General features: G+C 53.7%; 8 protein-coding genes and 1 pseudogene across 13 annotated transcripts; 4 read left to right on the forward strand and 5 right to left on the reverse strand.

The window, feature by feature from the left end:
* Positions 1 to 14,370: 14,370 nt before the first annotated feature.
* Positions 14,371 to 45,166, forward strand: LOC141737133 (syntaxin-1A). Of its 2 annotated transcripts, none has more exons than XR_012585146.1 (7): positions 14,371 to 14,530; positions 18,111 to 18,184; positions 29,019 to 29,127; positions 38,937 to 39,010; positions 39,312 to 39,903; positions 41,009 to 41,225; positions 41,891 to 45,166. XR_012585146.1 is itself a non-coding variant. In XM_074571751.1 (7 exons), exons 1-7 carry the CDS (start codon positions 14,386 to 14,388, stop codon positions 41,966 to 41,968), a joined length of 729 nt encoding a protein of 242 aa, XP_074427852.1. In that variant the 5' UTR covers positions 14,371 to 14,385; the 3' UTR covers positions 41,969 to 45,166. The 2 variants fall into 2 exon arrangements, 1 of the variants encoding a protein (XP_074427852.1); XM_074571751.1 differs by having other exon boundaries at positions 39,312 to 39,449; positions 41,115 to 41,225.
* A 309-nt stretch (positions 45,167 to 45,475) lies between these two features.
* On the reverse strand, positions 45,476 to 54,150 carry LOC141737131 (18S rRNA (guanine-N(7))-methyltransferase-like). Its single transcript, XM_074571749.1, has 12 exons — positions 50,967 to 54,150; positions 50,846 to 50,883; positions 50,339 to 50,434; positions 50,030 to 50,112; positions 49,836 to 49,932; positions 48,912 to 49,008; positions 48,509 to 48,559; positions 47,837 to 47,922; positions 47,560 to 47,605; positions 47,202 to 47,263; positions 46,014 to 46,103; positions 45,476 to 45,861 (listed from the first exon to the last, which is right to left on the reverse strand). Exons 1-12 carry the CDS (start codon positions 51,672 to 51,674, stop codon positions 45,807 to 45,809), a joined length of 1,509 nt encoding a protein of 502 aa, XP_074427850.1. The 5' UTR covers positions 51,675 to 54,150; the 3' UTR covers positions 45,476 to 45,806.
* Positions 52,205 to 79,382, forward strand: LOC141737132 (fibrinogen-like protein 1-like protein). The gene is made up of 3 exons (XM_074571750.1): positions 52,205 to 52,304; positions 77,398 to 77,517; positions 78,748 to 79,382. The coding sequence occupies exons 1-3, from the start codon at positions 52,208 to 52,210 to the stop codon at positions 79,380 to 79,382; spliced, it is 852 nt and encodes a 283-aa protein (XP_074427851.1). The 5' UTR covers positions 52,205 to 52,207.
* LOC141737136 (vacuolar protein sorting-associated protein 37D-like) lies at positions 59,301 to 62,488 on the reverse strand. 2 transcript variants are annotated; one of them, XM_074571754.1, is made up of 4 exons: positions 61,979 to 62,202; positions 60,822 to 60,993; positions 60,385 to 60,467; positions 59,301 to 60,202 (listed from the first exon to the last, which is right to left on the reverse strand). In XM_074571754.1, exons 1-4 carry the CDS (start codon positions 62,099 to 62,101, stop codon positions 59,714 to 59,716), a joined length of 867 nt encoding a protein of 288 aa, XP_074427855.1. In that variant the 5' UTR covers positions 62,102 to 62,202; the 3' UTR covers positions 59,301 to 59,713. The 2 variants fall into 2 exon arrangements, with proteins under 2 accessions (XP_074427855.1, XP_074427856.1); XM_074571755.1 differs by lacking the exon at positions 61,979 to 62,202 and adding an exon at positions 62,359 to 62,488 and having other exon boundaries at positions 59,307 to 60,202.
* On the reverse strand, positions 65,952 to 76,833 carry LOC141737140 (uncharacterized). The gene is made up of 8 exons (XM_074571761.1): positions 76,781 to 76,833; positions 76,436 to 76,620; positions 75,417 to 75,480; positions 75,205 to 75,329; positions 73,250 to 73,339; positions 69,824 to 69,967; positions 67,666 to 67,728; positions 65,952 to 66,580 (listed from the first exon to the last, which is right to left on the reverse strand). The coding sequence occupies exons 1-8, from the start codon at positions 76,831 to 76,833 to the stop codon at positions 65,952 to 65,954; spliced, it is 1,353 nt and encodes a 450-aa protein (XP_074427862.1).
* Positions 79,383 to 82,182: 2,800 nt separating the features above from the next.
* LOC141737134 (angiopoietin-related protein 1-like) lies at positions 82,183 to 86,299 on the reverse strand. Its single transcript, XM_074571752.1, has 6 exons — positions 86,225 to 86,299; positions 85,704 to 85,763; positions 84,963 to 85,209; positions 84,384 to 84,512; positions 83,746 to 83,877; positions 82,183 to 82,811 (listed from the first exon to the last, which is right to left on the reverse strand). The coding sequence occupies exons 1-6, from the start codon at positions 86,297 to 86,299 to the stop codon at positions 82,183 to 82,185; spliced, it is 1,272 nt and encodes a 423-aa protein (XP_074427853.1).
* Positions 86,300 to 86,883: 584 nt separating this feature from the next.
* On the reverse strand, positions 86,884 to 94,836 carry LOC141737135 (sperm acrosome membrane-associated protein 6-like). Its single transcript, XM_074571753.1, is given in 13 exon segments — positions 86,884 to 86,948; positions 88,124 to 88,231; positions 88,807 to 89,072; positions 91,393 to 91,561; positions 91,872 to 92,025; positions 92,536 to 92,639; positions 92,904 to 92,981; positions 93,069 to 93,092; positions 93,340 to 93,408; positions 93,732 to 93,806; positions 94,310 to 94,474; positions 94,543 to 94,608; positions 94,779 to 94,836. Coding segments are annotated over 13 exon segments (1,401 nt in total).
* A 15,825-nt stretch (positions 94,837 to 110,661) lies between these two features.
* On the forward strand, positions 110,662 to 115,487 carry LOC141737138 (uncharacterized). Of its 4 annotated transcripts, XM_074571757.1 has the most exons (7): positions 110,662 to 111,745; positions 112,171 to 112,259; positions 112,369 to 112,486; positions 113,460 to 113,588; positions 113,903 to 114,051; positions 114,337 to 114,462; positions 115,017 to 115,487. In XM_074571757.1, the coding sequence occupies exons 1-7, from the start codon at positions 111,285 to 111,287 to the stop codon at positions 115,112 to 115,114; spliced, it is 1,170 nt and encodes a 389-aa protein (XP_074427858.1). In that variant the 5' UTR covers positions 110,662 to 111,284; the 3' UTR covers positions 115,115 to 115,487. The 4 variants fall into 4 exon arrangements, with proteins under 4 accessions (XP_074427858.1, XP_074427857.1, XP_074427861.1 ...); XM_074571756.1 differs by lacking the exon at positions 115,017 to 115,487 and having other exon boundaries at positions 114,337 to 114,752; XM_074571760.1 differs by lacking the exon at positions 115,017 to 115,487 and having other exon boundaries at positions 110,662 to 111,262; positions 114,337 to 114,752.
* Positions 115,488 to 122,184: 6,697 nt separating this feature from the next.
* Positions 122,185 to 124,367, forward strand: LOC141737139 (uncharacterized; annotated as a pseudogene).
* The last annotated feature ends 12,847 nt before the right edge of the window (positions 124,368 to 137,214 follow it).

The raw sequence follows: 137,214 nt of genomic DNA on the forward strand, positions 1-137,214 counted from the left end.
CTTTTCCTTCCTTGCACATTTTGCTTTGATTAAAACCTTCACCTGTCCTGCACATGATTTTGCTTCTGAGCTGTCTCAGATCCACCCCGCTGCCAAGTGCTCAGCAGCTGTGCTGCAGTTTTCACATCCGCAACAGCTGGAGGTCTCCGCTGTCATTCCTGAGCGTCCCCTGCGTGTATTAAAGCTGTTGTTTACTGAGAGTTAGAATTGGGCTTTGCACTCTTGGAGGAAAACATTGCTGGCCCTTCGAGAGCCGCTGCAGAACTGCATGTGTGTTTCGATGCGGAGGGTGGGCGAGGGCTGTGTGTTTCGTGCACGGGGCAGCCCCACGCCTGCAAGTGAGTGCTTTGGGTTTGGATCAAGGGACCAGAAATGTGGGGCAGGATGACTTGGGAAAAGGCAGTTGATGGGGAAAAGCCTCTGTCTTGTTAGGGTTTGGTGAGGAGGTGAGCGTACAGAGTGGGGGACGCAGCCACGTCTTGTGACCTCGGCTGCCCGCAGACCTTTAGAAGACGCCTCCAGTATGAGATTTCCCGAAGGATCCTCCCCCCAGGGAATACAAAACTACTGTCTAAAAGGTAAAAATCATAGAATCGTAGGGTTGGAAGGGACCTCTGGAGATCATCCCGTCCAACCCCCTGCCAGAGCAGGGTCACCCAAAGCAGGTGGCACAGGAACGCCTCCAGGCGGGTTTGGAATGTCTCCAGAGACGGAGACTCCACCACCTCTCTGGGCAGCCTGTTCTCCCCTGCAGGGAGAGGGACGTCCTTTTCAGGCAGGCTGGGGAGGAGAAGGGCTCCCATGGCCATGGTGGGTTGCTGAGCTCCTGGGGAGGATGAGCCTGGCGCAATGCTCTTGCATGAGGACCTTCTTCTGCCAGAAGCATGGGGTTGCCCCACTGCCCGGCAGCAGGGGCTGCAAGTGCCTGCAGACAGCGTCTCTGGTGCAGTAGTTAAATTTTGAGATTTTTTAAGTGTGCAGATTGATGAGGCAGATAGTGGTGGTTGACCAGCCAGCTGCCAACTGCGGATGCCTGGGGCAAAGCGTGAAGGCTGGCGGGGCAGAGCCTGCTGTCTGGGCTTGGTAATTAGCTAAGAGTGAGCAGTGCTGCGAAAGGGGACTGCAAATCCCAGTGAAGAAAGGAATCTGGAGAGTGAACTGGCAGGGGAGGGTGAATTCCAGCACGAAGAGAGGGGAAAGCTGGGGAAGCTGTAATTAAGGGAGGTGGATGGGGGGAGCAAGACGAGTCCGAATGGTGGGGGGTGGGGAGGGCTTTGGGAGGAGGCTGCTGAGGTGTGGGGCCAGGAGGGAAGGGGTGAGCAGGTGCTGAGGAGGAAGCGTGGGGGCCGCCGTGAGACAGTACACAGCAATATCTCCTATGCAAGAGCTGAGGAGGGGGAACGAGTGCTTGGCCGTTGGTCTGTGCAATCCCAGACCTGCATCTGACCTGTTTCCCCCCTTCCTTTCTGTTCTGCCCAAATGCACCCTTGCATTGTTTTCCAGTGATTTTGTAGGGTCTCTGTTATTTTCTCTTCACTCAAAGTGTGTTTTTTCATCTCCCTTGTTAAAGACAAGGGGGCTTTCTTCCCTTCCTACCAGTATTTCCAGTATCTCCATTTTTATTTTGAGCGTTTAAGGCTAACCTGCCCTTCTCTGAGGGGCACTGAGCAAGGACAGTGCGGGGAGTTTGGAGCGGTGAAGCAGGGAGCAAGCAAGATTTGCTGGTCACGGTGGTCCCCTTGCTTTTGGGATTCCCTGTTCCTCCTCCATCGGGGAGGAGATTTCCCCTCCGATGAATTAACAAGAGGCGTGGAAAAGGCGGCTGGTGACATGTCGGTGACGCCGGTGGCTGACGCCGTGCTAGGGAGGAGTGGGATGCTGGAGCAAGCGTGCCGGGGAGCACGTCGGCACTGCCTGCCACGGCATGCTGTTGCTGGTGCTGCCTGTGGCTGCCAGCTGCTGGGGCTCGGCCAGCGAGGGCGGGAGGAGGCCGGGAAGAACTGACAAGCAGCAGCGCCTGGAGGGTTGCAGGGGCTGATTGATGGGGAGACGCTGGGGAGAGCTGGGTGATGGTGGCAGGACCCGTCAGGGGCTGCTGATGTGCTCGCCAGTGGCCTTGCAGGGTTTAAGTTGGACATAGGGAAGGAATATTGTACCATGGGGGTGGTGGGACCCTGGCCCAGGTTGCCCAGAGAAGCTGTGGCTGCCCCATCCCTGGAGGTGTTCAAGGCCAGGTTGGACAGGGCTTGGAGCAACGTTGGCTGGTGGGAGGTGTCCCTGCCCAGGGCAGGGGGTGGAACGAGATGGTCTTTAAGGTCCCTTCCAACCCAAACCCCTCTGTGAGTCCATGATCCTGTGAAAAGATACTTGATCAAGTGCTCAGCCCTGTGAGGTGGATTTTTTCCCCTTTTTAACATTTCCCATCCCTTTACTGCTGCCTCTTTAGTGACACTCTGTGATCAGGGCTGTTGCTAAAGCCTCATGATGACCAAAGCCCATCTTCTTTTTTGATTAAATGCATTATGGTGATTGCTTGTGGGCTGCTATTTACAGAGACGTAGTGGGCTGCTGTGCAGCGGCTGGCTTTTAGGGACCCTCCCGCCTCCCTGTGCCCGAAGCTGTCTGCTCTGACGGACCTGCAGGTTGCAGTGACTGGTTGACCTGGGCAGGGTGCTGCTCTAGCAAACCTTCTGGTGGGGAGCTGTCAGATTGCTGGGCCTGGAGTGGGGAGAATGGGGAGAGTTGGGGTGGGGGAGACTGGGATTCACAACAACAGAGCAACCAGCCAGCCTGCCTGGGAACGGGTCATGAGCAACACAATTTTTCATGGTCCACTTGGATCTCCCAAATTTACAAGACAATGTACTCTGTAAATTAAACTTTATTTTATGACCTCATTAGGAAAGAAAGCAAACAAAGACAAACAAGGGCACAGACTAGTCTAACGTGTGAATTCACTAGTCTGTCACTTAGTTCGTGAGGTTTCTAACTCAAAAGTTCTCGAATTCATAACTTCAGACTCATAACTTGCAACTTTTAAGTCATGCATCTCTGAGCAAAACAGTTACCTAGCAGAGGGCGAGAGAGCTCATCCTCCCTCCTCCACCGTGGTGCGGATGTCCCTCGTGTCACACCGGGAAGCACGAAAGCCTCAGCAGTCCGGCTGCTGTTGGATCCACTTAAAAAACTTATTTGGCTAAGCTTGGCTATACCTTCCAGCTTGGAATTTTGATCTATACCATTTCCCTGAGTTAGTGGATTCTGAAGAAACCGCCAGATGAGGGTGATGGCTGCAGGAGACAGCTGGCTGCAAGCGGCAGTGGGCTGCAGAATGTCTTTTAGGCCTTTCCGTGGCCACCGTCTCTCGCCTACATGTTGTCCTCGCTTGGACCTAATGGTCCCAGCGTGTTAGCCAAAATCCAAGCAGGAGTTGAGTGAACAGTCCCACCCTGCGCTTTGGCCTGTTTTTGAAAATATAAATCAGGCCATATTTTTAAAGAAAGAAACACTGGATTGGGCAGCAGAGGTACCTGAACTCTTCAGTGGGTGCTTTCTGGGGCTTTATTTTGCACATGCTGCTTTGGGTACCGAATAACTGTCTTGAAGACACTCTTGCACTCTCTTGCAGCTGAAGCTCCAGGTCATAGGACTTCTTTGGGTCATTTTTTTCCACCAGTGCTCAAAAAGATTTCTTTGTGTAGCTAGAGGTGATACTTGGTCTTTCTCATGGAAATGTGCAACTCCAAAAATAACCTTTCCACAATTCCCTGGCTGCCTGCCTTTCTGCACGAAGCCTTGTTTCTCTGTGTCCAAATGGGGTCACTGTAGGTGATCTGCATCACCTTGTGCATGGGGTGAAGCACTTGCGTCCTCCTGTGGACCCAGTCCCTCAGTCAGACCCTACGTCTCCACTGCCCCTTGGTCTGCTCAGTGGCTAGGGCCCCTCGTTGGCGCAGTTTGGACTCACTCTCTCACCCTCAACAATTTAAATACGGCATTCAGGCTACATCTGCTTTTGGGAAGAGCCATGGTGTGTCCTGGGTCAAATAACTGCTGGGCCCATGGTGGGTCATGCAGAAGTGCGCTGCATTGGTGGACCTGTGGGACCTTCTCCATGGAAGCCCTCTGCAAAGCTGTTCCTGCCCCTGCCCAAGGGGACTGCTCCACCAGACAGGCCAGGGGAGATGTCCAGTGTAGGTCCTGATGTAGGTTTGCGGCATGTATGGTCGTGCTGTTGTGCAGAGTGCCATCTGAGGTGGCCTGGGATGGCCGGTGGCCCTCCAGAGCTCTGCCTCCTACTCCAGGCTCTAGGGTTTGGAGAGGTCCAGAACTATTTTTTTTTTTAATTTTTATTTTTTTTAACTCAGTCTGATTCACCTGGCATCGCATTCAGCCTTCTAGAAAAGGGTCAGGTAAATGAGTGCTGTTCCTGGCCTGGGGAGAAGGCAGTGTGGGATGGGGTGCTGAGGTAGTGGAGAGCACGTCCAGGTCAGCGCTCTTCACAGGAGGCAGCTCGCCTGAGTGAGGTTCAAAGCCAATTTCCTGAAGGAGGTGAGGATAAAAAAGGAAGGGTGGGCGAAAGTGCTTTAGTGTGCAGCCAGAGTGCTAGGAATAAAGTTACCAAGGCATGTGAACCTCATGAAGTTCAGCCAGGACAAGTGCAAGGTCCTGCACCTGGATCAGGGCATTCCCCAGTACCAGCACAGGCTGGGGGATGGATGGATGGATGGATGGATGGAGGGAGGGATGGATGGGAGCGATGGATGGAGAGCACCCTGCAGAGAAGGACAGGGGGATACTGGTGGGTGACAAATGGGACATCAGCCGCCAATGTGCACTTGCAGCCCACTTTCGCCAAGCGTCTCCTGGGCTGCATCCCCAGCAGCGTGGCCAGCAGGGACAGGGAGGGGATGCTCCCCCTCTGCTCCGCTCTCCTCACACCCCCTGCAAGCCTCCACCTCTGGGCTCCCCACCACAATGCAGACATGGACCTGGCAGAGACGCCCCACAGGAGGCCACCAACATGCTCCCACGGCTGGAACACCTCTGCTCTGGAGAAAGCCTGAGAGAGTTCAGCTTCTGCAGCCTGGAGAAGACACGGCTCCAGGGAGACCTTCCTGCGGCTGCTCAGGACTTCAAGGGGCTTCTAGGAAAGAGGGAGAGAGACTTTTGACCAGGGCCTGCAGTGACAGGACAAGGGGCAGCAGTTCTGAACTGAACGGGGCTGGGGTTAGGTCGGACATAAGGAAGAAACGTTGTGCCAGGAGGGTGGTGAGACCCTGGCCCAGGTTGCCCAGAGAAGCTGTGGCTGCCCCATCCCTGGAGGGGTTCAAGGCCAGGTTGGACAGGGCTTGGAGCAATGTTGGCTGGTGGGAGGTGTCCCTGCCCGGGGCAGGAGGTGGGAACTGGATGGTCTTTAAGGTCCCTTCCAACCCAAACCCCTCTGTGAGTCCACGATCCTATGATTAAAGCACAGGACAAAAAGGAATTATTTCATTGTCCCAGACACCTCTGTTACAAGACCAGGGAATTGCAATTGCTCATTTGTGATCCCAAATTCAGCCTAATTTGTGGTGCTCAGACCTAGAAGAAAGATTTACATTGCTGGAGTGTGAAATATCTTTGTCACAGCCCGGGGGGGCAGGACCCACCCCCCCGTGCACCAGCGGTGCTTGTGTTCACGTCTCTGCACCGGGGCGGGTGTCAGCGCCACAGATTGGAGGTCGGTAGAAATGAGAAGCAAATCTTCACGTCATGCAGGTGTGCCATACCCGCGCCGAAGAGCCTCAGTCCTCTTTTGTCTCAGCTCTTAAAGGGGAACCAAGTACAAGAGGAAAAGTGAGAAGCTTCGGTGCAGACAATCGTGACATGCAGACAATCGTGACTTGCTCCTTTATGTCATGTGCGCACAGAATAAATTTAAAGCACTATATTCTTACTGCATCCTTTCGCATTGCTTACCACATTTTCTGTAACTCCTGCTTTTGGAGTTTTAATTGACATTGGTTTACGTTCATCTCCGTTTTCCCATATGTGGTGGGGAGGAGGAGAGCGTTTTCCCACCCGCTCCCAGTGGCACACAAACTGGAGCTGGGTGTTTCGGGGAGCTGGAAAACCCAGCAAGCACCAGCCTGAAGGACGGTCTGAATTTTTTGTGACGTGCTTAAAGAAGAGCAGAAACCTCTCAGCCGTTTCGGTGCATTAATAATGGAAAAAGGGCGAATAACGCAGAAAAGATAGAAGCATTTGGGAAATGCTTTTTTTTGAGTGTTTGAGAAAGCACGTGATACATCTTATGATGATTAAATTCTTACGTTCCAACGGTAATTCCGGTTGTTTCTAAACAGTCAGTACCAAAAATAGACACTGCTGGATCCAGTCTACCTGAGGTTATCGATCGGGAGGTTTTCCAAGAGCTGAGTAAGATGGTGCCTCTGCCATTAGTGTTGATTTCCAATAAGTCTCCACATACCTGATGGGCATCAGGAGCTTGGGAGGTAACACAGAGTCAATTTTTTGAAGAAAGAGAGAGGGAATGAGCTGGGTAATTATTGACTGATCAACCCGACCTTGCTTCTGGGCAAAATAATGGAGTATTTGAAGTGGAATTCAATCGAGAGAATTAAAGAAGGGTAAGACAATTAATGTAAAAATAGATCTGAGCAGCTTTAGTTGGTACCTCTGCCTGCTGCATGCCCGCGGGAGGGCCGGGCTAGCTCTGCTCCCCGTGAGCCCCGGTGCTGCTGTCCCCCTGCCCCCCGCGCTGTCCCGCAGCTCCGACCTTTGCCTGTGGCCCTGAGAGGGATGGCAGCGGGATGGCGTGGGGACAGGGCGCAGCTCACAATGGTGTTTAGTGTCACCCTGGAGCAAACTGGGTGTTGGGGGGGGTGGATGGAGGAGAGCCCCGGGGGAGGATGGGGCACTGCGAAGAACATGGGAGGAGGCTGTGGAAAGGGAAGGAGCGGTTTGCTTGTCAGCCGGCTGGTTGCTCCCAGAGAGGTGGGTGCCCCAAAACCTCACGGGTGATGCTGTAAAACAGCCAGAGATCTCCGACGTTTGCAGCTGGTGGGAGCAGCCAGCCAAAGGTGTTGGTTCACGTGAATGTTGCTGTCTCAACTGGGTGCCCCTCGTGAGGGCAGGTCCCTCATGGGACAGGGGGAGTCCCCAGGGCCCACCAGGTGTGTCCTGTGCAAAGCTGCTGTGCTTTCATCGGGGCTGTAGCTGCCTTTGAGACGTGTTTTAGTGGGACCTTGTTGCTGTACAAACAGAACTACGCTCTCCAGCTTGCATTGGCATGCAGGGTACTTAATTATTGCCGAAAAGTTAATTAAAAGGTGTCCTAACGTCCCTTTTTTTTGAGGTATTGATACTTTATTTCTCCTGTCAGCTCAGTGACCTCCCGCTTTCCCAACAGCGGCTCTGCCGGAGCTGCAAGCTGGAGTACCAGCATGGGATGTGACGGGCTGGGGGTGCCGGAGGCAAGCTGCGGGTCCCACGAGATTTGCTGCTGAATGCAAACTGTTCCTTCCGTGGCTGTGGTGGCCGGCAGCCCCACGAGCCCGCTGCAGGCAGGACGGGTGTGCGTCTGGGAAGATGTGCTGTTGCACGAGTTGGATTTGAGCTCACGAGAGGGACCAGGCGGAGTTACAGCACTTGCATGGCCCCCCTTCATCCCTAGCTCTTATTCATCACCAGCTGCAAATTGCTCTTTTAGTGTGAGTAATTGGAAAACAAAATGAAATCCCAACGCTTTCTCCAAAAAAAAAGAGAAACTGGAACAAGGCACTGCGCTGCACTGTCTCTGCCTTTCGCATAGGTTCATTACCAAACCAAAATGCTTTGCTGCGAGCAAACTTTGATCCCATCATCTGTGCTGCTGGTTTAGAAGTAATCAACAAGCCTGGCTGCAGGAGAAGCGGTTAATGCATAGCGCTGCTCTCCCTTCATCCTGAGATTAGCCTCCCGGCGGGGTTTTCCAGCTCTGAGGCCAGCCCAGAGTGGCAGAAGCAGGCAGAGGACGGTGACGGGATGAGAACACCCTAGGGGGGAGCTCAGCCATTGGTCAGCTTAGCGACAGGCTGTGGAAGGGCTCTGCATGCCGAGCTCCGGGGTGCGAGGCGGCCTGTGGCCGCTCCATCGTTGCGAGCCCAGTTGTTGGTGCAAAGGTCCAGCACTTTTGCCTGGCTGGACCAGGAGCACGCTGGGTTTCCAGGATGGGTGAAACAGGATCCACCATCGCTACTATAAAAGGGTATTGTGTAAGCGCAGTCCCACCAACATTACCCAGGACCACCTTTTAATTAGCTAATAATATGTAATAGAAACATCAGTGAAACACCTCACTTGCTTCTTTTTTTAGTGACTTAAAAAGTCAAAAGCTACAATTTTGACCTGTTGCAGATCATCTCAGACACGGCCAGATGGTACAGACGAGGCGTTTTGCGGAGTACCTTTAGTCCCAGGGGATCCGTAAGGGCTTATCAGACCCTTCCATGCATCGTCTCTGCTCTGCTCCTCTGTAGGAGCCTTCTTTTGTAGTGACATTGGACCCTGGCAGCGTTGCTTCTTGCTGCATGTTGAGCAGGATCCGTCCCTCCTAGCACGCTGGAAGTTAAAAATCCCAGGGCTGCTGGCCCCTCACGATGGTAATGAATGTCTCCTGTGCCCTCGCTCCTGGCGAAGGCAGATGGACGGCATTGCCGTGTCCTATTTCTGCAGCTTGGCAAGCAGCTGGAGCTCCTTGTGCTGCTTCTGCGTGGAAAGGACAATCCCAGCTCTGCTTGGGGCAGTGGTTGCACAGCTCTCTCCTGCCCACCCCTCTTGCATGCTCCCCTGTTCTGCCATACCTGCTGCAATTGGTTGTATTGATTGGAGTTGGAAAAAATTCTAGAAAATGAGGAAGGGGCTGAGCCAGCTTCTTGCAAACCGAGCATCTCATTTTTTCCTTCTTGTTTTACTTATCTTGAATAAATAAATTACATCGTCAGACTCTGAGCTCTGTTTCCAAGAAGGAACATCAGCTTTTGGGAGCTGAAGGCCTGCATAGAGGTCATTGATGTCCCAAATCTATTCTGGTGGGTGGAACTTCTGCTGGAAAGTCCTTCTCTGCAAGGCTGCTCTCCCTCCCTCCGCCAGTCTGTGCTGGTAGTGGGGATTGCCCTGATCCAGGTGCAGGACCTTGCACTTGTCCTGGTTGAACTTCATGAGGTTCACATGGACCCACTCCTCCAGCCTGTCCAGGTCCCTCTGGATGCCACCCCTTCCCTGCAGTGCATCGACTGCCCCACTCAGCTCGGTGTCACCTGCAAAATTGCTGAGGGTGCCCTCAATCCCACTGTCTGTGTCGTTGATGGAGATACGAAATAGTATTGGTCCCAGTACAGACCCTTGAGGGACACCACTCCTTACAGGTTTCCGCTTGGACATTGAGCTACTGAATGCAACAATTTGGACGTGTCCATCCACCCAATTCCTTATCCCTATGTAGTCCACCCACCAAACCCGTATCTCTCCAAATAAGAAGAACGTTGTGTGGGACCGAGTTGAAGGCCTTACAGAAGTCTAGATAGGTGACATCTGTAGCTCTTCCTTTGTCCACTGATGCAATCCCTCCATCGTAGAAGACCATGAGCTTGGTCGTGGTCTTGGTGAAGCCATGTTGGCTGTCTCTCATCACCTTCCTGTCATCCATATGTTTCGACATGTCTTCCAGGAGGTTCTGCTCCATGATCTTACTGGGCATGGAGGTGAGGCTGACCAGTCAGTAGTTACCAGCCTGGGGCTGGAACAGGCTTTCTAGCAAATCTGGTGGTTTTTAAAACAGGTTTCATTTTTATTACTTTTAACTCCATGAAACACTATGGAAAATGTTTTAACGAATTCCGTAGATCCCTAGGAAGGATCCCTTAGCAGTGTGCTCCCAGAGACCAGACAGCTCGTGGGGCTGCCAGGTCTGTGCTTCCTCGTTGCATTCACTTTTAAAAAATACCCTACATTTCATAAATGTAAGTGCCAAGATAAAGAGGCACATCAACGTTAACCTGCAAGAGACAGAAGGAAAATTTTAAGGCAAGAAAGGTTTATTTTTTAAAATTTCCTTGGAGGAACTGTGATCAGGATCTTCTTTAATTTTTTTATTGAAAAAGCTAAATCTTTGCCAAAAAGATCCTTCTTCCCAGCTTTATCAGGGATCTTGGCCATGAATTAGTTTGAAGCTTTACTTTTCTTGATTATGTTGGTTGATTGTTGTCAGTAAAGAACGGCGGGTTGCAAAGAGGGGAAGGTTTATCGATCTGAATAAGAAGTGAGCGAGGATGCTTCGATGGCTGAGAACCATGTCGTGCGTGTGCAGTGTCACCATCACAGTGACGCTGAGGCGTGCTGTGGTGGGCGCATGTCAGGCGCCTGCAGTTGACTGTGAAGGGGGAAGGTCTGGTGCCTGCTGCTGCCCTGCTCGCTGCTGGTCAGTTTGGAGGCTTTTTCCCTCCTTTATTGATGGTGGCGAACAGCAACGCTGAGTGTCGGGCTGCAGGCAGGAGTCCTCCCTGCCCTGAGGAGCATCCCGCATGGCGGCTCTGGGCATCGGCTTGACCTTGGACCAAAGCCTCCTCTCCCCTTCCCAGAAGGGACTGGGGACATGACCCCACAGTGCTGGTGGCCATGGGGGCCATCCCTGCCGCCCTGATGTGCTCGGGGCCAGCAGGAGCAGAGCAGATGTCCTGGGTCGGCTGTGGGATGTGGGGAGCCTGGCCCACCCTCTTAAATATCACATCTTGCCCCTTAACTGCTGCTCTGCTGGCCGGGGTGACTCCAGCCGTGGCGGCGGTGATGTTGTGGTACTTCAGGTTCCTGTTGCTGAATGTTACTCGCCTTGAACGGTTAAATAGATTTGAGTGAGTCACTTAAAGAGACGCCATGGATGTGAAAATAATTGTCTGGGAAGCCTGTGCCTGCCAGGTCGCCAAGTAATCCTCACATGTCCTGTGACTCAAAGCCAGCTAGAAGGAGTGTTTTCTCCCTGCTGCTCAGCTGTAAATATGTCCAGGGAAGGCGTCCTAACTCCCCATTCTGTGTCCCCCTCCATCCGTCCACATGGTCGTGTCCCCTTCCTGAGCAGCCAGCGCAGGGGGATGCTTGCCCACGCTCACCGCTTGCCCTGTGCATCCTCAACGACAGCACCACTGCAGTGCATCCCTCAGCTGGAATTGGCAGGGAGAAGGGAAAGTATATAGCGGTGAGTTACATGAAATTGTTTCATAGGATGGAAGGTGGATACAGGTGGGAAGGGACCTTGGAGGTCCCTGGTCCAGTACCCTCCAGCAGGTCCATTAGATCAGGTTGATGAGGCCTTCACCCAGCCGTATGCTGAGTATCCTTAAGGATGGACATCCTATAGGCTCTCTGGGTCCGGTGTTTGATTGCCTTCATGATGACAACTCGTTTTCCTAATATCTAATTTGAATTTTGCTTGTCCCAGCTTGGTCCATGACTGTTTGTCCTGTCCTCTCCAAGCTTCAGCAAGAAGCTGAAGGTCTCCTCTAAGGACCAGCAAGAAGTCTTGCTCCAGCTTCTCTCCACCTTCCTGCTGGGTAGTCGTAGGCAGCACTAGGAACCCCCTTTGCTGTCCCCTTACCAGGTCAACAAGCCCAGCTCTCGGCCTGTCCCCGTGTTTGTGGCAGCCTCTTGTCCCCCAGTACTCCTGGGTCTTCCTCCGTTTCCCCATCAGCTGGCCCAGCCTGTCTGGGTGCAAGGGGTTACTCAGCCCAGGCTGGTTTGTTTTCTTGTCCGATACAAGTTCTTTCAAGAACAGGTAAAAAATAATTAGTCAAATGAGAAGTCAAACTGAAAATATCCCCTTCCTTTCCCTGCATTTGTGCTTATCCTCTAGCAAATCCGTAATTGTACCACTTCCCAGGTGAGACCACTGTGTTGGCTTGCTCAGAAATACCGGAAGCCTGGGGTGAAGGTATTTGCAGATGTGTTTGTTTTCTCCTTTTCCCAATAGTGCCGAAGCTCTTAGCTCTGAGTCAGAAATGTGTACAACTGTTGATAGGATGTGACCTTCCCCCAGCACATTCCCATCATCGTGATTTTCTAATTATGCCTGTGACTGCCAGCTGGGAGCGTACAGCATCAGAGCTACCACAGCTATTGAAATGACTCAGTTAATGTGCCTAGAGTCTATTAAACAAAGTTTTATTTAATTAAGTAAGTCTTGATCTCATCAAAATCAAGAGGGAGCATTAGGGTGGCAGCATTTCCAAGAAATCATATTTGAATGGCAGGTGGTTTGTGCCTTCTTTAGTATCTGGATCTTGAGATTTCGCAACGTGCTGGTCTCACTGCTGAGTTTTGGGGTTGGCCAGCCCCATGGTCAGGGCATGGCTGTGTCCCTGGCAAGCGAGCTGGGCTGCCGCAAGCCCGTGGGTGAGCCCAGGGTGTTTCGTACCACCCATCCTTTTTGCAGGTGCACAGCATGAAAGGCTGTGCAGGCAGAGCACAGTTGGGCACCTGCGTGCCGGGCACGGGTGCTGTGCCACCATGGGTGCTGTGCCACCTGCTCCAGCCCTGCTGCTGAGCTCAGGGGGGTCCGGCAACTTCTGAAGCACAGGGTAGCGAGGGGCATGCGTGCACATCTTGGCTCCTTCAAGGACACTGGTTTCTGGGAGAGGAACCTGTCTGAGATCACACACTCACAGAGGGGTTTGGGTTGGAAAGGAGCTTCAGAGATCATCCCGTCCAACCCCTCTGCCCTGGGCAGGAACACCTCCCACCAGCCCAGGTTGCTCCAAGGCCCGTCCAACCTGGCCTTGAACCCCTCCAGGGCTGGGGCAGCCACAGCTTCTCTGGGCAACCTGGGCCAGGGTCCCACCACCCTCCTGGTACAACATTTCTTCCTTATGTCCGACCTAACCCCAGCCCCGTTCAGTTCAGAACTGCTGCCCCTTGTCCTGTCACTGCAGGCCCTGGTCAAAAGTCTCTCTCCCTCTTTCCTAGAAGCCCCTTTAAGTCCTGAGCGGCCGCAGGAAGGTCTTCCCGGAGCTGTGTCTTCTCCAGGCTGCAGAAGCTGAACTCTCTCAGGCTTTCTCCAGAGCAGAGGTGTTCCAGCCGTGGGAGCATGTTGGTGGCCTCCTGTGGGGCGTCTCTGCCAGGTCCATGTCTGCGTTGTGGTGGGGAGCCCAGAGGTGGAGGCTTGCGGGGGGTGTGAGGAGAGCGGAGCAGAGGGGGAGCATCCCCTCCCTGTCCCTGCTGGCCACGCTGCTGGGGATGCAGCCCAGGAGACGCTGGGTTGATGTCCCCATTTGTCACCCACCCTCAGTCCTTTGCACAGCTCATCAAGGAGCTTCACTCCAGTCTGGGTTTGCTGAGCATGTCTCGTGGCTTGGAGATGCTGCTGCAATGTCAAGAAAAGTCCTACAAGCCATGAGCGCTTGGAGATGTGGCGATGGTTGTGCTGTTGGTGGTGGTGAGCTCAGAGCCAACTTGTGTCATTTGTGCATGGGAGAGAGGGCAGATAGCCCTGAGCCAGATTCCATCGGTCGGGCAGGTCTCGGAACTTCCCCAGCTGATTTACTTCTATGCTGTAGTTTCCTCCTTTCTGTAGCTGAGTCCATAGTCCTGGCAGCCCGGCACACTCTTGTATAAGCCCTCGCAGGCTTAGATGGGCGGCCCTAGGGAGATGCTGAGACTCGGTGATGGGCTCCGTGCTCGACAGGGCTCTTCTCCCAGTGGGAGATGCGTGCAGGTCATGCAGGTGCGCCTGGGATACCCGTGGGGATAGGGAGGAAGGGACTTGTTTGTATTTGTTTTTATTTGCAACTCCTGCGACCCTGCCCGTTGAAGTATGAGAATTTCTTTACACCCTGCCGCCACTGCTGGGCTGCTCCCAGTCATTCCTGAGACGCGGGCTCTGGGACTGGGGGGATTTCTGGGCACTTCAGCCCTTACATTTCTGTCAAAAGCAGCAAATTCAGGCTAGGAAGTGAACACACACACACACAAGCCGGCTGTTAGTCAGGGGGTGCCAGTGGCAGATGTGACCTTTCGTAACACCCTAGGGAGGGCTCACCAGCATGGCAGGAGTCTGGAGAGATCAGGCCTCGGTGAGCAAAGATTTTTGGTGTCCGGCAGCGGTTTTCTCTCCTCTACATGAACCAGCCCTGTGTGTCCCATCCCTTCCACTTTCTGCGGAGAGCTGGTTATGAGGCAGGTTAGGGCTGTGGGGGCAGGAGGTCCTGCAGAACAGCTCCCCAGCTCCCTGCTTCCCAACTAGCAACAGCATCATTGCCAGGCTCAGGACTGTGGGGAGAGTCCATCGGGGTGCGTGGGGTGGAAGTGCTCCCAGTCTGGAGGTGGGAGTGCTTGCAACTCTGGTCTCCACATGCTATGGGGCAGGGGCAGCAGATTTTAGCAGTGATGCCAACACATCTGTGTTTGCTCTTTTCTTTCTCACCAGAAACGAAGGAGGAGCTGGAAGAGCTGATGTCTGACATAAAGAAGACAGCGAACAAAGTGCGCTCCAAGCTAAAGAGTGAGTATTTTCCTGCCGTGCTGCTGCGGGGCTCTGCCAGCTGCGCTCCTGCCCTGCAGCCCAGGGCAGCAGGTACCGCGGCTCCCGTCCCAGGGTTGCAGCAGGTAGGGAGAACTGCTGCCCCCTGTCTAGCTCCGTGCCCCCACCGCTCAGTGCTTCCCGCTCGTCCGCCGTGACCAGAGATGCTGTGGGGCCCTGCCTGTCATGCCAGCCCTGTGCCAGCGCTAGCTGGTGTTTGACTCGGGTCAAGACAGTTTTGGGGCGGTTTGCTCGAGGTGGAAAAGGGCAGGTTACAGACGCACAGCCTGGCCCTGTCTGTGTGTCCTCTGGCATCCTGAGCTGGTGCTGGGAGGGGTCACAGAGCTGGGGGTCTGCAATTCATTTGCAGGGATCGCCTGGGGATAGGCATCGCCTTCCCTCCTCCTAGCATCCTCTAGCTGCTTTTATTTGCCCTTTGTGAATTTGCCCCCTTGTGCCCCATTCCCAATGGAGGTGAGGAAACAGGGCCACGAGAACCTGATGGGCTGCGAGCATGTCCCATGCCACCAGCATTGGCAGGCATTGGGCTCTCCAGGTGAGCCCTGCCTCTGAGGAAAGCCACGGCATGGCCAAAGGTTGGGTTGCCAGGGCTGAGTGGTTGAAGAGGTGTTGCTGTGGGCCTTGCAAGCCTCCAAGAAGAGCTGGCTCTTCCCCGGTGAGCCAGGTTGGCACAGGCAGCCTAGGCAGGTGCAGCACCGAGGGGTCCCCTCTGGAGAGCCGTGGTCCCTCTTCCCTGTGGGGCGTCAGCTGGGCCAGGTCGTGCTTCTGGCCCTCTGGCAGTGTGCTAGCACGGGGCTCGCTGCCCCAGGGGTCACGCTTCTCGCTGCCCGCATCCAGCTCCCACCAGGCTGGTCCTGTCGTCCCTTGTTTTTCCATCCCCAGCACAGACTTCCATTGCTGTGGCTCTGCCCAAGGCAGTGGTGCCCCCCTGCCCATCCCGGTTATGCTGGCAGGAGGCACTGCTGCCCCTGGGCATGGGCTGTGTGGGGCAGGTGGTGGGGAAGAAAGGGGCCGTTGGGCTTGGGAAGGGTATCCTATCTCATCAGCACGCCCCATTGTCTTGGTGTGCCTCCACCTTGGGAGTGCAGGGACTGAGCATGGCCAACGTCGCTGTTGGTTTCCACCATCAGAAGAGTCAGTCGATGTCTTTGACAAGCAGGGAGTGACGACAACATGCCCATCAGCCTGCCGATGGTCAGGGTTGTGCTGGAGTACTCAGACAAGCCCAAAAGCCCAAGACTGGACCCCAGGAATGCAGGGGGTCAGTGAGGACAGCAGCACCTTGAGGCAGGAGGCAGGTCACCCCCGCACAGCTCGGATTGGCCTGCAGTGGTCTTGGCCCTCAGCCTGGGATTTGTTTGAGCTTGTTGCAGGAGACTTGGCCGTGCCTGAAGGGTGGGACAGGAGCTGGTGCTTCCCCCATGGCAGCAGCATTCTCCCTAATTGCAGGGCTTCATGGGAGCTCCACAGGCGTGGAGGACTTGGATATGGCTGGAGCCGTTTGTCAGGTTTGTCACTACTGGCATGACCATGTCCCATGTGTATGCCAGAAGACTTGTACCTCTGTTGTCCCCTTGGTGCCCTTTGTCCTCCTGATACGTGATCTCAGCTAGACCTGAAGGAGAGTTAGGAGCCAGTTTACCTGTTTCATAGGCCATGGACCCTTCCGACAGACTAAAGGCCCCGGCCATACCGGGATCCCTGGTGTCCAGGTGGGGACAGGGTTTGGCCTGTGCAAAACAAAAGTTCTTTTCCATTGGTGCTTTGTTCTGTGTTTTTTAAGGGGCTTTGAGAGCCTGAAGGTTTGCAGGACAGGCTCCGATTCCTGTTTTCTTCCCCCAGAAAAGACTCGCTGGTATTGTATTTACCCGGAGCAGCGAGATTATTAGTCCGTGTGCTTTGTCCCATATTGCCTCATGGCCTGCGTGATCAGTGAAAAAAACAGTCAGGACTGATCAAAAACACCATCTGCTGACAGCGAATTGACTTCTTTAGGACAGACATTGCTCATGCAGTGGCTAATTCTAATTACCAGCTTCTTGGGAAAATGTGATTTTATTAATTGTCATAAATGCACAATGTTTGCCAATACTGTTCTTTGGGAACAGGGAACGATTTATGACAAGTGTGGAGGAAGACTCATTGCTGATGAAATACGCTGGGCGAGCAGCAGCCAGGGTGTTCACAGGCAGGGGGGGTGTGCAGGAGAAGCGCTGTGGCCGCCTGGCTGTGTGGGACGGGACCTTTCAGATCGGTTCTGGGTACAGACACTTGTTCCAGGAGAGAATAGGAAGGAGCGCAGGATTTGTGTCGATGTTCCTCAGCGCTTACTTCCTCGGAGCATGCTGTGCTGTTGGACACCCTCTGCCAGCTTCGTGAAGGGTTCTCCAGGCCCACAGTCTTCCTTACAGAGCTGCTGCTCTCTGCAGGGCAGTACTGCAGGGCCACCCACGCTAACCAGCACGCAGCAGAAACACAGGTGCCTACTGTGGCGGTGGTGTCCTGCACTCTGCCCTGCTGTGCTGGGTGGTAATTGGGAGCCACTGGGCGGCTCCAGGGAATGGGGAGCCCCTGCTGCAGGAGGAACTTGCTCCATGCTGGGCTCATGGGACCTGCTCCAGCATGGAAGATGCTGGGGAGAGCCGGGCTCAGAGAGCTGTGGAACATCTGTGTTGGGAATGGAGTCATCAGCCAAACTCAAGGGATGCCACCGGCTCATGCCTGGTGGTCTACATGCAAACATGTATCTCTGCACGCTGGGCCAGCCTGCTGATGGGAGCTTTCCTCCAGGCTTTTTAAGTCCCTGAAGATTTTGAATTAGTATGTCCCCAGCTGGCCTCGAGGAGCAGATTTGCACTGCCTTGGTCTGTGCCAGACCTCGTGCCCTGCAACCCCCTGCCCTCCCCATGCCCGAACCACAGTGGGATGCTGAGCGGGGCAGTGCTCCTCCCTGCCGCGATTTATGGCCTTTAGGCAAGTGGGGATTCATCTCACTCAGTTGCACTACTGAGCATAATTAAAAGGGCAAATCTCTGCTTTGCTGCAGAGGACTGTTCGGCTTTCGCCAGCCTGGTGGGTCCTTCCTGTGCAAGGCCGGGCAGCTGGCAGACCTGCTATTTTTAGGGTCCCTGGAGAAGTCTTGAGCTTCGGTATTTTGCAGAGACATTTTAGCTCTGGGTTTCCTCCTGCTGCCTAGCAGGGGGAAGACAGCGCCGCATTTTGTTTGAGTGCCAGAAAGTGCAGAGGTCAGACCCGAGCATTACATCAGTTTTGTATTGGAAACCCTGCTTACCAGCCTGGGGGTGATGGGTGCTGCCCTCAACAGCACCAAGTCTCGGCCGATGGCCAGGCACCGAGTTCTTTGCGGTAATGAAACAGGGCTTTGCAGCTGGTCCATGGGCTAGAGTCCATAGCTGGGGACTGCTCAGTGCCAGATGCTCCTCAATTCACAGCCTTCAGTCTTTTACAATCCTTTTACCAGCTATCCCTTTTTTCTACTGTAAACAGCACAAAATAATCTGTGTCCTTCTACCCCGACCAGGTATTGAGCAGAGTATTGAACAAGAGGAAGGACTGAACAGGTCATCTGCTGACCTGCGGATACGGAAGACTCAGGTGAGTCTCTGCCCTTTGGCACTGGGAAGGGGAGGATGGGAAGCGGCTGGAGGCAGTTGAGGGATCCCAGGAGGCGGTGGGAGAGGAGGGCTGTGCTTGGCTTTAGAGCAATCAAGTTCCTGTGTGCAAATATTGGGCAAAGTAATGCAGCGCGTGGATCAGCAAAAAGCCAGCCTGAAAGACCCATGACAGAAGTCCGTGCAGCAGGAGGTGTGGAGGGGAGGGCAGCGAGCATCAGCTGCGTCTGGGGTAAAGTCTGGGCGTCTGCATGGAAGAACAGGTTGGGGGGTTTCTGCACATCTGTGTTAAGCATCTCACTAAAGGTGATTTTAACCGGGGCAAAAATACCCTCTGAAGTGCCAGCTTTGAGGGAGGACACTTGCCTGCAATGTGTTCAGAAATCCGAAGTCACCGTGTGTTTCTGCAGTGCCTGGAAGCATGCTTGAGCAGCTCATAAGTGAGACCAGGGCTTCCTGATGCAGCTGGGTGACTCACCTAAAATATCATTTAATCTAAGACGACGGGTGGTTTTTCAGAGAGTACTGTGCGGGCCTGCAGCCTTCTGGAGGTGTTCTTCTCTGCTGGGGCTGTAGTTGCCCCTCCACCAGGCACTGGTGTGGCTTCACAGTGCAGGAAATGTTAGACTTTTGAGATGCTGACACAACTTCCTCACATTCCCATGAAACCACCAGTAACTAGCACCTTCTTTTGATGGGTTCTTTAGCGGGGGGTGGAAGTCCCTCTCCTCTGCCTGGGTGGTCCCGAGGCTGCGTTACGCTCTGTTGTGGTGAACAGTCGTGCTGCTTGCGCTTCTGTCTGCAGCCAAGGCAGGGTGGAGAGTGCTGGCCCTCAAGAGATGGCCACTGAGGGACGGGAGGCTTGTCCGTGAGTCCAACAGTATGTGCTAGAAACTGGAAGTCACTGACCCCGCTTTGAGCCAGAGGTTGGGCTGCATGATCTCCTGAAGTCCCTTCCAGCCTGAATTATCCCGCAATTCTGAGTAACTTCCCTCCCACCCCTCGAAAGTCAAGAAATAGCTTAGAAATATTTGATGAAAGAAGTGCTGGGGCGTCTTGTGGAGAGGCTTTTCTCTCTCGGGAGCAGCTGATTGCAGTGGGAAGGTCTGATTGCTGCGGATGTCCCTGCTGGGCACCGCTCGGATCCTGGCCTGAGGCAGCTAAAAGCGAGGACAGGTCACAAACACCTCTCTGATGTCTGTGGTGGCTGCTAGTGGGAAGACTCAGAGCACACCAACAGAGACAGCGCAGTCAGTGGGGCCATGGCAAGGCCATCGGTGCAGCAGAAAGCACCAAAAGAAAATTTCCTTGGGGAAGCAGTGGGCAGGCACGAACTGGGAGGGCAGTGCAGAGCGCCTGGGAAGCGCCAAGGGAAAGGACGTTGAGGGAACAGGGGACCGGGGAGATGACCGAGCTCCATCCACTGCTCACACAGCCTGCGGAATCTTCACAGGTCTCAGGTTAACTCAGAAGCATTTGGCCTCAGGTGTTATAAGACAAGGTTCCCCGTGGTCTACAGCTGCTTTTGAAACCAGGGCTTGAATTCCTCAATAACGTGTACTTTGTGAAAGTAGGACATACTTTTACTGATTTTCTGAAGTCAGAGCTATGTAATTGTCTTGGACATCCCAGGATTGCACAGCGTGTGGGGACGGAGGCAGGAGAGACCAAGGCTGTGGCTCTGGTGGCCTCTGTTGGATCAGCCAGTGGTGTAAATTTATCTGGATCAGGCATAGGCATGGTGGCACCTTGGCCCCAGTACGTGTGCAAGACTCTGTGCTGGCCGGAGCTGCCACACTCTGCTTGCATCACACGCAGAAGGGTAGGTGGCACCTGATGCTGCACCCACAAACACGTTGTTGACTCCAGGTTTTAGTGGAAAGTGGATCCAAAAGAGTGAGTTTGTACTGGGCTGGCACCTTAAGTCGTGTGACCATGGCACTTCTTTATTAAGTCCATCCATGGCCTGAGCTCTAAAGGCTGAACTGGTTTAGCTTGATGAAACGGCACTAGACAGAGAAGATTGTTCATCTACAGAAAAAGTGTACAAAGCAAACAAGTGCTTCATTTAGAGATGGTAAAACTTGGCCATATAACTCAGTAATGGAATGAAAATGCGGCTTAATTCTTGTGGGGAAGTGATCATGAAAAGACCGTGATATTTGATGGCTTCAGATCCTCTATCTCATTGTCACAGCTTCTTAAAATCAGCCTTCTCTGGGCTGAAGCTTTGTCTTCTGCCCCACCATGCCGGGTTGCTGTGTAGTTTTTACTGCAGGTTGGCCAACCTTCTGGTGATCCTTTGGTGAGAGAGCACCTGGCAAGGTGCAGTCACTGCTCCAGCGGTGAAATCTGCCTCTGCATTATGAGCTCCTCACCGGTCGTACTGGAGGACGTGGATGAAAACAAGGTGTCTGAGAGCAGTGAAGCGAGGCCTTGTTCTGCAGTGAGGATTGTGTTTTAGCAAACCGTTAAACTGATAAAGGCAGTGGGAGCTGCCAGCGTTGCTCTTCAGCACGCGGGGTGGGGATCCAAGCGTGGATCCGCTGCTCTCACAGGGGGGGTTACGCACAAATGCAGCTCAGTAAAAATCCTACTTTCTCTAAGTGCTCCACAGTGAAGATAGAGGAGTTTTGGTGTTTATGGTTTATCTCCTTTTCAGCCTGGGAAGCCACTCACGTAGTCAGCTCTGCCATACCGCAGTCAGTGCTGAATCAATACAGCGGTGACGTTAACTGATCAGCTTCCAGGAGAGGCAGCTTCCAGCTCGGAGCCCAGCATCCTACTGGCCCTGCGCGAGCAAGAGAAAGGCTTGAGGGTTGTCTCTAGAGCAAGTGGGAAGGAGAATTGCTGGGGCATGGCAAAGCCAAAGCAAAGGTGGAAGAGCACACAGCAAAGCAGGAGAGCAGGGAGTCCCTGTGCACGCCAGCTCTCCTGTCCCTCCTGGGGGGATTCTGGCACGGGCAGAGCTCTGCTGTGGCTGGGCTGTGTCGGGGGGCAGATGGCAGATCTCTTCCCAGAAAAAAACCCTCTGCCTTTACCACTGCGGAGTGCTGCTGTGTGCTGACAGCAGTGCTGTGAGACCCCCACCGGGCCTTGCGCTGTGCTGCGCTCTGAGCTGTGCCCTTCAGGAACTGTTTGCCATCTCAAACGCAGGTGCCGGGTGGCAGTGGCAGGGAGGGGGAGGGCAGGGAGGGGGCAGTCGGAGGTGGCTGTCCCTGGTGTCAGCTGTGGTGCGCCCATGTTTTCCAGGCAAAGGCATTACTTCTGCAGCGTCCGAGGAAACTAGAGGTGGCCAAAAATGGGTGCTGCGTGGCCCAGGGATGTGAATTTGAGCAGGGTTTAGATTTGCTCCATGTTGAAGCTCTGTGGTTTGGACATCATGCTGGCATGTGGGAGAGTGGGATTCGGGGCTCTGCTCCACCATAGAGTCGTGGAATGGTTTGGATTGGAAAGGACTTTCCAAGATCATCCAGTCCAAGCTGCCTGATCTTCCACTAGACCAGGTTGCTCCAAGCCCCGTCCAACCTGGCCTTGAACCCCTCCAGGGATGGGGCAGCCACAGCTTCTCTGGGCAACCTGGGCCAGGGTCCCACCACCCCCATGGTACAACGTTTCTTCCTTATGTCCGACCTAACCCCAGCCCCGTTCAGTTCAAAACCACTGCCCCTTGTCCTGTCGCTGCAGGCCCTGGTCAAAAGTCTCTCTCCCTCTTTCCTAGAAGCCCCTTTAAGTCCTGAGCGGCCGCAGGAAGGTCTCCCTGGAGCCGTCTCTTCTCCAGGCAGCGCAGCCCCAGCTTTCTCAGCCGGGGACCACTCAGTCAAGGAAGTGGCAGATTTTGTTGTAATTTGGTCATTTCCTAGCATTTCTCTAGGCTCTGCAGGTAATGGGGGAAAGGAGCTCCTCCAGGCTGCAGCTTGGACACCCTGCATTGGGAGGCTGAGGCAGATGATGTAGCACACTGCTTCGCTTTGGGGCGTTGGCTTATGACCTGGCTGGTCCCCGACTCTAGGCTCTCATCTTCCCAGGGATGTGGACCCCGTGACGGGACCCCGTGATGGGACCCCGTGCCAAGCGGTGCATGTGCCCAGCAGGCACGCTGGCACGCGTGGGACGGGAGGTGAGCTGGGCACAGGGGGGTGTTGTTCCAGGGTTGCGTCGATGGCTTCTCTTGTCACCAGGCACTGTGGGTAAGAGGAGCTGACAGCTCTGGCAGGGCTGGCAAGCAGCGCTGACAGGCTGTGTGTGCCTGATGGGTGAGCTGTACCAATGTGACTGATGTAGCTGTCACCTGAGGAAGTGTGGGGTGAACTTGAGTTAATGCACTTTTCTGGCTGGAACATGCCATTAGGGTGAAAAAGTCCCTGGCCCTTGCTTGTGTTGGTTTTGCTTCAGTACCCAGTGCACTGCTGGTGCGATTTTGAATTTTTGATGTCATGGGACAGAACCTGAGCGGGGACACAGCATTGCAATGGAGCTACAGCAGCTGGCGTTGGCTGTATTTGTAACATGGGTGTCCCCCTTGGACTCCCGGTCATCCAGGGACAAGCAACGGCCCAACTAGAAATGTGGCATCCAGGTTTGTTCTTTTTCATGGGATCACGACGCATTGGTGAGAAGGAAGCTCAGGAGATCACAGCCCCTGCCACAGAGCAGTGACAACTGCATCAGGTTGCTGATGGCCTTGTTCAGCTGCGTTACCAGTATCTAGAAGGATGGAGATGCCATGGACATCAGTCCATGTGTCGTCTGGGCCCTGGTTCGGTGTTTGATCACCCTTATGATGATTTTTTCCCCCTTAATATTTAACTGGAATTCCCTGTGTCTTGTTCTGTTGCCTCTGTCCTGCCCCTGTGCACCACCAAGAAGAGTGTGGCTTCAGCTTCACTCCGTTCTTCCACTGGGTTGTTGTAGGCAGCAATAAGATCTCCCTGAGCTTTGTCACCTTCAGCTGGTCAAAACCTGCCTGTCCTCATTTGTCCTGTGCTCCATCCCAGACCACCTTGATGGCCTCAACTGGCGTCACTCCTACACAATGTGTTTTGGGGAACCCCAGGCAGAACAGAATGCTTTAGTCGTGGTCTCACAAGTGCTAGATGGAAGTGAATGGTCCCTGTCCTTGCCCTGCTGGCTGTCCTTCTGCTCACCCAGGCCACAATGAGTTTACCTTCCCTGCTGACTCCTGGGCAGCCTGATGTCCATAAGGACTTGGGAGCTCTAGGTGCTTTCTGGCCAGCTGGCCACCAGCCCGTCCTGCAATGTGCATCCTGTCCCCAACACAGGACGCTGCATTTGCCTTTGAGCTTCATGGGGTTCCTGTCGGCCCCTTTCTCCAGACTGTTGTGGTCCCCCTGAATACCAGCCCTGTCTTCTGTCATTCTTCCCAGTTTGGTTTCTTCTGCAAACCTGCTCAAAGTGCACTCCACTCCACCATCCCAGGTTACTGGTGAAGATATTTAATGGTAATTTCAGACCCAACATCACTCACTGAGAGCTTACCATTAGGAACTGGCCACTGGTTGGACTTTGTATCGCTGATCACAACCTGTCAGTCCAGACAATTTTCCACCAACCTTATCCAACTTGTGTCCTATCAAAACGTCTGTAAGAATACTGCGGGAGTGTGCGTCAAAGGTCCTAAACTCAGGGTGTGCACCATTCCCTGCTCCCCTCTTATCTGCACAGCTAGTCGTCTCATCAGAGAAGGCCATCAGGATGGCACAGTGCAATTTGCCCCCAGTAAATCCACGCTGGCTGTTTCCAATTACCTTCTTGTTCTTCTGGGAGGATTTACTCAGTGACGTTCTCAGTGACTGGGGTGGGGGGGGTTGCTGAGGGGTTCCCCAGATCCTCCTCCCAGAAGATGTGTGGTGTTTGCCCTTTTTTGCCAGTCCTCTGGGACCACCCATCATCACCTCTGTCTTTGGAAGACAGCAGAGAGGTGCTTTGCAGTGGCATTGGCCAGGTCCAGCAGCATGCTCAGATGCATCCCGCCTGGTCCCATGGACCTGTGTATTTCCAGTTGACTTAAGCATGCTCAAAGTCTACTTCCCTCTCTATGGGTAGTGTCTCATGCCACCGGCCCGTGCTCAGAGGGCACCAGGAAGCCAAGGACAGACCTTACCTGTGATCACCAAGACAAAAGAAGAAATGGAAACCTTTGCCATGTCCTTGGTCACTAGAGCTCCTGCCCCACTGAGCAGTGTGACCACAGCTTCCTTAGCCTTCCTTAAGCTCTTTTGTACTTAGAGCAGTCCATCCTCCTGCCCCGCACACCCCTCACACCACTCCAGTTGAGCTCTGGCTCTCCCAGCTCCTTCCGGGGTGCTTGGGCCATGTGTCTCTGTTCCCCCACCTCCCTTCCTCCATTTGCCTGTGGGATTTGGGGCGAGTTGAACTGGAGAGCTGATTTAGGTATGCCTGATACTTTAAGCGTGGTCCTTGTGTAGGTATTTCTGCAACAAGGGCTTCACTGGTTTGTATGGACTTTTCTGTGAGAGAATCACTGAGTAAAAGGAGGAGTAAGGAACTGATTCCCCCCTTTGTTAACGTGTTGTAAATCACGAACAACCGAGCATTAATATTATGGACTTTTACTCTGGCTTGGCTGTTGTCATCTCCAGCCAAAAGAGCCTCATCAGACCTGGAGCTTTCATAGGAATGGCTTTGTCTTACCCTGGGCCAGCTGGACAGGCTGTGTGGAAGCCAACAAGGTAGGGAGGCTCATGTGAGCATATTGAGCTGGGCTGGTCCTCTGGCCGCAGTCCTGGGGCAGCCAATGGTGCTGGCCTCTTCCGTGGGAGCACAAGTCCAAAGAAGATGGAGGAGATGGAGGATGGACTCCTTTTTACAAGGATTCACGTGGAAAAGACGAGGGGTGATGGGTACAAGTTACCCCTGGGGAGATTCCGATTGGACATTAGAGGAAAATTTTTCCACAATGAGAACAATCAGCCATTGGAATAATCTCCTCAGGGAAGTGGTGGATTCCCCAGCATTGGACACTTCTAAGGTTCGGCTGGACGGGGTGCTGGGCCAGCTTGTCTGGACTGTGCTTTTGCCAAGAAAGGTTGGACCAGGTGATCCTTGAGGTCCCTTCCAACCTGGGATTCTGTGATTGATTCTGTGATTCCAAGAGCCCACAGCAAACTGGTCCCAGGGGCAGCCTGGCTCCTGCACTGCTTCTGCACTGAGGAAAAGTTGTTTTCGTGTTCAAAATTCATTACGCTAAAACCACTCTGTTTGTCCCCGTTTGGCAGCAGCAGTTACAGTACAGCAGCCTGCCTCGGCCGGGTCTCCGGCAGCAGAGATACAGGGGCTTTGTGGTGTCAGCTCTCAAGGGCATCCCCAGCTCAGAAACGTTGCCAAGTGATGCAGGTTCCCAGATGTCTCAACAGCATTTTCTGTGTTTTCTATAAGTAACAAATTTTGAGTTGATTACAGAGCAAAAACTACTATTTACATTCCTCCAAACGTCAGTACTCTTGGAACCTGTGATATTCAGAATAGCTTTTGCTCTAGTTGCTTTTGGGCTTGGTTTTTCTAGCCAGTGCGGTGGAAGTATTCACCTCGCTTGGACTAGTTCAAACACCGATACGAACCCAGCTGGTGTGAACCCAGGTGTGGGATCTCAGCTCCCCCTGTGACCCCAACGGGCTCAAGAGGAAGGCTGGCCTTCCCCCCCCCCGCCAGGGTCGCCTAGGGGATGAGCACTTCAGAATTGTCTTTTAATTAAAGCATTGAAGGCCAAGGCCCCAGGTTTCAGTGTATGCTTTGGGGGGGTTTCAAAGCCCGCTGTGGATACCCAGAGCTGTGTGAGCTCTTTGGAAATCCAGCTTGGTGGTTCATGCAAATTGGGCTGCTTTCCCCAAGTTTGGGGAATGAAGAGTCTCTAGCCCCAGGTGACATAACCTCATTTCCTAATTTGAGTTAATATTTTCTTTTTAATGAGTTTCTTTTGTATGCAAGGTGCATTTTTGTGTGCTTTTTATTTACTTTGAATATTCAGGTAGTTTTATTTAATGACTGAAAGCTACTTCAGATGTTTTTTCTAGCCCATTTTGCATGAAACTCTGTGTTCCTTCAAAAATCAAATACATTTTGTAGACATGTGGGATGCTCGTGGGAACATAAAATAACAATCTGACAAAATAAACACTGAGTTAAATAACTCCTTAAGTAAAAGAGGCATGGTGTGGTACACCGATTGGCAGAAAGGGGGGTCATTCAACACCCAGGTTATATTTGGCTGCAGATCAACATATGTTGGTACTTTTCGTGAGAACGAACTGGATTTTAGGGAAACGATTTTGAAAAGGCAGAGGAAGAGTGGCTTGGATGGCACACCGCACCTTTGCTGGATTTCAAGGCACGGTGCTCAGGAGCTGTTGGGACTTTGCTTTGGGCTGGGCACCTCTCGAGCAGAGGCTGCCTGCTGAAGCTCAAGCTGGTGGGAGGTTTTCGTGTGAGGTTTGCCATCAGAGTGGGAATAAGATGAGCTGAGCCTGAGTCTCCCCCATAAATACCAAGCTGCTGCTTGCTTAGAATAGCTGCAAAGCAAATGCAAGTATATCTTCAGGATGTCTCCAGTGCTGTCTCCTGGAGGTAGGAGTATGTTGGCTGGGGCTGCTCCAGATGTACCAACACCCGGAGGAGTGTGTGAGCACCAGCGTGCACCAAGCTGACCCTGCAGGGATGCTGCGTTGCACCGGTCCCCCCATGTGTAGAGGCTTTGGGAGCTGCTCCAGCTCAGCAGGGCTGGGTGCAGCCTTTTGGGTCGGCTCTCTGTGAGCTGTCACGCTCTAAGGGTGAGCTCTGGCTGTGCTGGTGGCCCTGAAAGTCCCAGGGGGAACACTCATCAGGAGTTTCTTCATCGTGTCATTCTCTCCATATCATCTTTCTGATCCTTTCTGAGTATCCTCTTTTCCTATCCCTTTATCATCGCCTCTTCTCCTTTCTCTTTCCACCATTTCTCCATATCTCCTGCTGGTCCCCACTCCTGGGGTTGGGCTGCATGAGCAGTTCAAGGGGTGAGGCTGGGTAACACCCTTCTCCCCCCACAGCAGTACCATCGAGTGGTCCAGGTGCCTGTTGCATGTGCGAGTGATGCTGAGTGCCCGGGACGGGTGTGTGCGATGCGCCCCGTTAGTCACACGCTGTTGCACCTGCTGCGTGGCTGAAGAAGCACACATGCACTTCTTGCTTGACACAGTGTTGGATTTGGCTTCGCTTGAGACTCGATTTGCCTGGAAAGGGAGGCTCTCAACCCTGCGGAGGAGGATGGGGGGATACTGGTGGGTGACAAATGGGACACGAGCCAGCAAAGTGCGCTTGCAGCCCAGAAAGCCAAGTGTCTCCTGGGCTGCATCCCCAGCAGTGTGGCCAGCAGGGCCAGGGAGGGGATGCTCCCCCTCTGCTCCGCTCTCCTCACACCCCCCCGAGCACTATGTGTGACAGGGTGACAGTCTCACTCCCACCAAGGGTAACCTGCGACACCGCCCTTGCCAGACCTTCCCTCCTGGTTCAGTGAAGGGGATGGGAGCACACTGCAGGGATTGGTTGATGTCGACAGCCATGGAGGGAGAGGAGCTCCGAGTAGCGTGAGGGCAGCCAGCACTGTCGGACCTGCTGCTCCGGCCCCGCTCGGTGGGCATAGCTGGGTCCCATGTCCTGCTGGTGGTGGTTCTCCATGATGTGCAAAGGCCGTCGGTTGGAGTGAAGCTCCTAGCTGCAGGGTAGGTTTTTCTGTGCCTTTACAGAAACAGCCCAATTGTTCCCAAGAACAAGATGAGGCAGATGCGTCCCTTTTTTAATTGCAATCAAAACTACCTCCAAACAAAGCCTTCCACAACCCCGAAGAGGTGTAGTGGGAGATGTCCCTGCCCACTACCCTACCCCCCACCCCCACCAAAGTTGGGGGGGTTTGGACTGGGTGATCTTTGAAGCTCCCTTCCAACCCCTACCATTCTGTGAGTCTTTGAGTCTGTTGTTGTATGAAACTCGGATTTCTGGCATATGGGGGAAAGCGCTCATTCAGGAGACACAAGTGTTTGGGTGGAGGATGCATGTGATGCTCTGTCCTGGCCCTCCTGGGACATCTTCAGGGCTGTGGGCAGACAGCGAGCCAGGCCCCAGGGTGGGTGCTCATGCGGCGGTGAGCTTCCCCCCGGGGGCAGCAGCCAGCACTGGGAGGGGGGAGGGTCAGCGTGTTCAGCTGGACCCCTGGTCACGTGTAATTCCAAGGTTTTCCTGTATGTTTCCTGGAAAATGGAAAGCGGCCTAGTAAGGTGAGGTTGCTCTGTGTGCAGGGGGTGATAGCTCTGCCACACCATCCGCCCTGGGCCGGCAGCTCTGCAGGCAGCCGCTCAGTTTGGGGCAGGTTTGGTCCATCCTGTGCCTGTGCCAGGTGCGGCACATCCTGGCAGTGTGGCAGAGGCGGGCAGGGCTCGACCCCCGGCACCGTTGTGGCCTCAGCTCTGGGCTGCTTGGGCACAAGCTGTAGTGTGGTGCAAGGAGGGCGCTGCAGCCGTGACCCACGGGTCTGGCACCACCCTGGGGGGTCCTCTGGGGGCCGAAGGCTGTGCTTGGGTTGGGCTTGGGTGAGGGGTGTGTCTGGTTCACTCCCCCCCGGGGCCATTGTCGCTTGCTGCCACCTGCTCCCCTTGTGCTTTGTTGCACTCCTTGGAGCAGCTTTTGGGCTGGAAATGCTTTTTGCACTGCTAGAGGCGTGCGGGGTGCTCAGGGGTGAGCCTTCCTCTGGCTCAGGGGTGGCAGATCTCTCCCTCACCACCTGCTCCCTCTTCCTCTCCCATCCGCAGCACTCGACGCTGTCACGCAAGTTCGTGGAGGTGATGTCCGAGTACAACGCCACGCAGACTGACTACCGGGAGCGCTGCAAGGGCAGGATTCAGAGGCAGCTGGAGATCAGTGAGTAAACTCAGAGGGGGGGACACGGCCGGGCTGCGCGCACCATGGGGGCCGCGTCCCGCAGCGGCTCTGGCGGGGTCAGAGCTGCTCCCACAGCTGTGCAGAGCTGCCGCGTGAAAACCTGGGGGTGCGTGGAGGCTGCAGGAGCAACTGGGACACGGCTTCCGCTGGTGGGTAGACACGTGGTAGTATCTTGCATCCCGGTGTCAAAACGCATCCAGCGAAGCGCAAAAAATTCCCCTCAGATTTTCTTAAATGCTGCGTAGAGAGCGCAGGGAGCACAAGGAGAGAAATTTCTTCCTTATTTGCAGCTAATTTTGAAATCAAAGCAGCCAGCAGGAATGCCTGACTCCCGTGTGTTGCCGTGCCTTCCCCCGGGGTGCTTTTCGTTGTGGGTGGACTGAACCAGATGTGGAACCAGGGAAGGGAGCTCTCGAGATGGGGGCACTCACAGCTCCCAGCTGTTTCCCTTGCTGCAGGAGGAGCACGAGCCTTGGTGCCTGCCCCAGGTAGCTCCCGGGACCCAGGACCGTGATGGCTCTTAGTAGCAGTAGTGGTGTCTTCTGGCCGAAGGTGGGCCCCAGGTGACACCTCTGAGGCTGTCACCACAGTGGCGCTAAGATCTCCAGGTGTCATTCAGAGCCCATCCACAAAACCTGCACTCCTGGTTGTTCTTCTGGGCAATTGGTGATACCTGGTTAGTTTTAGAGAAATGTAGTCATCTCCCAGCAAAGAAGGACCATGCCACCACTATAATTAGGGGAATAAACAAGCAAGGGAGAAGTCAGGGCATGGAGAGATTAAAAGACTTTTTTTTTTGCAAATCATCTCATCTCATCTCATCTCATCTCATCTCATCTCATCTCATCTCATCTCATCTCATCTCATCATCTCTTTTTGCAAATAATGTCACCTCAGAGAGATGTCATAGTTTTTTGTGCTCAAAATGAAAGAATCTGAAGCCTAGTCCAGGTGGTTTTTTTTTTTCCTGACAAACAAATGGGTGTTTTTCTTCTGTTTCACAACTCAGCGTGAATAATAAGGTTGGGGATCTTTGAGTCAGCATGGTGTCCATGAAGGTCACCTGTGGGAATGTCCTTCATGAGCCGCAGGTGCCTGGGAGTCTGTGTGCTAGTGGAGTATGGTGGTTTCTGTGGAAGGCTAGAAGGAGACCTGGCTGTGCAAGCCTTTCTTCTGTTAAGATTAGTCTTTATGATGCATAATAATAATAGAAATGTTTCACACTGGCTGCATGGAAAGGTTCGCCGACCTGAGGCTCAACAAGAGCTTGACATTTAATGTAAGGCAGGATGGTGAGTGTGTCACTGCTCCAGCTGACCGACTCGTTCATCAGCTAAAGTCATTCTGTAGGTGATAACCCAGCCACAGGCGTGTCTTGTAAGGGAAATAGGAATTTAAGGTATCCCTATGCCTCCCTTCTAAGAGAGAAGATTTGAAAGGACTTGGCCAGGTCTGCAGACCTCAAAGAAACCGTCCTCCTTCTTTTTCTGCTCCCGGATTTTGGAAGGGCTCTGCTGCTCTGCTTAAATTATGGAGATATATTAAATTATACTTGCCTTCGCTCTGTCCGTTCTGCCAGGCTGTCAGTGCCTGACAAAGCGCTGATGGGCACGAGGGAAAGGCTACTCCGCACTCACCGCGGTGCAGCGGCTGGGTGCAGAGGGGGTGTCCTAGTTGGTGACGTTGAGGGACGTGCTTTCCCTTCGGGGTGGAGGTGTGGAGCAGGTGCAGGATGGGGTCTGTGCTGGGAAGGTACACAGTTCTCCACACAGTCCTTTGCAAAAGCTGGGTTCCTCTGTCAGGATGTCAAAAAATCTCTTCTGGCAAAAAGTCTTGTCAAAAGCAACAAGCTTGTTGAGGTTTTCTCAGGAGTGCTTCCTGGGCAGAGGGCTCCACTCGTTCTGGGGTGTCTCAGCTGGCACCTCCCGTCCCTGCTGCTCCGGGGGGATCTTGAACAGGCTTTTTTGAACGGAGCTCAGCTGGGATGTGGCAACTGCACAGAGCCCTGTGAAATCCTCACTCTCGTTTTCAGCTGATGAATCCAAAGATAGAAAGTGCCAGGAGCTCTCACAGTGAATCACTCTGGTTTTGAAGGTATGAGAGCAGGGACTTCTCAGCTGCTCTGGGGAGGCTCCCAAGCGCCTGGCAAGCTTCTCCATCCTAACTGCATCTGCCTTTTGCTCTGGAAGTAGGACGGCTGCAGAAGAAATGGTGATGTAGAGTCACTGCCCCAGGCCATAGCCCCTGGGGCTCCCCACAGACCCCGCAGGATCTGCCCCTTCTCCTTGTGTAGGCGCTGCCATGTCGGTGTGTGCCAAGGGCTGTACCTCGGTGACCCTCGCTGACACCCCTGCCCGGCCAGCGCATGCTGAGCCTGGGAGCCTGTCCGATGTGGTGAAATGGGTATCCTCTCCTCTCCCACTGCTTCTGCCCCAGCCTTAATCTTCACCCTCATCCCCCCGCCCCTCTTAGTCACTCGCCTTGTTCCCAAACATACCGAGACCACAGATGCTGTGGAAAGATCGCAGGATGTGCCACGTCCTGGGGTTGGTGACGGCAGGACAGGTGCTTGGTGGCTGTCCTCTGCCTAGGCTGTGCCTCTCCCCGCCTCTGCTGCTGGGAGCCATGCTCCCCAGGCACGAGCCTTGCGCTGCCTGCGGTGGGAGGTGTTGCTCCTTCACTTCTTTCCCCTGTGTTTTGTCCATTGTGAGAAATGACATCTTAAATCTAATTAGGTTTTGCTCCCAGAGGAATTGGATTTGAGGCTTGGAGGAGCTTTCTGTGATGAGTGTGCAGCTTCGAAGCCATGGAGGTGCTGCACAGCCGCTGCTTGTTTTTATGAACAGTTTTGTTACGTGCGAGACCGAGGAGCCAAAAATAAAGCATCTGCTGTCTCCAAAGGCACTGCGAGAATTAATCAACCCCTGCCCCACCGTGCAAGACCAGGTTAATTGATGCACAGAAAGGCAAGCTGTGGATGCATCCCGAGCTGCCCTTGAGCCAGTAGAGTCTGGGGGCTGCTCCGGGCCTGGCGGCTCCTCCGGGCAGCCTTGGATGGTCCGGACGTGCTTATTTAGGATACCTGTGATACTTTCATCTCAGGAATGACCATAGGATTTATCTGAGCTAAAAAAGTGAAAATGCCTGCACAGCGTTTGGAAGTTGGCCCCTGTGTCCCTCCCCCCGGCCGGGCTCAGGCTGAGCAGAAGGGGTCCTGAGGGACAGGGAGGTGGGTGGCAGTTTGTGACATGCTATGCAGGCTTTTACAGCTGCGGTCTGCTCATGCCAACACCACCGCTGGCAGTGCTAACCTGTCCGAGCTGGGAGATGGCCAAGTGGGTTGGGTCACTCCTCCCCGTCGCCTCTCCATGCACAGGGGGATGGGGCATCTCTCCATGAGTTGTATGGATTTGTATCTAATGAGAGCTTGAAAGCCAGATCCAGACAGAGAATCCCAGCCTTTGGAAGGTGCCTCATCCTCAGTGTTTCCAGCCTGAGCCCTAGTTGTTGCTCTGTGGGTGCTTTTGCAGCCCTGCTGCCAGGAGGAGGGGTACTGTGAGCCGAAAGAGCCCAGCTGGGCTGTTACAGTTGATTCAGCCGTGGCACGTTTGACTTTTGCAGCCCCAAGGTGCCTGAAGTCTTCCCTATTTGTGGAGTGTCTGGCATCCAGAATTGGGCCAACTGGCGTTCGGCGTCAGCTGGGTGATGGGTGTGAACCGAGGCACTGGAGGCTTCCCTGGGCGCTTCCCCAGGGTTTTGCATGCCCTGATGGAGCTGCTTGTGCCCCGTCCCCTGGGAGCTGGTCGATGGGGACCATCACTCCCTCCAGCTGGGCATCGCAGGATCGTGCAGTGGCCCGGAGGTGGAAAGTCTCTTCGGTGGCTTCATGTCTCCGCTTCTCCCAGGGCTTCTGATGGCCCTGCTGCACCATGACCTGTGCATCGTCTCTCGTCATTCTCTCCTCGCCAGCTCAGGGCTGAGTTTGCTTCTCCCTCTGTGCTGCAGCTCCCAGCGATGCTCTGTGGTGCTTTGCTCATTGCCAGAGCTGCTACTCCCCAGGAAACTTTAATTTCTAGAGATGCCAAGTAAGAGGCAGATGTACTCTGGAGCTTTGTGGGGAGGCAGGGGTCGAGTTCTCATGATTTTCTAATGTTTTGCCAAGTTTCAGGCCAGGGTTTTTCCCCAGGCTCCTCTGCCTTTGTGGGCATCTTGCACTGACTCAGTCCTTTCATTCCCGTTTGTGGCTGTGCAGTAGCTCTGTGGTTACGCGGGCAGCAGATCAACCAAGTATCTAGCACACTTTCATCTGATTTTATTGCTGTTAAGGAGCTAACGACAGCCTTTCCAAACCAGGAAACCTAGCCAGAAGGCAGTGGACTCCCTGGGAAGTCCTCGGGGGTCCTGCAGGTTGGTTATACAGCTTCGGCAAGCGTTGTGCTGGACGGCGTGGGCGAGATGTAGCCTCTGGGCCTTGTGCTTTGGCTCAGCATTAAAGCAAGCTCTTCCTGACCAGCTATGGCCTTTGGCCAAGCCCACATTAGCTGGCCGGTTGTGAATCCGTGTGAAGTCTTTGCTCTCGCTGCAGCTTCTACCGGCCCCAGGCTCTGCAACAGGGGAACAGGGCAGCGAGGGGGTGATGAGAGCTGGGATTAGAACGTGTATCCCGCATCCCATCCCATCTCTGCCTGCGAGAGACGTGGCATCTCCTGGAGCTGATCCCATTGCTTGCCCTGGAGGCTGTCTTCAAATTTGGCTTGAATTGGCCAGAGCAAGTGGCCCTTGATGGACTGCGCCTGGCATGCTTCTTCTCACTGTGCCAGTGACTTCTCGGAGTTGAGCACGGTCAACAGGAGGGTTTGTAAATCTGTGCTGTTCGAGCCGTTGTTCTCCATTCCTCGAACCAGGGAGGTTTCAGCTGAGAGCAAGGAGCCAACAGGCAGGAAGGGGGTGTCATGGGTCACTCTTTGCGAGAGTGATGCTCTGTCACCCTAAAACACGTGGTGGTGTCTGGACCCTTCCCGGAGCTGGGGAAGGTGGGGAGGGTGGTCAGCCCAAGGGTCGTTGGCATTACGGAGCTCCTCAGACCCATGAGCGTGCAGACGGTGGAGCTCAGCCCTCACCTGCAGCCGTGAGCTTACACGGGTACGGACGAGGGTCAGGTTGTTCTCTTGCTGCAAGCGGCTTCTCAGGGCTCTGGCGGCACTTACAGGTCTTAGTTGTCTACCAGCCTCACACAGGATTTGTACCTCTGACGAGGGATAGAGATGAGTCCAGGAGCTGTGTGAGATCAGGCCTGGGCCACCCAGCCCATATCTGAGCCGTGCTGCAGAGGTCCCTGTCTTCAGCCTGACTCTGGCCTTGTTCCTGGGGCAGTCTCGGGTCCAAGATACCTTGTCTCCAGCCCTGTCTCCTGGGACTTTGGATCTTTGTTGTAGTCATGTCGTAGGACCATGGACTCACGGAGTGGTTTGGGTTGGAATGGAACTTCAAAGTTGATCCAGTCCAGCCTCCCTGCTGTGGGGCAGGGGTCCCTGTCCTCTGGCTCCAGCTGCTTCTCTTTGGAGCTGCAGACCAAGCATGGAAGAGCAAGTCGTGACTCCTCTCCCTCTCTGGTTCTTGGGTGCCAACATCTCGCACATGGATCATCTCTCTGCTGCTTTGGGCAAGTCCCTTTTCTTCCTCTTCATAAGCTTTATTGTACTTTTAAAAGATGTTCTTAAGGTCTGCTCTGTTTGTTATTTGGTTGTTATTTTGGTCCGGATTTTGTTATTTGGTCGTTATTTTGGTCCGGATTTGGAGAGGTACTCTGTTTGCAGAGGAGAAGCAATGAGCTGTGGGTTGGGCTCCCCGCTGAGTCACTCGACAGAGTTCCTCCCTCCGTCCCCCAGCACCGTGGGGAGGAGCTGGCTCATTTGAGGCTCCTCGTGTCTGTCGAAGGCAACTTGCTGGTCCCCCAAGAGTAGTAGAAACCGCTGCTGGGAGAGCCCGAGGCCAGGAGACGTGGTGGCGCTGCCCTGGTGCTCTCCCTCGCCCATCTGGGCCACCATTCTCTGCGGCCCCCTGATGAGCGTGTGGCCCCAGGGAGGTCTGGGTGCTCCAGTTCCCACACAACACCAGAGCTTGCCATGACCTGAACCGGTGGCCCAGGAGCCATTCCATTGCCGTGAAAGCTCAGCATCTGTACACAGCAGGACCGAGCTCATCCGATTGTGCATCCGGGAAGATGTCCCAAGCTGCTGCCAGACAGCCCTGGATGTGCTGGGAACAGTGCTGGCTCCTGTGGGGTCTGTGCCCCGGATCCCTGCTGCGAGAGCCAGCTGGGCTGTGCTCACAGGGTCATGGAGCCACTCCTGTCAGTTATTAAAATAAAAACCCCATTAGCTTTTTAGGCTATGAAATATTAGTCACATAAATAATAGAGGAATTCCTTCCTGGCTGCGGGCAGTTAACTTGCAGAGAAAGTATTTAATTTCAAGAAAACCGATAAAAGAAAAATTTTGTTTTAATGACTTTCCATTTTCCCTCCTGGCCACTGCTTTCCTCTTGTTCCTTTTTATTTTCTCCTTCTTCTTCCAACTGTAACTGTTTTTTGGACACCCTGGCAAATGCCTTCCTCTCCCGTGCCGCCTGTCCGTCACTGTGCTGTGTTGCTTTTAGAAGCCGCGTGAACGGCTTCTCAGCTCACGCCTTCTCCTGCCATGTCCCGTCTGTGCTGGCTGCGGCGGGTGCTGGGGGAGCTGCTGGATCCAGCCCTGCCTGACTCGGCGGGCATGACACAGGTTTCAGACCTCACCTCTGGGGTGCCAGGTCCCTTCACAACCCTGGAGGCTCTGTCCCCTGTGCTCGGGGCACTGTCACAGCCTCTAGCAAGTCCTGCTCCTTGGAGGCCATTGGGAGAGCAGCTCCTTTCCCTTCAGCCAGCTCCTCGCTTCCCTCTGTTCCCAGGAGGAGAAACAAATCTGGTGCAGGCAACAAGGAGCCGTGCAAGACTCTCACTGCCGGCAGAGGAGGCACAGGCACAAGGCAGATCAGGGGAACGATCCCAGCTGCCTGCTACACATCTTGGAGTGTGCCCTCTGGCCTCCCAGAGCTCCAGGTCCCAGGCGGTGTTTGCAAGGGACCCCAGGCACATTCCTGCACCCTGCCACCCTTCCCCGGTCTTGGTGCTGTGGTTATCGCATTGGCCCAGAGAGCATCCGGGAAGCTTTTGTTCCCTGCTTGTGATGGGGAGGCTGCACATTCCTGGCCCAGCCATGGATGTAAACCCTGTTGGTCGGGTGGGAAATCAGAGCTGATGAGCATTAGCAGATGATCAAGCCTTTCTGCTGGAGTCTCCTGCTCATCGGGGCGGGGGGGGGGGGGGGGGGGGGGGGGTGTGCTTGGGTTTATTCCCTCTCCCTTCGTGCAGCCTCCTGGCCCAGGAGACAGCAAACAACCTCCACACGGTGCTGGTAACGCTGCCCAGAGCCTGCAGGCTCCCACATGTGTCCTGCTGCCATCACCACCAATATCTGCTGATATGGCATTGTTTTTCTGAGACGAAGCCAGAAATGCACTTTTCCATCATGGACACTCAGAGCGCCGAAGCGTATGGGGCCACAGCAAAGAGCAGAGCACACGAGCTCTCGGTGGTCTTGTTTCTGCATCTCAGGGCAAGAGAATCATAGACTCACAGAGTGGTTTGGGTTGGAAGGGACCTTGAAGATCGCCTAGTTCCAACCCCCCTGCAGGGACACCTCCCACCAGCCCAGGTTGCTCCAAGCCCTGTCCAACCTGGCCTTGAACCCCTCCAGGGATGGGGCAGCCACAGCTTCTCTGGGCAACCTGGGCCAGGGTCCCACCACCCTCCTGGTACAACGTTTCTTCCTTATGTCCGACCTAACCCCAGCCCCGTTCAGTTCAAAACCGCTGCCCCTTGTCCTGTCACTGCAGGCCCTGGTCAAAAGTCTCTCTCCCTCTTTCCTAGAAGCCCCTTGAAGTCCTGAGCAGCCGCAGGAAGGTCTCCCTGGAGCCGTGTCTTCTCCAGGCTGCAGAAGCTGAACTCTCTCAGGCTTTCTCCAGAGCAGAGGTGTTCCAGCCCTGGGAGCATGTTGGTGGCCTCCTGTGGGGCGTCTCTGCCAGGTCCATGTCTGCGTTGTGGTGGGGAGCCCAGAGCTGGAGGCTTGCGGGGAGTGTGAGGAGAGCGGAGCAGAGGGGGAGCATCCCCTCCCTGTCCCTGCTGGCCATGCTGCTGGGGATGCAGCCCAGGAGACGCTTGGCTTTCTGGACTGCAAACGCACATTGCCAGCTCGTGTCCCATTTGTCACCTGCCAGTGTCTCCTAGTCCTTCTCTGCAGGGTGCTCTTCATCCATCCATCCATCCATCCATCCATCCATCCATCCATCCATCCATCCATCGTGCCCCTTCCCCAGTCTGTGTTGGTACTGGGGATTGCCCCAACTCAGGTGCAGGACCTTGCAAAGAAAGAGACTTGTAATGAAGTGTGGAGGTGTCCCTGTTGGAGGAGCTCCCCAGGTGGGGGTGGCAGCAAGCACCGTGCCTGTGGGGTGGTTGCCAGACATGGCTGGGCGGGCAGGGGCCCCCACAGTGCTCCCTGGGGCACTGACACGCTTGTGGTGAAGGTCTGGACGGGGTTCAAGGTTTTGGGCACCTCCCCGGTCCAAGCCCTGGTCCGGCACTGCTGGAAGCAGGGAGCATTGTCCTGTGGGCTGTCCCTGCGCTCTGCCACGTCTCCTCCATTCCCCCATTCAGAGGGGGATACTGGAGGATGTTATTGTCCCTTTCGATACAACTGACAGAGCCTGTGGCCAGCGTGTCACAGGGGAGCACCGTACCGGAGCCCAGCCCTTCCCTGCCTGCCCTTCTGCTGTTTTTGTGTTCGTCGGGCTTGGTAAAGTTGCTTCGTTAGCTGCTCCTGCGTGGCTGCCCTGGTTCGCTCCTGATCGCGCTGGTGGGATATCTCCTGCCCTCTCTGTAGGTGTGACCTGCTCCCAGTCCCCCTCCCTGGCAAAAGCCTGCCCAGCGCCGCCGTCTCTGTTCAGCACTGCGATTTTACGGGTCCTTCCTGGCTGTTGGCCTGAAGAACATGCTGCAATTAATGGTGGACAATCAGTGTAACCCATAGAGCCATTGATAGCTCTCTGCTCGGTAGCAGTGTAGAGTATGTCCATGGGGAGGGAAGGCAACCGGGCACAACGGGTGAATTGCTCCCAAAGGAGCTGAAGGTACCACCCTGGGGCCAAGGAGGGGGGCTGTGTCACAGGGGGAAGGACGGAGCCTGGTTTCTGTTACACACCTGCAGGGCTGAAACTCAGGCAGCCCGGTGACAGCAGCAGCACCTGCCAGGCCGGCAAGCCCTGCTGAGACCAGTGTACTTGTGGCCTTGAATTGGCCCGGGATGGGGTTTGCCAAGAGCATCCCTGCTCTCCATCCCTCCTCCACCACAGCTCACCAACTGGTTGCTGATGGCTGCCGGTCCTTTGGCACCACTCCCTGCCCCGCAGGAATGGGCAGCTTGACCAGGAGGGACAGCTGGGCTTTCCTGGGTGAGCTGGGCCAAGCTGGCAGCTTGACCCCCTTTAAAAAAAGAGGGGTCGCAGGGCCGGCACAGAGCTGGGCTGCAGGATGGCAGCCCCTCAAACTGCCTGGTGTACTCTTGGGACTGGAAGCTTCGCTCTGCTCCACTCCTGGGAGATGCTGCGGAGCCAGCAGATCCCTGCGGTAGGGCTGCAGGACCCGTGGCTGGGACCAGGGGCCTCATGGCTGACCCATGTTGTGTCACTTGCAGCTGGCAGGACCACCACCAGCGAGGAGCTGGAGGACATGCTAGAGAGTGGCAACCCAGCCATCTTCTCCTCTGGGGTAAGCATCGGCACAGGCTAAAGCTGAGTCAGCCCCCTCATCACAGGGGGCTGGTGGATGTGCTGCCACAGTGGCCCCAGTACAGGAGTGATGAGCAGGAGGTGGCACCTGGGTGCTTGGGTTGGGCCTGAGGATGGTGCCAGAGCAGGGGCTGCATCCTGGCTGGAGGGTGGGGTGGGGGTTTGCTGCAGACGGGGTGGCTGGAGGGGCTCCAGGGCTCCTGCTGTTCCCTCTCTTGGTGCCCCTAATCCCAGCATCTGAAGGGCTGAGCATGGTGCTCAGTGGCCCTGTCTTCTTGCAGATCATTATGGATTCAAACATCACCAAGCAGGCACTGAATGAGATTGAGACACGGCACAGCGAGATCATCAAGCTGGAGAACAGCATCCGAGAGCTGCACGACATGTTCATGGACATGGCCATGCTGGTGGAGAGCCAGGTAGGGAGACACGGTGGTCCAGCGGCCAGCTCACCTGGGGCGGGAGGTTGGAGTGCCATGGGGCTAGAGGGGGTCCCCTGCCTGGGGAAACACCGCATCTGGGACTGACACAGCTCCCACCGGGGCTGAGCTGGGCTTCCCGGGGCCAAAGCCACCTGCCCTGCGCCCCAGAGACAGGGACTGCTGCGTGCCCGGGGGGGAGGTTTGGTGATGGGCTCTGGAGGGCGGCGGGTGGCTGCCACCCAGGCGGAGATGTCTCCGCCTCCCCCAGAGCATCAGGCCCTGATGGGTGAGTTTGGGGTGCTGTCAGCCTCGGTGGTCCTGTCAGGCCACCCCTGGCTGTGCCGCCAGCCCGCGGTACCTGGCCCTTCAGCCGGGCATGCGCTCCCACATCTCTGCTCACCCCCCTTCTTGCCCACCATGCTGCCACGGCCCGAGGAGACATCAGTGGCAGGTAAAGCCCCACCGAGCCCCTGCCGGTGCTGCATGCTCCGCTCTGCATGGCTGCACCCTGCATGTCTGTGGCTCTTGCATGGCGCTAGGGCCTGCCTCTGGCAGGCAGGCAGGCAAGGGTGGCTGTGGCATTGGTGCCCTGTCCTGCCTGCTTTGGGGGACAGATGTGGGGGATTTGCCGTTCTCTGCCCTGCTTTAAGGGCTGGAGTGTTGCTCTGTGGGGTGGGAGACTCTGAGCTGCTGGTGCCAGGAGCAGAGCTGCCCGCTCTGCCCCAGGGATAGCACAAGTGGGAAGGAGAAGCAGCAGCTTTAGGCAAGGCAGGGAGCAGCATGGCGCCTGGTGGGGGGTCAGTGCTTGGCTTGGGCGGGGGTAACACCAGAGAACCCCTGGACTTGAAAGGCATGCTCTCCAGCACTAGCTGCTGGCCGCGGCCCCCGGGCTCTGCAGCCCCGATTCCCTCCATGCCATGCAGGAGGGCACTGGGCTTCAAGACACCCACCCTTTTGGTTGCATGAATGACATAGTCTGTCTCCAGCTGCTGCAGGACCTGTCTGCTTCCCTGTGCAGCCAAAGGTGGTGGGCAGGCTGGGGGAGCTCACCCCAGCCCATGTCCCCACGTCTGCAGAAGTCCACGTCCCCATCCCACGCCTGCAGCCCTGGGGGCAGAGCAGGGCAGGAGTACCTGCAGGGCCCTGTGGTCCGGCCTCGCCAGCTTCTCTCCAGGGCCCTCTGCTCCCGGCGGGCGCTTGTGCAGATCAGGGTGGTTGTCCCTGAATGCGTGTGGTTTTGTGAGCATCCCACATGGCACTGCTGGTGTGGTCCTTGCTCCCCTGCCATGCCTCTGGTCTCAGCAGCATGCAGCATGGTGTCAGTGTAGATCCTGTTGTAGCTTTGGTGTCACCTGAGATACCAGACAGGGTGGCCACCAGGCCAGGACCGGGCTGGGGAAGCCCCATGACCTCACCCTTGCTTGCCTTCCTGCTGGGATGCGCACAGAGGTCCCAGCCCTCCGGGACAGAGCCCGTGGCCCAGAGCCCCCACCCTAGGGCACCTCGGGCCACCCACAGCCTGCAGGCAACTGATGGTCCCTCTCTCTCCTGTGCAGGGCTGCCGGGCAGGGTGAGAGCCACATGGTGCTGGGGAGCAGCAGAGCAAGAAGGAGTTCACGTCTGCGCGCACGTGGGCGCGTGGGCTCTGTCCCCACTCTGCAGGGCGAGATGATCGACCGCATTGAGTACAACGTGGAGCACTCGGTGGACTATGTGGAGCGGGCTGTGTCTGACACCAAAAAAGCGGTGAAGTACCAGAGCAAAGCCAGACGGGTGAGTCACGACACTGGCTGGGGCCCATCTTTCCCTGCCTACACTGCTGACACCTACCTCCCTGCCTGGCAGGCCCCTGTCTGGCACCCCTGCCTGCCCCACTGCCTGCGCAGAGGAGCAGGCAGCATGGCGCAGCCTCACGGGTGCCTGGGCACTGCTTTACCCCACACCATTGGGTGCAGCGTGGGTCCCACTGGTGACACCAGCTGAGACAGAGCTCGCTGGCATAGGCTGCGTGAGCCCCACTGACGAGCTACGGGGCAGGGGTGCTACTTGGGGGGTGAGGGGGAAGGGACAGGGTGGATCCCATGTGAGAACCATGTCCCTTGCCAAAAATAAAAAAAAAGACGAGAAAAGGCACGGTCCAGCTCTGACCCTGAGCACAGTGCCAGCTGCCTGTCCCAGTCCTGCGTCAGCTTGGTGGCTTGGGGACCTGGGGGCCACCAGCTCAGCTCTGCCAGCCCAGGGCTGAAAGGGGAGCTGGGATGCCCATCCCTGCGGCAGGGCTGCCGGAACCCCTCCGGTTCCCACGGTGCTGCTCAGAGCCCACCATGGGCAAACAGGGACTGGACAGATCACAGCCCCCAGTTCTCAGGGCCGGCCTGCCCCAACACTCACGGTCCCCTCTCCCTTCTCTCCCTGCTGGTGCTGGGACACCTGAGCAGAAGAAGATCATGATCATAATCTGCTGCGTGATCCTGGGTATCGTCATTGCCTCCACCTTCGGCGGCATTTTCGGCTAGACTCACCCCGCGAGACTGTTTGTGTGCGATGGATGGAGCCGCGCATGCCGTGGGGCTGCAGCTGTGCCGGAGCGAACCACGCAGCTCCAGAGCCTCCCAGCAGCATTTCAGTTTCTAATGCATGGTTGTTTGTGACGCTGTGTGTGCGGTGCGTCTGTGTGGAGGGAGTGCTGGCCCCAGGGCACAGGCAGGGCGCAGGGGACAGTGATGGGCACAAGGGGGACCCTGGGGGGGAACCCGAGCTCTCATCACTGCTTCAGCCGGGGTGGCTGGCTGGGACCAGGTGGGGACAGAGGTGCCCTTGGGCGCTGCTGCTCCTCCTGTGCTAGGCAGTCTGTTAGTGACAGCCGAGGATGAGGGACTGATGAAGGGTGTGAGGGGTCCTTGGGAGCACAGTGCCCAGTCAGCCTCCCCCAGCTTCCCCGTCACCTCCAGCAAGAGCTCTCACATCTGTCAGCCACATCTGTGCTTGCAAATACCTTTCCTTGGGCTGCTTCTCTCACGGGGCCCTTCCCCAGGGGTGCACTCTGCCAGGCCCTGCCTCCCCCCGTCTCTGCCCATCCCATGGCCGTGCCATCTCCTGATGGCAGGGCTGCCCCTCCCTAGGCAAGCCCTCACCCCGGTGTGGGTGCCAGGGGCTGGATGTGCCACTGCTGGCGGTGGGTGCCTGATGGAGCAGGGTGGGATGAGAAGCTGCTGCTGGGGGCCATTACAGTTGCTTGGGGACCAGGACAGGCCATGTGGAGACCTGTGCTGCACCTTGGTGCTGGCCCAGCAGGGCAGGAGGGCACAGTTTTAAGGCCAGCGTGCTTCACTGGCCGCCAGACCTGCACTGAAGCCTCGTTGTTCTCTTCTCAGCCCTGGCACAAGGTGGCCCTGGCTCCTGCTGCCCCCAGGCCTGGGCTCTGGCCGTGGGGGTTTGGGACTGGCTCTGATGCCCGCAGCCACCGGCAGCGCTTGCCTGGGAGCAGGGCTGCTTCCAGCCTCACTTCTCCACATAGGTACCCGTGGCTGGGGATTGGAGGCAGTTGGGCTTTTTCCTGTCATGGTCCCAGGAGCAGCCCTTGTTGCATCCACCCCCCCGCCGCAGGCTAGGAGCAGCAGCCTTCCTCCTCCTCTGTCCTCCCAGCTCCTGAGCAGGGCAGCGCCTGACTGCCCCTTCCATCTCTTTGCCACCTCTTGGCATCCGCCTGCCCCTGCCATCTCCTCCTGGCACAGTGCCCTTCTTCTGCCTGCTCATCCCCTAGGCTGTCCAGTGAGGCACGTGCAAGCGGTGGGGTGCTGTGGGAGCACATGGGTGCCCCTGCACCCTCCGCTGTACCACTACACGGACACAGCCACTGTGAGGTGGCTTGAGCCTGCTGGCAGCTTGGAGGGTCCCTGTGCTGCCACTGTCCGTTTCCCTTGGGCTGGGGGCAGGGCTCTGCCCTCACATCCCTCCAGAGTGTTCAGGGCTCCAGCTGGCCCACGCATACACCAAAGCGCCACAAGGAGCCCAGAGCAGGGCAGGCGCCTGGGGCCAAGCTCACAGCCACACACTGGGACAGGGGCTGGACCTGAGCCTAGATGCTGGCAGCAGAAAAAAGCCACTTGATGGCAGCATGTCACCTCCCTGCTCCCACCAGGGGGAGGGCAGCGCTGCTCCTCCACCCTGGCTGAGCGCTGTAGCACAGGCCCTAGCCCCATGCGTGGTGCACCCATGGGTGCAGGGTGAAAGGCAGACGACTGTAGCCAAGACACGGCACTGCCTTCCCCAGGTGTGGCCCTGCCCAGCAGCAGCCCCGACACAGCTCTTTCCCCGCCACTCTTACTTGAGGTCCCACAATACAGGCCCTGGTTGCATTCAGACGCCGTCGGTAAGTGTGTCCAGCCCAGTCCCCTGCCCTGCCCAGCCCGAGCCCCCAGTGGTGGCAGCCATGGGAACATCCAAGACCAGAGCCCCCTTCTTTCACAGTCCTTCAACAACTTGACGTGAGCTACAGCACTGCAGCCTGCATGCGCAAAAGGGCTTGGGGCACCGAGACCCCTGCGAACAGGGGCAGGCCAGCTCTGGAGCACCCCCGTCCAGGGCAGGAGGCAGGCACAGGCAGGATCCTTGCTCTGTGGGCGATATCCGGCTACAGGAAAGGGAGATGGAGCACCTGCTGCACCTGCCCCCGCGCAGCTCCCCGCCACCAGTGTCTGTGCTCTGCTCTGCTCAGCCAGCAAGAGCACTGTGCCCCCTCCTCCAGGAAGCAATAATGCTGCTGGCAAGGCTGCTCCTGGGCAGGCAGGCAAAAAAGCTCCTCAGGCTCTCACCCTGCAGCAATGCCCACTGCTTGCACAAGGTGACTTTTTTTTCCTTCTGAGCAGCAGCTTTTGTGGCACAAGCTCACATGACACCAGGGCTGTGGCCCACCACTGTCAAAGCACGAGGCCAAAAACAGCACTGGGGGGGATTCTGGCACTCAGTCCTTGCTTGTTGGTACCACCACTGTCAGCAGCCCCCCAGCAATAGGATCTGTACGGGGCCACAGCGGGTGATTCTGCCACTAGTACTTCACTGGGACCCTGCAGGCAGTGGTGCTGCCAGGCTCTGACCCCAGGGAGGCAGAGGAGCAGGCTGCCATTGCTGCCCCGCAGGCAGGCTCACGCTGTCCTCGCTGTGAGGGGAGGGTGTTTTGGTGCAATAATTACCCATGCGCTACGGGAAGCCCTGTTCAGTTCCTTTTTACCTACCTGTCATTGCATGTACAGACCAAATCACCAACAGCGTGGTTGTGCTTTGGGAAGATGGTTCACTTTTTCTTTCCAGCCCCCAGCCGCTTGTCCTTTGGGTTATACCACCTCTGTTCCAAGTGCCACCTGCCCTCCCAGCACCAGGAGCGTGTCGATGCAGTATTCCACGAGCAGTGTGGGGCACGCACAGCTTGCACTCGAACTGGGGATTGTTTATTTTGTAATAAATGTACTTGAAGGCTTTCCGAGCCCCCCGTGGAGTTGTACTGTTGCTGTACTGTGAGCTAAGTGTCCTTGTTTTCTATGTGGATCTTGACCCTGGCTTGCTCTGTCTCACTGGGCTGGATGACACTGTATGTTGCCTCTTTTCTCCTTCACCCTTTCCCTCCCTGCTAGGCTCCCTTCTCCCAAAGCTTTGGGTGCAAAACAGCTTCCCATTTTGTGGAATTTTTATGTAGAATAAACATTTGTAACTGTAAAGCTCTGGCCGGCACCTCTCTGTTACAGGGGAAGGGAGGAGGTGATGGGGAGCAAGGGCTGGGGTGCGGAAAAACCCCAGCACCCTGGGAGCACTAAAGCATACAGGGTGGGCCTCATGCGAAGGGCCCACAGGATTCCACAGGAATCGCCACTTCTGCCAGGAGGAAGATTTGCCCTCATGGGACACACACCTTTATCCTGCCCGACTCCCTGTCTGCGGGCAGAACGGAAGCTGGCACGGAATGAGGCGCTGTATTCCCACCTCTACTCCCCTGCACTGAGAGCAGACACAGACCAGCAACACTTCCGACTCGTTAACTGTTTAGTGAGGAGGCGGGATATAATGTTCTGGCTCACCTGGAGCTCCAGATGGCTCACTGCACTCTCAGGAAGATAAGCAATGGCATTGCAGGCACCAAGTGGCCAGAGCACTCTCTGCCACTCTGCCTCCTCCAGGAAAACCAGGCTGAAAGCTTTGCAGTTGGCTGTTGGGCAGCACTTAAGCCAGTTTACACCTTCCAGAGCCACAATGACCTGTCCCAGCAAGTCCCAAGCCTGGTGTGCCCATCTGTGCCATCCACAGGAGGCTCGCTGGAGGGACCAACACGCCATCTTCCATGCCAGCAGTGTCCAGAGCAATTCAGAAGCGAGGGCGGCGCTTTCGACCCGTGTATTTTGTGTCTGCTCGCACTTCCCTGTGGAGAAAAGCAGAGAGCAACTAAGCATAATCCACAGGGTCATTCTGGGAGGGGAAGGGAAGCGTGTTTGTGGCAGGAGTTTGAACGGGTGACAGCAGGCCTGACCAGCACAGTCAGGCTCAGCTGAGGCAGGACCTGGCTGAACTTACTTGCCCTGTCGTCGTCTACGCTCCTTCTTCTCAAGGATCCAGTCCCGGCTTTTCTTCACAGACTTGCCCTTGGCGTTTCTGAACCGTGTCCTACAGAGAAAGCCGAGAGCATCTGCAGAGGAACTGAGGCGCAGTGGTAGTTTTCCGCCCTGGAAGACTGCCACCCAGAACTGGGCATGCCTTCTGCCTCGTAGAACTACTGAGTACCCCTCCCATCACCCCTGGTGAAAGAGGCTCAGCCAGCACTGAGGCAGGTGGCCAAACAGGCCAACTGCAAACACACTGGGGGAGGCTGCTTCCAGCCCCAGCTCTGAGCCAAGGGACACCCACCCTCCGTGGGCTGCAGGCCTGCGCTCCCCTGTGCCGTATCTGCCACACCAGCAGCACGCTGGGCTCTGGGATCTCGGGGGAATAGGGGCTTAAAGCAAAACCACCTTCCCTTTGTCTGTGCTACTCCAAACAAAGCAGACAAAGCCTCTGGGTTCCCAACAAGTTGCCAGTTCTGCTATTGCCCTCTAAGACCAGGTAACCCCTGGACTAAGTAAGCAGAGAAGAGCAGTGTAAGAGGCAGGAAAACATGGCAGCCACAATCTCCTGACAGCCACGACGACTTCCCTCTGGTTTTTGTTCTCTGTCTCTCCCAACGGCTGCAAGAGGGGCTCCTCCCTGCACCACTACCATGGGAGGAGACCTGGCCAGCAGGTCACAGCTAAAGCAGAGCTAAGCAAAGAATCTGACAGCAGAAGAAAGGGAACTGCAGGCTTCAGGCACAGCAGCCTGTCTCCCTGCCTAAAAAAAGCCATGCTTGGTATCACCAGCACTGTAAACATTCCCCCTCCCATCACCACTGGCCTACACTACAGCGCGGAGCTGGAGAGCCAAGTGCCAGACAGAAAGCGCACCTCAAACTGAACGCTCAGCTGCAGCTCTAGGGTAAGCATCAACAAGAGCCCCATGACGACAGGAAAGCCCTCCAAACCAAACTAACCCATTCCATTCCTTGTGTCTGGGGCCCTTTGATAAGATAAATCAAGTGCCCATGGGTGCTGCCGAAGGTCCTCCCAGTCCATTCCCTTCAGTCACTTCTCACATGGCAGCGCTGTGGTCCTCAGTCAGCAAAACCCAGCCCTTATACCCCCCACACTACTTGCTTGAGGAGAACTTGCAGCTTCACCCCCTACACAATACCTCTCATTGGTAAACTTGGCCTGGTGTATCTCTTCTCCATCAGCACACTCAGTACCAAGGCCCTGAAAAGCAAAATTGGGAAGTTTAGCTCTGCTCTGGAGCAGACAGAGCTAACAGTCATGCCATCTAAATTAAGGGGAACACAGGGCTCTGCAAGGGGAAGGACTGGAGCAGGGAAAAAGTGGTTTTCCAGGTTATGGCAAAGAAACCAGATCCTGGGGAGAGCAGGGGTTGGTGAGACTGACAGCAAAGTCACATCTGCACGCGCAGAGCTGCTTGGCTCCCACTCTCGCCCACAGGTCTTCCACATCACCCAGCAGCCAGGAAGGAAACTCTGCTGCCTTGCAGAGCTCCTCACCTTCGGTAACGTGCCAGATGCCCCAACAAAGAGACAAAGGAAGAACCTGAAAGAACAAAAATAAGGAGCATGAAGCTTGGATTCAGCATGTGATTCCCAGTCCCCAAGCAAGACTGAGATTGTTTATAACAGAGTCAGATCTAAGCTGAAATCTCTGTCCAGGACCGTATCACAGGAGACAGAATAGCTCAGGGAAAAAAAAAAAAAAAAAAAAAAAAAAAATCACTGCTAAACCCAGGCCTCACCCCAAACACACACACAGAGGCACAGGACTCACTTCTTGGCTTTGGCGCTGTTGGGGTAATCTACCACCATTCCCCCGGTAAAGCCAGCTCTCATAGCTTGGGCCGTGATGAGCTCCAGCTGAAAAAAGAAGCACATGCAAAAGTTATTTTTAGCAGTCACCCACCAGCAATGCCCAAGAGACTTTTGGGCTTGACCACAGCTAACTGTGCATGCCAAAGATGGGTCATTCCTGCTCCTGTAAAAGTCTGCCCCAAGCTCCCAGTTCTGCAGTACCATCCGGACACCAGTCTGCTGCCTTTACTTGGTTCTCCCTGCTCCTCGGTCTTGCCTGGGTTAATTGGCACAGCAGATGCTCTAGGAGAGGGATACTGGGCTGAATTTTCCAGCCCTGGGGAGTTACAGTGCAGTGCTGATGACTACAGGCCAGTCTTCAAACCCAGTCATGCAGGGGAAAATCCAGGACAGCAAGTTCAGATTGTGTCCTGCCAATCTCTCTGATTTAAAGACTCAGCCCATGACAATGACAATCTGTGTAGCAACAGAAATTGCAGAGGGCATTCTCCTTGTAGGCTTTTTTGGGGCTCTTGAAGAGCTTGAAGATGACGGGAAGGACAGAGACACAGACCCGATGCGGAGAAACACAATGCATTCAGAGCACCAAACAGCACATGAGTTCTCTTCCACACTGACTTATGTCCTGTACCTGTTCTGAGTTCTCAGGATACAGCTGCAGGACGGCTCGGGATCCTCGGGCCTACAGGAAATAAAGTTGGTCACAAACCTGCCTCAGTGCAGGCAACCCAATTCCTAGCCCAGACACTAGTGCCCACCTCCCCAAAGCCTCCTGGAGAACTCTCCTGGGAGAGCTGCTCTGACTGCAGAGCCAGCTCCTCCACAGCACAGCAAGGCATGGGGGTAACTGCAGGGATCAGAGAAGCATGAGACACTATGCAGGCCGGCAAGGAGATAGGAAATGGGTGCTCCTACCAGTTCTCCATTTCAGAGCAGCATTTACTTAAAATACTTGCCCTAAAATATCTTGCTATAATGTGCCCGCAAGGATGTAAAAGTAGGCAGAGGCCGGACTGGGAGAGCATGACACTTACCAAGGCAGTATAAAGAGTTGAGAAGAATCGATAAAGGCGTTTTGGAGGGCTGTGTGATTTCTTATCAGCATTACAAAGCCACTGCACTGCAGAAATACTGAGAAAGAAAACAAGACCCCCGAGACACTGAGCCATCAACTGTTTCACAGAGCCTGTCACCTCCCTTTGAACTTACTTCCAGCAATAAGCATGTGCTAGGCTTCAGGGAAACAATTTCATTTTCTCTGTGTATCTTTACCTTCTGCTTTGCGAGTTACACGAACCCCTCTGGAGACTCATTAGGTCAAAACCCAACAAGGTGCAGTAGTTATTCAAGCACTAAAGAATCACCCAAGCATGCCCTTTAGGCCAGGTGTTCAAATAATTCAAGCACTTAGCTGTGACCCTGGCATGGCCATGCAGGTTTTGCCAATGAGCAATCCCAAACAGAGCACTTGGATTAGCAACAGACACACCCTGCTCTTTCCCAGCACCTTTCTGAGGTATCCTCTAAGCAGAAAAGGGTTTCTGTCCCCTTCACCTACCCTTTCATCCCAAAACTAACCATCAGACCTTTGATGCATGGACTGACCTTGCAGCTGAGCAATGGTACAGATATACTTTCTGTTTTCCTCCTTGGAGCAGGTCTTAACCCTCCTGATGATATCACCAATTTTATTTTATTTACTTCAACAAACTTCCCAGCTCACCAGCACAAAAGAAGACAAGCATCGCTTGGGAAACAGCTGTCGGAAGCTGCTTCTACCATCCAGAATCTCAGCAGCTTGTCCCAGAGAGGTGGAGTCAAGTTGCATGGAGCAAAGAGAGTGACTGTTAAGGACAGTCACGCTCATCTGTTATGCGCCATACGTGGACCATGTGTACTGTACAGACAATGCAGTTATGTCAAGTATCAAGAGAGCTCGCTGATATACACAAACTCACCTGATACAGCCATCAAACATGCCAGGCCTGAAGGGAATGCCATGACCCACATCTGCAAGGAGAAGGTCTCCTTCCACCTCCCGCTCTACGGCCACATCTGCACAGAACAGAGCACAGCTCAGCCAACCAGCTCACACCTCTGGAGACCACCTCTGAGGTGGGGTGAGGGTGGCAGGGGAGGAGGGCCTGCTCACCCAGCATGGCAGGGCTGATGTCCATGCCAATCCAGTAGTGACCCTCATCGGAGATGTAATCCCCACTCAGCCCAGAGCCACAGCTGAACGGAGGAAGTGGGGAAAGCACTGAAATCATGGGTCTGAGGGTAACCCCAGCCAGCTGCAACGCTACAGAAAGCCTGTCCCTCTTTTTATGCCCGCAACAGAGAGACAGACATGGGGCATGGATGCCCCTCGCCCCTGTGTGCCCGTCTGGCCCCAGCACCGCAGCCCGCTGAAGCCCCAGATGCCCTATGTGCCACCATGGAGGGCAGAGCCCCCACTCACCCCACGTCCAGGAGGAGGCACGGCCGGTCCTCGGGCAGTCCCAGCAGCTCCACAGCCCGCTCCGACATCTGCGACTGGATCTCCACCACCCGGGAGCTGCAGGGCACAGCCAGGGAATGGGCAACCCCGCGGCGCAACACCCCCGCCACTGTCTCACGGGAAGATTTCACCAACCCCCCACCCCAGCGGCCTGCTGCCACACGGCCGTGTCGTCCCCCTCAGGCCTCACGGCAGAACTCCACCCCCACCCCCCCCTCCACACACAAACCCTCCCCCCCCACAGCCCCCCTACCCCCCCATACCCCTCCCTATCCCCACACCCCCCCACACACACATCCCACAGCCCCCCCCACCCCCCCGATACATACCCCCCCATCCCACACACAGCCCCCCCCCACCAACCCCCCACCACCTCCTCCCCATACGCCGCCCTCCCCCGGCTTCTCACAGCAGAAGCCCTCCCCGCTCGCGCGGCTCGGCATCCCCAGACCGATCACTCAGCCATACTTCTGCGTGTATTTCCGCGCCTCGAACTCATTGTAGAACTGCAACGAGAGAAAGCGGGAGGCGGTAAGGCCCAGGACCCCCGGCCCGGCCTTCCCCCCCCTCCCGCCGGCCGGCTGCTCACCAGCTCGGGCGGCCCCCGGTGCTCGGGCCGGCGCCCGCTGCCCGCCATGCCTCCGCCTGACGTCACTGCCCCGCGCCGCGCTGAGGACCCCGTCGCGTCCAAGATGGCGGCGGGCGGGCGCTGAGGCGGCGCGGCTCGATGGAGCCGGCAGCGCTTGGCCGCCTGCGGCGCCTCCTGCCCGCCGACCCGCGGGCCACGCGTCTCGGTCGTGCCCTGCCGCCGTCCCGCGGCGGGCAGACGGGTGGCGGCGGAGCCCCGCGGCCCCGCCGCGACCTTTACGAGGTGCTGGGGGTCCCGGCCACGGCGACGGCGGCGCAGATCAAGACGGCGTACTACGAGCAGTCGTTCCGCTACCACCCTGACCGCAACGCCGGCAGCGCCGCCGCCGCCGCCCGTTTCACCGCCGTCAGCGAGGCCTACCGGGTGCTGGGCAGCGCCGCCCTGCGCCGCAAGTACGATCGCGGCCTCCTCAGCCCCGAGGACGTGCGCGCCGCACCCAAGCCCTCGGGCCGCCCGCCTGCCCCAGCCCCGCCGCCGCCCCGGGCCCCCGCCGCCGCCCGCCGTGGGCCCGTCCCGCCGCCCTTCGACTTCGACGCCTTCTACCGGGCGCACTACGGGGAGCAGCTGGAGCGGGAGCAGTTGTTGCGGGCGCGGCGGGAGCAGCTGCGCCTCCGCCGGGAGGAGGCCAAGGCCCAGGGACGTTTTCATCTCCTCTCCAACCTCTCAGTCGGGCTCATCTTCTTCCTGGGTTTCGCTCTTCTCTACGGCCTCAAGTGACAGCGGGCCTGGGCGGCCACTGGTCACCCACCCAGCTCCAGTGCTGTGGCGGGACGGAGTGTCACCAGCAGGCACAGCAGCTAGCTGGGGGGTGTCCCCTGCACCCACACAGTTGGCAGGCACCGTGTGCAGGGTCCGCTTCTCAGGCTGTGACATTTCCCCTCTGCCGGTGTGACTTTCAGACACAGTACGTGACCAGTAGGCCCACACACGGGCTCTGCTCCTCAGGCTGAGACATGTCCCTTCTGCCAGTGTGACCTTCAGAGATGGTGCACAACCAGCAGGCTCCGTGTGTGGGCTCTGCTCCATGGGCTGTGACCTGACCACTCTGCCGGCATGACCTTCAGACACGGAATGCAACTGGCAGGCACAGTATGTGGCTGTGACGTGACCTCTGCAAGCGTGACGTGCAGACAGCGTGTGACCACTGGATTCCACATGTGGGCTCTGCTCCGCAGGCTGTGATGTGCCCCTGCCACCAGTGTGACCATGGTGTAGGGGCTAAACAGGTTGCGATGTGCCCCCTCTGCGGATGTGACCTGCAGACACAGTGCCTGACAGGTAAATGCAGTTCATGGACTCTGCTTTGTGGACTGTGACACGTCCCCTCCATTGGCGCTGCTCTTTGACCTTGGTGGGAACCATATGCCAATTCTAAGCCACAGCAGAGATTAAACGGCTGTCAGTGGTGTTTGTGTGCTGTGTGTGTTTGTGGGGGGTGCTCTCGCAGGTGCTGAGTTATGGCTCTCTGTGGTTTTCTGTTAATCTGAGGCCTGCCACCTCTGTGCTGTCACACCTGTGGTTACTACATCTTTGTGGAATTTTAGGAGTGTTGGTCTCCAAACTGCATCGTTGCCACTGTCTGTCCCTGTTCAGGGTTTGCCTCACTGTGTGGCAAGTACGAAAGTCAGCAGCCTGGAAGAATGAAACCTGGGCCCATGGCGGCTTGTGTCCTGGTCAGCGTGCGACATCGCCTGGAGGTGCTGCCCAAAACACTTCTGTGTTCAGAGCAGTCTGTCCTGTCTGGGGCTTGCCAGGAACTTTGCGCAAGACCATCCCGCAGAGGCCTTTGTGGCTGGGAGTGGTACACTTTTGAGCACTGAGTGGCATTACTTGTGTTTTACATGTATCTAAGCATCATTTGCACATAAGAGTATTTGCCTATTTAAGTACCGAAAAGTACTGAAGTGTTTTAAGAACTAAAAATTGTGTGTCTCAGAACTTCTGTCTTTCCTTGGGTGAAGATTTCACCTGCGCTATGCTGGTACTACATGGAGTTAGTGAAGCTTCATGGTGTTGAAATCTGAGTGTTCCAAAAACTTCATCTGCATTACTTTGCACTGGATTTGCTGGGCCTGGCTGGCAGCAGTCTGCGCGGGAGCCAAGCCCTTGCCTCGCACTGCAGTGACCCTCGGTTATGTTTTCTCCCAATGCAAAAATGTTAAAAGCAAATGCTCCGTGTTTTCCAGTTCCGGAGTTCTGTGATACTGAACTGACCCCAAGGCAGTAGCATGGCAGGGAGTGTAATGCCTGCTGGTACGGGGTGTATGCTGTACAGGAGAGCTTTCTGCCTTTTCTGCAAAGCATTGTACCGCTTCCAGCTGCAGACTCCAGAGACTGCTGTGTCTTTGGAGCAAACTCAGCTCAGAGGCAGAGGGAGCTTTCCAGGATCCTCTCTGGCTATCAGTCCACCCCTCTGGGATTATAGTGCTGAAGTGTCAGCACGTGAAGAGCAGGAGTCGGGCGTTGAAGGGCATTAGTTACACAGCGAAAGTCTCTGGAGTTGTGGCTCTGTGTCACGTGCTGATGCATTTTCATGCTATAAATCAAGTCACTTGAAAGACCAGAGGCGGCTTCTCTGGCAGAGCTTGACAGGAAGCATTCTCTTCCAGGATGGAAAAGCTAGGGATATCCACAGGAAGCAGTGGGTACTAGGGAGCACCTCGCCAGTTCCTGGTATTGTGGTTTGCAGGTTTTTAAGGCAGCCCTGCCAAACACAAGGTGTCCTCTGGATTGATCTTCCTTAAATCTATGTAGTGCTGAGGTCTGGGGCTGTGGGCTGTTCCCGCAGGCAGGCTCTGTACCCAGCCCTGAGCCAGCTTGCTAGTAGAGAGAGGGTCTGGTGCGGTGCGGTGTGGAGCAGGAGGAACAGGCTAGCTGGTGTGCTGTCTGCATCACTCTACCCCTTAATACTGGGATAGGGAAGAGCTGCTCTGGTAAGCTGGCTGGGCTGACTGTCTTGCTCTGTGGCTGGTGCTTGTGTCTGAAATTGGGCACCAGACACCAAAACTGAGCTAATTCATGTGCCTTTCAATGACTGGTTTGGGCAGTTCATATTACTGGTTCTTCCTCTTCTTCCTGAGGTCTCCGTGATGTATCTTGAACATTAAAGATATCCAGCCATAAACTGGTGACAAAATGACACGTTTCTTTTGGTGGGCTTGGGTGGTAAATATTCCTTGTATTTGTTGGAAAATCGAGGGTAGGGGACAGGCTGGTGTTTCACAGTAGATTGAGGAAGAGGGTGGGAAGGGACGTCCTGCTTCCCCGAGGCCATGCTGGGAAGGTTGGGCATGCTGCCTGCAGTCAGTGGGGTGTGGGTAGGATAGCTTCCCTGGGCCACCGGGGACTTCACTTCTGCCTGCTGGAGACCCGTTCTGTGCTGCCTGACACACAGGGGTTGCTGTGCGCTTGGGACGTCCCCTCCAAGCTTACTGCGCTCTCTGCACTCACACGCTGTAGGCAGCATTTAGTTTTGCTGCTGAGTTTGGTCAGAGCAGGGGAAGGATACCATGCAGTGTGTTGCTCTTTGGCATGGTACAACGTATACTTCTCGCCAGCATCACCTTTGCTCCTGCTCTTCAGGCCTGAATGCTCCTCTGTTCCAGGAAGGATTTCAGGAGCTCGGGCACACAGTGGCTGGAGCTAGTCCAAATGCACAGATTGACTGCCAGCTCCCAGCACGCCAGGCTTTGTCTTCTTGTGTCAGTGCTGTCATCACATTCTTGACTTTCCCCAGTGGTTTCGCTGATGGAGAGGTGCCAGGAGAAACTGCATTTCTTGGGGCTTTCCTTTAGCCAGGTGAGCACAGTCCTCGTGGGGTGCCTCTAGCACAACTGCTCAGGGAAATACAGCAGGGCCTAACCCTGACAGCAGTGGTGTGATGGCCGGGGCTTGTGTACAGCTTGTGAGCTGTACAAGTCCACCAGGATCAGAAGGTCATAGTGGAAAAGGAGAGGAAATGGGGCATAAGTGGGGCTGATAGGATGTGTGAGGCTTGCTGCACAGGAACCTACTCTGTATTTAAACCCCATGTTCTACCTCTCCTGTGGCAGTGGCTGAGCGGTACCCTTATTGAGAGGTGACTCAGTGGGATGCTGAGCAATCGGAGGGGGTTACAAAACTGTCTTCAGAGAGGGAGAAGTGCTGGTCAGATCAGTGAGAGCTGTGGGGAGTTTGCTTTCCCTCATGCTTGGTGCAAGAAGGCATAGCCTTGTGCACTGCCCCAGCACCTTTGGCAGCTGGATCGGAGCCCTGTAGCAGAGGCCACTGCCTGTGGCTTTGGCTGTCTTCTCATCTCAGGGACAGCAAGGACGGATCCTTGGGGGTACTAAGCAACAGAGGGTTGTTTCTGTGAGAGACAGAGCCCATCTTCCTGCAGCTGGGGGCAAGGCAGCCATCGGTAGGGGCCACAGCATCATCTCTGGGTGAAGGGAACAACTTTCAATCCCAGGTCTACTGCGGGCTTTGCCTCCTTCTGAGGATGTATCCAGTTACTGCAAAACACATCTCTAATGTACTGCAGTCACAGCTGTTACACAGCCCGCTCCTGGCCTGTGCCCTTAATGGTGGTGAGGATCAGCCCTGAGAAGCCGAGGGCAGCTTCGGCTGGCGAGAAGATCACCGTGAGTTGTCAGCATCCTGAGGCCTTTGCTGGGAGAAGTGTGATGTTCACAGTGGGGGTCTCCTCCTCCTTGCTCTGAAGTCCCCTGGGGCCACTTTTACACATTCTCTAGCACATCCTACCCATCTCTTCATTGCTCTGCAGCTCCACATTATGTCTACCTTTATAGTAAGTGATGTATGCATGCTGGATGCTGGTTCTTTCCTCTCTTACCCTGCAAGGGTTAGTTGCTGGTGGGGCCTCAGCTATCACCCTGTGCTGCTCTACCCTCACCTTCACCCTATGGTTTATTCTGTGTAACTTCTTGTTGCTCATTCCCACCCTTGAATTACTAACAGCAGACATCGCACCATGCCACAGTAAAAGGGAAGCAAAACTATGAGTAGTTAATGGCCACTTGGTAATTAGATGCTGTTACAAACTAAGTAAATTAAACAAAAGCTGCAGGCAAGCTGAGGCAATCCCGGATGAAGCCCGACAGCCCCAGTCCTGAGGCCTTGCAAGCTCAGTGCAGACCCCGTTCCCCAGCCCTTTCTCATGGGCTGATGTCCCCATAACCGCAGGCTTGGGATGCTGAGCTGCTCACCTTGACTGCTGGGTGGTGCAGCCTGTGGGCGTGGGGGGTCTCAGTGCCTCATTAGGGCCTCTTCCCTCCATCTGGAGAAGCTGGGGAGCTCTGTGGGAAGGAAGGGGCTACCCCTGGCTCCTGGTCTTTGGGGGAGCCAGCTGGGCTGGGGGCATGAGGGGCAGAGAAAGGAGCTGCAGGCTGGGTGAGCAGGGTCCTGAGCAGCACTGGAGCGGTAGCCATCATTCCCCTCTCCTGCAAGAGGGGCTGGCCCGGCAGGGATGAGGATGAAGGGACACCAGCCCCCACCTGCCCTGGGATGTGTGGGCACAGCTCTGCACCCCAGTCCTGCTGGTGCTGAGTCCACGGTGGCTCTGCCTCCCCAGGGAAGGGTCATGTGGTTGTCAGCACCTGTGGATGGGGGGGGCAGCTCTCACTCCCTTCAACAGCAACCCCTGCAGCAACAACTCTGTTAATAGAGTTAACTGTTAATATTTCCTTGATTAACAGCCCTGCTGCCTGTGCAGTGCACAGCAGGGGCCCAGCTGGGGCACCCTGGCACCATCCCTCGCTGGCTGGCGGGGTTTTGTATCCCCCGCTGAGCTGGGGCTGTGGCTCAAAGGGTCTCCTGGAGGCTGCCTGTGCTGGGGACACCCCTTCCTCTCCCAGGTGTCCTGTCACTCCTGGGATGGGGGCTGCTGCTTACCCAAGCCTGGCTTCTGAAAATCCAGACCTGAGGGAGCCAGGGAGGCCATCGAGCTGGTCGGGCCAGCTCCCTGCCTGCCCCTCCTGGGTTTGGCTGCACACCAGCTGGCAGAGAGGCTGAGCTGGCCCCAGGCTGCTGCCTGGCCCGGTGCAGAAATGAATGCAGGTGCCCATGGGGTGGACACACTTCCTCTGAGGTGAACCGGGTTACATTGCCCCCCTCAATGTGGCCCTTTGGGGCAGGCGGCACTTGGTGCAGGGAGGGAGAGACACTGTGCATGCAGGTAAGGAGGGACACAGAGGGATCATCTTGTGCTGCTGCCAGCTCCTGCCTGTTACCAATGTCCCTGTCTGGTGCCCGATGTGGGACTTCGTCCTCAACCCAGGCCTGCCTGTGGAAGGGGCTGGAGCTGCCAGTATGGTGAGGCACACTCTGGGAGTGAAAAGGCACACCCCGCAACGTTCCCCAGAGGTGCAGGGTGCACTATTGCAGAACATACACTCCCCACTGGGGCCACTGCAACTGGAGAGGTTCTGGCCACCCACCAGGGTCCTGTTCGCCAACTGGACAGGACCAGCCCCAGGGCTGGAGGAATCTCCCTAGGGAAGGGGCTCGCCTTGCTTGGCAGCTTCCCAGTGGTTAAAGGATCTTGGCTGAAGCGGGGTGGTGGCCAGCCCAGCGGGACCATGGGGCTGCCACGGCCTGCCCCCTGCTACCTGAGCCAGGCAGGTGTCCGGGGGTGCTGTAGGGCTTCTATAGACAGAAAGACATTGCCATCATGCCATCACCTTGAGATCGTTTCCTCCTGAGCCAAGAGCTAAGGTGGCCTTCCTCTCCCAGGCGGGCATCCAGATCCACAGGGAGAAGCCTTGTGCTTACCCACCACCACCCCTTGTGTGTGTGTGCTCAGAGCCCTCGTAGCTTGGCACACACACATCACATGGGCCTACGTCTCCACGCTGCACCCACAACTCTGGTCATCTCGCACAGCATCCAGTACGGCCCTTGGGGTAGCTGGGGGAACTGTACGGGGGATCGCAGGACACTGGGTAGGACGGGGCTGCCTGTGCATCCCAGCCCCCTCCAGACACAGCACAGATGATCCCACATGGACCAACTGGCTTCCGAAGTGCTCCTGCTTGCTCCCCATATTTCCCTGCTTAGGCTAGCCCCATGGGGCTGGTAGAGGAACCTAACCAAGCTCTTGTGCCGTCGTTGCCAGCCTACTACAGTCTTTCCTCCTGGAATATGGCAAGCCACAGAGCCTGACTGGCAATCAGGCATGTTCTGGCACCTTTCATTGGCAGGCTGAGCCCAGACTGAGCCTGATCAGACCCAGGAAAGTAGAATGTGCTCTGTGAAACCCTTTGGGGTTTCCAGTGACTACCATCTTCTTGCCTGCAGATAAAGCCATGGTGGCTGATTCCAAATTTATCCTAGTCCTAAACCTGTTTTAACTCATTGTACTGGATGAGTGGCCCCAGTCCCACAAGTGAGGGTTGGAGTTTGGGGTACCCTTAGTGTGGGGTACCCTCAGTGGCGTACCCTCAGTGGTGGAGGGGGTGATCAGACACTGCAAGCCAGTGGTCCATATTTTTGGGTGCTTTGTAGTCCGAGCCGGGGCCCCTTGCTGCTTTGGATGATTTCTAAGCAGTCTACCTAACAGTGCAACTGAGAAAGGAGAAAAAATGCCACCACCAGATGGGTCTGAAAGCATGACAGGAGTCTGAAACCAAATCAAAACCTAGAAATAGCACAAGAGACACCCCAGAGCAGGGAACAAGTACCTCAGGGTCTGCAGCTGGAGGAACTAGGGCCATATCCCCCAGCCTTGTCTCACCAGCCATTGTGTGAACTTAAGGAAAGCAAGAGAGGAGCACAGGATGAAACAGGGTGAGCTCAGGCCTCCTGCTGCCTTTTCCAGTGCTGGCTGAAGTTAGGGCTAGTGCGAGAGGGTGGATGGGGAATGGGTACTAAAAACACTGCAAGGCTGCACAGAGGCCGGTGAGACCTGCTGCTGCAGAGCCTTGAGTGAGCCTGGAGGGCTGTGGAGTACAACCCTTCATGGGGGCGAGGGCTTGGCTGCTGGCACGAGCTGTTTCTGGTTACCAGAAGTCTTCACTGTTGTGGGGCCAAACTGCTGGGAGATGGTCCCTGGCACCTGCCTGTGGGGAAACTCTCTCACTCTGGGCTCTCTGGCCCCCTTACGGGGGCTTCCATCTTCCCCAGGGTGTTGACAGGCTGAGACAAGTGTAGGTGCAATGCCTGGGGGCTCCCCAGGCTGGAGGACCCTCCTCGACTCACCTCCAAGCCTGGCAAGTGTTCCCCCAAACCACCTCCTCCCTGCCTGTCCCATCCTGTTCATAACCAGAGCCAAGGGGTAACACAGAGCATGGAAAAAAGCCTTTATTTTGAAAACAGCGTGGCACCCAGTGCTTCTGGGTCCTCTTCTCTGCTATCTCCCACCCAACTGAACCCACGGACATCCCGACAAAGCACCCACCCCCAACTCCTGTCACTGTCCCTCTTGCTGTGGATTCAGAGACCTCTTTCCCCAGCAGCTCCCCAAGCGCAGGACCCGCTGCCACAGCGGCCACCCCATCCCACCCCTGGCCAAGCACCTCTGCTCCCCTCTGAGCATGCACCCCTGTGCTGACCCAGTGGACACCACTGCCCCTCGGAGCTGAGCCTGCACCACGCACCCACCCACGCATGCTCCCGGGCCAGGGCATTCCTGCGCAGCCCCCCACAGAGGCACAGGGCCAGGAGTGGGGACATCCCTTGTCCCTGCCCTGCTACCAGTGCGGAGGCTCCTGCTTCTGGTGTCGCGGCCACTGCTGCCTGTGGAAGGGCTGAGGGCTGAGCAGGGGGATGTGTCCAATGAGGTGCAGGGGCGAGCCCGGGCTGGGCATTTTGGAGGAGGGAGATGCTGGCTGGTGTCCCAGGGCTGGGAGGTGGTGTCTGAGAGTTGCAGCCGGCATGGCAAAAGGCACAACGGCCTCCGAGGGGATGAGAAAGGCGGGCACAAAGCCGTAGGAGAGATTGAAAGCTTTGGGGACTACAACACTCCGCAATGGGGGAAGGTGGGCTTCTGCTCGGCTAGCTTGGGTGCCTGGGTGCCCCGTGGGGCCCACAAGGACCCTGCCCACCTGGCCCTTCTGCAGCAGCTCCTGCAGTTTCTCCAGCTGTGTCCGGCAGACATGGGAGCGTGTGCGGCTCTGGCAGAAGGATTCCAGAAAGGACTCAAGGGGCAGATCCTGGTCCAGGAACTGCTCTATCTGTGTCTGTGGGACAGGCAGTAGGACAGCATCAAGCCAAGAGAGCTGTGGGACCACGGAGGGAGCCCAGGTGGCTGAGTACCCCCCCGAGCCTCTTCTCCAGAGCCTGGCACGCCAGGAGGGCATGGAGAGGAGTCCAGGGCCCAGGTAAGGAAGGCTCGGCAGCACAGGGGTCTTGCCTGACTCACCTCCGACTCTGCCTCGGAGGCATCAAGCTTGGCTTGGAGATGGCCCAGGGCGCTCTGTGGACTCCACTTCTCCAGGTACGCATCTGTGTCAGGAGGGGATGGGGCTGCCAAAAAACCTCCCCCAAGATGCCCCCACTGCTGGGGCTGCAGTCTTTCCCATTCCCAACCATCATCTCCCCCCACCCTTGAACTGAAACCCCCAAACACATTGCTGGAGCCACCTGCACACTGAGGCCTGCATCCCACAACGGCATCAGTCCCAGCCAAGGGCTGGCTATGTGACAGGCAACATAACCCTCCAACTGCCCCTGATCATGGCTGGGCCATTTCCCTGGGGCAGATTCGAGGGTGTTGAGCCCACCCGGACTCTCATATTAATGCAAGTTGCTCTGGCCATACTGGGCTCTGCCTCATCCCATCGGCTGCGCCCCACTCACCCAGCCGCTGCTGCTTGTCCCAACATGCTTCTCGAATCTCCCGCAGCTCCTGGTACTTGATGGCTAGGGAAGCCTTCCCGTCCTCCAACCGCGGGCGCAAGGACAGGTTCACCCTGGCCAGGGTGCAGTTTGAAGCCAAACACATGTCCCGCTCCAGCTGCAGACTCTGAAACTGTGGGAATGGGAACCAAGCGGGGTGGGGTGCGTCAGCACTGGGATAAATAGTCAGAACCAGTCAGAGCAGGCAGCCTGCTGGGAGGGGGTCCATCTCCATCCACGGGTGAACTCTCTCCTCCAGCACTGTCCCCATCCCTCTGCTCTGCCTGGAAATGGGGTGCGTCCCAGCAGGGATGCAATGTCTGGACCTGGCTACCCATGGCACATGGCAGCTCACCCTGGAACGTGGTAAACCTCACGGCTGGCTACCCAGCCCCCTTTGCAAAGTAAAGGACTCATTAGCTAACAAGGATGTCAGGAGAGACACACACCAGCTCTCGCTGCACACGCATCTTCTGCCCCCGCAGAGCAGGAAGCAGAGCATGATGCCGAGCTGCGCTTTTAGAGGCCCAGGGGAAAGATGCTGAAATCAGGCTGAGAATGATTTCAAAATAACCGGGTCCTGTTCCTGCAGTGGAGCGCCAGGAACCGCTGGAGCTGGGGGGCATTCGGGGCTCAGCCTAGCTGCAGCGAACGACGCCAGGCCTGGAGGGCGATGCAAGGGGCCAGGGCCTCCCCGCCTCCCCCGGATCTCGGGGCGGTAAGAGCAGTGGGGGCAGCGGCTGTGGCCCTGCTCCGGGTTTTGGTGGCCGGAGGCTGCTTGGCAGGCGACGGCTGCTGAAACCCCGAGCAGCACCAGGAGCCCCCGGGCAGCCGCCAGCCGGGACGCCCAAGCTGAGATTTCCCCGCGGCCACCCCCCACCCAGCCGGGGGGTCCGGCTGCTCCCCCAGACCCCTGGGCTCGGCGGGCGGGGTGTCGGGTATCACGGGAAAACCAACGAGCGGCGCTGCCGGGGACTGGCGGGCGATGCCCGGCCCCGCAGCGCCCTTTGCCCGGGCTGCCGGCGGCTCCGTCCCGCGCACCGGCAAAGCCCCGCTGGGGGCGAGCGCTGCTCGGCTGCGCTCCGCCGGCCGCCCCCGGGCTCCCCCCCGGCCCGTACCTTCCTGCTGAGGCGGGCGGCGCGCTGCAGCCGGGGCTCGTCCTGCAGCAGGGCGCGGAGCTGCGCGGTGCTGAGCGCCCCGAAGCGGCGCGGGGAGCCGGGCGGCGCCGGGGGCCGGGACATGGGCACGGGCACGGGCACGGGCACGGGCACGGGCACGGACCGGGACCCACCGCCGCCGCAGGGAGCCGCGCGCCCCCGCCGCGCCTGCCCCCGCCGCGCACCACCCCGCGCCCGCCGCCCCCGCCGGGCTTAAAGGAGCCGCCGCTGAGCACAAGGAGCTCCAGTGCTGCACCGCGCCGCCGGCACTGCTCCCTGTACCGGGCATCCCGCACCGCGCCGTCCTGCGTGCGTCCCGCTTGTGGCTGCATTGGCCTCACCCTGTGCTTTACGGCGCCGCACTTGGGCATCCTGCGGACACCCTGGCACCGCCGCACCCATCGGCTCAGGAGAGCGGGCAGAGAGCAATGAGGCACCCCGTCACTGCCGGCTCCGGGCAGGTCCCCTTCGTCCCCTGGGAAAGGGAGAGGCGGGGACGCTGCCCGGCCTGTGATGGGGAACTGCTCGACGCAGGCTGTTGCGGTCACTAAATGTTTGCAGGGAGTAAGAAAGCTAAAAGAAAAATTCAAGGAGCACAAACCTGCCGGAGGACTATCAGCACTGCTTCAGGACACCTCTCTGCTGGAGGCTGGGAAACTCTCAGCACGTATCTGCTTAAGTAAAATCTTACTTAAGTAAAAGACGGGCTGGAGAAGCTGGGGAAAAGCAAACCAGGAGCTCATGGGAGGAGGGTGGATTGATTCCCGGGAAAGTTTTACCTTAGTAAAAAAACACGGCTGCAGGGAGAGCCATGCCGTGCCGCTGGAGCAGGGACTGCTCCGTCCTGGCTAGGACATTTCTGTGGAGCAATTCTAAATCTCTGGTGGGAGATGGCATCTAATATACACTGCTTGACTTAAAGTGTTACCTCAAACCAACACTGGCTGCTGGAGCCGAGTGAAGAGAAACTGCTAGGGAGCTGCTGGGAGCTGGAGGTCACTGCTGTGGGGTGAGCAAGAGCCCAGCAGGATTTAGGAAGCATTTGGATGGGAAGCTTGGAATAAGGAGCTGCGCGGAGCTGGTGCTGTTGAAGGAGAGATGACAACCTGTCTGTACACTGGGACGTGCTGTGGCAGAGGGACAAGACAGCAATGCAGAGACACTCATGTGCTGAGCCCGTCCTCCTGGGCCAGTGGGTGCTAGCCCTGTCGTACTGTAAGGATATTTTAGGATGTTCTCCTGCATCTCTTGGCCTGTGTCACTCCACTGCCTTTGGAGAGCCCTAGCGGAAGACTGCACTGCTGGGACAAGAATAATTTCTTCCTTAGTCTGTCAGTGCAAATACAACTTCAATTTGCCAGTTGCTTGGAAACACCAGAGGCCCGGGAGCAGCAGCAGTGTAACTTCACAGTCTGCCCAGTGCCACCTGATTCATTGAGCCTGCTGGCTTTGGAAGCGAAGGGTAGGGTGGAGGCACCTCCCTGACAGGCATCCCCCACCTGCTGCTACCACCTCGTACCCCTCTTCCAGCCAATGTCAAGTGCATCATGGAGCTGCCCCTTGCCCCCCCTCCCTGTGCTGCGGTGCCCGTTGCAAGGCGGGCATGGGCTGTACCCCGAGGTCCCGGCAGTCCTCTGTGCTCTGATTTGAGGGCGCTCAGTGCTGGAGGCTCTCAGGAGAGCAACTGCAGCCTGCTTCACCTGCAGTCTGCTTTCAGTAGAAGTAGCCCTGAGGTCTCTTTCTCCTCAGAAATCCGTGGGTGCAGGTGGCCCCCGTGCACTGCAGTGCTGAGGGCAGTTCTCTGTAGCAGCATAAGGTAATTTCTGGCTTGGAGATTGCTCACTTCTTTCAGTATTTTCTAATTTCTCAAACCTTTCTGTATGGCTCCCAGTGGCCACTGGGCTCTGCAGCTGGCAGGCGAGGGCTGGGTTTTCCCTTAGCTGGTGTTCCTGGAAGTGGAACTCACCGATATTGCTGTGCTGCCCCAAGACAAAGCCAGAAATGGTTTGTGGAGGTGCAAGTGTTTCTCAAACAGTCTGTCCTGGCAGTGCCACAGTGTTGTGGGATGGAGGATTTGAAGGGGCCTAGTCCTGCAGCCTCACAGCATCAGCTCTGTCTGTACCTTTCCTGGCAAAGTTTCATCTCAATTGGTCTCAGAAACCTGGGTATGGTGAGCTCATTCCTGTAATGACCTTTTCTCTCATTGGAGTGTCTCCTAATTCAAGTGATTCCTAACGTCTAACCTACTTCTCTTTCGCTTCCATTTAAGTTTACTGCTTCTTAGTCACAGCAGACAGGTCTACTGATGACTTGCGCATCACATTTTTGCAGGATCAAAGCATGACTGTGCAGACCGACAGGTAGCGACAAATCCTTATAGATGCAGCCCCCCAGCAGGGGCGGGGCCTTGGCACCAGGACATTGCCACAGCTTTTGACCCTGGACTGTGAACATGGTGACGATGTGGGAAGAGTTCTCCCATGTGCCAGGTCCCTTCTGAACCCAGAACCTTTTGTGCAGATCCCAGGTCCTTCATAGAATCATAGAATCTTCATGGTTGGAAAGGACCTTTGAGATCATCGAGTCCAACCATACACACACACAAAAAACCAACCAAACCCCTACAATCTCGGCCACTAGAGCGTGCCCTGAAGTGCCAAATCTAGATGTTTCTTGAATCCCTCTAGGGATGGTGACTCAACCACCTCCCTGGGCAGGCTGTTCCGGTGCCTGACCACTCTTTCAGTAAAGTCATTCTTCCTAATATCTAATCTAAACCTCCCCTGCTGCAACTTCAGCCCATTTCCTCTGGTCCTGTCATTATTCACCTGGGAGAAGAGGCCAACACCCACCTCTCTCCAACCTCCTTTCAGGTAGTTGTAGAGGGCAATGAGGTCTCCCCTCAGCCTCCTCTTCCCCAAGCTAAACATGCCCAGCTCCCTCAGCCTCTCCTCATATGACCTGGTCTCCAGACCCCTCACCAGCCCGGTAGCTCTCCTCTGGACATGCTCCAGCACTTCAATGTCCCTCTTGTACAGAGGGGCCCGGAACTGAACACAGCACTCGAGGTGAGGCCTCACCAGTGCTGAGTACAGAGGCACGATCCCTTCCCTACTCCTGCTGGCCACGTTATTCCTGATACAAGCCAGAATGCTGTTGGCCTTCTTGGCCACCTGGGCACACTGCTGGCCCACGTTAAGCTGGCCATCCACCAGCACCCCCTGGTCCTTTTCTGCTGGGTAGCTTTCCAGCCACTCTTCCCCAAGCCTGTAGCGTTGCTTGGGGTTGTTGTGACCGAAATGCAGGACCTGGCACTTGGCCTTATTAAACCTCATACAGCTGGCCTTGGCCCATTGATCCAGCCTGTCCAGGTCCCTCTGTAGAGCCTTCGTCTCAATGTGACTAGCCCCAAGGCTCCAGTCCTAGCACCTGACATGGGATTTCTTGCCTCTCGGAGGGAGCACACCAGAGATGCTGAACAGATGTTCATTAATGGAGAATGAGCTCCAGGAAGCAAATTTATTGGGATGCTTTACCAGATGCAGCAGAGAGGCACAGAGTACATGGAAATGTGTGGCATGTAGCTTTTTTGCTTGCTATGAGTTTGGGAGGCAGCTAAGAATCTCCGATGAAAAGTCACTCAAGGGCTGAGTGTCTTCCTCCCGCAGTGAAGGTACATACGGAATCCACAAATTTCACAAGTGATTTTTTTTATTCTTGATTAGGAACATAATAACAGGGAATCATTGGCAAGCACAGGGGAGAAGAGCTAAGCAGAGGGGGAGCCTGCACACAGAGAGGGGAAATGGAAAGTGACATTTCATTAAAACCATACTACTCTTGGGCTCCCCCGTCTGCTCCAGAAAGGCTCAAGCTCTTTGGCCATGCAGAGCCTTTGCAGAGCGTCCAGTGTGGACAGGAGCGGGAAGAAGCACTAACAATACGTAGCTGGTTTTATGAGGATAAGGGAGGATTTGCAGTTCCCTTTGCACAGGCTGCCCCATGTCATGCCGCCCTTGAAATTCAGCCGTACAGAATAACACGCCGAGTACCACCACCCACCCTCATAGCTGTAGGCACAGTTCTTACTGTAAGTGTCCTGATCCCGATCCTTTGTAGAGAACTTCATGTTGTCGTGCATAGTCTTGGGATTGTCTGAGGTCATGGCATCCCCTGCCATCCCTGAGTAGGCTCCCAGCCTCAGCCGATAGCCGTGGGACTCATCTTCCACACTGAAGAGGTTGTAGTCCGCAAAATTGGTGTTGTCTGTGGAGTCCTGGATGACAAACCTGACCTGGTAGACCTTCTGCTTGGAGATCTGATGGATGTACTCGGTGCCCAGCCAGTACTCGCTGCGCACGCTCCCAAAGCCGTACTTGTAGGTGCTCCAGGACTCGGCCCAGGTGACCGGTGTGTCTTTCTGGTTCCTCTGGATGACCGTCCAGCCCCCGCCCGTCACATTCATTTCACAGTACACCACGAGGTGGTGGAGCCCTTTTGGCTGAATAATGTAGATACCGCTGCGGCTGCTAGCGGGGATCTCACTGCAGTCCTTGGGCCAACCTGGGGCAGGAAATGTTTATTAAATCCTACACAACGAGACAGTGAAAGCACCTGACATTTCCTTTGTGCCTATGTCTTATTGCACACACGTTCTTGGGCTGCATTCCTGCCATGTGCTCACGGGATTAAATCAAAGTATTGGAATGATCAGTGTAAGAGTTGGGCTTCATATCTTCCAAAGACAGGATTCAAACTGACAGGGACACACTACCAAAATGTTTTGGCCTGGTGAGACCGAGCCAGACATTGCCTTCACCCAGCACACAATGCACCCTAGCCTAGTTGAATTCAGTCTGTGGTGATTTGCCTGTAGCATGCAGGTGACATATTACCACACAAACAAATGCATATCAGGGTCATAAAGCCATTTGCTGTTACAGCATGGAGGCTTTAGAGCTTTATAATAATCTCAGAAACCCTGGAGAGAGTGTGATCAAGATATCCATCAGCCTTTGTCATCTCAATAGGGCAAATCCATTGGTTTTCTCTGGATTTACCTGAGTAGCTCTTTAGAGACTTCCTGACTTGTTTGAGTTGGTTATGGTCTTTCCGTGCTCTACAGTGTCAGCTCCTTATACAACACACAGCTGAATGCACCTACACACTTCTGGGAAGGGCCTTGCTCTGCTCCCGGTGCCTCTGCTACTGGTTATTCCTACCCAAGTAAAGCCGTGTGTCTTGTGGCCCTATGTGGTAATGTTGACTCAGTTCAGTAACACAGTTAGTCCCTGTCTTACCCAGTCTTCTCATCAACTGTATAGTGAAAATAGGAAAATAACCAGTCGCCACTTCCCAAAGGCCAACAATGAACCATCACGGTCCAGTTTTGGTATTTAGGTGGAAAATTCCCCATGCTAAAGATCCTCATCAACTACTGAGTCCAGGACACGGCTGGTAATAGATTCCCCCTGAGGTTATGAGCTGTGGCACCTCTGTAGCCTGTCAGAAAATCAACATTTTTCCTGGGAGGAACCAGTGAACACGTAGGACATGGGCTAAGGTGGCTGAGAGCTCTTCATGAGCCTCTGGGCTCCTGGCAATGGTGAAACCTTATGAGAAGATGTACTCCTTGAGAACAGACTTACCATGGCCTGCCGGTGGGTGGGGGGCAATGTCTCTGACCTGTCGAACATGTTCGCCACCATTATCTGAATTAACAAGAACAGAGTGTTGAGAGTAGACATGTCAAATGCTTGCTGCGAGAGCACGATTTTCAACAGATGATATTCCTGTTTTTCTGTTGTTGCTCCTAATCTAGAGAGACTTTACCATTTCAGGTATCAGCCAGTTGATAGTTTGAGGGAATTTACACGGTGTTAGAATGGGGCAGGTAGTTCCCTGGTGAGAAAGACCCTGAATGGTGGTGGCAACACTGGAAATATGATTGTTAAAGTGCAGTATAAGCAGTTTGGAAGGGACTCAGGAAGAAGAGGGATTAGAGGGGGAAGAAACATGAGAGCAGACACAGGAAAACTGGTGCAGGTATCGGGAGCTGGGAGAGGGGCTCTGTTCAGGTGTCTCAGAAGGGAATCTGAAGGTTGTTGCTGGACAAGAGGATGGTTTAGAGTGAATTAATGTAATTTTTTTGCAAGGCCATCTTGTGTGTATCCACTGATGGCTATAAAACAGAGGAAGGAATCACAAGCTTATGGAATCACAAAAAACATTCCTGTCCCCTCTCTGAAACAGACACCTAACCCTGCAGCTGTTGGTCTCCGACATCCTCAAATATCTGCTCCCTGCTTTCACTCTCAGCTGGTGCTTTCCTATCCTTGCCCTTATGAAGTGTATAACTTAAGCCTCTCGCACTGTGTAGAAGCCCATTCCTTTTCTTACTACACCCAGAGTACATTTTTCCTGCAGACAGACTATAATATTGCTGTCATTTCCTCCTCCATGGTTTTCTGATTTGGGGGCTAAACCATTCAGTCCTTCAACCTTCACGGACACAGACTGCCTGCAATATTTTTGAGCCCCTTTCCTTTTGAATTCCTCCAAACGTGTCTTGAAGCCCACCAGTGAATGTGCTGAATGGCCTGAGCCTGCGTGGAGTGGGAACACTCATGTAACACGGTCTGGAGGACTTTCCTACCAGGACTTTCCTACCAGGCCTGAGCCTGCGTGGAGTGGGAACACTCATGTAACACGGTCTGGAGGACTTTCCTACCATGGTATTTACTGTTACTACAGCCATATGAAGCTGTTCACTCGTGTTTTGTAAGCCACAGTCTTCCCCTGCTCCTTTCTGCCTTCACTTCCCATCCATTTGGAAGCACGCCTCCACAAGTCAAGGCTTTCAAATGTTAGCCTGCCTTCTCTGGTGTGCCTCCCTGCTTATTCAATTTGCATTCAGGCTGCTTATGTTTTCAGAGCACCCTACCAGTGGTCTGAGTAAGAGATGAGTGTGAAGCCCAGAGCACATCCCCTTTCTCAACTCAAACTTGCAGTTCTTGGTGAAGCCCGAGCTCTTGTCTTAGTCACAGGTGCTCCCTGTGTTGGCAATTTCCTGACACCTGACTTCTACAGCAAAGGCCAGCATCAAACACTTGAACCTTGTGCTTTTCTGCCAAGAACTCTTCTTCCTACCTTGGAAAAGAACCATCTCTTTCTATTATGTTCTACCCACAGCCCCCAGTTTTATTCCTGGAACATTTCTCAGAGGCGTCCTCATTGCTCCAATATACCCTAGTTTTTGTAAGTTGCTCTGTGCCATCATCTGGATGGCTGCTCTGCGCCAGTGACAATAGTTTAGATTCTTTGTAGTAACTTCACCTAGTTCCTCTTTGTATTCAGTTCTCTCTTGAAATCAGTTCTCTGCTGACCAGAGGTGGGTACTGTTCTCCATGTCCTCAAAACACACTGTGATTTTTTGCCTTAACAGCTTTAACACTGCTTCTCTTCTTCAAGGAAGAGTCCATGCCCCAAAACACCCTTGGCTCGGTCTTGCTGCCAATGAGGCCAAACCTGTCCCTTCCCCTGGGCTTTGGACTATTGGACTCACTTATGGGCAGAAGAACTTCATGCTAGAGAGGAGAAGAGACAGATAGTACGCAGAGGATGACTCTGAGAGGATTCTTGTTCCAGTAAGACAGCCTACGTTGCATTGGCATTTCCCCACACATAGAGCAGTATTTAGTCCTTCCTCCACATTCCAGGGGTGTGTTTGGGTAAGTGCGGAGGTCTGTGTGGGATCTGATTGAACATGACCTTGTTTGCCACTCCCTACTGTGGTGGTATACTTACTGAGCTGAGAGGACTCTGGGGGAACATTCAGAATTTCATCCAGTGTGCCATTGAGGAGATGCAAGTTTTTTATGTCAAAGGCAGGAAGAGATGCTGCCAGGGCCAGCAGGCAGGTGAAAAGCAGGAGACAAAGGCGCTGGGTAGCTGAAATGGGAAGAGATTGGAAAAAGAAGAAAGAGATCATAACTCTTCCATTAGAGAGCCATCACTCCCATTTGACTCCTTTACTTGCAGAGTAAAATAGGAAAACAAAATTCTTTAGGTGTGGAGCTCCCTCTTGGAGCCATAAGCCCCAATTCACTCACGTAGATGAGCTGTCATATACTCATTGGCAGGAGATATTAGCAGTGGCACCTACTGTTGGTGGTTTCTGAGACAGAAGAAATGTGAAAACCTGGTCGAAACCCAAAGTGACTGTTATCAGAAATCCTAGGAAAAATGAGGTCTTGGGGCTGGAGACAACAAGCTGGAGATAACAGAGTGAGCATGGAGGGAGGAATCTCCTCCCAGCTGCCATCGTGCTCCTGTGACACACTCACGTGGGGTAAGCTGGGACTACGCCTGCCTCCAGTCCAGGTTTGTGGGGAGAGCCCTGATGTCTGGGTTGTGAACAAGCCCCAAGCAGGGCTGCGTGTATCTCTCTGCTCTGCATGAAAGCAGCGGGACTGAGAGGGGCAGCACAAACTTTCAGGAATTACTGTCTGGCTGGTGCAAATTATGTCCTTTATATTGTTATATGGCTACTTCAAAATTTCCATATGTAGTCAGCTGCTCAGGTTTGTTCTCATTCAGATCAGCTACAGAAACCACCACACTTTTTGCAATGTTAAATCTAAATAAAATAATAGAAAGTTTATCATGATTCCTAGACAGTGGGGCATTGTGGGGACACCTGCCCACGGGGAAATCTGTTCCTGATATGAGACACATAGCTCATGGTTACCAATGTGAAGCTCATGATTACCAATGTGATCCCTCCACAAAGTTCGAAAAGGAGCAGAGCCAAACGTATTGTACTGCTGCAGGATACTTGGGTTTGGCACCATCCCCTGAGATGGCTGAGAAGGAAAACAATCCATGATGCCGACCTGGAATCGCTGTGTGCGATTGCAGCCACCCTAGAGACAAGCACACCTTTCTGGGAATGCTCAGAGCCAAACAATCATTTGCGCTGGTTACAGTTTTACACCAAAGGTCTTTTAAACACATTTCAGTACAGCTGATGTGCTTCTCAATTCCTACCTAACATTTAGTGTCTTGATACACTGGTGTTTAGAGGCATGCTTAAAGACATCTCTTCTTTAGGCCACCAGAGAAGCAATGCTCTATCCGCTGCTGACCTGTTTCCCCATGAACAGTCATGAAAGGTCTGGGTAGGAAGGAAATGCAGAGGAGGAGATCAGCCTCTCCTGGGCATTCTCCTGGGGGCAGCAGTGTGCTTTTGAGCATCTAACCTCCAGATCTTTATACCTGTTCAATATTGCTGCTTAAGCAAGAATATCTAAAAAATCCACTTTCTATTCTAGAGCATTTAATACTTTCCTTGGAGAACCGAAAATTACAAAGAATGTTTGGTAAATATGAGGCCTGTAAAATGGGTGATCTGATGCTCCAGGGCTATACTGACACAGCTTGAAAATAGCAGAACATGCAGAATCCTGTTCTAGTTCCCAGCCCAGGGCACAGTGAGTCCAGAAAATATAATGGACTTAGCGCTGGGATGGCAAGGGTGTGGGGAGAAGGGAGCCCTGCAGAAGACTAAGGGCCAGGATGCCCTGCGACTTGCAGCCACGCACAGCAGTGCCGTGCCCTCCCATCCCATCCCACACTCACCCATGCCGTCTCTGCAGGGACCCCGCGGAGTGGGAAGCCGAGCGGGTTTGGCCTGGCTGGAGGGGTCACCCTGACAGTTATAGGGCTCAGCAGGCAAGGGGGGGTGGAGGCACGAGACCCACACCACAGCACTTTTCCTCTGGTTGGCAACAGGCTAGTGGTTTATGGCTTATTTGCTCTTCATCATTAAGTGATATGTCCTCAGACAATGAAGGCTCTGTCTCACAAAGGTGAAGGGCTTTTTTGAGAGGCAAAGCAAATAATTTAGTGCCAACAAGTGAATGCCTTAAAACAACCGTGATTTACAGTGCCTGGCTGCCCCCCTGCCCTGGCAGGGTTTTCCCGGGGAACGGCATCCTCTGGGCACCTCTGCACATTTCAACTCAAAAGTAAATACCCAGATGACATTCCTTCTCCCAGATGGAAATCAAACATCATGCGTAAATGGCTCTCTCCAGAGCAGGCATTGGATCCAACAGCCAATGGGGACCCCATTAGACCCTTAGGGAAGAGGTACTCTAGTGTTCCTGTCAAATTGTGCACTGAACTTCAGAAAGTGCCACTCCAGGTGCCTCCTGACGTGCCTGGCCTGCCACTACCACGTTGCCTCTTGAGCAATAAACACTGTGGTCTCCCCTGGCTCTGCGGCCCTTGCAGCAGTCACAAGGGAGTTTTGGGAATTGTGATGTGACACTGATGTAAAATGGTCTCACTTCAAGCCCTTCTCTGCTACCAGGAGCACTTACGCCATGGCTTTCTTACAGAAAATGCTAGACCTTCCTTTTCCTAGGGATCGATACCCTCTGTAATCTGAGTTATGAGGAATCCTTTATGCCAGGATCCACCTTGTGCTGGATAGCATAAGATGCCCAGAGCCTGCGGAGGAGCAGGGAGTGCTTTTGTCACAAGCTGTTCGCTTGCAGCATTGCAGGGGAAGGGTTGTGGGGGCTGCTCTGCATGCCCTGCTGCACTGCTGCATCTGCTCAACAGTAAGCGCAAGCAAAGGCAGGCAGCAACCCTCAGCAGAGCCTCACCAACAGCTTCCAGTCCCCAGGTGGCTTTTCCAGGAGGCTGTGGCCAGTGTTTGGGTTAGGATGTGCAAAGCAGGCAGGGGAAAGGCCATAGAGGGGTTTCAGAGAAATCCCCTCTGTCCCGGGGCCCAGCTTCTGCTCAGTATATGTTTGACACTGAAAGAGCCACAGCTGTGGCACAGATCTGTTTATTGCTGCATCCTGGGCTGCACCTGGAAAAATGCTGTCAGGAGGATGAGGGAAGGGATTATTCACTTCCACGTGTGAGATGACAGCTGGAGTGCTGTGTCCTCTGTGGGGCTCCCCTGTTCACAACAGTGACTAAAACTCCAGAAGTTGTCCAGCAAAGATCACCAAGACAGTCGAGGCAGGAGCACATGATATATGTGGACAAGCTAAGAAAGATAGGCTTGTTCAGCCCGGAGAAGGGAAGGCTGAGGTGGGATCTTGTTGCTGCTGCCTGCAGCTAACTGGTGGGAGGGTGGAGAGCAGATAGAGTCAGGCTCCTCAGAGCACTGTGTCTCATTTTGGACCCCTCATTACAAGAAACATATTGACAGACTGGAGCCAGTCCAGCGAAGGCCACCAGACTGGTCAGGGGCCTGGACCTCAGGATACGTTGGGAGAATCTGAGAGAACTGTGTTGCTCCTCCTGGAAAAGAGCGGGCAACGGGGAGGTCTTATTGCTGACTACAACTACCTCATGGGAGGATACAGAGAACATGGAGCCAGACTGTTCAAGGAGGGTCATGGTGGTGGGATAAGAAGCAATGGATCTAAGTTGGAACGTGGAAATTCCAGTTAGAAATAGGGACTTTTTTTTAGATGAGGTTGGTCAAACACTGAAACAGGTGCCCAGAGGGAGGCTGCGGAATTTCTGTCCTTAGAGGTGTTCAAGACTTGACTGCATAAGGACCCGATTTTTTAGGTCTGCTTTGAGCAGGGTTGGACTAGATGGCCTCCAGAGGTCCCTCACAACCTAAATTATTCTATCACCCTGTGATTCTATGAATGTCCTTGGAGGCACACAGGGATAGGATGAGAGGCAGTGGACATAAAGGAAAGGAGAGCAATTAGAATTAGATAAAAAAATTTAGCCTGAAAGTGTTCCAAACTGAAAAAAAAAATAAAAAGAGAAGTTGTGAGACCTCCATTCCTTGACATATTTACAACTGACCCAGACATGACCCTAAGCAACCCATTCTAAGTTGTCCCTGCTTTGGCCTCAAGATCAGACATTTGGAAGTCTTCTTGGTCTCAGTTACCCTGTGTTTCCCCGGTTATCTGAAGACCCCCCCCCACTCCAGCCCTTACGCCTCTGTATTTCTGCAGGAACACAGTCATGGCACCAGGCCTTCTGCAAGATGCAGAGGTGGCTGCAGCAGAACATGCCTTAAGAAGCCATTCTGTGAGCCCAAAGAGCTACAGCAAACGCCTGAGGACCTATGGAGCATGAGAGACCTGTGCAGCCCCGCCACGCCAGGGTGATTTGCTCTTTCAGCATCAACTGCTACTATCATGGCTCTGAGTGCCCCAGTAGGCCTTAATGGCTGGTGACCAGTCCTACCTGAGACCTTCACCTGGGCCCATGAGGCCTGTTTCAGGTGGGCCCTGGGCCTTCAGTCCTAACCTTACCACTCTGTGTGAGTACTGGTCTCCAGTCCCCGCTCTGTCCTTGTTTTCTGGATGGATCTTGGACCTGTAGATAGATAGCTTATTTCCTGGATGGACCGCTCAAATCCATGTTGTAGCTTATCTCCAGCCCTGCCTTTTGCACTATGTCCTTTTGTTCAGGATCTCGGATGCAACTGACTGCTCGCCTTGCCTGGAGCTGTTGCCAACACTCAGACCTGGCGGGACGGAGCCCCGCCAGCAAGGGCATTGCCTCCTCAGGCTTCACCCTTGGCTTGTGGTTTGCCTGCCCATGGGGAGCAGCCCACCTTTGCTGCTCCCAGAGAGCTGGCTCATGCCTTCGTTCCCTCCTGAGCCCTGGATGGTGGCCCCTGCTCTCCCTCTCTGGAGTGCAACCTCTGGTTTTTGTCCTCAGCTCTGCCTTCAACCTGTATCTGTTCAGAGGTCCTCTAGGACCTGTTTTCTTAGAACGAGGTCTTATGTCAGCATGATCTAGAAAACCTTTTTTTGACAGCTTTGAAGACACCGTCCCCTGGAGCATTTGAGCTAAAGTCAAACCCAGGGTCTCTGCTGGAGTGTAGATAAGCTCTCCTGTTGACACACCGTTTCTTTGAAGGAAATACCATTTACATCTATTTGGAGCAGCCCAGTGGAGCCTGCTGTACACAGGGGCAGGGGAGGACTTCCTCTGCATGACTTGTGGGGCCCATGTGCCTGCTGTATCTGTCAGCCCTGTTGCCAGCAGTGATCCCAGTGGTGGCTCAGCAACAGCAGCAGCCTGCCTGCAGCCCCAGAACAGGCACCCCAGCACACCCCAAGGGGTTGCATTGCTCAGTGCTGGCATTAGCTCTGGAGACAGTTCATGGAAGTCCCTAAGTCACCCACTTCCCCTGCCCCCACAGAAAGTGTACATGGCCTCTCTGCCTGGGGTCCTTCTTCCCAGGGCAGCGTGGGCCCTTCCTCCATGGACTTGTGAGTGCAGCTTGTATCGTTCTTCCAAATTGTAGAGGCTGCGGACAAGGGCTCCCAACCTCAAACCAATCAAGCACAAGTGAGATCTAAGGGTTCAGATGGAAGTTGATCCAGGGATCCCTTACCTTGGAGAGTTCTGGATGCTGCTGTCCATCCAGACCTGCAAGTTGCACTGCTTGATGTGGGCTCCTGCAGTATGAAAAGTTTGGTGGGAGCCTCAGCTTGACACTGGCTTGTTGTGAACACCAGGTTTAAAGCTGTGCCATGCAGAAGACATCTGGTGAGTCTCAAAAAACAAAGGAGAAGTAGAAGGGCCACATCTTTATCCTCTTAAAATTGGCTGGCCAAGGCGATGGAGCTGTCTGCACCTTCTGTCATGAAGAACAGCCCTCCCAAACAGTCTGTCCTGTGAGCATTTTGCTCCTGTAGAGGAAACAACCCCTAGTCAACATTGCTGGGGCTGAGAGTTGGGGGTGGATCTGCAGGGTGTCACCAGGCCAAAGACAAGGATTGGGAAGGAGAGTAGCAAAGAGACCCACAGGGCTATGGTTGTTACCTGGAGCCCTTGCCCAGGTTTGTTACCTGAAGCCCAAGCATGCAGATTGGGGTGCTGGGGGACACTGTATATACAGTGACTTCTGGCTGCTAGACACTGGTTCCAGCCCAATGACTGATCCTGAAACCTTCCAGCAGAGAGTTAGCAAGCAGGCATGTCTCTTGAGGACTTGTCCTCATCTTTCCAAGGTCACCTTGGGACTGGGCAAAATAGGAGACCTAATCTCTCTTCCTTTGCCAGTTTCTGTGTGTATGTCCTTAAAAAGCTAGGTCTCTCCACTTCAGTTTGATCATGGCTCTCCAGAATTTGCTCCAAGTGAGCAATTCATATGTAGTGTTTGTAGCTGGGAGAGTCAATAATTGAAATCCCTCATCATGGAGCCGATTATTTTATACTTCTCTGGCTGGAGAGGCATGCCTCCCTCCCCTCAGGGGCTTTAGTTGTGCTGTCATGGGATCTGAAAACTGCTCGAGTCACAGTCTGCAAGTGCCTCCTTGTGCCTCTACAAACAACAAGTGCGAACACAAGTGGGTGTGTGCAGTGCCTATAAAGTCACCGTGGAAAGTTTGGCATGGGAGGGTACACTACTGGACTCCTGCTCTCTGCTCAGCTGTGCTGTTGTGATGGGTGAGTTATCTTCCCAGTGGCACACTGCATTCATGTGTGGTGCTGGGCTCAGACAAGATCTGACCAGGGTGAGTATACAAAGGCCCAAGATAGTTAGCAGGGCAGCAGCCACGACCTTGCCTGGGTGAGGCATGCTTCCAGGCTCCCTGGTAGCAGAAGGGGTGCAATACAAAAGAACCAAACCACACACATGCTTGGTGCCAGCTTGTGCTTTCCCCAGGCTACCTCTGCCCTGTATTCCCATGTCCTATGAAGAGAGGCTAATGTGGAGACCTAGATTTAAACTTGGTCCTTTCCCTTACTGACCAATGCGTGTGGCATGTGGTTGCATAGGAGTCCTTCCCCAGGCATGATGGCATCTCCCCAGTAAATGAGTTAGTGCAGGGTGCAGAGTGTGCTGGTGGCCAGCACAGAGGGTTTGGGCTTGTGTCACTATGTGGGCCCAGGAGACTTCCTGCTGTCTGCTTGGGAGACGGTATCTGTCCAATACATCCTTTGTATCTGGTTTCCCACTAGCTGTCATCTGGCTGGAGTGGCTTATATAAAAGGCTTAAGCATGATCACTCCAAAAAGAACTGTTTCTTGGATACCTCCCTCCTGGCAGACTGCTCTCCCCAGATCTAGCTGTGTCTTTGTCCTCTCTTAGCTACCCTTGGGCTGCAGGTTCCGAGAACAGGTCTGCAGGTTTCTGTCTGGTGCCGGGAAGGGGCTGATCAGGAGGGTGACAAGGCCATTTCTCACCTTGCTTCACCCCTGCAGGGGCAGAGCGTGCACCGAAGCTGCAGTTCCCACCACCCCAGGAGCCCCCTGGTCCTGCTTGTGCCCTGTGGCTCTGCCTCCGCTGGTCCGAGCTCCCCGGGGGCCAACAGAAAGGGCAGAGGGGGCTGCCCAGGGATCCTAATGGTGGGCCCTTTCCTCCTCAGGGTTCCAGGCTGGGACAAGTTGGCTCCGTGGGGACCTTGTCCTCCTACCCACAGTGGTGGCGATGCTTCTCCTTTGCGCAAGTGCTGGCCCAGCAGCACCCACTGCCGGCTCCCGGAGTGGTGAGTATGGAGTGGGTGGGGGAACGGACTGGGCACTGAGGGGCACAGCAGGATAGTGTCTCCCTAGCTCAGCACTGACAGTCAGGTCTGCTAAGTGCTAGGAAAGCCAGCATGCACCCGGGCTGATGCGCAACATAAGGACTCTCACAAAAACCCCTGGGCTGTGGCTTGTAAGGTAAGCAGCCTGCCACCTGTCAAGCCATCCTCATCCCCTTGGTGGCACCATGCTGGGATTGCTCTCTGGTGCTTATGTCTTTTTACACTTCAGTTCTAGGAGAGATCCTCCCACCATTTTGGGTTTTTTTCAGCTGTTGTTGGATTAGGAGTATTCCCTTCCTCCCTGCAAGGGAAGTTAACACTCCCTGCAAGGCCCGTGTGCCTGAGAAAAGCAAAATTTCATGGGCTGAATTGGAATTACCCACGGCAAATTGTCCCTCATCAGACAAAAAACAAGAAAAAAAAATTAGTCAGCAAATGAGTTTAGCAAGTAAGTCATGACAGATCAGTCCTGCTAAGAGATAAACTGCTATAAGCTGGAGGAAGAAATGCCTATGAAATCAAGGTAGAACTTTAGGAAGAAATTCTTTGCTGTGAGGGTGGTGAGCCCCTGGCCCAGGTTGCCCAGAGAAGCTGTGGCTGCCCCATCCCTGGAGGGGTTCAAGGCCAGGTTGGATGGGACTTTGAGCAACCTGATCAAGTGTGAGGTGTCCCTGCGCAGGGCAGGGGGGTTGGAACAAGATGATCTTTAAGGTCCCTTCCAACACAAACCATTCTATGATTCTTTTGCAATACCATGACCCCCAGGGAAAACATAAATTTTCATTACACATCCTCATTCAGTGCAGCATTTTGGACAGTTCTGATCCTTGCAAGAGCTCAGCTTAATGTATCAAGGGCCTTGTGTGAGGGCCAGACATACTTGGAGGACATCACTGGCACCTGGAAGATTTTTTTCCCTCTTCTCTCAGCCAGATGCATTAGAAGGCTCCAAATGAAATAGGAAGTCATGAGAAATAGATCCTAGGGCTCTTACCAGGGCCACTGACTTAGAGACCTTTGGTTGCGCTGCGGAAAAGCTACTCTACACTGTGGAGTAGACCACAGAAAAAACCAGCCCTTTTTGTCCTGAGTCCTCACTCCCAGGACAAGGAGCTCCTTGTTGTCCTGACAGACTCATATGACCCTTCTCTCTCCCACCCCACCATCTGTTTGCCACTGCTGCTGTCACAGGATTCCCCGCAGACTGCAGCCATCTTCGCAAGAACAGCCCCAGCGGGGTGTACGTCATCCAGCCAGCAGGGTCACCCCCACGGGTGGTGTGGTGTGACATGGACACCGAAGGCAAGGGCTGGACTGTTGTCCAGAGAAACTCTCATGACACTGAGATCACATGGAAGCAATCCTGGACCACCTACAAGTATGGCTTTGGGAACGTGCGGGGCGATCACTGGCTGGGCACCGAGTACCTGCACCTGCTGACGCAGCAGGGCACCTACAAGGTCCGCTTCATCGTGTGGAATAAAGCCAACATCACCCATTACGCCGAGTACGACATCTTCAGGGTGGAGAGTGAGGCTAGTGGGTACCCACTGAGGCTGGGCCGGTTTTCTGGTGATGGGGATGACTACCTGACCAGCTATTACCCTAAGAAGGGGGGCATACACGACAACATGAAGTTCAGCACAACCGACAGGGACCAGGACCAGTACAGCGGGAACTGTGCCAACAGCTACGGGGGCTGGTGGTACGACAAGTGCCAGAACGTCCTGCTCAATGCCAAAAAAAAAATCCTTTGGCCAGGATTCTGCGATAATGGCGACTGTGCATCCTCCCTCATTCTGGTCAAACCCACAGACGTGTGCTGACCATGCTGCAGTGCCCAGCCCCCCCGGGAGCCTGCGGGAGTGCCCCATCCCCAGCTCAGTGCCCCCTTCCCACGCCTGCCAACAGCCCTGCGCCAGCCCCAGTGCACGTCCTGCGCTGCCTGCAGCTCCTGCACCACCACCAGCTGAAAGACAGCGGCTCCGGGGCTCAGGAGCAATCGCCCGGAGCCCTGGGCATGCGGGCAGCTTCACCCAGTGCCACGGTGCTGGCCAGCACTGGGACGCAGGCACTGGTTTGGGGTGGGTGCGCCCATCCTGTCCTGGGGAGGGGGAAACGGTGCAAGTTCCCTTCCCTGTGCAATCGGTCTATTCCTGCTTTGCTCAGGCCCTGCTCCCTCCCCGGGCCCCACATGCCCCACAGCTCTGCTACCCATGGTGGGAGAAATCAGCTGCAATAAACCCTGGAGCCAGACTTTGCTGCCTTGTGTCTACCTGCTGCCGTGACACTGCACGGAAGCGTGGGGGGATCACTCTGTCCAGACCTCAGGGTGGTGGACCTGGAGGAAAGAAGGTGTATTATGCAGGTCCTCTCCTGGGCAAGGAGACACAGCTGCCCAAGGGATGTCAGATATCCCTGGGACATGCAGAGCTCACCTCTCCCAGGGCTGGTGTGGTGGCTGCTACTTTGAAGATGATTTGCTCAGGCAGTGCTGGGCCAGGTCAACTGTGGAGCTGGTTCTGCTCCCAGGCTGAGCTGGTGCAGAGCTGATGCGGCATGCAGGGCATTTGTGCCGATTTAGCTTTTTTTTTTTCTCCTGAAATATTTCAATGTTCCACAGTGAAAGGCCTGACATGCATTCTCCCTGCTGCTGACGACCCCAGCATCAGCATGTAGCACAAGCTTTTCTCCCTTTGGTATGGTTGCTGTACACAGCTGAACACAGCTGTTGTACCTAATTCTGTCTGTGGTTTGGTCCTCAGGCCTCTGGACACAATGGTGCTTCCGGTCACTTGTTCCAGCCGCTGCGCACTGAACCGTGGCTGTAAGGCTATGATTAACTAACAGAGTCAGCAAAGCCCAGTATTTTGCAAAACCTTTGCCCATAGTTTGCCCCTGTCCATGGCTGTGTGGTTGCTCTACACTGGGAAAGGGAAGAAACCACCATGGATTGGCATGTGGAGAGGGTGGTGGGCTCCCTGAGGGCATGAGAGATGCGGGTAAGTCAGTCCGATCGTACTCTGACACAGAGAGGGAATGTGGCTATGGATCTCCTTTGTGGTGGAGAGAAGTTTGAACTTAGGGCTTGAAAGAAGTCACGGTTCCTCTCCTCTGTCTTTGGAAGAAAAGCTGAGCCCAAGGAAGGCTTATGGCTGTGAATCCTGAACAACTTGGCACTCTCAGGTCAAGATATGTAACTGAGGTCCCAGGGCACCCTGGGAGCTATGGCAGGGCCGTGTTCCTGAAGAGGCTGCACAGCCAGCCTTGGCTGCCCTGGAGCCATTGGTGGGCCTGCAGTCCTGATGCATGGTGAGATGAATGTAGGAGGGTGCTGCTAGTTGAGAAAGGCTTCCCAGTTTACGCTGACTTGAGAGTAGTATTTCTGGACTGAGAGATATGTCTGCTGCTTTAAAAAATCATTTGCACTCCAGCCTGGATGCAAATGGAGGGGAGACGCTTGACATAAAAGGACTGCAGGTTCCTGGTAAACAGCAATTTGCTCAGGAGTCAGCAATGCAGTGTTGAAGGTGACCTGCATCCTGGGCTGTATTAGCAAGAGTACAGCCAGCAGAACATCACTCCCTTCTGCTCAGCACTGGGAGACCACATCACGGGTACCATGTCCACTGTTGAGCTATCCAGTGCACAGAGATCACCATACTGGAGCAAGCCGATATGGACCCAAGCTAATCCAGGCTGCCTCATCTCTTAAACCTGCCCCAGATATCCCAACCATGCAATGCTGCGTGGCCTTGCAGTGCTGTTGCCCTTTCTTCCCTGTCCGTTCTTCCAGTCACCTCCCAAGGCCTGGGCCACCATTCACAAGGTTCACAAGGCAGGACGACGCTGGCCTGGCCAGCTGTCTCTGGTTAGCTCCAGGTCATGGCTGGTAGGGCTGAACCGAGCTCTTCCCTTCTGCCCTCAGTGCTTGCTCTTGGCCATGTGGTACTGCATTCCCTTTTTGAAAGATACCCACCTTGAAACCCAAGTTTCTTCTTTAAGTGAAAGCTTTGTCTTTAATTCCTCATTTGAGTCTTATGATAAATTTTCCCTTTGAAAGCCTTTTCTCACTGCACCAGGAGCCTCAGGTTTACTCCTGGCAAGAAGCTATCAGCAGTTATGAGAAGCTCCCAAAGAAAAGAAGGACATTTGCAAATGTTTGTGCAGATTCTGAAAGCAATTTTATTCTGCAGGGTGAACACAGATTACAGCAGGAATATGGTGCATACATGGCCTGCCTGGGCCCAGAGCAGCTTAGATCAGGTTACCTAGTGATGACTGATCTTTTTCTGCTGAAGTAATCTATCCCACAAAGCTTAAAGAGAATAAGACTTTGTTGGATCAGGAGGTTTTTAGGTTTCTGAGCATAATTTTCTCCCCATAAGGAACATGCTTGGAAACCACAGTTTATAAAGACTTGTTTGAATAATAAGCCCTAAAAACCCACCACAAGTTAAAGGCCAGAGACAAAGCAGGAAGCTTTGCTAATTTTCAAGAGAAGAGGAGAAGAAAACAGCTCTTGATGTACAGGAACAACCCTATTCACCCCTAGCCAGCAAAACGGGTCCCTGCAGGGCACTGGTCTGACCATGTGCCCAGTTCAGACAGGAGCTGGAAAGAGTACTAGTGGTACGGAGCTGGTTTGATGAGGATGGCAGAAGCTTTGCAGTTCCCGTTGCACAGGCTGCCCCACGTTATGCCCCCCTTCACGTTCAGCTGTACAGAATAACATGCTGAGTACCACCACCCGCCCCCAGACCGGGAGGCACAGTTCCCTCTGTAAGTGTCCTGATCCCGATCTTTTGTGGAGAACTTCATGCTGTTGTGCACATTCCTGGGATTGTCTGAGTCCATGGCATCCTCTGCTGTCCCAGAGTACGTTCCCAGTGTCAGCCGGTAGCCATGGGACTCATCTTCCAGGCTGAAGAGGCTGTAGTCTGCAAACTTCATGGTGTTTGAGGCATCCCAGATGACAAACCTGACCTGGTAGACCTTCTGCCTGGAGATCTGATGGATGTACTCAGTGCCCAGCCAGTACTCGCTGCGCACGTTCCCAAAGCCGTACTTGTAGGTGTTCCAGGACTCAGCCCAGGTGATCTCTGTGCCCTGATGGTTCCTCTGGATGACCGTCCAGCCCCCACCCGCCACATTCATTTCGCAGTACACCATGATGGGGTGCAGGCCAGTGGGCTGGATGACGTAGACGTCACTGGGGCTGCCAGTGGGAATCTCGCTGCAGTCCCTGGGCCAACCTGGGGCAGGAGAGAGGGTGATTTAAAAAAAGCTTGTGCAACAGGACAAGACCATGTTTCACCCTGTGGCAGGATAGAGGGACATCTGGCCAGAGTACCTGGGGGATAATCAGCTGTCCCAGCCCAGAGAGGTCAATGTGCTTGGCTGGAGGCGAGAGTGAGCTGGCCTCAGCCCTCTGTTCCTCTTCCACATGGGACACCTAACAGGAGGCAGCCCCAGTGAAAGGCCCCAGACCCACTGGGCTATACTGGTATCAGGCTAGGAGATTGATATGGACACTAGTGGGCTCCTTTGGATCTCCTGAAAAAGGGGTTGTGTCACTAAAACAGGGTCATGTTGGGGAGGAAGGTGAAGAGGACCTTGCCTCTGCCTATGACTGAGGGAACAGGAATAAAATGACACCTTCAAGCACACAGACACCCTTACCAGTCTGGACAGTGCACACACAGACACAGACACACACACACAGAGCACTGCAGCCTGCACTGAGTACACATCCTCACATCCACCATCCTCCATCCTGGAGCAGGGCCAGGGCCAGGGACGGCATAGGGCCCTACCCCACCCGGAGCTGGCTGCACATGAGCACAAAACACTGGATGCCCCCTGAGCTGACGGGTGTGGTGTCCCCATGCTCGCTTGCTGCAGGACCTCCCACTGCAGTTAAGGTCATCCTATCAGATGGGCAGAGCTCCTCTCCCTAGCTGGACAAAGCCTGGCGTTGATGCCACCTCTCCCCAGCCCACTTGCCTGTATACACTATGGAGGCGTGATTCGGATCTGAGACATCATAACACACCCTCTCCCAAGCGTCATTTTACAAAGCCTCCACTGGCCCAGAGCATGGGCTGAGGCTGTTCACCAGCCAGGACTGACCCAGACCAAGGAACTGAAAGGGGCTGGTGAGAGCAATGCCCACCGGATGCTACATACTGGTTTTCTTCAGAGCAGTCGCCGAAGTGTTGGAGGGAGATTTCTTGAAGATATTTAGGGTTTGTATATGCCTGAAGTGGCCTGGGGCAGCCAAGACCAGCACGCAAGCAAGGAGTAGAAGGCACTGGGCTGCTAGAAAGGGAAAAGATGGAGAAAAGATGAGATGTGACCCTCCACCCAGAGAGGCGGGAAATACGATGGCTCCAGCACTGCACAGTGTAACACGACCATGTGAGATGCATGCTGGGCACCATCAGACTGGTCTGTGCAAGCTGGAAAGCTTGCCAACTCTTTTGCCCAAGGTGTAGACAACCTTTCCTTTTCCCCTTGACTATCTCCTGAAAAGTCATGCATGAGAGAGTTTTGGGTGGAACAAAGCACCCAACAAATAACTGAGCCAAGTTTCATTCCTGGCCCCTGAAGCAGGGGACTGGCTGGGGTGATCCAGAAAGCAGGGCACAACCTGCCGGTGTTCAAAGGGGTGGCCGGTGAGCCTGCCCTCAGAGGGTACGGGTGCCACTGCTCCCCATCGGCATGCAAGGACCAGTGCACGGAGCCTCTTCCTGTTGCTGGGCTGCCCTACCTGTGCTCGTCCCACCATGATCGAGGAGCACCCCACTTCCCAGCCCAGTACTCACTCATGGCGTCCAGGCGGGAATGCCCTCTGGAGTGCAAAGCTGTGGAGAGACGGGTCTCAGAGGCATTTGTAGTGCCCTCTGCAGTGGGTGGGGTGAGTGGGTCCTGCCCCACTCCCGACTTCCTTTCTCCTGGAGGAGGGAATCAGGCTGGGTTTCCTTTGTGCCCTTAAAAAACACAAGCTGAGATGAAGGTGCCTGTGGTTCTAGGTGCGTAGCTTCCCAAGCAGCAAAGAAAATAACGCCCGTGCCAGCAAGAGTCCTTGGAATGGTCTCTTCTGTGAGTGCTCAGCTCTTTGGATGGAATTTCCCCTGGGAACAGCATATTTGGGAGCTTTGGAGAGTGCAGCTCAGTAAATAAACACTTGAATGCCAGTCACCAACCACTATGGTGAGCAAACGCTGGGGACGTCCCCACCTCCCACCATTTCAGCAGGGTGCTGCCAGGTCAATTGGTTCTTGTTTAATGTGCTTTTGATAAGCCCAGCCTAGCTCTCGGTGGGGAAGTCAGAGCAGCCCCGAGACTCCCAGAAAGACTGACTGTTAAGGGACAGTATTTGGAGCGGTTGGTGTTTTCCAGACTGCATGACAGCAGGCAGAGGGTTGTGGCAGAGGTGATCTCTGTCTGGGGGAAGCGGGAGAGGTCTCTATTCCCCAGTGGGCCACGGTCCTGATCTGCAAGGAGGCAGCTGAATGGGCCTGCTGAAAGACACTGCCTAAAAGGTTTCTGTAGTTTGGGAGACTGGTCATGCAGGATGGCTACAGAGGAAAGCAAGTGTCTGCCCAGGAATGAAGCGAAACTGGGCAGATGGAGGGCAGCAATGGGGATCTGAGCATGTACAGAGGGGGAATGGCAAGGTCTGAACGTGCACAGAGGGGAAAGGAGAAAGCTTGACCCTGTGTGCATGGAGAGGGAATGGTGGGGATCTGAGTGTGCGTGGAGGGAAAATGGAGGGGAACTGAAAGCGCGCAAAGGGACTGGAAGGGATCTGATGGTGGAAGCCATAGGAACTGACCACCCAGAGAAGGGACGGGTGGGATCTGAGTGTTCATGGAGGGTAACAGTCGGAATCTGAGGGCACTTGTCATGGAAAAGAGGGATGTGAGTGTGCACAAAGGGGAGAAGTCAGCACTAAAGCAGACACTGAGAGGAACAGAGGAGATCTGCATATTCAAGGAGGGGAACAGAAGAGATCTGTTTGCATACAGAGGGAAATGGGGGACCCCGGAGCATACAAGCTGGGGACTGGAGGGCATCGGTTTGTGCAAGGAGGACAGCGGAGGGGTTCCAAGAGAGCACAATGAGGGGAACAGAGAGGGTACGAAAGCAGCTTGATAGGAATGGAGAGCATCTGAGAGCGCTTGGAAGTGAACAGAATGAGTCTGAGGGGACCCAGAAGCACCCAGAAGGGAACAGGGGGAATTTGAAAACAGGTAGACGGGGCAAGGTTTGGATGTAAGGCACTCAGAAAGGATAGCAAGGACTGGGGGGTGCCCAAAGGGGAGTGGAGGAGATCTGAGCATGCATGGATGGGAACTGCAGGGTTCCAAGGCACAGGTAGGGGAGAAGAGAGGATGTACAAGCACTCAAAAGGGAATGGGGGGTAACTGAGGGTCCACAGGGGGGAACAGAGGGAGCCTGAGCATGCATAGAGAAGAATGGAAGGGACCAGAGTGGCATGTCGGGGAATAAAGACTGCATGGAGGGGATCTGCATGCACACAGAATCGAATAAATGTTTTTGATGTGCCTTCTAATGCTCACCAAGGTCTTTTCTTTGCTCTCCGGTGCAACCCAGAGGCTTACATTTGGTCCTCTCATGCCCTAAGAATCACTTCATTTACCTTTTGGTGCACCCAAAAGAAGGTGCACCTTCGGATGCCTCCAATTTCCCTCCTGTACACCTCAGACTGCTCCATTTTCCTGCTGGTGCTGCCTAGAGCCCCCCCATTTTCTTTGCGGTGCATCCCAGTGTCCTACATCTGCTTTCCCTTTCATGCCAGAGCCCTCCCTATGCCCTCAGGTGCTCCTCAAGCCCTCCACTGCCTTCTCATGCACCCTGTTTCCCTTTGCAAATCCTGTCACCCCAGAGACCATTGCAGGGTCCTGGGCAGCAGGCACTTCTTTGTGCAGGACGCTCAGTAGAAAGTCAGGATAAGACTTCGGTCTGGAGATAGTGACAGTCCATTGCTTGCTGAGGCCACAGACCCAGCATGTCTGCAGAGACAGGGAAGTCTGAAGTCAAGCCTGGAGGTCGGGTCAGTGGGTCCCATCAGGGGCAGAACTGAAGGAATAAGACTGGGCGCAGATGTAGCTGCTGCACAGCTGCCAGGTAGCCAGTGGTAAAGGCGCAGCTTAAAAGCAGCTTTCCAGGGGAAGGAGGAGCAGGTCCTTACTTCTAGCTTTTTTCACAACAGCCCTTTTCAGTGAAGTAGTTGACTTTGGAGATGGCTAGCTAAACTCCTTAACTCAGTGAACTGCGCTCTGAGAAGGGGGAAGGGACTCAAGCGTGCTGGCATCGGCCAGCCCTCACAATCAGGGAATCTCTGGAACCACCCATGCAGAGCCCTGTGATAGGGGAAGCAACACCTGATGGCTCCTCAGGCTAGCTCCTGCTTTGCGATCTGGGTCTTCTCTTCCCACAGGGAAGCACAGGGATCCCAAGTGCCAGTTAAAGACAGGTTTGTACTTTGATAACTAGGGCCAAAGGATAGAGTCTCTGAGTGCTCAAGTGCCACAGTTATTCCAAGGTCTCTGGACTTATGGCCCCAGCATGCGTTCTCCCATCTGTAACAGTGACAGTGTTTGGGGTGAGTTAGGTAAGGGTCTGCGTGCTTTGGGCAAATTCAGAGGCCACAAACCTATGGGAGGCCCTTGATTCAACCAGTGGATTATTTTGGAGGGTGTTCCCATCCAGGAGGGTGAGGATAGGGGGTAGTGTGAAGTGGCACCTTAAGAAGCATGGCCTGACTGGGTCCTCTTTGCTGCCATTGAAGTAGGATGTTTTCTGGCACTGGGGAAACAAGGGGTTTGCTGAGGCAGGTAGCAATGTGACAGCCTCTCTTGCCGTCTCATTGGGATGAGATGGCAAGATGAGAAAGGACCTCTTGGTCACCTGGTCCAACCACCTCCTCAAGAAAGGTCAGGTACAGCAGTCCACCCAGGAGAGTGTCCGGTTGGGTTTTGAATATCCCCAGGGATGGAGGCTCCCTCCCTGGCCAACCTGTGCCAGTGTTTGAACACTCCCACAGCGAAAAAGTGTTTTCTTGTGTTCAGATGGAACTGCCTGTATGTCAGTTTGTGCTCACTGGCTCTTGTCTTGGCACTGGGCACCACTGGAAAGAGTCTGTCTCCTACTTCTTCATTCTGTCCCTTCAGGTATTTATATACATTGATAAGATCCCTCTCTGAGCATTCTCTTCTCCAGGCTGAACAGTCCCAGCTCTCTGAGCCTTTCCTCAAAGGAGAGATGCTCTAGTCCCTTAATCATCTTTGAGGCCCTTTGATGGACTTCGTCTAGCATGTCCATGTATCTTTTGCATTGGCGAGCCCAGAACTGGAGTTCAGGTATGGCCTCACCAGTGCTGAATAAAGGGAAAGGATCACCTCCCTTGACCTGCTGGCAACACTGCTCCTAATGCAGCCCAGGATGCTGTTGGCATTCTTTATCATGACTGTACATTGCTGGTTGATGCTCAATTTCTTGCCTGCCAGGATCTCCATGTCCTTTTTTGCAGACCTACCTTGCAGATAGGTGACCCCAGGATTGACTCCTGGAGAACACCACTGGTCACTGATGTCCAACTGGACTTTGTGCCACTGATCAGCATTCTCTGGGCCTGTCCATTTGGCTAGTTTTCAGTACACCTCCCTGTTCACTTATCTAACCCATATTTTCCCAGTTGGTCTGTTAGGCTGTTTTGGGAGACAGTGTCAAAAGCTTAATAAAATTGAAGTAAACAATATCCACTGCTCTTCCCTCCTCCATCATGCTAGTCCCTCATTGTAGAAGGCTACCGGGTTACTTAAATATGATTTCCCCTTTGTAAATCCATGCTGACTACTTCAGATCACTTTCTTGTCTTTCATGTGCCTGGAAATGGTTTCCAGGACTAGCTGTTTCGTCATCTTCCCAGGGATCAAGGTGACACTAAACAGCCTGTGGTTCCCTGGGTCTTTCTTCTTGCTGCTGAAGATAGGAGTGACATTTACTTTCCTCCAGTCTTCAGGTACTTCTCCCAGTTGCCAGGATCAATCAAAGAATACTGAGAGTGGCCTTGCAATGACATTTGCCAGCTTCCTCAGCACTTGCGGGTGCATTCCATCAGGGCCCATGGAGTTCTGTATGTCCAGTTTGCTTAAGCAAACTGGATCCTCTTTCCCTGATCCCCTAACCTGATCCTCTTTCACCAAGAGTACGTCTTACTTGCTTCAGACTTTCCGCTGATCTCTTGTGCCTGGGATTCCCAAAGGATGGTCTTCCCAGTAAATATACCAGTGAAGAACTCATTGAGTACCTTGGCCTTTCCCATGTCCTGTGTCACCAGAGCCTCTGAACAGGGATTCAGCAGCAGACCCACGTTTTCCCTAGTATACCTTTTGTTTATGTAGTTGTAGAAATCTTTCTTGCTGCCCTTCACACCTCTTGCCAGATCTAACTCCAGGCCAGCCTTGGCTTTCCCAGCCCCATCCCTGAATGATTGGACAGTATCTCTTTATTCCATCAGCCATCATACTCCACTTCCCTCTCTTGAACACTTCCTTTGTAAGTCTGAGTTTACTCAGGAACTCCTTGCTTATCCACACAAGCCTGCTACTTCTGCTTGATTTCTTGCTTGTTTGCAGGAAATATATTAGAAAAAAACCTGATGTAAACATATATAATAAAACCATGTCCCCTGTCTCCATCTACTTTTTTGCTTTTGGGGTGATCAGTGTGGGCTGGTGGCCCCCACTTCCATGGGTTCCTCTGCTTGGGGTGCAAGGTAGGTGGTGCAGAGCCATGGAACACCACCTCTGAGGAGTCTTGTACGTTCTCTGATGCACTGCCAGCCTTCTCTCAAAAAGTGATAGCCAGGCCCGACAACTGCCTCAGTCTCTGGGGAGGGTCCAGTGTGGCTGTCTCATCACTGAGACCCTCAGTCAGCCCCAACCCGCAGTGGGCCATAAGGGCTCATTCCCCCGAGTCAGTCCCTTTGGACAGCCTCAGGAACTGGATTTTGTGCTTGGCTGCTGATGGCTTCCATGATAGAGCTCCGTCAAGGCTGTCTGGACTGCTGCTGTACAGCTAAGCCCCCCCAAAATGGTTCCAGAGCATGCAATAAGGAGTCAAGGTCCTGGAGGTCAGGGTCACTGAACTCCATGTAGCAGGTGACCATGTAGCAAGCCCTCCACTGTGGGACTGCAGCAAACCAGCTCCCTTCCTGCCCTCGCCGGCTCTATGTTGCGCTGAGCCCCTCCAGCCCTTGTCGTGGCCTGTGGCCGAGACAAGAAAAAAGTCCTAGAGGTCTGAGAGAACGGGAGAGCTCACGCCTGGTGGCAGCATCTTTTTGCCACTCTCCTTTGCCAGTTGTGTATGCTCCTGTCATCAGCATTCAGGGTGGGAAGAGCTTCATCCCCTTCCCTTTGCTTCACACAGCTGTACACCTGAGGACAACCTGTGACCGAAAGTAGTGTGGTTTCCACCACCCCCACCGCCTTACCCAGCCCACTTGTCAGCAGCAGAAGAATCATAGAATCATAGAATCTTCATGGTTGGAAAGGACCTTTGAGATCATCGAGTCCAACCACAGGAATAGGCAGGGACCACAAAACCACAGTGTGTTCCTAATGGATTCCTCTGATGAGACATGTGAGCTGCAGCCTCCAGGATGAGCACACGGTGGCTCTGTTGTGTTACCAGATGACTGCAAGAGGAGGTCCTTGCTGGGATCAGGATTGGCCTCTGTGTGATGGAAGAGCACAGGCTTGGGCTTCAGCCCAGAGATTGCAGCTCAGGCTCCTCAATCATAACCAGCACTGACAGCTTTTAGGGAAACAGAGGAGAATAACTTGGCATCCATAGCGGCCATGACATACAAAGGTATGTATCTTTGATACATAGGTATCCAGAGAAAGCTTTCCTACAGGTAGCAGTCTGAACTTCCCTCAGTGCTAGCTGTTGAAATGAAGGGTTAGGAGGGTCAGAACTATATTTTGGACTTCTTACACACTGCCCAGTACCCAGTTTTTCTGTATGAAGCCCAAGACCCCCATATCTCTATCTCCAGCATAATCCAGACTTTTTGAACTCTGTGGTTCTCTTTTCAGATTGCTCTCATCTGCACATGCCACCCCTAATGCAAGAAAAGCAATTGGAGAAATTTTGGTCTTCGGCGATGGATCCACGTGTCAAGCTCTCCTAAGGTGAATCCAGGCATCTGGAATCCCCTGGGGAACCCTGTTGTCCAGGTCTGTGGGATGTCCAGGGGTCATTGAGGTCTAGGAGCCTTCGGCATTGCCAGATGGCCCTGGGAGGCAGAAGGAGAAATGGGGAAAGAGGAGGAGGGGGGAGGGGACCCTATATCCCCGCCTGGGGAGGGAGCAGGGGGGGAAGGGGAGGGGGGATCATGGGGCATCTGAGGGGTCCTGTGAGCAACTGATGGGTCTAAGGGTGAAAGTATGGGACCATGGGGGCAACTGGGAGCAACTGACTGTAACTGGGGCCCTCAGACGGACACTAGGGGTTCTGGGGAAAATGGGGGAAAGTGACAGGATCCCAGGGGCAATTAGGGAACCTGGAGGAAGCAAGGTAGCCTGGAGTGGTCCTAGGTGCAAGGGAGGGGTCCCGGAATGGGCCAGAGGACAATGGGCCAGGGGGAAATAGGAGGCCCTGTGAGTTTAGGAGTCCTAGCAGTCTATGGCCCAAGGAAATCCCAAGGGACTCAAGGCCCAGGGGTGGGGGCGTGTTGAGAGTCCCATGCTGGTCTGCGGGGAGCCCGAGATGCATGGGGATTTTGAGGGTAAGGTTTACCATGTCAGGAGGACTCACATCAGCAGCAGCACGAGCGCCATCGAGCCAAGTGCCAGCCCCAGCCCCAGCGACACCATGTGGTGCAGGGGGGTCGTGCCATGGGGCCAGAGCAGCACAGCTTTGAACTGAGCCTGGAGTCCCTGATCTGCTTTCACGTTTCCCTCTGATACTGTGGAGACATAGGCACCTCAGGTCATGGGGCATTGCCCCCACCAGGGACCAGGTGCCCCTACAGCACCTGCTCCAGCCACAGACCTCACCACCCCCCAGGGATCCAGGTGTCTCGGGGTCCCTGCACCATCCCAGATGCCCCACTGCCCTCAGAGGAGCCAGGCATCAGGACCTGCTCCAATCCACCTGTCCATGATGGACCCTCTTCACACCGTCATGCACCCCCCTCCCATGGACCCAAGGGTCTGAGGTCCTCCTCCACCCCACATTGCCCGCTGCCCCGAGGGTGCTCAGGTGTCTCGGCGCACCATTGAGGTAGAAGTACTTGCGGACCAAGGGCTCAGAAAGGACCCCCAGGTGACAGGCGATGGTTCCTGGAGTGGGGTGCTGGAGGGTCAGACTGAGAGGTCCCTCTGCACTCCCCTGCAGCTCCTCAAACAGCGCCAGATCCTGTGTGCGCAGCTGGGGCATGGGGGAACACATCAGCGCAGCATGGTCCACCAGGTACACGAAACAACACACGTCGTGCAAAGACACCCATGTCCTGCACATGCTTGTCATGTCCCCTTTATGCTTCTTGTACCCTTGGCTCATGCGTGTGCATGCACCTGATGTCCCAGAGGTGCTCCTTATGCCCTCTGTGTGTGCGCACACAGGGACGCACAAGCAGAGCATATGCAAAAGTCACTCCCTTCGCACACGTGTGCACACAAGTGCACATAATCTGCAAACACATGAGTGACCTGCCTCCTGCTCGTGTGCACCCTTCATGTAGCTGAACACATGCTTGCATCCTGTGCATACTTACACACACAGTACTCATAGCACACATACCTGCTGTATAAGCAATACCTGTATCTATTGACAGTCCTCTCCCCAAGTGCACAACTATATTCATGCAGGCCTTGCTACCCATGCCCAGCCCTCTCATGAATGTCTACGTACACCCTTACACAGGCATGTGCAACTCACATCCTTGGCAAACATCCAGGTAATGGGCAGGTTCGGGGGGGTGGCAAAGGGCACATCGCAGTGCAGCGTGATGGCTTCCTCCGCGTGGGCCCACGTATCCTGCACTGGGAGCATTGACAGGCACATCGGTTCACATCTGCTCATGCACTTACAGGAATGATTGTGCTCCTGTGCGGCTGCACGTGTTCATGTGCTCGCAGTGGGGATGGGTAAGCATGTACCTTGGCACACGCTTGTGCGCTAATGGTGAGCCCAGCAGGCGTGCCCACATGTGAGAAACGAGGGTTGCCCCCAGAGCCCTGGAGGCACCCAGCTCCGGGGTGGCGCTTAGCCCAGCTTGGATGCCTGGGTCTACCATGGCCCCATACCTGGGCAGTCCAGGGGAAACTGGCAGTCCACAAGGCGGCAGGTAGCACACTGGAAGACACGGGCAGCTGGCTGGTACCCTGGGAGGAAGAGACTTGGTGGTCCCAGGGGGATGGGAGATGTACTAGGGGACAGGGGGCTGGCAAGACAGAGTGATGGGCACTCACCACAGGGCGGGACACAGGCTGGAGCTGGTGGGGAGGAAGCAGCATTAGACTGGGGATCATTGGGGATCCACATGCCTGTGATGAGCTGTCAGGGCTCAGCCCTTGTCCAGCCCAGAGGGGGTCCCTGAGGGTGTCTCCAGGATGGGGGTGTCCAGGGTGGGGGTTCCTGGGGTGTAGACGTCCAGGGTTGGGGTCCCTGTAACAGTCCCTTGAGTGGGGGTCCCAGGGGTACCCCAGGAGTCCTGGGTGGGTGTCCCTACTGGCCCCATACCTTCCTCCAGCTGGCTCAGCTTCACCCAGATTATGTTCACGGCTTCCTGCAGAGACACTTCAAAGGACTCTGGGGTGTCCCAGATGTCCAGGTGAGACAATGTGCTCTCCCCTCAATCCCCACGAGAGCTCCCCAGGCCCTACAGATCCCCTGTACAACTCACTTCGACCCCATATATCCATCGTGGAGTCCCATATATACCCAAATACCCCTTCAAAAACTCCCAGAAGCCGTATACCTTGAAGGCCATGTACCCCCAGGATTCTTGAAATATCCCCTTACAGACATCCATATATTCTATACCTCACTACACCTCCTATTCAAGGCCTCCACGCCCATCCCCCAGGACCCATGTCCTGGCCCCCCTCACATGTCCCACATCCTCTGCTCACTCATGTCCCTCTGCTTCTCCAGAAAATGCAGGGCATCCATGATGATTTCCCGAAGTGCCTCGTGCTGCTCTGACCCTAGGACCAGTACGGGGTTGAGGTTGGAGGTTCAGGACAGGAGGGTCTGGTACAGGCTGGGGGTTTCTGAGGGTTCCTGGAGTCCTGATCAGGGTTTAGGGATACTGAGAAGGGTTAGGTATCCCTGGGGATAGGGAGTCCCCAGTGTGTCCCTGGTTAGGGTCAGGTGATTATCAGGGTCCCAGCCAAGGTTGGGGTTCCTAGAGGCCCCTGGGGTCCAGGTCAGGACTGGGAAGAACTTGGCATGGTTCGGTATCCTTAGGGTGCCTGTCTGGGGTGGTTCCTGGGGTCCTCATTTAGGAAAGGGGTCCCTAACTGCTCAGGATCCTGGCCAGTGTCAGTGTGAGGGCCTTGGTTGAAGTGGGGAACCCCAGAGGGTCCTGTTCAGGCCAGGGGTCCCCGTTGGGATGAAGGTCCCTGGTGGGATGGAGGTGCCAGTTAGGACCTTACACCTTGGGCAGGGTTCCTGTTGGGTTGGGTGTCCCTGCGGTCCCATGACGCACCCACAACGACAGAGGTGAGTGGCACAGCAGCCTGGACGAGGGCCTCAAGGCAGTGTTGATGTCGGGGGTCCTTGGCAGGGGACCCAGTAATGTCATGGCAGAGCCATGCCCACTGAATGGGGGGTCCAAAGCAGAGCAGGCAGGGGTGCGCCCCAGGGAGCCATGACACCAGGGCCACCACTGCCACAAGCCAGGTCCCCCTGCCTGGATGCTTTGGTTTCCAGGGAGCCAGGGGGCCAGCACCAGCTTCAGAGGAATCCACCGCCACCCCTTGGCCCCAGAGCATAGCACCCAGATGCCTGGGTCCCCAGGGAACAGCCAGGGTTCCTAGGCGGAGCCCCGGTCCCTAGGTCTCCAGGTAACAGCAGGGTTCCGAGGCGGAGCCTGGGTGCCTGAATCCCCAGGGGACAGTGGGGTTCCTAGGCAGGTCCCAGGTGCCTGGGTCCCCTCTTGAGAGGAGTGGCGATACCCAGACACATGGGTCCCCTCAGGTGCGTGGGCTGGAGAAGGGGCTCCCAGTACCTCATTTTGGTCTCCCCAAATCCTCTACCTTCAGTCCTTGCCAGTCACATTATTTAGTGTCCCCAAATCCCCTATATTTAGATGTCTAATTCCTCACCTTCACCCCTTATAATCCTGTCTTGTCAGCATCCCCAGTAGCTTGTAGTTCCCAAATCCCCTTCTTTGAAACCTATGCAAGGCTTCTCCTTTTCATTCCACGAACACCTCCATACTCGCCCGCCAAGGGGAGCTGCTCTGGGATGGCCCAGCCCGCAGCAGAGTGTCAGGTTTTGGTGCACAGAGGTGTTTCCTGAGGCAGGGAAATGCCAGGGCAGCAGAGCAACCACAGCCACCCCCACACCTATGAAAAAGAGCCTGGGGAGCACAAGCGACCAGGAGCGTGGCAAAAGAGCAGGCAAATGTGGGGCATTAGGGCGTGATCACTCTGCCAGTTCGAGAGGTGAGGTCAGCCAGTGGTTGTCACCCTCTCAGAAGGAGCTCAGCTGTGGTCTCCACCCGACGGAATGCCAGGACCTCTGTACTCGCCAGAGTGGAAGTGGCAACCCAGACAGAATTCCCACAAAAAATGTGCAGCCATCCAGGTCTTGGGCCGCAGGGAGTGCCAGAGCCTTTTGCTGATGACAGCTGGCAGCCGTGAGAACAATGGTATGAGGTGTGACCAGGGGGATGATCTGCTCAGCCTGGTGGCAGAGCTATGGGAGGAAGTAGAAAGGTGAAGGAGCATCGTGAGAGAGACTGGTGGAACTGTTCTCTGCACTCCCTGAGACAGAAACAGGAACAGACACCAAAATAAAACCAAGATCAAGGGGATCCTCTATCCTCTCCCTGCCAGGCTGAAGGCAGTAGCTTAAAGGAAAGGAATGAATGGAGGCAAGTCCACACTTGGGGTGGCAGATGAACCCCCTCCTTGCCCACCCTGCTCTCCCAGGTGCCTCTGTACAACAGGTACGAGGCTTTGGATGTGGAAGGCCAGTCAATGGATGATGTGGATGATGGTCCATCTACACCAGAGATGTTGCAAGGTCAGAAAGGCTCACTCCTCTATCAGGACCACCTCCATGAGGAAGAAAAGACAGGTTTCAGTTGTAGGTGATTCCCCTCTGAGGGGAACAGAGGGTCCAATATGTTGGACAGACCCTTCTCTTAGGGAAGTCTGCCGCCTCCCTGGGGCCTGGGTTAAGGACATCACTAGGAAACTTTCTAGCCTGGTACAGCCCTCGGACTATCACGCATTACTGCTCTTCCATGTGGGTAGTAATGAAGCTGCAATGCGTAGTCCCAGGACAACCAAAAGAGGCTTCAGGGCCTTGGGATGGTAAGGGAATCTGGAGCACAGTTTTTTTTTTTCCTCTCTCCTTCCAGTTGTGAGCAGCAACACTGGAAGAAACAGACAGACCCAGTCTATTAATACATAGCTCTGTGGCTGGTGTCACTGCCATAATTTTGGGTTTTTCGATAATAGGATGGCCTGCATGGCACCAGGCCTGCTGGTGCCAGATGGGATTCACCTTTCTCAAAGCGGAAGAGGGTCTTTGCTCAGAAGCTAGTGGGACTCATTGACAGAGCTTTAGACTAGGCTTGAAGGGGGAGGGGGATGATATCAGGCTTCCCTTGCGGGATGTCATGCCAAGGTTAGAGGGATGGGGTGCAAGTGAGGGCACTCAGCTTGTTGCTCTGAGACATGCTGGGTATACTGCAGCACACTTGAGGTCCTACGGAGATGAGCGAGGGGCTCCTGAGGTAATAGGAGCCAACAGGGAAACATCATTCATAGAATCATAGAATCATAGAATCTTCATGGTTGGAAAGGACCTTTGAGATCATCGAGTCCAACCATACACACACACAAAAAACCAACCAAACCCCTACAATCTCGGCCACTAGAGCGTGCCCTGAAGTGCCAAATCTAGATGTTCCTTGAATCCCTCTAGGGATGGTGACTCAACCACCTCCCTGGGCAGGCTGTTCCAGTGCCTGACCACTCTTTCAATAAAGTCATTCTTCCTAATATCTAATCTAAACCTCCCCTGCTGCAACTTCAGCCCATTTCCTCTGGTCCTGTCATTATTCACCTGGGAGAAGAGGCCAACACCCACCTCTCTCCAACCTCTTTTCAGGTACTTGTAGAGGGCAATGAGGTCTCCCCTCAGCCTCCTCTTCCCCAAGCTAAACATGCCCAGCTCCCTCAGCCTCTCCTCATATGACCTGGTCTCCAGACCCCTCACCAGCCCGGTAGCTCTCCTCTGGACACACTCCAGCACTTCAATGTCCCTCTTGTACAGAGGGGCCCGGAACTGGACACAGTACTCGAGGTGAGGCCTCACCAGTGCTGAGTACAGAGGCACGATCCCTTCCCTACTCCTGCTGGCCACGTTATTCCTGATACAAGCCAGAATGCTGTTGGCCTTCTTGGCCACCTGGGCACACTGCTGGCCCACGTTAAGCTGGCCGTCCACCAGCACCCCCAGGTCCTTTTCTGCTGGGCCGACACCTGCTGGGCTGTCACCTTCTTAGGTGACATGGCCGACACCCCAGCTGAAGTGCCTCTACACCAATGCACACAGCATGGGCACAAACAGGAGGAGCTGGAAGCTGCCGTGCTACTAGAAAGCTACAACCTAGTTGCCATTACTGAAACTTGGTGGGACAAATCCCATGATTGGAGTGCAGCTATTGATGGCTACAGGCTGTTCAGAAGGGACAGGCAAACAAGGAGGGGTGGAGGGTTGCCCTCTATGTCACAAAATGGATAGGCTGTGAAGACCTGTCTCTAAAGAATAGCTATGAGCAGGTTGAAAGCTTATGGATAAGAATTAGAGACAGAGGCAACAAAGAGAACCTTGTGGTTTGTGTCTACTGGTGTCTACTACAGGCCACCCCAACAAAGGGAGTTTACTGATGAAGCCTTCTTACTCCAGCTACAGGAGTCATCACACTCGCAGGCCCTTATCCTTCTGGGGGACTTCAACCACCCCAACGTCTCCAGTGCAGATAAATCTGCACTGGGGAAGGGAATCTCGGCAAAAAGGACGGGCAAGGGGCTCGGTTTTGGGGCTTCTCAAAGCCAGGAAAAGCAGCCAGCCCGGGCCTTGTGGAATTTGGATCATGAGGTGAAGTGTCCGTGCTCAAAGAGCAATTAAGACTGGCTTTGCTATCTCTTGTGCAACCCAGGGGAGTGAAGGTTTGTCTGGCTATCACAGGGTACATAAATAATGGGGGAGTCTTGGGGAGCCAGGACAGCCCTGCTTTTCGTCAGCAGAGACAGTAAATCAAGATAACAGAGACTTCGTGTAGCTCTTTGTTTACTTGAGAGGCTGCCATGCCCGGTGATGGACCTTTGCCTCATTACCTGTGAAACGCATATTCAAGTTGACACCCCTGTATATGCTAATGAAGATTTTAGAGATCATGCTGAACATATATGACTATAGCACTCGTCTCTCCACCCAAATCATACTACACGTCACCCAGGGAAGGAAACCTCGTAATTATGGGGATAAAAGAATGGAGAAAACGACTGTTAAATTGGGAGAGAAGAAACCTGATACTCGACGGACCAGTCGACGGGCTGTGTTCTCTTCCTCCGCCCCAGGCAGGGACGCCTTTCTGGGTAAGCACTGCGCCTTTCACCCTCTGGGGAATGTTACCCCAGGTTGTTGTACTATCATTATTTTTGCTGGCAATATTAACTTTAATTAATTAGCGCTATTGTAGTTAGTGAATTTATCAACGGCAATCTTGAAGCTGCGACTGTCACTCTCAATAAAATAATAAATTTCGATTATTTGTGAATCTGATGCAGTGAAAGTCCTTTGGTGTGACTCTGATAGTAAAGCAGTGAAAGTCCTGGGACTGACAGACAAATATCGAAACTACAGTCCTTTAACACGACAGGCCTATACGCGGCAGCTCCGGGGGGCGGTGACAGCTAAGGAGGCACGGGCAGAGGCAGCACCCCCGGTGCAGTGGCCACATCTCTGGACACTGAGTGAGCAAGCAGCAAGTGCACATTGCCCAGGGCGTCACCTGAGAGCACCACAACAGGAGCAGTCATCCCACTCCCTAAGGAGCTAAGGAGCTCAGCTATGGCTTCCACCCAGAAGAAGGTTGCACGCTCAACCTCAGCCAGAATGGATGTGGGAAGCCAGATGGAGCTCCCACAGAAACATACAGCCGTCCAGGTCATGGGCTGCAGGGAGTGTCAGAGCCTTTCACTGGCATCGGGAGGCAGCTATGAGAACTGCTGTGTGCGTTGTGAACAGGTAAACGATTTGCTCAGCCTGGTGGCAGAGCTGAGAGAGGAAGTTGAAAGGTCAGGGAAGGTTAGGGAGGCTGAAGAAGAAATAGACTGGTGGAGCCAGGCTCTGCCCTCCTTGATACAGAAACAGAAGCACCTGTCAGGAAGTAACCAGGATCAAGGGGCCCCTGTACCCTGCTCCTGTCAGGCAGAAGGCAGAAGCCTAAATGAAGGGAGTGAATGGAGGCAAGTTCACAGTCGGGGCAGCAGGTGAACTCTCTCCTTGACCACCCCACCCCCCTGGTACCTCTGAACAACAAATATGAGGTACTGGATGAGGAAGGCCAGTCAAATGAGGATGTGGATGATGGGCAATCTACACCAGAGGCATCTCGACAGTCAGAAAGGCGTACCGCCCATATCATCACATCCACAAGGAAGAAAAGAAGTATTATAGCCATTGGTGACTCCATCCTGAGGGGAACGGAGGGTCCAATATGCCGGTTGCAGACTCTCCTCACAGGGAAGTCTGCTGTCTTCCTGGAGCCTGGGTTAAGGACATCACCAGGAAACTCCCTAGTTTGATACAGTCCTCACACTATTACCCGTTACTGATTTTCCATGTAGGTGGAGACGAAGCTGCGACTCGTAGACCAAGAGCAATCAAAGGGGACGTCAGGGCCTTGGGAATGTTGGTAAGGGAATCTGGGGTACAAGCTATTTTCTCCTCACTCCTTCCAGTTGCAGGCAGTGACATTGGAAGGAACAGATGAATCCAGTCCATTAATACATGGCTCCGCAGCTGGTGTCACCACCACCATTTTGTGTTTTTTTGACAACGGGATGGCCTACACAGCACTGGGCTTATTGGCATCAAATGGGAAACACCTTTCTCAAAGGGGGAAGAGGGTCTTTGCCCAAGAGATTGTGGGGCTGATCGACAGGGCTTTAAACTAGATGTGAAGGGGGAGGGGGATAATAATATTAGGCTTATCTATGACAAGCTGTGGGATAACACATCAGGGTCAGAGGGACGGGGCGCTAGTAAGGGCCTTTGACCTGTTGCCCCAAGGCATGCTGGAGATACTACATCACAGTCAAAGTCTAATGGACATGAGCCAGCGGCTCCTGAGGTAGTCTGAGTCAGCAGGGAAACACCCGTGAAAAACACCACGGGGTGCTTCTCTAAGAAGGCGTCACAGCCAACAGCCCGGCTGAAGTGCCTCTACACGAATGCACGCAGCATGGGCTACAAACAGGAGGAGTTGGAAGCTACCATGCTGCTGGCAAGCTACAACATAATGGCCACTACTGAAACCTGATGGGATGAATACTATGACTAGAATGTGGCTACCGATGGATACAGGCTGTTCAGAAGGGACAGGTGAGGAAGGAGGGGTGGAGGTGCTGCCCTCTATGTTAAGGAACAGCTAGAGTGTGAAGAAATGTCCCTAAAGAATAGGGTGATTTGAGACAGCCAGCATGGCTTCACCAGGGGCAAGTCCTGCCTGACCAACCTGGTGGCTTTCTACAATGGAGTGACTGCATCAGTGGACAAAGGAAGAGCAATGGATATCATCTATCTGGACTTCTGCAAGGCCTTTGACACGGTCCCCCACAACATCCTTCTCTCTAAGTTGGAGAGATACAGATTTGGTGGGGGGACTGTTCGGTGGATAAGGAACTGGCTGGATGGTTGCATTGAGAGAGTAGTGGTCAATGGCTCAATGTCCAGGTGGAGAGGGGTGACAAGAGGTGTCCCTCAGGGATCCATACTGGGACTGTTCAATATCTTCATCAATGACATAGACAGTGGGATCAAGTACACCCTCAGCAAGTTTGCTGATGACACCAAGCTGAGTGGTGTGGTCCATGTGCCAGAGGGACAGGACGTCATCCAGAGGGACCTGGACGAGCTAGAGAGGTAGGCCCAAGCAAACCTTATGAAGTTCAACAAGGCCAAGTGCAAGGTCCTACACTTGGGTGGAGACAACCCTCGTTATCAATCCAGGCTGGGGGATGAGGTGATAGAGAGCAGCCCTGCGGAAAAGGACTTGGGGGCGCTGGTGGATGAAAAGCTGGACATGAGCCAACAATGCGTGCTTGCAGCCCAGAAGGCCAATCACATCCTGGGCTGCATCAAAAGAAGCGTGGCCAGCAGATCCAGAGAGGTGATTCTCCCCCTCTACTCTGCTCTCGAGACCCCGTGGTCAAACTAAATGTCAAGAAGAAAATGCACAGGCAGTGGAAGCAGGGACAGTTATCCTGGGAAGAGTATGGGGATGCTGCCTGGTTGTGTAGAGATGGGGTCACAAATGCCAAGGCACAGCTGGAGCTGAATTTGGCAAGAGATGCAAAGAATAATAAGAAGGGCTTCTACAGGTATGTCAGCCGGAAAAGGAAGGTCAAAGAAAGCATACCCCACTGATGAACAAGACTGGCAAACTTGTAACAGTGGATGAGGAGGAGGCTGAGGTAGTCAACAATTTTTTTGCCTTGGACTGGCAACCTCTGCCTTGCAGGGATGGACTGCAACACAAGGACTGGAGGAGCAAAGACCTTCCCACTGTGAGAGAAGATCAGGTTCATGACCACCTGAGGAACCTGAACATACATAAGTCCTGATGTCCCAGAGTCCTGCGGAAATTGGCTGATGTAGTTGCCCAGCCGCATTCCCTGACATCTGAAAAGTCATGGCAGTCAGGTGAAGTCTCCGGTGACTGGAAAAAGGGACACATCACACCCATTTTTAAAAAGGGTAGAAAGGAGGACCCTGGGAACTGCCGCCCTGTCAGCCTCACCTCTGTGCCTGGGAAGATCATGGAACAGATCCTCCTAGAAGCTATGCTAAGGCACATGGAAGGCAGGGAGGTGATTTGAGACAGCCAGCATGGCTACACCAAGGGCGAGTCCTGCCTGGACAGCCTAGTGGCCTTCTACAATGGAGTAACTACATCGGTGGACAAGGGAAGAGCTACAGATGTCATCTATCTAGACTCCTGTAAGGCCTTTGACACGGTCCCCTACAACATCTTTCTCTGTAAATTGGACAGATATGGATTTGATGGATGGACTGTTCAGTGGATGAGGAACTGGTTGGATGGTCACATCCAGAGGGTAGTAGTCAATGGCTCAATATTCAGATGGATATCGGTGACAAGTGCTGTCCCTCAGGGGTCTGTATTGGGACCATTACTGTTCAATATCCTCATCAATGACAGGGACAGTGGGATGGAGCGCACTATCAGCAAGTTTGCAGATGACACCAAGCTGAGTGGTGTGGTTGACATGCTTGAGGGACGGTATGCCATCCAAAGGGACCTGGACAGACTTGAGAAGTGGGCCCATGTGAACCTCATGAGGTTCAACAAGGCCAAGTGAAGGGTTCTGCACTTGGGTCAGGGCAACCCCCAGCACCAATACAGGTTGGGGGATGAAGGGATGGAGAGCAGCCCTGCCGAGAAAGGCTTGGGGGTACTGGTGGATGAAAAGTTGGACACGAGCTGGCAACGTGTGCCCACAGCCAACAAAGCTGACCATATCTTAGGCTTCATCAAAAGCAGTATGGCCAGCAGGGTGAGTGAGGGGATTCTGCCCCTTTGCTCCATTCTGGTGAGACCCCACCAGCAGTGCTGCCTCCATCTCTGGGGCCTCAGCACAAGAAAGACATAGACCTGTTGGAACGGGTCCAGAGGAGGCCACGAAGATGACCAGAGGGCCAGAGCACCTCTGCTATGACAACAGGCTCAGAGAGTTGGGGTTGTTCAGCCTGAAGAAGAGAAGGCTCTGGGGATACCTTATTCCAGCCTTCCAGTACTTATAGGGGGCCTACAGGAAAGATGGGGACAGACTTTTTTGTAGGGCTTGTAATGACAGTACAAGGGGTAATGGTTTTAAACTAAACGAGAGAACATTTAGACTAGATACAAGGAAGAAATTTTTTACAATGTGGTTGGTGAAACACTGGCCCAAGTTGTCCAGAGACGTTGTCAATGCCTCACCCCTGGAAACATTCAAGGTCAGGTTAGATGGGGCTCTGAGCAACCTGATCCAGTTGAAGATGTCCCTGCTTATTGCAGGGGGTGTGTTGTGGTTTGGGCTGGATTGGCCACTGAGACGAATGACAGATGCTCTCCCCCACCTCTCTGTCCAAGAGACTTAGGAGTTCAGAAGGAACTAAACTACTTTAATGAAATATTAATAATAAAATAATAAAAAGGAAATAATGAAATACATACAATATATACAAAACCATATCAAGCTCTCAGAATGGCGATCACGTCACCAGCAGGCACTGGGGAAGTCCCAGACTGGACTCAGTGACAGAGAGGAACTGGATTCTGGATCTGGATTCAAAAATGCACAGAACGGGATCAAAGGCAGATGAACATAGTCCTCCTCGGATGCTGGTCATTGAAGAAAGAGGCGGACCCTTTGACCCCTCAGCTTTTATACTGAGCATGATGCAGATGGGATGGAATACCCTGTTGGTCAGTTTTGGGTCACCTCTCCTGTCCGCCCCTCACAGAGGTGCAACCCCTCTACAGTTCTCTGCTTCTGACCCTCCAATGGGGCAAATAACAAAGTTATCTGGCCTTGGTTTTTGTAGCAGTAAGTATAAGCAAGAGCTTCTCTGCCTACTATTCCTTGTCATAAATTACAAATAATCAGGTCTTATCACCTGAATGTGTCTCCACATTATGCTGTTAATTTCAGCGAGTTCAGTTAGTTAGAAGAGGCTTAGCTAAAAAGTAAAAACAGAAAATTGGTTCTGTTTTACCTCAAACAAGGACATTCCACCTCTTAGTCCATGCCACTTGCGTCATGCTGAGATCACTATTACTTTTTTATCTATCAAATCTATACACACACACTCTCTTATCTAGATATATATATGCACAGGTCACTCATTTATAAGTTATCTTTATACACAAAAGTTTGCTAAGTTAATTTAGTTCATAATTGCAGGATTTCATCTATCCTAGTAGACTCTTAGGGCAGGAAAAAATGGTATGAAATTCATCATGGTTCATGCCCACAGATAGCATGTCCACCACCTCAAAGACTTTCCTGGACACCACTTGATGAAGCCAGCTCAAGTTTCATCACTGTTATGTCATCCTGAAAAACACTTATTGAACACTCTTTGTATTATATAACAGCTAACATCCGTCACTCAGAACTGAGTATTCTCACCGAGAGTTAAATTTCCTTGAGGTACACACTGAACTTCTCCATTTTTCAGCATCACCCACCAAGTACCTTTTTGAGCAAAAACTGTCCCACAAATGGGTTTGCCTTTGCCTGACACAGGAAAACCCCAGTTTTCCCTAGCATATTCTTTTCATGCACCATAGGGACTCTATCCCCTTCTACAGTATGTAAAAGGTCTGACTGAGCAGGACAAGCTCGATTGATGGATGCCCTGGTGTTAACTAACCAAGTAGCTTGCGCTAAATGCTTGTCCCAATTTTTAGAAGTTCTGCCTCCCATTGCTCTCAGCGTAGTTTTTAATAGTGCGTTGTATTGCTCAGTTTTCCCAGATGATGGGGCATGACAGGGGATACCCACTCAATGCCATGTTATTTTGCCCAATTACTTACAAGATTGCTTTTAAAATGAGTCCCATTGTCCGACTCAATTCTTTCTGAAGTGCCATGTCACCATAAGACTTGCTTTTTGAGGCCCAGGATGGTATTCCAGGCAGTGGCATGGGGCATGGCATAGGTTTCCAACCATCTGGTGCTTGCTTCCACCACTGTAAGCACACAGCGCTTACCCTGGCAGGTTTGGGGGAGTGTGATATAGTTAATTTGCCAGGCCTCCTCATACCCATATTTTAACCATCGTCCCCCATACCACAAAAGGTTTTAACCATTTATCTTGCTTGATTTCGATGCACGTTTCACAGTCGTGGATAACCTGCGCAATAGCGTCCATGGTTAAATCCACCCCTCGGTCACGAGCCCATTTATATGTGGCATCCCTTCCTTGATGACCTGAAGTGTCATGGGCCCACCGAGCTAAAAATAGTTCACCTTTATGCTCCCAGTCCAAGTCTGTCTGGATAATTTTAGCATCTTGATGCACTTGTTGATTGTTTTGATGTTCCTCAGTGGCCCGACTCATGGGTACCTGGGCATCTACATGTTGGATCCTTACAACTGGTTTTCCTAGACAATCAGCAATATCTACAATTCATCAGCCCAGATAGGTTTACCTCTGCGCTGCCAGTTGCTCTGCTTCCACTGCTTTAAACACCCCCACAGAGCATCTGTCACCATCCATGAGTCAGGATAGAGATAGAATATTGGCCACTTTTCTCATTCAGCAATGTCTAGGACCAGCTGTTGGCTTTTACCTCTGCAAATTGATTTGATTCACCTTGCCCTTCAGCCGCTTCTGTGACTCATTGTGTAGGTCTTCACACAGCAGCTTTCCACTTTTGATGCCTTCCTACAAAATGACAAGACCCATCAGTGAACAAGGCATACCGTTTCTCATTATCTGAGAGTTCATTATGAGGTGGGCCTTCCTCAGCACATGTCACCACCTCCTCTGGTGCATTCCAAAGCCTTTGCCTTTGGGACAGTTTGTGATCAATTCTATGATTCCTGGATGATTTGGGTTTCCTATTCGAGCTCACTGAGTGATTAAGGCAGCCCACTTACTCCAGGTAGCATCTGTGGTGTGATGAGTAGAAGGAACTTTACCCTTGAACATCCAGACCAGTACTGGTAATCGGGGCGGCCAGGAGGAGCTGTGCTCGGGTACTGATTACTTCTGAAGCAGCTCTAACTCCTTCACATGCTGCCAATATCTCTTTCTCAGTTGGGGTATAATTGGCCTTGGAGCCTTTGTATCCTTGACTCCAGAATCCTAGGGGTTGACCTAAGTCTCCCCTGGTGCTTTCTGCCATAGGTTACAGGTAGGCCCATTGTCCCCGGCTGCAGTGTAGAGCACATTTTTAATGCCCTGTCCTGTTTGGACTGGTCCAAGGGCTACTGCATGCACAATCTCTTGTATAATTTGCTCAAAGGCTTGTCGTTGCTCAGGGCCCCATGTAAAATAATTTTTCTCTTGAGTGACTTCATAGAGAGTTTTCACAATCTGACTATAACCTGGAATATGCATTCTCCAGAAACCCACAACAACTAAAACGGGTTGTGTTTCCTTTCTTTTAGTAGGGGGGGGCATAGATGTTATTTTGTTAATCACATCCATTGGGATCTGGTGTTGCCCATCTTGCCACTTAATTCCCAAAAACTGGATCTCCCGTGCAGTCCCTTGACCTTACCTCTTTTTACAGCAAAACCTGCTTTCAAAAGAATCTTCATTATTTTCTTACACTTCTTGAAACTTTTTCTGCTGTATTACCTCACACAATGATGCCATCAATGTATTGCAGGCATTCTGGAGCTCCACCTTTCTCCAGTGCAGTCTGAATCGGCCCATGGCAAATAGCAGGGCTGTGTTTTCACTCCTGGGGTACTCGATTCCAGGTGTACTGGACACCCCTCCAAGGGAAAGCAAACTGTGGCCTGCACTCTGCTGCCAAAGGGATTAAGAAAACTGCATTAGCAATGTCAGTTGTAGCATACCACTTGGCTGCCTTTGACTCCAGTTCATACTGAAGTTATAGTATGTTTGGTACAGCAGCACTTAGTGGTGGTGTGACTTCATTCAGGCCACAATTGTCTACTGTTAATTCTCCAGTCTCTGTCAGACGTTCGCACTGGCCATATAGGGCTGTCAAAGGGCAAGCATGTCTTGCTGATCACTGCTTGGGTCTCCAGCCAATGAATCAGGTTCTAGATGGGAATCAGAGGGTCTCGGTATGTGCGATATTGTCATCAATGCACCATGGTGGTAGCAGTTGGCACCTGCTGTTCTTTAACCCTCATCAGTTCCACAACAGAAGGGTCAGCTGAAAGAAAGACTAGGTAAGGTAGTCAGCTGTGTAATGTCCTCAGCCTCTTCATCTGCTATACCAAAAGCCCACCAATACCCTTTTGGGTCTTTGAAATACCTTCTCTTGAGGTAGTCTATGCCAAGGATGCACGGAGCATCTGGGCCAATCACAATGGGGTGCTGCTCCCATTTATTCCCAGTTAGGCTCACTTAGTCCTCCAGTACAGTCAGTTCTTGAGATCTGTCTGTCACTCCAGAAATAGCGATGGATTCTGCCCCTTTATGACCCGATGGCAATAAGGGTACACTGTGCACCAGTGTCTACCAGGGCTATATAATTCTGTGGCTCTAATGTGCCAGGCCATCAAATCCACTCAGTCCAATAAACTCAGCTGTCCCTCTCCTCCTCCTGGCTGGAGGCAGGGCCCTTCTAATATTGAGCATAGTACCTACCATTAGCAGATGAGTTCCTACCTGGACTGGAGGATCGCTCACCATAGGTCGGAGCAACCATCCTCCTGGAAAAATTCTTTCTTCTGTCTGTTTTATCTCGCAACTCACTTACTCATGCCTGTAGGGGTGAGGTAGGTTTTCTATCCCACTTACTCATGTCCTCTCCATAGTCGCAGGGGCGACTAACCACAGGATATCTTGGAGTGAGTTCAATTTCTCTTGTGTCAGTCTCGTAGGAAGGCATCTTCTACTAATGGCTGCGACGTGGGTCCATTCAGGGGAAGAATGGGATTCTTCCTCCAGAGATTCTGTTTTACCACAAACCAGGACAGGGGGCTGGACCAGATGACCTTTAAAGGTCCCTTCCAACACAAGGTATTCTGTGATTCTAGATACACACTAGCTAACTCCCCTTTGTTATTGCCAGCAATAAACACGTCTCTCAGCTGGGAGCATGAGTTAAACTCACCCTGTGTTAAAACTCTTAATTCCTTGTAAGCAATCTGAACCCTATTCGCGTATTGATTTTTACAATTTACATAACCTATTGACTTTGGCCATGGTATCGTCTGTTACCATTCACTTTTGAGCATTTGGACATGCAAACCCTCTGTGCGAGTGCCCTTAATGCATATTTATTAGCTGAGTTTGCACAATTTTCTTGCAACTTTGACACTGTCAGATGGTTTGGTCTGTTCTTCACTAGCAGCAAACCCACTTGTACAGGTAAGGCCACTATTGGTCAAGTCCTGTTGTGCATGTCTTGTAAGACATCTTTGCATTGCAGCTTTTTCTTCTGTAATACGCTGCACCTCTTCTTTGTGTGCAGGGGTGCCAGGACAGACCATGTAAGGATGTCCTGTGTCTGTCTGGGATGGAGTTCACTTTCCCCACAGCAGCACGCAGAGTGCTGGGCTTTGTATTTGTAGCTTGGAAGCTGTTGATAACATGCCAGTGTTTTGGCTACTGCTGAGCATCAAGGCTGTCTCTCCAAACTGCCCCTGACCCCACCCAAACAGGCCAGTAGGTTGGGGGTGGGCAGAAGCTTGGGAGGGGACATAGCCAGGACAGCTGATCCAAACTGACCTAAGGGACATTCCACACCACATGGCGTCTGCTCAGCAATAAAAGCTACGAGAAAGAAGGAAAGGAGAGGGCATTCATCATTAGGGCGTTTGTGTTCTGTAGAAGCGCTATGCGTGCTGAGGCCTTACGTCCCAGGCAGTAGCTGGACATCACTTGCTGATGGGGAGTAGAGAAAAAAACCTTTTTGTTTTCCTTTGCTTCTGTGTGCAGCATGTGCTTTTTCTTTATAAAGCTGTCTTTATCTTATCTCATGAGTTCTTTTTCATCTTATTTTCTTCCCCCCTGTCCTGCTGAGTGATAGAGTGGCTGGATGGGCACCTGGCAGCCAGCCAAGGTCAAACCATCACACTACCTAACTTATATGAAGGTTATTCAATGTTTTTATTTTGTGTATTGCTTTTCCTAAGTTTCTGTTGGATTGAAAAATGCAAAGACTGACAGAACTATCTGTCTTATTATTGTATTTCTCTACATTCTGTCTTATTCTTGTATGTCTCACTATTTAAGCCAATAAATATTGCAACAAAGGGAAATAATACATGTTAACAGATCAGCTTTGCCTTTCTCTTATCTTGTCTATGATGAAGATATGACTTTCTCAAATGCTTTTTAAGAGTTTGTAAAATACTGGTAATCCCAAGCTGTCAAAATTCTCAAGCATTTGTTCTTTTTGGTCTTTGGCTTTCTTGGCTTCCTTTCTCCTTTTATTAAAAATGCCTTTCTAGTCACATTCACTTTGACGTTGCTATTCTTGTGGGCAACGGGCATGGTAGATCGAGGTATCGATAATAAGCACTTGTTAAGGGACCTAAATTAAACAAAAAAATGCACTGCACCTTAGCTCTGCAGCTTCTGTACAAACCATTGATTTGGTTTTGTAGAGTTGTGCGTGTTTCTACAATGTATGTATGGGACAAGGGCTTCTGATTAGGAAAACAAAACGCATCTTCCAGGACCAGCAATGTTTCATAATAGCATGGAAATGTGCGCTCATTGATGGTGGGCATCTGCTGTGCTGGTTTGTTTGCAACCTGAATGTAGCACCTTGCTTATGCACAGGCACAACCCCCAAAAAACATATCCAAGTTGTAGATCCAAGCGACAAACTTCTGGAGTCCTGGTTGTCCAGAGTCTCAATCCCAAGTTCTGGTGAAGCCCAATAGAAAAGGAAATCAGTTACCCAGTCAACTGAGCGTCAGGTTGGACCTTTGCTGAAAATGGGGCAGTTCATTTCCACTGAGAGGATGCTAAAGGCAGAGTTTATAATGGATGCATGTCCCAAGGGTCCTTAAGCACGTGTTTGGCGGGGCAAGGGTGCTCTGTGCTGGGTGTGGACGGCAAGGGGTGAGCAGTGGGAGCTGCAGTGGGACCTGGTTGGGAGCGGGTGAGGGGCTGCCAGGGCCAGTGGGAGACGGTTGCAGCCAGCTCCAAAACAGGTGTGAGCAGCCATCACCGTCCAAAGCTCGGCCAAGCAGGGGAACCCGCCGCTCCTCACTGCAGACAAGGTTGGGTAAGAGAGGCAGGAAGAAGCAGGGAAGGGTAAAAGGGAGCCCATAAGCACTTCCATCCTGGTGTCCCCATGTGGGGACACGGCAGGGGTGAGCCTCAGCCTGGGGAAAGCCCTCCTGGTTAGGAGACAGTGAAGTGTCGCCCTTTGTCCTGGAGAGCCTGGGCTCCAGGGAGCAATCCCTCCCTGAGCATTGTGGCAGCACACCGAGAAGACTCCATCTGCCGAGAGCTGCTACTTGGTCAACCAGGGGAGAAACCAAGTCCATTTCTAGCCTGAGAAAGCATTTGTCGGACGATAGGGTTTTGCCCTTTGCTGTGGTCAGAGTGAAGAGACCAGGCAGAGACACAGGGGATTATGCGGGTCCAATGCCAAGGATAATCCATAGGAATCAGTCCCAGGGGTATTCCCTGTGCTGGAAGTGCCTGGGATCTTCTCTAGCCAAGGGATGTTGTCAAATATTTTTAGGAGGGGAAGAAAACAAACGGAGAACATGGGGGGCCTTTTCCAAAGCTTTCACTTTGCCCCTCTCTGAAGTCCTCACTCATCAGCCTTTGGTCTTTTTCCCAGGCAGTGCGTCCTGCTGCCAGGACTCGGGACCTTCGCTATGATCCGAGAGCAATTCCAGGGTGAAGAAGAGGTGTTTACAGCTCAAAGACCAGTCTTCCAGCTGAACATTGATGTGGCATGTCTGCAGGATCTCACGTTCCCCACAGTGGTTATCCCTGCTGAGAAGGCAGCGGCCACCCGCCACTTCCCCGCTCTGTGTCTAGGGGCAGCTGTGTGCTCTGTGCTCTTTGGAAAGGGCTGGGAGAAGGAGAGAGTTGCCTCCAAAGGTCGGGGGATGGCTTGAGCGCCCCCAAAACAAACCACTCCCCAAGAGCTGTGTTTATAAATGACCTTTTCTGTGGCATTTTGTTACGAATCTTACATGGAAATTTAGCTTGCTGTGGCAGTGATGATGTTCCTCCTCCTTGCAGAGGATGTCGAGATCAAGCCGCTGAACTACAGGTGGCTACCATGAGCCACCTCCTTCCTGCGGCACATGGTGGAGGACTGTGTGCGAGACACCATACTCCTGTACTCTTTCCAACTGAGGAACGGGCAGCACCTTTCCTTCGCCTTCAAGGACATTGGCGTTCTGTCCTGCCAAGATGGTATGCTATGCATGCGGTTTTATTTTGACTGCGTCACAGGACTGGAGAGCAAGGCCAGCCACATGGCACTGCTTCACACTGTAAGTTGCTCCGGTTTTGAGGATGCTTAAGTGTCTTTGGGAAGCCTATGGAAGGGTGAGTAACCTGATCACCGTTGGCCAGCCTGGATGTGGCAGGGCAGTGACACGCCTTTCCCCATGCTCACCCCCACTGACTTCTGCCTCGGGAAAGAAAGTTTCTTCTGAGGTTCTGGGTCCTTGCCCTACGAAAAGCCTGGCAGTGTTATATTGCGCAGTCTCGGGGTTTGCTCTGCAGCTTCTCCAGAGCAGAGCAAGGGCTAATGTTCACGGAGGAGAGTTTGGGAGAGGGCTGTTGAGAAGTGGCTTTCTTTTGGAGCAGGACACAGTGCCCACTTCCTTTGGGATCCAAGAGAAAACTGCCTTGGGAAGCTTCTTACAGCTCTGTGCCACTTTGCGGAGGCTGTGGGTGCCATGTGCAGTGGTCTCCAGTGGAGCGACCACCGCTCGGGGGATGCAGGCTGCTCCTGACCATGCGTTCCCAAGGTGAGTGCGGCATCTGCAGCCCTCCACCGACTGAGCCTCTGGCTTCTCAGCTCCTGCTCAGGAGCGTGTGTTGTTGGGGCTCGGCACTCAGCATTGAGTCAGGGATCAGTCCTGAAGTGACTAGTTTCTGGTGAACTAATGATGAGTTTGGGCTATGCTTGTATTCTCTTGGAGTGGCCGGGCATTGTGATCATGTTTCTCACGCCCAATTTGCTGTCATCCCCATCAGAGAGAAGCAGCTGTACACGGAAAGGACTTTAAGCTACATCTTCTGGTGTTGGGGGGAGACTGCAAATAAAACCTCTGCATGGCCACAAAGGGTAGGGGTGCCATGCCTCGCATGACAGCCAGGAGGATTGGTGCTGGGCAGCTGCAGAGGGTAGGGGTCACCCTTCTTCAAACCTGTGTCATCACTTGCTTTCCAGTTTTCAGTTCATTGTGGTCAGCGCCGCGGTGGTCGAGGCTCCCGCCAACCATCACAAGAAGGCTGCAGAACAGCAGAGCATCAGAAAAGGTATGGGAATGGGTCCCAGCTCTCCATCCCTTCCCCACGCTGGGTGACCACAGCCTGGTTCAAATGCACTTGCCATGGGGCTGCTCTAAAGAGCTTCCTCCTTTCCCAGGTACAGCGGGGCATCCTGAGAAGCTGCTGCAGTGGCGGGCAAAGTTTTCCCTCCCTGTGCTGCCAAGCCAGAGTCCAGGCAGAAGGCAGCAAGACCTGGGGGAGAAGACTTCTGCCAGGTGAGACCTTGTGGGATGGGATGAAAGGGATCCTTGAGCCCATGTAGGAGAGACATCCCCTTTGGACACTCCAGCTGGAGGGACTCAGGAAGGTCCCTGACACATGCCCCACAGTTTTCATGAGCTCTTTTGCCTCATCACAGGCCCCTTGGTGGGGAAGATGGCAGATGTTGAGTGTGCCCCACATCACTTTGCTTGCCCTTCCAGCAGACCTGAGGTGCAGTCCTCTCCACTGCCTCTCCACCCCATTCATCTGATGTGGCTCAGGAAAGGCTCCCCCATCCCACAGGAAATGGCCCCACATCCCGCGCCTCTTCTTCCAGCCTGGGGAGCTTGGATCCCACATGAAAATGGGAGACCAACCTGCCCCATGCTCATGCCGACTCCTCCTGGTGTCTCTCTGCAGTGTGCTCCCCCTGTGTCTAGGCAGCTCCCCCAGGATGATGGAGGCTGTCAGGCAGGAGCCTGTACCTGCAGCCAGGCCCACTGCTGCCATCCTGTCCTCTGAAGGCTTCGGGAGAATGCTGCAGGTACATGCTCTGCCTTGCTCCAACTACGGCGCTGCTTGAGACTGTGCAAATGCCTCTGTATGCAGAGAGCCATCCTGAAAGAGTCCCTTGGCTTCTTTTCATTGTCACCTGTCTGTCACCTCCTTCAGATCTTCTTGACGAAAAGGAAGGTGCTGCACACCCTTCCCACCTGTTATTGCCCCCTGGGTCATCATGAAACACTTGATTCTGGCCAGGGGCTACGGAAAATGTGCTAGTCCTTTCTAGGTCGTTGACAGTGGAGGTCTTTGGTCACTCAGCTATGTCTGCCATGAGCTGAGGAGCCTGGCAGGACTCTGATCTGGGCAGGGGCAAAGTGCTGGTGACTGGGCAGCTGAGGGACACCAACGTGGCTCAGAGCCGGATGAAGCCCCTCCAGGAGTGGAGACTAATCCTGCCTGCTGCTGTGTTTCCATCCTCTCCAGGAGATCTGGCAGCTCTCTGCAGAGTAGGAGAAATCAAAAATCCAGTGGGAAGAGTAGCTGCAGCAAGCGAAGGCAGAATTGGCAGTGTGGGAAGCCTGGTCTGCAGGGGAGGACCAAAAGCCACTCCAGGTATGGGCAGCGATTGACACCGCTGAGAGCAGCAGCGACCCTCTCTGTCAGGGCACCCGGGGTGGCAGGTCTCACGGGGTGGGAGCAGGACTGACACCCAGCTGCAGGGCAGGGCTCTGCCTGCTCGTCCCCGTGCGGGAGAGATCAGCAGCAGGATGTGAGGGGCAGAAGCAGCTGTCAACCCGTGATGATGGGCACGTGGTACAGAGTCTCCTGGCACCCAGGTCCTGCTGCAGGCTCCTTTCAAGAGGTCCTCTGGCAAACGGCACCTCTGTTTGCCCTCTGGTTTTCTGAGAGGGTCTCCTCCTTGGCAGGCCCTCGGCACTGGAGGCACTTCGATTCCCCACCCTCCAGCCCAGCCCAGGAGAAAGGAGGCCAGGCAGGGGTGGAGGAAGGCTGGAAACCCTCTCCCAGCAGAGGAGACGGCGGCAGCAGCAGCCCAGATGGACAGACTCCAGCCTGAGTAAGTGTGTGCCTGCTCTGCCACAGCCTGGGGCAGTGGAGCAGCCATGACTACGCCGAGATGTCCATGTTCCCTGTCCCTGCTTCCTGGGGTTGCACAGGACACCCTCTGATGTCCCCTAACCCGGGCATGAGCCGGGCTACCCTGACAGCCAAGGCCCCAAACTCACCCGCAGGGTGAAAGGGTGGGCACACGGGGGACAGGGTGGGCGCAGGGGCTGGAGGCGGGGAGAGGCAGAAGGGTCTCCGGCAGAGGTTGAGGGATGACGTTTCCCTGTTGTTGCAGCCCCCTTTCCCCATGAGCCGCCCAGGTCCTCAGAAGGCTGGAACCACAGCAAGCACAGAGGACCATATACAAGCACGTCACTGAGAACAAGAGGTGGCGTCAACAGCAGCAGAGGCAGCTTCCCTGGTAACTGTCTCCAAAAAGGGATGGTGCTTTCCCCGGCTGCAGGGCCCTTGCCTCCACTGAGGGCAGCCCTGGGGGAAAGAAGGGATTTTTCTGGCAGCCCTTGTGAGACAGAAGCAGATTTTGGAGGCTGGCTTTGTGCTGGACCTCCCTGACACCCAAGGGGACTGCCTGGGCACCCACAAGTGGCTTTCCATGGGGGATGTAAAAGTACTGGCTGAAAGCAGAGGGATCCCTCTGATGGCTGGCTCTCTCCTTTCCAAACCAGAGCGCATGTCCTTCCCTTGCAGAGTCCTGCCCCAAGATACTTTGCCCCCAGGGGGGACACCTGTATGGGACACCCAAGGTCTCAGCCCCACCAGACTCAGCCCCAGGCTGACTAGCTGCACCTGGGACCTTGTCATGGGCTTGGGCATCAGGGGCCTCTCCCGCTTCACAGACACGTTGAGGCTTCATGGCAAGCAGATCACAACGCAGGTGGCCTGAGCTATGCCTGCAGGACTTCTCTCCCTTCTCCCTGTGCATATGATCACACGCTTTTCTTTCTTCCTCCCTAGCACTAGATGCTGGTATCGCAGCAGAGGGGAAGGTGCCGGGAGTGGTGGCTATAGCAGTGGCTGTTAGCCAAGGGGCTGGGAGGCTTCTCAGCTGCTGAGATACACCTACAAATACAAAATAAAGAGCTCTGGGGCTGTTCCCAGCTGGACTGACTGGCCTGTGTCTGGCGATGGATCAGTCTAAAGGGTTTATACACACCCCAGGTGTGATCCCAGAACTGCTCCTTGGAGCAGGAGGGAATCAAGTCCACACATGCACCACAGCAGGAACATGTGCAGCCCCACTCCTGCACATGCCAACACACAGGCAGCACGACCCAGGAGCCTCTCATGCTCTCCCTGGGAAACCAGCAGAGCTGGTGCTTCCTTGAAGCGCCTGCACGCAGCGTGGAGAACCACCTGCAGGGCAAGAAGTCTGTGCGTGATTAGCAGGCTGGGACCACGGGGGGAGCATGGAGGTGTGGTGGGTAGATGGCACGGCGGGAAGGCTGAGGTGCAGGGACGTGGGCTCCTCGGGAAGCGCTGTCTGGGAAGGCGAGGTGGTGGACTTGCCTTCTGCTCAGGGTGGGACAGGAGACAGTTTATGGTTCAGAGTCAGCAGGCAGACCACGGTGGGTGCTGTGTTAGCAGGTATCTGCTAGAGAGCTCCTGTTCAGGAGGGAGATGGAGAGGAGGCCTTCTTCAGACAAGTGAAGGAAGCCTCATGTTCACAGGCCCTGGTCCTCACTGCAGAACTGAACCACCCAGGTACCTGCTGGAAGGACAATCCAGCAGGGCTCAAGCAATCGAGGAGATTTCTACAGTGCATTTCCTGGCACAGGTGATGGAGGAATCAAGGAGAGGTGCTCTGCTGGAGACCTTGTACTGGTGAAGGAGGAAGAACTGGGTGAGGATTTGAAAGTCAGTGACCCTGAGACGGTGGAGTTGAGGATGTGGAAGGGAGGGAGCAGGGCAAAGAGCAGGACCACAGCCCTCGCTTTCAGGACAGCAGACTGCAGCTTTTCAGAGATTTGTTTGGAAGAATCCTGCGGGATGCGGCCTTGGAGAGAAGAGGGGTCCTGGAGAGCTACTTGACATTCACGGACCACCTGCGTGGTGGAGCAATGGAGCTGGTGAGGGGTCTGGAGCACAAGTCTTGTGAGGAGCGGCTGAGGGAGCTGGGGTTGTTCAGCCTGGAGAAAAGGAGGCTGAGGGGAGACCTTCTCACTCTCTACAGCTCCCTGAAAGGAGGGTGTAGACGGGGGGCTGTTGGTCTCTTCTCCCAAGTGACGGGCGATAGGACAAGCGTAAGGTTCCTGCTCTCTCCTCCCTGGTGCGACCTGAGCGCATGACTGCCCTTCCTGCCCCTGCCCTCGTGCCATGGGACCTTGGGGGGGTGGAAAGGAACGGCAGAGTCATGTAGTTATGTAATCTCTTGATTATCTTCAGGTTTTGCAGGTTGTAGGTTTGGCAGGACCTGCTGTGTCATTAACGTGATGATAACACAAAACCTACAGGCACCTGTGAGGGGCATTTTGGATGTTACTTGATTTGCGAGAGAACTTGAACAGCTGAGGTATGGTAGCGATATTGTCACCAGAAGAAAGTGAAGGGAAAGAAGATGAGGGTGGTGAAGATACTCAAAAGTGTTATAAACCTTGACAGCGGAAATGTGTCATTTACAGTTTATATGAAGAGTTTCCCTTCAATGTACTGTTCTTTTCAAAGATTTACAGAGGACATTTCGCTATTCCTGTATGAGAACTCAGTGATTTTAAGTTGAAGCTCTCCACTGAGATTTAAAACAAAAACAACCAACCAATGTGTCCTGGAAAGAAGAGTAACTACACAAGCTCGATCATCTTCCTCTTGTAGTTTTCAGTTCTTAAACAGCAGGTCTGTGTTTTTTCCCTTGGGCTGGGCAGTGATTAAAAAAAAAACCCTTGAACTTTCCTCTGAAATTTGAAGTAGGGGAGAGACATCCCCTTTTCTGCCCCTTCTGCTATCCTGCTTTCTCTTACACTTCCTTGGGTCATTATGCCAAATTCCTTGCCTTCACTAGAGCCAAGACACCCTGAGGTACTGTTTTGGGGCCGGTCATCTACTGTCAGGCAGAGATGTCCACGTGAGGTGTGCTTGGCCACAGAGGCCTTGCCGCAAAAGGACTAACAGGTGGGTGTGTGGTTAGTGATGGATCTCCCTTATCCACAGTGCTGTCGGTCACGTCAGTGAATGATGCTTTGGAGGGGTTTCAGATCGATGGTAATTACAGAATAATAATCATATAATTATTACTGCCTAGTCTGAGGGAATGAGGGAAACAAAGGTCTGGGGAGGAGAGGATACTTTTCAGTAGCCATGTTTTATAACCGGGCTTTTGTGGGTAAATGACAAGACCATCTTGGAGATGGTGGCTGAGATTGTGTAATGGAAACTGTTTTGTTCTGGAATTGAAGCCCAAATGGCCTTCTAACAGCTGTAGACAACTTAATCTGGAAGCATAGGGTTTCTTTTCTTGAAACAGCAGATAATTCCATTAGAGGGGGGGCCTGTTTGGAAGTTTTAGTAGTTTGGGGACAGAGGCCCATGGGGAGATGGGGCCCTTGGGGGTGGGAGCTGTTTCTGCCCCATCCCCTCGGCCTGGTGCTCACAGCTGGAATGGGCTTTACAAAATCCTGCAGGAAGGAGCCAGATGTGGGACCTGTGGCTGCGCTGGGGAACAGGGAACACCCCTGGACCAGTCTCGGACCTGCGTCAATCCTACCTTGCAATCAGCTCTTCCCAGCAGGACATTGCCCAGGAGTTACTTTGGTTGGTGCTGGTCTCCTTCAGGAAGCATGGTACGCACCAAGAACACCCAGAGCTTTGCCTTTGCCAGAAGAAGACGTCAGGCACAGCTGGGGCTGATGGCCACAGTTCCCACCAGCTGTCCTGGTCAGGAAGATGCAGGTAAGATGCCACAGAGCGGGCACTGACTTGTTGTCACAGGAACAGGGTTTAACTGCAGAAGGGAGGCGGGACGAGAGGGCCCATGAGGTCAAAAAGCACCGGAACTGCTGGGACAGTCACAACGACAGCTGAGGGAGAAGGAGAATCAGGTGACCTTGCTGGGACAATGCTTCCAAGGTAGCATCTGCCTCAGAAAGACAAAGACAGACAGAGGCACTGGGAGGTTGTGGAGTGGGTGAGAAAGGTATCTGGGAGCGAGAAGAGCACATGGAGATGGGAATGGGAGACAGAGATGGATGCAGAAAAGCCGGGGTGTTGGCAGTGAGGACGCTCCTGCTGTGCAGGTGCCTGTGATGCCATGGGTGGGTGAGTAGGCATTAGGGCAGGAGCAGGCTCCTGGCTTGTGCAGCTGTTTGCAGTATCATAGGTGGATGAGCAGGTGATGGGGGAGAAGGAGGCACTTGGCTTGTTTATGTGCCTGAGTAGGTGACAAAGCTGGAGCAGGAATGTTCCATGTGCAGCTGCTTACGGTGTTGCAAGCGCCTGAGTAGTTGACACTGCGTGCGCAAACTCCTGGCCTGTGCAGGTGCCTGTGATGCCATTGGTGGATGAGAAGGTGACGGGGCAGGAGCAGGACCTGGCTTGTACAGCTGCTCCTGATGTCCCTGGTGGCTAAGTAGCTGTTTGGGTATGAATGAACGCCTGGCTTTTGCAGATGCTTGTGATGTCAGTGGTGGCCCTGCAGCTACAAGGGCAGGAGCATGCAGCTGCTTCTCCAGCTGCTCATGATGGCCTCAGTGGATGAGTAGGTGATAGGGTGGAAGCAGGCCCCTGGCTCGTTGTTTCAGGAGTGTACACAGCTGCCACCTAGATCATGGTAGGAATTTTGCAGGTCCCACCTCAACAGGGCTCGGCCTCAGGTTCCTGCTCGTAGAAGACAAGTCACCAATCCACTGAGTAAATCGGTGGTTTATTTATCCAACGTGCAGAACAGCTCAAGCTGGGTGCCTCCAAGGAGGGACCCCTACTGGAGATCTCACCCCCTAACTGTACCCTTACAGTCAGGTTTCTCGGGACGTACCACACATCACATGATCCCCAAGTCCAGCCACTTAATCCTTGTCGGTGGTCTCTTGCTTTTTTACCGGTTTTCTTGGTCACTGGGCTGGCCTTTTTTTCTGAAGTTACCTCATTCTCTTGGAGTTGTTTCCTTGGTCCTTTTCTTCTTCATTCTGCTTGCATCTGCCAGTTTCAGCTAGTTCTGCAGTTTGTCCCCCAGTCAGCTCTCACCACCCTCCCTCCCCAGACTGCCTTTACCCTCTCTGTGCCTCACTACTCTTTGCGTGGTGCCTGCAGGCAGTGCCCTCGGCCCTGCTGCACATCACAGAGGAGCTGCTCCTGAGCACAGCTGTCTCCCTGCAGCACTGCCCGCTTGCCATGAGCTCCTTCCATCCCAGGAGCCCGTCCCAGCTCAGCAGCAGAGGACCAGCCCAAGGCAACACTTTCTCTGCCCCCACTGGGCTCCCTCCAGGTGTCCCTGGGGCTCCAGGGGAGGCTGCTGGGAAACAGGCTGAAGGAATGGCTGATGTTCCCTTCCTCAGCCAGGGACAGAGGCTTCGTTCCAGCAGCGTCCTTTCTCATACTGGGAAAACAACTGGGCATGAGAATAGCCCTTCCTTGTGCCATCATTAGGCAGGGCACCCAGACAGTGCCCGGGAGGGATCTCCATTAGCCCTGCGGAGGGAAGGGATGCAGCTGAGTCAACTGAGTCACCTCCTCCTGTGTTTTCAGTTCTTGGGACGGAAAGGGACTCGACTCCCTCCCATGCACAAATCCCTTTTGACACAGGTGGTGCAGGAGCCAACCAGGAGAGGAGAACTGAATGGATGGTCACTGGGCAGCCAATGATTGGCAGGTGAACAGGGTCCCAGTTTGGGAAACCGATAGTTGGAAGCAACTGCTGGAAATAGGAGGACAGAGCGTTGTGCATTGGTTGGGTAGAAGGCCATGATCGTTTGAACTCAATCAATGCTCAGTTCAACCAACAGGTAGATAGCCTCATGCAGCTGCAGCAAATTGATATTGTAGACGATGGTCAGGAATGGGAATGCTTACTCGAATGGTTACATGTTAAGCATGGCCACACTGGCCCTGCTGACCTATACCAGGAAGGTCTAGCCCAAGGATGGCCTGTATCAGTTAAGCTGTGCGAACAAGTAGTAACTGCCTGTTCACACTGTCACCTATGACTCAGTAAAGATCATCCAAGTAAGGCGCCTCCCTTACACATTCGGGACAAGAAAGCATTGTGGCATTCCTGACAAATTGATTATATTGGGCCCTTGAAACCATCAGGTGAAAGAAGATATGTCCTGGTAGGAGTGGAGATTATCTCCGGCCTCACTATGGCCACTAGTTCCAAATCAGCTACAGGGGACAACACAGTAAAAGGCCTAAAGGGATGGTTCAGCACACTTCCCCTTCCCGAGGAAATCCAAAGTGATAACAGTTCATGCTTTATTGCTACGGTGGTACAAGATTGGGCCAAGGAAGAAGGGATTTGGTGGGTATTTCATACTCCCTATTATCCTCAGGCTAATGGCATTGTTGAACGCACCAATGGATTGGTTAAGTGTTTTGCAAAAACTCATGAACCTGGTTGGCATTTGCAATTGGATGATGCCATCTATCAACTAAATAACAGATGGAGTGGAGATGGCTGTCCTAAAATGAAAGCTTTCTGTGTATCTGCTAATATCATCTCTCAAAAAGTTTCCAATGAACCAGGAAAATGCCTAGGAAGATTTCACCCTGGACAACCTGTGCTGGTGAAAATGCCTCAGATTGGAACAGTACCAATGGTACTAGTTCCTCCCAAAAATCTACACGCATGGGAAGACAGAGATGGTTCAGGAAAGATACACCGGATTAGTACCTGGTGGATCTTGCCCTCTTTCTAACCCTGTTGGTCAAATAAGACCGAGCAGATTTTCTTTTCTTTTGTGTCTTACACAATGAACTGTACGTGGACAGATGGATCAGCCTATGCTAACCCTGAGTGCCTCCAAGGAGTCTTGACATCGATCCTGGTAGTAATATTATTTTTATTGTGTATGGCTATTTGGAGACCCAAGTTCTAAAATGATGAACTGGCAGATGGAATTTATGCTATGCAGTTTTACCTTTTTATTCCCTGTTATTTGTAGTCACAGAGATGCAGTGTGGCCATGGTGTCAAGATTTTACTAAACACAATGTGATGGCAGGAACAAGAAATGGCTACTGTAGTTATACATAAAAACGAGGCGTTTTCAAAACATGAGTGGACCTGGAATAGTTGGTATCCAACCCTGAAAGGTACGGCAGGAGAGGAAATCCAGGTAGGATGTAGAATGATCAACGGTTCAAACCATGAGAAGGCCACAAGAATAGAAATATTTCGCCCTAAGAATCCACGCTCAGTGACAACAAAGCACTGTATCACTGATAAGTGGGATTGCTGATATAATTTCACTCTTGTGGAACCCACTTTTGTAACTTGTTGTTGGCAACAGCATGAAATAACGCTGTTATCTGAATTCAAAATAGATATAGTTGAACCTGACCCAGCCACACAGCCTAGTCTGGTTCCGCTCTCGCTATTTGAAACCCTTGACAGTAACCACACTGAAACCTTATTAAGTGGATGATGACCTTTGGGATAATGCATTGTCAAGGTACACTGCAAGCACCAGAACACCACAAAACAAAAAGGATTTAAATCTCTCTATGCTGGTTATCCAAGGAAGTGAAGTATATTCCAGAGATAAATGTAGTTGGAAAGACTCACTTCAAATGACTAAACTTGAAGACATCCCAGGAAAGGAAATACAAACTGGTTGCCGAGTGATCAATGGGTCTACTCGCTACAGACTAACTGAAATTAAAACAATCTATGTGTACTCTACCAAACCAGAAAAATATAATACTGAATGTTACAGAATTATGGAGTCAAATTCAGATTGGTGTTACAATTTTACTTTTACCAAACCTACAGTAGTGTATTTTCTTTGGGGCTATAAAGGCACAGAATTATCATTTGAATTTATGATTGACACAACTACATCTGAACCTGCTGGAAAGAACCCAGAACCTGTACCCCAACAAACTTTCAAAGGTGTACCTACTCAGCCACCCATTAGTCTAACTCCTTACACTTTCAACTTTGGCCCTTATGTTATTAAACATATTATGTTATTAAACATAGAGGTCAACAACAAATACTGTTTAACCCAACATATTCCCTCAAACGAGTGGAATTATCAATGCGGATTAACAGCTCTGCGATCAAACCCACCTGCTCACCATTCCTGAGTACATCTTATGCAGGATGGTCAGCATGGTTACATGGGCAAACCCTTACCTCCTCACAACAATTGAAGAGAGATGTGACTGGTATCTTAGGAACAGGACTGGGAGTCTTAAATAGTATAGATGCTGAGGTACTGGTACTTCCCAACAAACCAGTCACCACCACTAGTGATCTAAACAAATTGAAACGTCCTCTACAGTCCTCTCTATTAGCACTGGGAAACCACCAATGGCTTTTATCAAATATATTACCTCAGGGGGAAGAAACGGGTGAAAAAGACCATCAGCTGATAACAAATGCACTTGATATAGCCCAAAACAATGTTTCTTCGGCTCTTAGTTGTATCCAAGCCCAATTGTGGATGAAATCAATGACAGCTGCAATTATAAGGGAAGGTGTAGAAGGCACCTTGCCCACTGAAATTTGAAAAGTAATATGGGATAATGCAATTGAATTTGAGAAAAAAATTCAATCCTGGTGGTATTTGGTTAATTTCACCTACAATCCCATTGAGAGCAAAGCCACAGCTTTTGTCCTAACAATACGCAATGCTTCAGTATACACCATATACCCAATCATCGCGCTGGGGTTGAGTCACCATGGAGCCATACTCTATCCAATAGAGCACAGAGTGTGGGCACAACAAAACAAGAATAAATGGCAAACTGTTGATATTGACACATGCATTTCACGAGACCAACAAGGATTCATTTGTGAGAGTAACACCCTCAAAGCGCAAGACATTTGCCTTGACACCGACAAAAATGTTTGTCATTTTGAGATACATCCTGATGAAACCCCAGAAACTGTGCTTGTATATATTGGGAAAGGGTGCATTTGCATGAGGTCTCCCTGTAGTCTTGTATTCATAGATGACATAGCAGTAGATATAAATAATCACTTGAATTTTTGTGTTTGTAACTTTACTAGCATTATTGGATGTGACTTCAATTATTCAGCTCCTGTTATGTCTTATCAATTGCTATAGTCTAACTACATGCTGATTCGTGACTTATTACTTGCCCCCACTGGGATGAACATTACATTGGTGAAGAAGCTGCTACAACATACTGACGTGAAGTGACTGTTGAAAGAAGCCCAAGAAAACGGACAAAGAACTCTGATTATTGTCCATCATGATGTCGAAGAGATACACCAAGTGTTGGAAAGAGTCAAGCAAGACGGATGACATTTTTGGATGGTCACCAACAGCTACAGGAATCTTTAACAAGACGCTCCATCCTGTGGTAGTACTCACTGCATTGTGCTTTGCTTTAACAATTGTTTTGTATGTTAAACTTTGGATCATGATGAAAAGCTGAATTCGCTTGACAGCTCCACAAGATGTATTTGTACTTGATAACCCTCACCACAAGAGCACATGTGATATTCCCAATCAGTTTTGAGTATTGTGGAGCTTGAATAACTATAGTCACAGGGTAGAATATGTGGAATAATTACTAAAATGATCAAAAATACAGCATTGTTCACACATTAAGGAAAGGTATGCTGTCCTTTGTGTGAACTTTGCTCATTATAATGTCATTATAATACCAAAACACACCTCCATCCCAAAGGCTACCCGCCTAAAGGTATTTATGACTAAAGTCACTCAAACTCCACCTTGAAGGTAAAAAATAGTATAAAAATCGCTCAAGAAAGGGGGGATATGAGGGAAGACACCACCGTGAACAAGTCAAGGAGGACTCCCATCACACACTGCCTTTCACTTCCGGGACCAGTCGACGGGATGAACCTATCTATCTGTTGCTTAAATAAACCCCACTGTTTAGTTTCTCATTGAACGCAACCAAAGACTTGAGAGTGGCCGTGCTAGTTCATAAGCACGACTAGACTGAAGGCACAGTCCACTATTAGTGTATCCAAATCGTAACAGTTTAATACATTAAACGTGACTGCACTGATAGTGGTGAATTGGGCATCACCCAGAATTTAAACACAGCTGCATGTAGCTTCCCACCTCGGTGAGGAGCGTTAAAACGCAAGGTGGTTTATTTTCTGCCAAAACCGTTTTGCCTCTTGTAATAAACAGCCAGATCCCTTAAACAGAAATGGCACTTATTTTATTATAGGGACAAAGTCAATAAAGCAAAAGCACAGTGCTGGGTGCATGACTCAAGTCAGAGACACACCAGCTAATACTTCACCCACGTCTTACATACATTCAATATTGCATACTTATACACTATTTTAGGCAGAGTAATTGTTTATGATGATTATCATTAGTCCCTTTTCTCTTCTATTTCTGCATTTCCTTCTGACAATTGTTTCTGTGGATCGATGATCTTCAGCTCCCTTTTCCCATGCATCTGTTTCCTTCTGGTAGGATCGATTATCATCAACTCCCTTCTCCTATGCATCTGTTTCCTTCTGTTAATCATTTGTGGGGTATTTTGGAGAAGTTCTCTTTTGTTTCTCTCAGATGTTTTTCTTCATAGCTGCTGTTAGTTGTTATCTTTGAGGTTTCTCATGTTTCCTAATTACTAAAGGTTAGTTATCCTTATAAGTCAAATATTTATAGGCTTGTTATTATGGCAAAAGCTACCATAATGCTCCTAATACTGGATGCCAGATACCATAATGCCCCTAATAGCTGCTTCAGGCATCCAGATGATCATAACAGTCGGCTTTAGGTACCTCAACACCCCTATTATCGGGGTCCAGGTACCATAAGGCCCCTTATAGCTGCTCCAGACTTAATACCAGGCTCCAAGCTACCGTCATAGTGGGGTCTAGCTCCCGTAATGCCCCGAATATTAGGGCCCGCTTACCGTAACACCCGTAATAGCTGCTTACAATAGCTGCTAATAGCTTTAATATCAGGCTTCTGCCTAACCCTCTGCTGGTGCCCGGCTCCCGTAATGCTCCTAATACCGTCTCCAGCAACTGCAACATTCCTAACAGCCGCTCATGCGCTAACACCGCCTTGACTGAGGGGGGATGGGGGCCGCCCGGATGCCTGGGGCCCTCCCGGACACCCCCCAGCACCACCCTCAAGGCTTGTGTGTGCCTCAGTTTCGCCTGAGTGCATGCCGGGGAGTCACTCCCCGGACACACAGGTCCCCCCCGGCCCGGCGGGCGCTGTCGCGACAGGGCCGGAAAGCGCTGCCAGAAAGCGGCCGGAAAGCGCAAAGCGGGGGTGGGGCCGCGGGGTGGGGGCGTCGCTCAGGCAGCGGTTAACTGCTGGGGGCGTGGCCACAGCGGGGAGCGCGGGGCGGTGTTTGGGCGGGGCGGTGTTTGGGCGGGAGCGGAGGGCGGCGGGGGCTCCGCATCTGGTCCGTCCCCGGGTCCCCCAGCGTCCCCTCGTCCCCAATGGGCCCCCCTAAGGTCCCCCTCACGTCAGCCGGGTCCCCCTCAGCGCCCCAGTGTCCCCTCAGTCGTCTCCCCCAGCATCTCCTCAGCCTCTCCAGTGTCCCCTCAACACCCCCATGTCCCCTTAAACACTCTCTGGGTGCCCTCAGGCCCCCTTGCCCCCGCCAATGTCACCTCAGCCACCCAAAATATTCCCTTAGACACCCCCCAATGTCCCCTCAGCCCCCCATAGCCCCTCACCAATGTCCCCTTAGGCCCCCCCCTTGTCCTTTTTAACTCACTCTGGGGCCCCTTATCCCCCCAAGGCCCCACAATGTCGCCTCAGCTCCCCCATGCCCCTTCAGCCCTGCAAATGTCACATCAGTCCCCGCTGGGTCCCCTTAGACCCCCCCAATGTCCCCTCAGCCCTCCCATACTCCCCCAAGTATCCTCTGAACCCCATATGTCCCCTTAGACCCCACCAGTGCCCCCTCAGCCACCCCCGATGTCCCCTCAATCCCTCCATGTCCCCTTAGACCCCCTCTGGGTCCCCTCAGCCCCCTCAATATCCCCATAGCCCTCCCAATATCCCCTCAGCCCCATGGCAGGGATTAGCCCCCCCCCCCATGCACCCCAAGGAGGTGTTAGGGGGCACCCATAATGACACCCCCCCCAAGTAATTAACAGCTGCTTTTAATTGGGGGGAGGGGGTGTTAGAGGATCACTGGAGTTTGGTCAAGCTTGGCGGAGGGGACCCAGGGATCTGGGGGGGGTTACCCCTGCCCTGCCTTTGGTGACAGCTCTCAGGGGACCCAGGCATCCGGGAGCAGTGACCCAGGGTAGCAGGATGGGGGAGGACCCAGGCGTCCAGGACCCCCAAGTCCCTATGGGGTGTCCCCGCTCCCCACCCCTTAGATGCCCCTTCCCCCATAGGGTGCCAGTGCCCCCCTCCCCACCCCTTAGGGTACCCTGTGGAATTTGGATCATGAGGTGAAGTCTCTGTGCTCAAACAGCAATTAAGAATGGCTTTGCTATCACTTGTGCAACCCAGGGGAGTGAAGGCTTGTCTGGCTATCACAGGGTACATAAATAACGGGGGAGTCTTGGGGAGCCAGGACAGCCCTGCTTTTCATCAGCAGAGACAGTAAAATCAAGATAACAGAGACTTTGTGTAGCTCTTTGTTTACTTGAGAGGCTGCCATGCCCGGTGATGGACCTTTGCCTCATTACCTGTGAAACGCATATTCAAGTTGACACCCCTGTATATGCTAATGAAGATTTTAGAGATCATGCTGAACATATATGACTATAGCACTCGTCTCTCCACCCAAATCATACTACACGTCACCCAGGGGAAGGAAACCTCGTAATTATGGGGATAAAAGGATGGAGAAAACGACTGTTAAATTGGGAGAGAAGAAACTTGATACCTGACAGACCAGTCGACTTCCTCTGCCCCAGGCAGGGACGCCTTTCTGGGTAAGCGCTGCGCCTTTCACCCTCTGGGGAATGTTACCCCGGCTTGTTGTACTATCATTATTTTTGCTGGTAATATTAACCTTAAGTAATTAGCGCTATTGTAGTTAGTGAATTTATCAACGGCAATCTCGAATCTGCGACTGTCGCTCTCAATAAAATAACTAATTTCGATTATTTGCAAATCTGATTCAGTGAAAGTCCTTTGGTGGGACTCTAATAGTAAATCAGTGAAAGTCCTGGGACTGTGACAGACAAATATCGAAACTACAGTCCTTTTAATGCGACATATCCCCTCAAACCCCTATGGGTGCAACCCCCCCTCCCCTTACCCCATAGGATGCCCCCATACCCCCTAGAGTGCCACTGCTGCCCTGTAGGGTGCCAGCCCCACACTCTCACAGGTGTCAGGTCAGCCATCCCATGTCTATAGAGTGCCACCCTCATCCCATAGAGTGCCGCCACCCTTCTCCCCACACGCCCATAGGGTGGCCCCCTGCCATGGGTGCCAGCCCCTCCCTTCCCCCCACTGTAGGGTGCCACCCCCACCCCAATAGGTGCCCCCCATTGTGTGTGGGGTGTGCCTCCTCCCTATCACGGGATCCCTCCCAAGGTGCCCTCGTAAGCCTCCTCTCTCCCCCTGCCAGCCCTGCCATCCTGCTCCTGCTGGCCCTTAGCACCTTCAGCCCCCTGTGGCCATGGGTGTCAGCCCCCCCTCACCCAGCCAGCCCCATGCTGGCCCTGTGTGCAGGCAGAGTCGGGGAGTTGGTGACCTTCAATGAGAATGGGGACGCCCTGGGGCGCTATGACATCTTATAGTTCTGGGGTGGCAATGGCAGCGGCACCTACTGGGTGGTGGGACAGTGGGTGCAGGGGCTGAGCCTGCGGGTGAGCTCCCCCCGGACACCTCGGTCCCCACGGGTGCCCCCTGCTATGGTCTTCTGGGACCCCTCTATAGTCAACTGGGTCCCATGGGTGCCCCCACATGATCTTATGGGTGTCCCCACAGTCATTTGGGTTCCCATGGGTGTCCCTCCCAACCACGATGTCCTGGTGGGTCCGCCCATGGTCATCTGGGTCCTCATGAGTGCCCTTTCATGTTGTCCTGGTGGGTCTCCCCATGGTCAGCTGGGTGCTCTTCCTGGACACGTGGGTCCTCTGTGGGTGGGTTGGGATGTCCAGGAGGGAGTTCTCTCCTGGATGCCTGTGACCCCATAGGTGCTTCCCCTGGATCTCCTGGTGGGACTCCATGGTGTCCTGGTGGATTCCCATGGTCATCTGGATTCCTTGGGGGAGGTTCTCCCTCTGGGTCCTCTTGATGGGTGGGGTGGGATGTCCACATAGGGTGAGATGTCCAGAGGGAGTGTTCTCCTCCTGGATGCCCAGGGTGGGCATCTGCGCCCTACCAAAACTCTTCTTGGGCTTGGGGTTGAGCCTTACCTACACCACACTCCTCACCAAGACCAACATGATCTACAGGATCTTCAAGCACAGTGAGTCGTGGAGGGACACAGAGGTTCTGGAGGACCCAGGAGACCAGGAGGGGGACAGGAGTTCAGGGAGGAACCCATGAGTTGAGGTTGAGGGATGTAGGATGGGGTTCCACCTACCCCATGCTCCTTACCAAGACCAACCACATCTAATCTGTCTTCAAGGAAGGTGAGTTATGGGGGAAACCAAGAGTTCTGGAGGACACGGGAGATCAAGAAGGACCCAGGAGTCCAGACTGTGGGTGAGGATTTTGGGTTGTGGGTCAAGAGTTTGGGTTGCGGGTCAGGAGGGACGTAGGATGGAGTTCTGGAGGACCCAGGTGTCTGGGAAGGGGACCCAAGCATGCGAGGCTCAGGCAAACCAAAGGGATGGAGGCATATGGGCTGGTTCCTCCACCTCTAGGGAGGAATCTCAATGTCTGGGCATGGACCCATGTGTCCGAAAAGGAGCCCAGGCATCTGGGCACCCCATACTCCTCTCCTGATTGTCCTCGCCCTGCCCCTGGCAAATGGTCGGTGACCCCTCCCCATTTCATCAGCCCCATCTCCCAACTTGTCATCACCTTCACCTTGAGGAGCCTCTAACTGGTGGCTGCCTCCATTTGGGTCCTCCTTTGCTCTCCTCACTCCCTCATTGACTAGAAGATGGGTTGAACCCCCAATCCTGAAGATGCCCAAGGTGTCCCCAGGTGTGACATAGCCAAAGGTGGCACCTTGGAGTGCTTGGACTTCTCCTCATGTTGACCTGCACCATGCCGCCAAAGCCTGGGGGGTCTCCGAGGCCTTCAATGAGGCCAAACCCATCGGCTTCGCCATGTACACCACCTGCATTGTCTGGTTGGCCTTCAGCCCCATCTTCTTCACCACCCAGTCAGCCAAGAGGGTGAGGACATCTTGGGGGGATCTCAGGAGATGGAGAAGGTGGGATTTTGGGGTTGGGGAGACCCAGGAGGTTGGAAGTGAGTGTCTGTGGGGGAAGCCAAGGGGCTCAGAGTGACCCAGGAGACTGGGGAGGTGGGAGCGAGATGCGTGACTGTAGGGGAACTCAAGAGTTTGGGGGGACCCAGGACTTTGGGGACAGGCAGAAGATGGTAGTCTGGGGGGGACTGGGAGTTGGGTGGACCCGGGGGTTTGGGGGAGACACAGGTGTTTGGGGAGTTGGGCTTTGGGGGGACCCATGGGGGTGTCTGGGGGGACCGAGGAGTTCAGGGGGAACCCAGGAGGTTTGGGAGGACCCAGGAGATCAGTGAGTTGGATTGTGGCCCCTCGCACACCATCCCCCACCCATCCCCACGCCATACACCCCACCTCTGCCCCCACCCCCCCCAAACTTCCAGCCCCCCACAAACCCTCGTGTAAGGCCCCACATGAATCTTCATGTGAATCTCTGTGTGAGCCCTTGTGCAAATACCCTCGTGCACTACCAACCGTCCCCTCTGCACTCCCCCACCCCGGAGCCCAAACCTTGACCCCTCCCCAAAACCCCAACCACCCCCCAGAGACCCTTGTGTGAATCCTTGTGGAAACCCTCGTGTGAATCCTCATTCAGGACCCCCCGCACGCACCCTCCCTGCACTCCCCCTCCCTCCAAATCCCCCCTCAACCCCCTCCTTCATCCCCCAAATCACCGCTCCCCCCCAGCCCCCAGCCCTCTACAACAAGCCCTCGTGGAAATCCTTGTTGAATGCCTCGTGCAAAAACACCTTGCAAGACATCCATTCCCTTCCCTGCCCCCAAATACCCCCTCAAACCCACCCCCCAATCCCCCCACGAATCCTCGTGCAAACCCTTGTGTGAATCCTTTTGCAAGGCCTCGTGCGAATCCTCATGCAAGCCCCCTCCTCTACCACCCCCCCAAATACCTCTTCAACCCCTTTCCCAAGACCTCTAACCCCCCAGCCCTGCAGGCTTCCTCGTGCGAGCCCTCGTGCGAAGCCTCGCGCAAATACTTATGCAAGCCCCTTCATGCGCCACTGCCCCCTCTCCCACCTCCCAAATCTCTCTCCCCTCCCCCACCCCCACCCCTCCCCACTCCCTTATGAACCTTTTTGTGAACCCTCCTGCAAACCCTTGTGCAAACTTGTGGGAACGCTCACGTACCATCATCCACCCCCTTCCCCCACCACCCCAAAATCCCTCCCTCACCCCCTCAACCCCCCCAGCCCCCTATGAACTCTTGTGCAAACACTCATGTGAGACCCCTCCCCTACCCCCCAATCTTCCAGCCCCCCACAAAACCTTGTGCAAACCCTCCTGCGAACCCTTGTGCAAGCCCTCCTGTGCCACCCTCCCCAAATCCCCCCCTCAATCTCTCCCCCACTCCCCCATGAACACTTGTGCAAACCCTCATGCAAACCCTTGTGCAAACGCTCCTGGGAATGCTCCCCCAGCCTCTCAACCTGCCTGAACCCTCATGTGAACCCACCACCCCCCTCCTCCGCATCCCCCCTCAACCCTCTCCCCCACCCTCTACAAACACTTGTGTGAATCCTGCAAGGGCTTGTGTGAATCCTTGTGCGAGCCCCCCTCATGCACTTCCCCCCCTACTCACCCCCACTCCCCACCCCCTCCCAACCCCCCAAACCCCTCCCCCACCCCATCAAACGCCCCCTCAGCCCCCGACGCACCCTCGTGCAAACCTTTGTGCAAGTACCCACCGTGCACCAACACCCACCCCACCCTGTACCCCTGATCCCCCTTCACCCCCCGCCATTTCCCCCCAGCCCCTGAAGAGCCCTTGCACAAACTCTCGTGTAAGGCCTTGTGCAAATCCTCGTGCCAAATCCTGTTCCTATCAAACCTGCCACCCCTGTCCCCCCTATGAATCCTTGTGCAAACACGTACCATCATCCATACCCTCCCCCATCCCGCAACCCCCAAATTCCCCTCGGATCCCTCCCTCAGGCCCCTCCCCTGCCTCCAACCCCCCCAACCCTCTACAGACCCTTCCGTGAACCCTCGTGCAAATCCTTGTGCGAGCCCCCTCATGTGCCAACACCTGACCTCTCCCCGTCCCCACCCCCAAATCCCCCATGAAACGCCTCCCCCACCCCTTCAACCACCTCTGTGAAGCCTTGTGTGAACCCTCGTGCAAACCTTCAGGTACCATCATTCACCCCCTCCCCAACCCTCAAATCCCTGCCAGCCCCTCCCCCCCCTTCACCTCCCCATGAACCCTCCTGCAAACCCCCGTCCCAGCCCCCACCCCCACCAGCCTCCCTGCCCCCTCCCCCCCGCAGCCCCTCGCCCAGCCCCCATCAACCTTCGTGCTGCTGGTAGAACTGTTAAAAGTTGAGAGCATTGAAAAGCTTTACATCCAGTGAATGAATGCTGGTCTTAGTTTTAAGTCATATATTTAATGGAAATGGGAGAAAGGAACCAGTAAATACAGCTTGTAAAGTAACTAAACTTCTTTTTCCTCATGGCAGGCATCGTGCAAGGCCTTGTCAGAGCCCCCGCACACCACCATCCACAGCCCTCCCCCTTCCCCCCACCCTCCAAATCACCCTCAAACCCCTCCCCCACACCCCTATTATAATTGAATTTAAAATAAATCGAGTCCAAAATAGATTCAATAAATATTTATTGAGGTAGAAAGGCAAAAGCAGCACTGGGTGGCCGGGGAGTCGCAGCTCCACCAAAGGCTCGCAAATTCAAGCAAGCTGAGCAGCTCTTTTTATCTTCACGGAAGTTGGTTTCGACATCTTCGGTACGCCCCTCTGTAGCTTCTTGCTTGAGGTAGTTTAGATAAAATGTCGGTCACAGAATCAGCTCAAAATAATACATTCCGATAACATTGTGGTTAAGCTTTTTGTCAAACAGGAGTTCCCATGTTGGTGTAGCAAGATAACATTGTGGACATGTCTCTTCTGGTTAAACAGGGAGTTCTCAAGACTGCCACAATGGGTTCGTTCCTCTTAACTTGTTTGATCAGCAAATCACCTTTAGTTACTTATTACACCCCCAGCCCCCTGTGAACACTCGTGCAAGGCCTCGTGTGAATCCTTGTGTGAATCTTTGTGCAAATCCTCATGCATAAATTGTAGTGCACCACACCTTATCCTCCTCCAAGCTCATGCCCCCCGAACCCCACCAACTCCCCCCCAACCCCCCCCCTCACTGTGCACAACCCCCCACCCCACTCCCCAAATCCCCCCTCAACCCCCTCCCCCACCCCCCCCACATACCCACCTGCCCCCGTCCCCCCAGCTCCCTACAACAAGTCATCATGGAAATCCTCGTGTAAACCCTGGTGCAAAACCCCCTAGTATGACCCCCCGCCCCCAAATTTCCCCTCAGACCCCTCCCCCACCACCCACACGCCCAGTGAGCCCTCATGCAAACCTCCATGTGAACCATCATGCAAGGCCTTGTGTGAACCCTCGTGCAAATCCTCGTACAAGCCCCATCATGTACTGCCACCCAACCCCCTCCCCTCCCTCTCCAATCCCTCTTCCCCCCCCAAACCCTTGTGTGAATCCTGGTGCAAGGCCTTGTGCGAATCCTCATGCAATTTCTTGTGTGAAACCCCTCGTGCACCATAATCCACTCCTCTTCCTTCTACCCCACCCCCAAATCCAGCATCAGTCCATCCCCCACACACCCATCCCCGTGAAATCCATGTGCAAGACCTCGTGTGAATCCTCATGCAAATCTTCATACGAGCTGCCTCACGTGCCCCGTCCCCTCCCTCACCTCCCAAATCCCTCCTCAACCCCCCCATCCCACCCGCACCCCACAAACCCTTGTGCAAACCCTCACGTGAGCCCTCGTGCGACCCCCCTCGTGCACCACTACCCAAATAAAATCTCCGACACTCCACCTGAAACGCTGCAGCTCGTTATGGAGTACGCCCGCACCTGGACAATGCTGGGCACGGCAGGTGATGTGCAGAGTTCACTAATTGCGGCAGAGCAGTTCAATGTCCTGGGCATCATCAGACCGTGCATGAGTTCTTAAAATCCCCTCTGTGCTTGGAAAATTGCGTCGGCATCTGGAGACTCATGGATTCTTATTAGTACTGCCCCGACCTGCGAGAAGCAGCCCAGGTGTTCACGCTCCATGGCTTCGAGGAGACAACCAGGGTGTCTGCTGAGTTTCTGGAGCATTCCGATGGGTGAGTGTGACAGGAGGAGAGATCCCTCGTGCGCCCAGCGCTGGAAATACACTAATGTCGGCTTTCTAAACTATGAACCTAGTTTGGAGAGTGATAGTTTTGTTACAGACTTTGGTAACATCATGAGGGCCCTGGTGCCTGCCCCGTGATGTCACAAAGGGGAGCTCTGACTGCCCCATGATGTCACAAAGGGGGGTGTTCCTCCCTGCTGTACTATAAAAGGGGGCACGGGTGCCACGGGAGCCATCAGCGGGTGCTGGGCTCTGCAGTCTGGCATCGTCCGGGCAGACTGCAGCCTCAGCCTCTGCCACCCCAGCAGCGTTGGGGTCCCGTCACTGGGGACGCAGGAGCTCACTGGGGATGTGCATCGCGGGCCTGTGTTGGTGACTTGGAGCCGGTGCCATGGGGCACTCCAGCGTCCCTCCCTGGCTCACCTGGCTCCGCTCCTGATGCTCGTGACGAGGCTCAGTGTGGACTCTGCCATGCGGTGGACACAGCGACTCCAGGTAGGTGACTGCTGCACCGCACCACGCTGCATCGCAGTGTGCCGTGGCACGGGCTGGGGTGGGATGGAGTGGTGTGGCATGGCGTGGCGTGGGGGGCTGCGATGGGAGGGCTGGGAGATCCTCCTGGCTCTGGTGCTGCTTGAAAGTTTGTAGGACGGCGTGCTGGCGAGGTCCTTTGGTCTGCCATCCCAGGGGAGGTAGGGGATGGAGAACGATGCAATAGCAAAGACACAAGGGATAGTGATGGGCTAGAAATCACAAGGGCGCCCAGGAAAGGTCAGGCAGGAATTAGGCGTTCTCCCCCCAGAAAGGTGATGGGTTCAATAGCAAAGCTGACGTGCACTTACACCAATGCGGACAGTGTGGGCAATGAACAGAAGGAGCTGGAAGCCATTGTGCAGCAGGATAACTGATAGAGCTGCCATCACAGAGCCGTGGTGGAGCATAACTGGAGTGCTGCGTTGGATGGCTCTAAACGCTTCAGAAGGGCTCCGGGGAGACCTTCTAGCAGCCTTTCAGTACCTAAGGGGGCTCCAGGAGAGATGGGGAGGGACTTGATCAGGGAGTGTAGTGATAGGACGAGGGGTAATGGTTTTAAACTGAAAGAGGGGAGATTTAGATTAGATATCAGGAAGAAATTCTTTGCTGTGGTGGTGGTGAGCCCCTGGCCCAGGTTGCCCAGAGAAGCTGTGGCTGCCCCATCCCTGGAGGGGTTCAAGGCCAGGTTGAATGGGGCTTGGAGCAACCTGGGCTGGTGGGAGGTGTCCCTGCCCAGGGCAGGGGGTGGCACTGGGTGGGCTTTAAGGTCCCTTCCAACCCAAACTGTTCTGTGATTCTATGATTAATTCTATGATAGGCCAGGAAGCAGAGGCGGTGGAGCGGCCCTCCATGTTAGGGAGTGTTACGAATGCCTAGAACTTAGTGATGGTGATGCTAGGGCTGAGTGTTTATGGGTAAGAATCAGGGTGTAGCCTAACAGAAACAAAAGCAGCTTAAGCGAGATCAGGAAAGAACCTCATGCGTTAGTAGGCTCTCCTTTAGTGACTTTTGAGACCATTTTGCTATTGGCATTCAAACTTTTTTACAAAAATGAAGAAGATATCGCTGCTTGTGTTGATTGTCAAACTGGAAGATTTCTTGAAATGTACTGATAGTGTGTTGAGAAGATAACAGTGCACTGGTACATATAACATTTTGCTTTTATATCTGCAAAAGGATTTCCTGAAGTCCTATATAATTACATATTAATACACATTCTGATTTTTGGATTAGATTTTGGATCGGATTTTTGGGGTTGGATTTTTGGGGTGGATTTTGAGTTTTTTGGATTGGATTTTGTGTTTTTGGGGGGTTGGGTTTTTTGGATTGGGTTTTTTGGGGGTTGGATTTTGGATTTTTTGAGTTGGATTTTCTTGTTGGATTTTTTGTGTTGGATTTTTCATTTTTTTGAGTTGGATTTTGGGTTGGAATTTTTGGGTTGGATTTTTTTGGGTTGGATTTTGGAGTTGGATTTTTTTGGGTTTTTTGGGGGTTGGATTTTTGGCGTTGGATTCTTGGGGTTGGAGTTTTACCCTTGCACGGGCGTCTCAGGCAGTCATTGTGACATCACGGTGGCAGGGCCAGTGCTGATTGTCTGGTGGTGGTGGCATGGCAACTGCTGATCTGCTGCTCGCAGTGGTGGGGCTGCCATCAGAAGGGACATCTTCAAGCAGGTCAGGTTCCTGCAACCCCATTCAACCTGCCCTTGAACCCTGGGATTTTGGGTCGGTTGGGTTGGATTTTGGATTTATTGAGTTTGATTTGTGTTGGATTTTGGTTTTTTTGGGTTGGATTTTTTTGGTTTGGATTTTTTGGGGTTTGGATATTTCAGGTTGGATGTTTCATTTTTTGAGTTGGATTTTGGGTTGCGTTTTTGGATTGGATTTTGGATTGGACTTTTGGTGTTGGATTTTTACGGTGGATTTTTGTTTTTTTGGGTTGTATTTTGGGTTTTTTTGGGGTTGGGTTTTTTGGATTGGGTTTGTTTAGGATGGATTAAACGAAAAATCCAATGAAAAATCCAGCTCCAAAAATACAACTCCAAAATCCAAACCAAAAAATCAAAAATCCACCCTAAAAATCCAACCTGAAAAATCCAACCTGAAAAATCCAGCCCCAAGAATCCAAATACAAAAACCTCAGAAATCCAACCCCAAAAATCCAACTCAAAACCCCTAAAATCCAACCCCAAAAATTGAACCCCCAAAAAATCCAATCCAAAAAAGCCAACACCCAAAAACCCCAATATCCAACCCGAAAAAAGCAAAATCCACCCCAAAAATACAATGAACCCAAAATCCAAACCCAAAAATCCAACCTGAAAATCCAACTCAAAACCCCCAAAAATCCAACTGTGAAAACTCAAAAGAATTAAACCTAAAAACCCCAAATCCAACCCAAAATCAAACTAAAAAAAAACAGAAATCCAACCCCAAAAATCCACCCCAAAAATCTAACTCCAAAGTCCAACCGAAAAATTCCAACACAAATAAATCAAACCCCAAAATTCCATCCCAGAAAAACCAAAATCCAACCTGAAATCCAATTCAAAAAGCCCAAAATGCAACCCGAAAAACCAACCTGAAAATCCAACATCAAAAATCCAACCCAAAAAATCGAAGTCCAAAATACAACCCAAAATAATCCAACCCAAAAATTTCAACCGAAAATACAAGCCAAAAAAATGAAAAATCCAACCTGAAAAATCCAACCTCAAAAATCCAACCCAAAAAATCGAACTCCAAAATACAACCCAAAATAATCCAACCCAAAAATTTCAACCCAAAATACAAGCCAAAAAACTGAAAAATCCAACCTGAAAAATCCAACATGAAAATCAAACTTAAAAACTCCAAAATCCAAACCCCAAAAATCAACCCCCCAAAAAAATCCAATCCAAAAAACCAAACCCCCACAAAACCCCAAAAATCCAACCCAAAAAGAACTAAATCGACCCCAAAAATCCAACCTGAATATCCAAC

Source organism: Larus michahellis, unplaced genomic scaffold (assembly GCF_964199755.1).
Source record: "Larus michahellis unplaced genomic scaffold, bLarMic1.1 SCAFFOLD_255, whole genome shotgun sequence".
NCBI classification, from domain to species: Eukaryota; Metazoa; Chordata; class Aves; order Charadriiformes; family Laridae; genus Larus; species Larus michahellis.

Excerpts from the sequence above, each read along its gene's own strand:
- LOC141737133 (XM_074571751.1), top strand. The coding sequence starts at position 14,386 with ATGGGGCAGGGGCAGCAGATTTTAGCAGTGATGCCAACACATCTGTGT. Across the intron at positions 18,185-29,018 it reads TGCGGATACGGAAGACTCAG|CACTCGACGCTGTCACGCAA; the intron begins GTGAGTCTCTGC and ends TCCCATCCGCAG. Across the intron at positions 39,450-41,114 it reads CCATGCTGGTGGAGAGCCAG|GGCGAGATGATCGACCGCAT; the intron begins GTAGGGAGACAC and ends CCCACTCTGCAG.
- LOC141737140 (XM_074571761.1), bottom strand. The coding sequence starts at position 76,833 with ATGCCATCATGCCTGGGGAAGGACTCCTATGCAACCACATGCCACACG. Across the intron at positions 75,481-76,435 it reads GAGCAGAGAGCAGGAGTCCA|GAGCCCACATCAAGCAGTGC; the intron begins GTAGTGTACCCT and ends TTCATACTGCAG. Across the intron at positions 73,340-75,204 it reads TTTCTGTGGGGGCAGGGGAA|GAGGAGCAACACAGTTCTCT; the intron begins GTGGGTGACTTA and ends GCTCTTTTCCAG.
- LOC141737134 (XM_074571752.1), bottom strand. The coding sequence starts at position 86,299 with ATGGAGCAGTCTGAGGTGTACAGGAGGGAAATTGGAGGCATCCGAAGG. Across the intron at positions 85,764-86,224 it reads TCTTTTGGGTGCACCAAAAG|ACTCATTCTGTTCACTTCCA; the intron begins GTAAATGAAGTG and ends GGGTCCCCTCAG. Across the intron at positions 82,812-83,745 it reads GACTGCTCTGAAGAAAACCA|GTTGGCCCAGGGACTGCAGC; the intron begins GTATGTAGCATC and ends CTCCTGCCCCAG.
- LOC141737136 (XM_074571754.1), bottom strand. The coding sequence starts at position 62,101 with ATGTCCCGGCCCCCGGCGCCGCCCGGCTCCCCGCGCCGCTTCGGGGCG. Across the intron at positions 60,994-61,978 it reads CCGCCCGCCTCAGCAGGAAG|TTTCAGAGTCTGCAGCTGGA; the intron begins GTACGGGCCGGG and ends CCATTCCCACAG. Across the intron at positions 60,468-60,821 it reads GGACAAGCAGCAGCGGCTGG|ATGCGTACCTGGAGAAGTGG; the intron begins GTGAGTGGGGCG and ends CTCCTGACACAG.
- LOC141737138 (XM_074571756.1), top strand. The coding sequence starts at position 111,285 with ATGCTTAAGTGTCTTTGGGAAGCCTATGGAAGGGTGAGTAACCTGATC. Across the intron at positions 111,746-112,170 it reads CCTGACCATGCGTTCCCAAG|TTTTCAGTTCATTGTGGTCA; the intron begins GTGAGTGCGGCA and ends CTTGCTTTCCAG. Across the intron at positions 112,260-112,368 it reads ACAGCAGAGCATCAGAAAAG|GTACAGCGGGGCATCCTGAG; the intron begins GTATGGGAATGG and ends CTCCTTTCCCAG.
- LOC141737132 (XM_074571750.1), top strand. The coding sequence starts at position 52,208 with ATGTGCCCCTGCCACCAGTGTGACCATGGTGTAGGGGCTAAACAGGTT. Across the intron at positions 52,305-77,397 it reads GCAGACACAGTGCCTGACAG|GGTTCCAGGCTGGGACAAGT; the intron begins GTAAATGCAGTT and ends TTTCCTCCTCAG. Across the intron at positions 77,518-78,747 it reads CACTGCCGGCTCCCGGAGTG|GATTCCCCGCAGACTGCAGC; the intron begins GTGAGTATGGAG and ends CTGCTGTCACAG.
- LOC141737131 (XM_074571749.1), bottom strand. The coding sequence starts at position 51,674 with ATGAAAACGTCCCTGGGCCTTGGCCTCCTCCCGGCGGAGGCGCAGCTG. Across the intron at positions 47,606-47,836 it reads AACAGCGCCAAAGCCAAGAA|GTTCTTCCTTTGTCTCTTTG; the intron begins GTGAGTCCTGTG and ends TTGTTCTTTCAG. Across the intron at positions 45,862-46,013 it reads CGTAGACGACGACAGGGCAA|GGAAGTGCGAGCAGACACAA; the intron begins GTAAGTTCAGCC and ends TTTTCTCCACAG.